This window comes from Antennarius striatus, chromosome 11, assembly GCF_040054535.1.
Source record: "Antennarius striatus isolate MH-2024 chromosome 11, ASM4005453v1, whole genome shotgun sequence".
NCBI lineage: Eukaryota > Metazoa > Chordata > Actinopteri > Lophiiformes > Antennariidae > Antennarius > Antennarius striatus.
The window spans coordinates 7715898-7830148 of record NC_090786.1 but is presented as its reverse complement, the minus strand read 5'-3'; the positions used below and the strand labels follow the sequence as shown (position 1 = coordinate 7830148).

Genomic DNA, 114251 nt, shown 5'->3' with positions numbered 1-114251 from the left:
ATCTACAAAAGAGTTTCATTATCCAGTTGCTGATCCCCCACAGTAGCCAGATAGCCTGATCGCAGCATCAGTCTCTCAGGCTATTAAGAGGCACAGCTAAAACACTCCTTACAGTATATGGCACTGAGCTCATGCAATCAGAACAAGGATATCCATCAAAAGAGCTGGCCACACAGTGTTGTTCTGTTCACTGAGCTGATTTTGAGCCTCATAATACTTTCCAAGTCATCAACCCAAAGGACTAACTAGGGAAGTGGGAGAAATACGCAGCAAGGAGCATGAAGATAAGGGAGAAGAAGTGACAAACTAGACAAAGCTCATTGATTTTTCCTTTGGAAGAGATCATTCAGTGCAGCAGAGCATGTTTGGTGATTTTAGTGCCATTGATGGGACAATTGTAAAGACCTTGAGGGCAGATGTCTAATGGAAAAGACTTTAGCAGTCTATTTTCTTCTTCTTCTATTATGGACAGTATTTCTTGCAGCATACGGAAAAAGATCAAAATTATTTAGATAGATCTCTGAATTAGAATTTTTAGCAATGCAGTCACAGTTACTGTTATTATTATTAATTATTATTATTATTATTATGGGATTTCTTCACAGCACCCCCATGTTTGTCAATAACCATTTACTACTTAGTTTGGCCTTTAATGACTTAGATTAGTACATGCAGTATTTAATGCATCATAAACCCCGAGAAATGACAGTACTGAGGAGGTCACTCCATTCCTTGAGATAGTAACCCCAGGATTAGGAGGGCGAAGTTTTATCTTCATACATGTTGGGAGAGAATTCACCAAGCATATTACACAATTCTGTTAAGTTTGACAGTTATTTAAAATTCAACATTTAGCAGACTTGCACCACACTGCTGTTAAATCCCTTCCTTGTACAGTAGATATGATGTGTGTTTTAAGAATTTCCCAGTGGGAGATTTTGCTCAGAATGGTTGATTAGAAAAAAAACAAGAACAACTCAATAGAAATGAACTTAAACTGCTGCCAGGCCATATGATTATTGCTACATCCAGTTAAACATCCTTGTCAAGGCCATCGTGGTCATAGCAAATTGGGTACCAGGTGTCTTTGAGAAGCCGACGGTACAAGAAGGAGATAAGTACGCCCTCAGCTTCCTGCCAAAGGGCATGACAGATTATGAGACCTAATGCATATTCTGTACAATCCATTGCAGTCCCCATACTGAAAGGAGACAGCTACTGTTCCGAGACCACAACACACCATGCCAAATCCCCACATCCCTTCAATGATGTGATAAAAGGATGGGATTTCATGGCTTCAGGGGTTACACAGAGGGATAGTAACTGCTCTACTTGTGTCAACCAATCATGTACATGTACACAACCATGCCAAATAAATGATTACATACACAGATAACCATATAGAAATCGCCGTTCTCATTAACTTGCCTGTCTGCAATCATGCTTTACATGCATGCACACAAGCACAAGCTATAATCATGAAATACAAGTAAACAGGAGTGCATGAGTGCATGACCTCCACATCATTATCTGCGGTTAATCCTCCTATAATTACTTACTGATCCTTCCTTCGAAACCAACGTTCAACATGTCATAAGGCAACAGTTCGACTGAATTACACAATTCTGTTCTTCATGTTTCATACATTTTTTTATTTCTGTAAATTTGACACATAACCAGAGAAAACATCAGAATCATTGGGGTTTCATTCTCTGATGGCCACGAACATCAACATAAAATTTCATACCATTCCATTCAGCAGTTGTGGAGCTCTTTCTATCTGGACAAACAAAATGATAATCAAATAATAATGGCAACCTTGTTTTATCTTTTAAAGTTTTGAGATGATAAATAAATGGAAATTAAAATGCAGTTACACAAACAGTCACCTAAAGACACAAACCCACACACAGACACATGAGCTTCACCGTCCGCTGAAGGTTCTTATGATATGATTTTGTCAGGGAAATTCAATATTTATGTAGTTAACCTCTTCATCCTAATTGAGTCAGAAATGCCTAAATAAACAAGTGCTCCTATATCCATAAGTGCTGTGATGACCCGTCCAACTGTGTCATAGCTATCTGCTGTGTGTCTCTTTGTCTCACTGCACTCTCATTCAGTGCGGGTTTGATAAGAAGCTAAAAGATCAATACACATGAATTTTGTATTACTGTTCATCTCTAAATGTTGCAGAGTCTTTGAGCAGAATCCAGCTAGACTATGCTGTAATAAACATATACGATGGCACCATAAAACCCCTTGGTGTATGCTTAGTACACATTCATTATAGTTTGTAATCTACTTCTAACCTATATTACTTTGATTATTTCCACTGGAACTGAATATTTAATATAAGAATAGGCATGATAATGATTGCCAGATGATAAATTATTCATAATTATTATTCCATAACAAAGAAAAGCATATGGTTAAGAAGTGATGCAACATATCTGTATCATTTAATTCTTAAACATTAAATGTTGTTTTGAATTTTTAAGCAGTACATAAAAAATAGGACAAGGATGTTGTTTTTCATTACCATTTGTCTGTAGACCTGTTTATTGCTTCCTTGGGAATTTAGAGAAGCAGTCTTTAGAAAGGAGAAGAGGTGTTTAGATTTAAAGATGTTGATTGAGTTTGCCCTGCCTCACGCCCCAAGACAGCTGGGATAGGCTCTAGCTCCAGTGACCCACTACGGTGGATAAAGAGGTTCGGAAGATGAATGAATGAATAAATGAATGAATGAATGAATGAAGAGCAAAAAAGTATTTTTACTTTCTCTGTTAACATTGTGATATGGGACATTAAGAGATCAAGGTGTCCTTGAGTTTTGAACTGCCAGGCAGGAGGCCTAGAGGAAGACCAAAGAGAAGATTTATGGATGTAGTGACAGAGGACATGAAGGTAGTTGGTGTGAGAGAAGATGATGCAGAAGACAGGGTTAGATGGAGGCAATTGATTCACTGTGGCGATCCCTTATGGGAGGGAAAAGCCGAAAGGAAAAGAAGAAGAAGAGATCAAGGTGTCCTACAATGACCTGGCGTGTTTTCCAGGGTATTCCCCATGTTTTGTCTGTAACCAGTTTGGATAGGCTCCAGAAACTTAAAATCTAAGTATTTTATGGAGGTAAAAAAATATTCTCTGAGAATTTAAATGTTGTTCTTTAATCAATTTAAACATGACTCAAATGCATTTCAACAAAGACTATGAAACCGGAGACAACATTTGTGTCTAGATATTCTAATGGAAATGACTTTAAGGTTACAAAAACACAAAATTTTCAGCTGCACCAGGATTATGAAAGAAAAGGAGTAACATTACATCAGTAGGTGCTACACAGGTGGTAAAAATAGAGTTCATACTAGACTGAAGATGACATGAGGGATTTGTGGTGAAAGGTTGAGAGGAAAACATCTTACAAACTGATATGCTTTCCTTTGCGAAAACACATGCTTGGAATACAGCGCTACGTACGTTTCACACCAGGAAACCAGCAGTAGGAGAGTTTACTCAGTTTAGCATGTCTCAAGAGTATTGTCATCTCCAAAGTAATTTGCTTTTGATTTGAGTGATCCTGTGCATTTCATGATATGTGTCAACACTGCTTTAATGCTCAGCTCATAGCAGTATGTCAGACAGCCACTGGATGACATTATGCTGTTTTAATTTCCTGTCACCACCATCTGAAGCTTGATTTGTGATCTAAGAGTCAAGATTAGTTGCTATGAGTCAGAATGGATTCACTAAATCTATTCTGATTCAGTGAATCAGCATGGGGTAATACTTCTTCTCCTTTTGGCTTTTCATGAAAATACTGTATGTAAAATTTTCAATTTTCATATAAAACCATAAAAATGGATCCCTGCTTTCAATAAATGGTAAGGTTTTAGTGCAGAGTCGTAATAGCTAGTGATGATGTGAGACACTGAAGCAATTTATTCATAGCTTTGGACCTTGTAGTGGTTTCACATCTCCAGTTTTGACCAGTTAGGTGATTATAAGCCTAACAATAGACACTTGTAGATATTACAGCCGGCATATAAAATATAATATATGCATGTACTGCACAAGCATTTCTCCAATTTTACCTCAGAAGGTCTTCGGAGTATCTAGTCACACTTTATTTTTCAAGAAGACATTCAGACCTGTCAACTGAATCTCATACCAAACAAGCTTCATCATTCCATCCGCATCTTCAGTCTCAGCAGATACATCAGTCACCACTGTCATCAGTGTTTTGACTCCAAAAAGGAAACTTATCTTGAGTCTAAGCACCACAGAGTACATTTTATTGATATATAATGATAATCTTTGGGAAATGCCACATTTCCTCAGCTATTCAATACATATACAATTATATATACAATATAATATACAATTTCCAATGCACTTGTCAACGAGGATACTGATTTCATTTAATACACCCGGCAGTCACACATGGGTGAAGTGAGGTGTTGGACTTCAGTGTTTTCACCATCCTTGAGCGAGGACTCTGAAGCAATTATACATTTAGCAAATGCATTAACTACCAAATGGGCAAGATGGTTATTTATTTTAATGATAGCGTTACCCTTATATTAAAACATGAATTATTGGTATGGACATTAATTTAAAATGTCTGTAATGTCTGCCTTCACCGATACCAACCAGAAAAGTACATACCTCTCTGCAATTGAAACCATTATTGCCTGCTACTCAGTTTTCATCAAATGAAGAGACGTTCCCCTCTGCCTCATCATAGCAATTCAATCTATTTAATTTTAAGTACAAAACCACCATATATCAAAGTCATGATACATTTTGAAACAATACATTTTAAAAATAAGACACCTTACCAAAATGAAACATACTTACCTCAAAACAAGGACATTAAAAAGTGCAGAGAAAAGTGATGATTGAAAAGTTGATATATGAAGGCTTTATTCCACGTTGGTTTAAAAATGTCTACTGTAATTGCTTTTTTATTATTAAAATTATTGTTATTGTTGTTGTTAGCAGTAGCAATTATTGCAATATTGTTGTTGTCATTGTTGTTCTAAGACCACATGTTAGGGACAAAATGTTGTTACTGTTGAGGGAAAAATAACTAAATTAAAGGTTTTAACACAATCAATACTGAGTTTGTCAGTATTGATTGAATATTTGAAAATCTAACAGTGATTCCTTGATGCTGCCCTGTAATGTTTAACAAGTGAGTGGCAAGTGAAATTTGTAACCTTGACACATCAACACAACCACATTAAAAACAATCACATATGTGGCCCCCATTGACTCAATTATGTTTCAAAGTTTGTAGTCCAAAGTAAATGTGAAAATAATGCACCCCTTCATCTCATTTTCATGAGGCAGATCAAAATTTGATCAAACACTGTCTACAATAAACTTCGAACCTTTGAAGAATAGCACGGGAGAAGAAGAATACGTGTGTGTGTGTGTGTGTGTGTGTGTGTGTGTTTGTGTGTGTGTGTGTGTGTGTGTGTGTGTGTGTGTGTGTGTGTGTCTGTGTGTCTGTGTGTCTGTGTGTCTGTGTGTTGGAGAAAGAGTTAGAAATGCAGATATGTCAAGAATGAGAGCGAGAGAACCGTTCCTCTTGAAAGTCTAGCCCGGGGCTTTTCATGCTACAAAGTCTATCCACAGATCAAATACGATGGGTTAGGTCTTCATCAGTTGGATAAATCGTGCACACACCCACGGGAGAGACGAAACTATATTTGTAAAGACATTGTCAGCATTTCAGCTGCTTCTGCATACAACATTTGCACATGCAATAAACAATTAAGATGATATTGGACATTTGTCTCATACCAAATTACAGGAAATGAAACACATTCTTAGATTCATCACTACAAAAAGTATTCCACATGAAAAACTGCATGTAAGGGAGGCAATAGGTGGTGCATGATTCAAGTTAAATCAATATTACTAGCTCTATTTTTATCTTTAATGTCAGTCTTTAGATCAACTCCATACTTTATAACCCTCTTATCCTACACAGGTGTGGAGGACCGGTTTGATCAATGCCTGATCTCTACTTTATTCTATTACTTTTATTCTTTCTGTTACTGCTATTGCCTGTGACTATACAATAATCACATTAAACACTGTTTGTGGCTATTTGCAACGTACATTTCTCAGTACAGTATAGTTAAAGGGTTTTTTTTTTTTTTTTCTTATTTTCAAAAATAAGAGGGGCGGCAGTGGCTCAGTGATAGAGTGGGACCAAGTACTCCTTTCAGGCTGAGCCCAGCCGGGCTCTGTGGGCAGAGGCCCAGTCATCAGGCCCTCGTTTAGGAGCCCCAATCCTGGCTCAAGGGGGGGACGCCGGTTACTAGTAGTAGTAGTAGTAGTGGTAGTAGTAGTAGTAGTAGCAGTAGTAGTAGTAGTAGTAGTAGTAGTAGTAGTAGTAGTAGTAGTAGTAGAACTTTATTGATCCCTTAAGGAGGTTCTGTCAGGGAAATTGACAGTTTCACCATACTGGGTGACATCACAGGGTTTTTGAACTGCTCTTAGTCTGGCCCATCACCTAGGACCTGTTTGCTATGCGAGACCCTACCAGGATCATATAGCCCCTGATAATATAGCCCAAACACCCCCATCACGACCATTAGTCTAATGTTTGTTACAAATTACAATTCTCAGGGAATGTACAGTATAGGTATAGCACTCACAATTTAGTTATTATTGATAATAAATTAGCTGCAAGCCAAAGCCAAGCAGGGGAATTTTAAAAGAGCTGAGAGAAGAACAAAAACAACAATTAAAATTTTGAATAGCACCAGGCTTTTCCTTGAGAAAAGCCTGGTGCTTGAGCGTTGTACAATAACGGAAGCATGGTAGTCAGTGTTCCTCCCCTTGGATTTACAGAATTTTAAAGCATGTTGTGGCTAGAGTTAGCTCAGTTTCACAGGTCCCATAGCACTAAGCAGTAGACACATACGTACATTTAGGTGGTGAAAATAATTTAGCAGGGAAAACACAGATGTTATCTGAGTAGCTGGCAAAAGACCAAGCTAAAGGTTAACACTATAAAATACAGTATCTGGTATATTAGACTACTTTACTACACGGGACTACTGGATGTGTAAATAAGCACAAATCAGCTACACTCTCTCACATATCATAGGTATTTTTCTGCTCTATAGCCATCACTGTCTAACTAACAGCTGCTCCTGTCTAACTCAGAGAACACCAATTGGCTGACTCCAGTCATCACTCGTTACTTGATGAGGCGATCATGTACTATTGATTAATCTTACATATATCAATAGTACAACAGGCATTTAAAACGTGATTTTATATAGTTATTAGGATGACAGTTCTCAACACTGTATAGACACAATTCCAGTTTCCAAAATTGGATTGTTTTGTCTCTTCTGAATGGTTAATCAGGCGTTGTGACTAAAATATGATTAAATTTTACATTGTATGTATTGTACAGTATGTTAAATATGTGTGTGTGTGTGTGTGTGTGTGTGTGTGTGTGTGTGTGTGTGTGTGTGTGTGTGTGTGTGTGTGTGTGTGTGTGTGTGTATGTGTATGTGTGTGTGTCTGTGTGTGTGTGTGCGTGTGCGTGTGCGCGTGCGCGTGCGCGTGCGCGTGTGTGTGTGTGTGTGTGTGTGTGTGTGCATGCACTCGATTCAAAACAAAATTATGGCTACTTTGTGGATTCAGGATACGTTCTGCAGACTGTCGTACAAATGCATGGATACAGTTAAATATTAGGGATAATTGCCCTGCTGTTCCATGTAAAGGTTATCGATTTTACGTCAGACTTGATATGCATCCTCCAACAGAAGGTATTTTCACTGAGACAATGAGTTCATCAACATTACACATGCGTCATAGTATTATTGCTGAAACTCTCAAAAATTACTTGATGTCATTTTAACATACAGTATTAGGTAGGTTTTTTTTTTTTGCTTTAGCATAATTCTATTTAAAATATCAAGAAAACATGCATGCATGAGAGAGCCAGAGAGAGAAAGAGAAAGATAGAGGCAGAGAGAGAGATAGCATTTTTACACATCTGAGAAGTACAATATGTCATCTCTGTGACATTTTGACTGTTAATCAAAATGAAGCCAACAAAGTTGTAAAGTAAAATATAAGCATTAAACCAAATAACAATCTGGATGGTACTGCATTTCTCTCAAGAGTTATAGAATATCAATAGATAGAATAGTTCTAGCATTGGTCAGTTTTTAACAAGTATCCACTACAAATACATCAGTAATCTGCTGATTTGCAAAGTGTAACACTAAATGTTTTGACGGGATCAATTAATTATATGAAGAGAGTATTCCAGAAACTACAGCCCATAAAAGCCAGATGTATTCACTTTAGGGATATTTTACTACGTATGTGATTCTACTCTAAGATTAAATCCTGAAGAGAGAGGTGGCTGTAATAAAGACCCCCCACCCCCCAGAGGCCAGTCACATTATTGAGCTTATTGAGCTACTCTTCTCAATGTAATATTTCTGCTAAGGTGATATTTATTAGTGCTATAATTAAAGTAAGGAGGCAAAACCAATAACCTTTATTTCCCCCCTCTGTACAACAAAGATGGCTCATTAGCAATTCCCTTTTGTGTGATCCTGACATTACTGTATATAGTGTGAGTTAACAAGACATAGTTCACATGTCTGTTAGTCCATTTAGTCACATTACAGTGAACAGCAACCTTGAAGTGTTATAAAGTGTGACGTGTTTATTAGTTTTTCAGGGAAAAAGTCAAAAAGGTTATTGAAAGAATGTGTTCATGGGATTTTAAGTTCCTGGTTTTATTTATAAAAGACACAATGAGAAACCTTACATGTTTATGCAGTAGCAGGCACTGTAGTTCAAACAGGCCAAGGTAAACTAAATTAGTGTATGATTATTACGTTTTTAATATTTCACTTTAATTTGTCATTTACATAACAGATGTATAGATTAGGTGTCCTTAAAGCAGCAACACATGTTAAGATTCCCTGGCTTGTTCCCTTCCTCTGCACAGAAATTTGCAGAAATCTGTTCAGCAATTTTTTTTTGTTGATCCTCCGCAGTAATTTCAAGTGATTCTTGCTTAGCCCATGAATTATACTTCCACCAAGTCTCGCTGAAATCCACCTAGAAGTTTTTCACAATCAAGCTGATAAACTAACAGCCATTGAGAAAGAGTGAAAATTCCTCCTTGGCATCAGTGAGAACTGTTTCTGCCTTGGATTTGCTGTTTTGTTGTTCCTACAAATCTGCCTACAGCTAATGGTCTGATTTCCAGATTAATCCTATTTAAATTACTGTAATTTGTAAATCTGATACTCTCCATTATTTATTGAGTTCTTCCTTGACCAATGGTCATCGTTTATCATTCACCTAAGATTTATAAAGAGGAGATCAGTAGTTTGTTCTGTAATCATGCAAAGTTACATGCAAAAAAATATAATAAAAACACAAGAAAACGGATAATTAAAATCTATAAACCTTGTTATAAATGTTTCTGTACTCATGTTTTTATTCTCCGCCGCTTACATACAGTATAAGCCAAGACAATTTTGCTGCATAGTAAAACAGGTTTAAAACAAGGCAGCCAGATGATACTGGATTGATATGACTGGAAAGCCATTAAAATTGCTCCGAGTCCTGATACAGGCCATTCATTCAATGTATAACAGTTCTATTTTTATATTAAATTCTGCTAAGGTTGCTGAGAAAACACTAGATAGTCACTCAGAGTGCATAATTTTACCAAGGCCAAGCAGTCACCAAACATGAGTTCCATCAAAATGCAGCTGCCTACAGGGTTCTCACAATGTGGCAGAAAATGAAAGAAAAAATTGATCTACCTGTGTATTCAGATACATTCGAGGATTTGATGGTCCTTGGACATGTGCCATCCTTTCACCCAGCTTCAGACGCCAAGCTTTATGGATGGATATAAAACCTAGTTGTCATTCATGTCAGTTTTTGATTATTTAGAATGTGTTTGTTTAAATGCAGATAAAGTCATTTAACTGTTGCTGTAACTTAAGGATGTGACCTGAAAAAAAACTCATTCCACCCATGTTCATTGGTGCAGGGATGGGTTCAGGGTCAGTGGTCTATTTTCCTACACATGATATATTAAAATAAACTAAATACAGAAAACAAATTTGCAAAATAATACCTAACAATAGCAATATATTCTGTAACTTGAGTGCATGCATGGAAATGTTTTAAAAATTATTGAAAGTATAAATCAAATGAGTAAATCCAGGAGGATTGTGTGAACTCAAGATACAGTGATCCGTTCTATTTAATGTCCCCCATGGGTTGTGTTGATTGTGAATCAGCAACAACAAATCTGCAAACTAAAAAAGCAGCATCCCACAGCAAGTGTTGTTTGAGTGAGGATCATTTAATTTGATCAAACTAAAATGCTGTTTCGCCAGAGCACTGTTGATTCAACTATTGAAATAGATTGCAGTGGTAATTGCACTAGCCGGGCTACTGACTGAAAGCAATACTGGTGAAAAGAGCTTGATGGAGCAATGCATCTCTGCCTAGAGGTGACTGCCTCAAGTGGCAGCTGGTGCAGACAACGAGAGGCCCGGTGTGTGCAGATGGACTGTTTTCATCGTGCTAGACTGAGTGACTCAAAATGAGAAATCTGTGGATGGTTGGGCTGATGAAGATGTGTCATGATTCATCAGTGTTGGTGTAAGGTGTGTCATGACCTGACTGTTAGAAAATTGTGTTTGTGTGTGTGTGTGTGTGTGTGTGTGTGTGTGTGTGTGTGTGTGTGTGTGTGTGTGTGTGTGCGCGCGTGCGTGCATCCGTGCGTGCGTGTTTGTGTGTGTGTGGCTGAATGGCATTCAAGTCAAAAAGAACGATTAATACTGGAAAAGCTTGTTTTTCTTTAATTTTTCAATAAATGACAAATAAATTATAGATTCTCCAACAGTTCCAAGGAGCACAAGAGAACATAATCATAACATTGTTTTTGAAAATATTGTATGTGCATGTGGCTTTTCATGAATTGATGCTGCGTTCACATCATTTCAGAGGTAATTAAACAAATTCCAACTATATGTGGATCTAATTTCCTTCATTCATAATTGGTAAATTCTAATGTAACATGAACCCTGCACAGGTAGGAAATCGATAAATCTGATGTGACTTGATTAAGGCATGAGAATGAGCCCAGTGCAAAGGCAGGCTGTGTTTCCATTCCCCACAGGTGCTTCTTGGTGAATTACAATCCTTAGCATTAGCTTGTATTAGTAGAAAAGTGAAACAACATTTGCATGTTGCTGTCATCATATTTAGGTGGTTGGATGACACCACAGTTCATTGTGGTCAATGACTCTCAGTCAGAAGCCTTCACACTCTAAAGCACTTTTGAAAGACTTACCGTATTGGCCTGAATATAAGACGGCCCTGATTATAAGACGACCCCCTCTTTTTCAAGACTCAAGTTTGAAAAAAGACTTTTTGAACACCAAGTTAAATCTTTATACAGAAAATAATTACAGTATACCTGAAAAAAATTGATTATAACAATATATTAGAGAGAAACAGCATGTTATTTTGCCTCATTCAAATCATGAAAAAGCTGTCTATCACATCTGGAGCTCTTGGAAGCGGCCGCTCTGAGGACCACGGAAAGCTTTGAGCATGTTTTAGGTGATTTCTTTGAGCTCTCCATCTCCGTACATTACACTCTGTGACACCATATTTCAAAGCCGCTTTGCAGTTGTTTGAAGACTGTACCTCATTTATCACCATCATCTTGAAGTTTGCATCATAACTTCTCCTCAGCTGCCGGTTAACCTGGCCGATCTTCGACCCACTTTTCTCCAGATTGTCGCTACGTTTCTCCATTTTCTGTTATCTCTTCTCTTATTTTCTTCTCTTTTCTTTCTTACCGCAATGTTTCTTTTTCTTCTTCGTGACAGGGGCGTCTTCTTTGTGACTCCCCCAGGCTTTCGCCTGGGAAGTTACTTCAGCATTCGCTTTAAAGATATCTGGCGCCATCTAGCGTTGTGCATGGGTATAATGTCTAGACCCCGAATGTAAGACGACCCCCACTTTTTCAGTCTTATTTCAATGCAAAAAACACCGTTTTATATTCGGGCCAATACTTATTTGTGAAATAACGGTTCAGTCATGCCACAACTATCTCTCAGTAAATTAAATAAATCCTTGAGAAAGTATAATGAAAGTGACTCCTGGCTTCAATTCAGCCTGACAATGAGAATGCATAAATTCTGAGGAAAAAGGACAGAATTGTTTCCTTTAACAGAAATTGTATGACAGGTCAGCAGGTATTTAACAAACTGAGCATAAAGTAGATAACACTGAGGCAAAAGGACACTCTACTGAGAGATTAATTAAGAAAATACCAGTTTGCTTTAGCTTTTTTTTCTGTTGAGTGAATCTCATAGGTACCAGAGTCTTTTAATAGTTGCAATCGTTTCAGACTGATTGGATGACTTTTGTGACATTTATTTCTGTTTCAGCTGCAAAGTTAGATGACACAGATACGGATGAAAACTAGCTGGTGCAGTGAATTTTCACAAAGCAATTATTGATAAGCTGTAAATATGTCTGATTATGTGTGTATTTTCTGCACAGCTACAAAACTAAAGGCAAAGTGTGAATGAAACGTACATTGCTCTTGTCATATATGGAAATCTGCATGGATGTCAGTCATAAACTGAAGAACTCCTAGCTGAACGTTCACACTTGTATCCCATATTTACAACAGTCATACTGATAAACAACAGGATGTGTCACCAGTACGGATGTTCATTATGAAAACTAAATGAATCATGTTGGAAATTAATTTGCATTATTTTCTTAGTAATTCTAGTTTAGCGATGGCCATCTGGATTTTGTAAATGCAAAAAAAACCCCAAAAAACTGGTTTTGATTTAAATATTTTCCCATTGAATTTAAAGCTACATGTCTTCCCGTTGTTGTTGTTGCTTTCCTCCGTATTTGACTCAATCTGTTATTGCTGTCAAACACTGATGTGAACATGCTCAATGACAGATAAGCCACATGTAATAGAATATAGAAAATCATAAAACAACAGTAGGAGTGTAAAAAGGTAGATGTTTCAAACATCTTCAGTCCATATGCTGTGTTATATATGACAGCCTCAGGGCATTTATGTTTATGAGTTGGTGCATAATGCAGTATTGAGCGTGGGAATTTATATAGAATATTTCATATAAAGTACTTAGATGTCTTAGAGGGATAAAACACAATTAGTCGTTTATCAAAAAGCCCATAATAGCACTCAGTGATTCACCAGGGAGCATGGGTGGGTTTTTTGATGGCTGCCATATTTCAGTCTATAATCGAATTAGGGAGGAGGTTAATGGCAATCATTTACCTTCCACCATCTACATCAAGATGCTGCCATTATATCTGTCGTTACATATTTCCTCTCCTGTTGTAGTCAAATGTCATTGTCACTTGAGACTTAAGTTGTTTATTAACATTTACCTTTTAAATCAGTCAGGAGGTCAACTTTCTGCCCTCAGGTCACGTGTGGTCTAACTGTTGATGAGGTTAAAAGTGTAACATTTGTGTTGTGCTGTCTCCATCTCCCCCCCACAGTCAGTCATTATGCCCATTTTGTCGCTTGTCTTCACTAGTGCGCTGCTCACACAGTCCCAGTGGCAAATTGTTAAAAAAAATAATAATAAAACACCAGAGATGTAGGATGATAGCGACTGTGTGGCCTCAAGTGTTTCCAGGGTTTTGATAACACAATGCTGGGTCATTATTAAGATCATCATCACTCCTGGTCAGAAATGAGATCTTGAATATGACAAGAATATTTGACAAAAGGGTTGCCAGGGGACAAATAACCGCAAACAAATAAAACAGTGGAAGTATTGCAAAATGTGTGTGTGTGGGGGGGCGGGGGGGATCACTTCAGATCCTCAGCGAGGGCAATGCAGCGAGTCTCTAGGCACCTCAGGAGTGTGTTACAGTTGCTTCCATTTGCATTGTGGTATCATGTTTTATGGATGATGTCAGGTTTTCACATGAGATGCAGGTGTATGATAGTGTGGGAGGCCATTGGTGAGTCATGCCAGTTTAACAGTGTGGGCAGTGTTACTCTTAAACATGACCGCTGGATTCACAGATGGTCCCTCCTGGATGCTTTGAAGGATTATACAGATGTTCTTCATTCTTCTGCAGTCCTATTCTGCTGAGACGGTAACAGTAGTGCTAGGTTACATCTGTGCATTGAGTTAAATGCTGGTGGAATGCCTAAATGATGCTGATGATTGGCAGCAAGCATTATCTAAAGCACAAGTGGTAGTAGTGGTACTAGTGGCACAATTAATCAGTGTTTTCCCTAGAAATATTTAATCCTGGTGGACAAAGACGACAGAGTCTATGAACAAGCATCATACCTTTGGGTTATTTCCATGTTAAACAATTAAACAAATTAATCACATGGAGAGAATGACTAAGTAAACTGATTTTATTGTACACATACACACTTCACTCAATTGGAAATAGAGTGAATTAAATAAATTCTCCTGTGAACTAAGATTACTTGGAAAATAATGAATTCAAACATTTATATATGACATAAATTCCTATGAATTTATGTTAACTTCTGTAGCCTTCTTGTCCTAGCCATGTTTGATAATTGGAAACGATAGGACACCCTGGTCATGGACAAGGCATAATGCAGCTCCCTAACGGATGTCATTAACATGGAGAAATATTCAATCAGCATCTGGTGTTCTTCCACAGGACAAACCTGATGCAGCACTGTGAAGGCTGCTCTGCATACAGTCTGTGTTATCTGAGCGACATATGGCCAGTATCGCCACATCTCCTCTCCTTACTATTATTATACTAAAAACCAATATATATCCTCTCCCACCCCCATCCAAATATCTATTTTAATATTTAAGTTGCAGATTATGATATAAATCATAATCCAATTGTGCATACTGATGAAACATTATACCTTTTTCCATGCCTAGGGTATATGTATTTCCTTTGGCACAATATATATATTGGCACAATGTTGAAAATTTCCATGAATTATGCCAATGTAGGAAAAAGGGCCCAGAATTTGATCCCTAACTGCGTCTGCCTAAAAATGTAATCACCTTTTCATTGGTTAGCTCTGACAGAAAGCTGTGGAGGCTAACTTTTCCCACTATGACCAGTTTGATGAAACTTTCTCTCACAAATGCACACCTATTATAGAGATACATTTCTGAAATAGATACCGGTACATTAATAATTTGATTATTGTTAACATGATATTGTTACATACAATATATACATTGGCTCTTTCTGCAAGACAGCAAGCATGCAAATAAATTATTGTCAGAGTGTGAAAGCTGTAAGAGGATGTGTCCTTTGTATCAGCCCTCATATGTTTCAGTGTCAACACAATAGCAGAAACAAAGCTTTTCATGCCCATAAATGATCCCAACGTTGGAGCCAACATAGAAAAATCAAACCTGTCTCCTGTCCCACTACTTCTTTTTGTCTCCTATTGAAGAAAAGACGTTCCAACTATGCTGCCAAGCTATATTTAGTCATACGATGTACTGTGATCCTATCAGCACTCATCCCTATGAGCTTTGTTAATACAGATTCTGGCTCCACTGTAGAAGCCTGCCTGGGGATTGCTTTCTAGATTTAGTTTGGCCCTCACCTAATCTTCTCCTCCGCGCTGTTGCACTGTTTCTTCCAATTTCTTCATTCTCGCTCCATTTCTCTTCATCTATCTCTTCCTGTCTGTTTCTCTGTTTTCCTGACTGTGACGCGTTTCTTTTTTGTGTGTGCGCTCTTCTGAAGCAGTCGGTGTAGGAGGAGGAGGAGTGTGGCAGGACGGCATGATTATTCATCCGCAGAAACGCAGAGAGCTTCTTTTTTTTTTTTACTTACTCACCTACTTAACCCACGGCCAGTTTGCTTATCTGTGATTACTGAATTCATCAGCACTCTTCGCTTCATCCCTCCACACAAACACACAGGAGTGTCCTCAGAGACAAAGAGATCTCAGATGGAAACTCAGGAAAAGCTTCATACACAGGAACTACATTTACACCGAAAGAAGTCTAAATTTTGCACATGTAGCATATATTCACTCATAACTTCCACTGCAGGAGCAGATTTTGTACCCTGCTTTGACCGTAAACATCACCTGAATTTGGCATGTGCATTTTTTTTGCGTTGTTTATGCAAACCTGTGTTGTGTGTTTCCCAATAGACCATTATAAACCAAATTGATATTATGCAAATATGGACAGAAAATGAGCACAAGGGACGAGTGCTGAACTATTGGGACAGTCAAGGCTGCCAGCAGCACAAATTAATTGTGTCCTGGCATGTGAGGCCGGAGGAGGAAAGAGCAGAAGGGGGGTTTATTCCTCTAGGTGCAGCCGGGAGTTCTAGATCTGGTGATTAGGCTGTGAGGTCGAGCTACTCAGCGGAAATCTCCTCTGAATTCTGAGGAAGCGCTGAAGGCATGTTCTTCACTGCATCATAAAAGGAGAAACTTTTTTTACGTGCAGGCTTAGATACAACTGGCAGTACACAAAAGATGATTTCAAGGTCCTTTGATTTCAATCCAGTCTCTCGTTTGAAATAGCTCTTTTTAGGCAGACCAGAAGAGTTTTGAACAGTTCAAACTTTTATTCAGCACCTTATGTGTTACACGTCAGCATGAGTCTTCCATTCTGCATGCAAAAAATGTCTAATGTAGTCTGATGTGTAATCTAAAAAAATTATGAATAGCGTTAAAAACAGCAAACCTGCTTCAGTTAAGTACTCCTATTTGTTGTGTTACTCACAATCCACATGAAAACAACTGGCTGAAATTCTAATTTCTTCAAGATATATTGCAAGGAGAAAAATGCCCAAGGCTGTATTTCAGCCTAAGGTGCTGCATTATTCACGAGATAGTCTGCAGTGGGTTTTTGGTGAACAACATGAAAACACACCTCCCATCCCTGACAGACAATGTATAAATATGACATGATACGCGTAGACCCATCCCTCAGCGATGGCTGCCGGCTCCTTAAAGAAAGCATGCTCTGCTTTCTCAACTAGCGTCATAGGTAGATATTCATGTATGCAAGAAACTGTTCATAGCATTAATAAGCAGATATTGACATCAAAAGTAATTCTGTGGTTAACAGAACAGCAAAGCACTGGGTGTAGAGAAATTAACCCCCATAGGAATTGTAAATGCCGTGTTTAATAAGTATACAGTGAATAAAAAACTGAAAGAAGGCAATAGGTTTCTCATTTCTTTTTCTTTTTGTCAGCACTGCAGCTTCGATATTGAGATAAACTTTCCATCAAAGCAATTGGTTTTCGAAAGAGAGGTATTCTATATTAACAGGAAACAATATATGGAACTATATGTACTTTTATTAGCCAAAAAAGAATGCTGATTTGAAAAAAAATGGTCTGTGTAATAATTCTGTACAGCTTCTTTTTTAGAATAACCTGTTTTTTAAGATGCAATATGTAACATTAAACACAAAAAATGTATTTGCATTGAAAATGCATGTGTAATGTGTTTAATTTGAGGCTATAATTGATCACTTAGATTGTACTGATAGGGATTAAGTTGGTTTGTTAAATATTTGATAGGTCATCAAGCTTGTGAATACTAAAAGATCTAAGCGCTTAACTAAATCCAAGCAAGTCATCAAGCCATAGCTCAAACAACTGCCATCTGACTGATTTAATTGCGCTGAAAGCATCCTTCATGCCACCACTGCATAAATACAACCACTGTGTTCCAGGTCGAGTTTACAACCATAACAAGCATTCTGCAAGACACCCAAGACATATAAATGAGCTGATTCTAATAAAACACTGCCTTCAAGGTGTTGCTCCTTATGCAGCTCCCGTGAAGTGCTTCCAGCACAGCGGTTAAGGCTTAACCTGGGAATTCTTTAATTGCATTAATTGGTAATCACAGCACACTGTGATCCCCCCACGGAAGATGTGTTTCTTTCCATTTGTGTCAATCAAATTTGCTGTGCTTAACCTCTGTAACCTGTCAGTCATCTGATTAAATACTGGAATCCATGCAGAATAGATGGTGGAATTCTAGAGATTTAACGGGCCAGTTTCAACAATTTTCAAGAAAGATTTTTAGTTTGACTTTCACCAATTTAGGATAGTTCCACACGATGATAAATTTTATAGTCAGAGAACCCTCAGCTGCCTAACTAGAGGTTGTGTAACCTGTTGTTGTTTTTATTTGTTTGCTTTTTGGAAAAGTAAACCATTGTAAAGTCAATAAATACTGTACCATATAGTGTAACAAAGAGTTGCCTCAAACTCAACTATTTCAGTCAACATTATGTTAGAGCAAAGTTCAAGCCTGAAAACTTTTAAAATACTGTATATTTAGGTGTATTTCTGATGTTTTACAACCTGAAATTGAAATAATCTTTTTTCTAGGAATTTGCAACAGAGTAAGGAATCGCTCCACCTTTAACAGAATATCATTTCCCCTTCCAATTTCTTATATTTGGTAACTCCAGCATCTGTCCTCACATGCACTCATCTGTCGACACCCACTTAGAGCAACAGTTGCTAGGTAACAGTTCACGCCAGCATGTGCATATTGTGTTTTATATCAAGACAATATTGGGTGTGCAATGAATCCACAATAAAATTAAGAGTTGTACAAGAGTTCTGCTAAAATTCTACATATAGAACAAGTTGCTCTTACCAGTTTTAGTACCTTAATATGATTACCAAATATCCAACTATAATGACTCACACTATTACACCAAGGAGAGTAATATAATTGCAGTAATGTGCTGTTTAGTAGCAATTAGTTGCATTTAGCTGCAAACTTAGCTGACAAAAGCTCCCCCTTTCCCCTTATGTGGCCCAGAAACCCATGGCTGAACTGTTCTCAGTAAATATTCTGCTATGTAATCAAAGCCTAAAGGGGATTTCTAATTAGGTAAGGAACCAGCATTGAAGATGGGATGGGAATGAGTATAGTGTAGGAAGTGTGGAGGAGAAGCTGATTAGGGAATGGAGAAACGGGAAGCAAATACGAGGAGAGAGGAGGGGAAAGGGGGAAACAGCGGAAGATGACAGGATGACTGGGGACTTATCAATTACTAGTAGTGGCAGCAACTAGAAACAGTCATAAGAATAGCATGTAGAGAAGGACTCACCGTTTTAGAGATACCAGAAGTTCAAATGAGACAAAAATGTATGTGGTGAACAGTTGGGATTGGAAGGAGATGTCTGCACCAGGAGCTGAAGCTGCATTGACTGAACGATGAGGATAAAAAAGCCCTCATTAATGCCTGTAAACATAATCTGGGCAACCTTCTTACCACCTTATGCCTGCAAACCTGCCAGTTGGCCTGCCATAAAATATGCATATGCAATGGATGGTGTTCCAGAGCGGCCATGTTCTGTGCCGCCTCATTCCAACACAGCGGTCCTTTGAGCAGGTATGAGACGATGGTGATGCGGTCAGGGACTGGGGTCAGCCAGCCCTGCAGACCCCATACGTGCCCAGACTTTCACCACAAACCCCTCAGGCCTGATAGTCGATGAGCCCTGCGATTGCTCTGCCACTTTCACTTTGGGAGCTCAGGATTTGAGAGTCAGAGTGCAGGGATGCCATGGTACCTTCATACAATATTAGAAATAAAACAAATTGGGGATTTGTTGGCTGCTTCAACATATTTCGGGAGCTGCTTTCTATTCAACATTAAAGACAAGGAATCCCAGCAACATCTGTGGATAGAAATTTATTTTGAAAAGTAGAAATTGGGGTGTTTCAAGAGTATTTTCTTTGTTTTGTATTTATTTGCAATTCACACAGGCAGTGTAGGCTTTCAATAAATCTTACTTGCAAATGATGCATGGGAGTGGGTTCACAGGGATGTAGGGAGGTAAGGTAAGTTAGAAAGCACCGAGTCAACGAAAATAAAATAAACATATTTCAAAAAAGCTTTCTCAGAAAAGTTAGACAAGACATTCCCTTGAACCCAACAATTTTAAAGGCAGTGCACCACTTTATGGAAAAAATTCTTAACATTTTGACAGCATAAATCTATGTTCAGAGGAGCAGAGCACCTGTATGATCAGTGATGCACAAACAAACTGTAATTCATTGCTCTCTTAAAGTGAAGACACACTGTAATGAATCCGGCTACTCAATCAATGGAGAACACTGAAATGACAACAGCGATGTCTAAATTAGAAGCTACCATGTGTTTTCCTATTGAAGATTACCAAAGTGATTATTTTGGTAGCTGAAACACCATCATATTAAATAATTGGCTCTCATGTGAAGAATGGCTCTCAAGAGATTCAAAGGAGCATGAATTCTTCATCAGTCTTTTATCTTCAGATGTGACTAATCAGCAATGAGCAGAATCACATCAAAGATAGATGATGGAAAACTGAAAATTTAAATCCCACTTAAAATGAGAACATGGACAGGCAAGCGCTGCGTTGTTGGAATTCTTATTGCTTCATGCCTACGAATTATTCCAATCCAAACAGAAGGAGAAAAAAGTGAGGCAGGTGATTGTTTGACTTTAAATATCAGAGAATCTGATTACATAACCAGATTAATTCCATGATATTTAATTGAGTCGAGTCAATATGTTTGATCGATCATCCTAAAGCTTCTTGATCATTTCATAAACCCCTAAACACGAGTTTCCACTGCTCCAACATCTGTCCCTCTTCCCTCAATCCCAGTTCCATTCATTGCACTGTGGGAATTATCATTCCCTTTTTCTGAAGCGTAAACATATGAGCAGATTTTTTTTTTCTTTTTGGCCACCTTTTTTTTTTAGATGATGAAAAATCCTTGAGGTTGGATGCTATTTTGATCTAAATGCAGGATGATTTCAACAGTGTTGGTGTGATCAGCATACTGAGTGACAACACTCTAATAATGCAGGAGCAGACCAACTGGGAGAGAGAGGAAGCGGGATCAAAATGAAATTAACGAGCAACTTAAAATGAAATTATAAACATGGGAGAATAAAAAGCATGCAGCCAAAAATAACTGTCACGGAGAAATTCAGCCATCAGTCTTCATAGTGAAGGTGTTCTGAAGTCTATGAGAGAGGTTTTTGAGAATGAAACTATAAGAATAAAGTAAATACAATCCCAACTAACATCGGGAAGGAAAACAAATGAGCAAGTAATTAGTTGTTTTTAGTAGGATGATGCATTAGTAGTGGCAACCGTAGCTAAGCATGACATTATGATAAATTCATGATTAAAAACACAGCATGATAGATTATTATACTATTTTAAAAGTCACAAAAAATTGAAACATTTGCATCTCAAGGCAGTCGTGATTGATTGCTACAAATTCTGATTCAGAACTATTTAGGTAAAGCTAATTACTGAAAGGGTCAAAGGATTAAATAATTACAAATTGCTTCAATTTAAACAGAATCTTGTGTCATTTATCAAGTATTGAATTTTTTACTATATTATAGACTTTGATCACTGACTTTATTTCAGAAGTGTTCTTCAGAAAATACTTGTCAGATAAGAATTAAATCTCTCATTTGTTCGTCGTTTCTTCTCTTGAATTTTAGTTACTGCTTTACTGTATAACTTATGCAGTACTATTTAATTAATGTTTTATCACTGCAGATTGAGATGACAACTTAAAACACAATGTTTTGTTCAACCAAAATTGTCATACTGGAAAGGGCACACATGACTGTATATCAAGGTCTCATTATGAGATTGATTAAATTTATGATTAATTTTAGTGTCTCTTGCCTAACGGTTTTGGCTCGACAACCCATAAATTCAAATTAATAAATTTTGGTTTACTCAACAGCCTGCTGCAAAAGGCCCTAAAATCCTGCACTCCAATATATCTGCCCATTACCGAAAGAGATGGGCAAAGTTAGCCACTGAATGGTAAAAGTGGTGAAGACTGAGACAGGTATTCCTCATGAGAACAGTAGGAGTTTAAAATGCAGTTGAAAAAAAGTACAGCAAAAGGAGAGCGAAAATGGGAATTTTGGAAGTGTACATGTGGAAAAATTGGATTTTATGTCATGTGGTAACATGTCCTACTTTGAACAAAAACCTATTATTGAACTGTTATATTTCTCCTACCATTCATCTATCCCTTCATCCTTTCATTGTGCTCGGTACATTTCAACTTTTAGACTGAAGTTTGATTTCAGAAATTGTTTTTCCACTCCAAGCAAAAATAACATAACACCCAGCAAGTCTTATCAATAAAGAGAGATCAATATTTACTGCGATTACATGGTTTGTGACACCCATAATAGCAGCTAGCAACTGCAGTCAAAACTGAAATGATCTAGCAATTGTTGCTGAAACATGAACAGAAAGAGAAACGTTACAACCTTAAAAATTGTTTTGATAAATAGCTGATACGTGTTTTATTCAAGCATTTCACAGGTGATGATAAGAAGGGTGGAAAAGATGCAGAAACATCACAGAGTGAGCAGTAGAGAGAATGTCTTATGTAATCAACTCACCTTAGAAAAAAGTGTCTTTTTCTGAACGATGGGTTTTCATTTTTAGAATCACAGTGTTGGAATGAATTGAATATTATATAATATTATAAAAAGGTGCAAGCTCTATACGAAAAGACACCAGGTCTATTTTATTTTAATTTATTTTACTTTATTTTGGCTACTCAAAAGTAGATTCCAGGCTGCTTTAACTGCCAGTTTGATGCAGGATCAATGCTTCTGTTATCACCCCAGGTATCGTTGAATCAGTCAGGTCAATAGGTTTAAATCGTGTATTGACAGAGGTTCTGTCTCTAATTTGTGTTATTGTGCCTTCAAGGCATTTCAGCATCACACCCTGAATAACAGCTTTAGAGAGACACGCATTCCTCTCAGAGGAAATGTTTATGCATTCTGTTGCATTAAGAATGCATGCAGGTCTTTTGATTAAGGCAGGCTTTTGCATTGCATGAAGGTTATGTTTTGAGCACCTTGAAAAGATTTACATATTTGCTATTACATCAGCCTATCAGTGGCACACTGGGGTAAAATTAATCTGATATTGCTTTAATTAACATGGACGGTGATTATTAGCAATTTGATCAGGAATTTCATTTCATTGTTTCATTCTTTGTCGTGTTTTTAAAGAAAATCTTATATTTTGATTGTTTCCTCTTCCCCTGATGTTACTTCCATATTTACAATCCAAACCAGTGATTGCCCTTTACATCTCGACAGGAAGCACCATCCATCGGTCAATAGCAATGCTGTCATTATCACCACACTATGAATCTCTGCACAGCTTGACAGGCATGAAAAAAGATGCAGCCAGCCAGCAGGAAGTGAGGCCTATGATCCCAGAGCACATGGTCCCCTCGGCCGAGTGCTGAGCTGAAGCTCTGATGGAGAAGGTAATTAAAGGTGATGAGGTCATTAATAGTGTATCAGACAATATGTGTGTGCGTGCAGAGAGCATGGGTGTATAACATATATCTGGGTCTAATACGGAACACATTATTTCTGTCTGTCGGACTGCATTCAACTGTAAGAACCTGCAAATGCATCTTCAGCATCCATTAAACTTTCAAGTCTATTAATGCTTATGAACAACAGGATGAACAACAGGATGTTGTTCATACAGTCCCATCCATTACTTTCAGGAAAATCTCCAAAGCTTCCAGAGTAAATGAACTGTCTGGCCATAACAAGTGCTTCGTAACTCCAGTTGGTAGTTGTCAAATTCACATTCATGTGCAAAACAAAGGCCCATCAGTTACTGTTAAGTGCAGTAGGTGTGTGCTCAGTGGGTTGGCAGGTCAGCTATTTCAATCACAGTGAAGAACAAAGTTAAATCATAGTCACGACAAGAAACACTTATTTTTAGCATTCAATTGTTGCTATTTAGGAAATTTCCATTCCATTCCATGTACTGTATGTGCAGTATGTGTAGAAGTATGGCTTAGTAGCTATTTCTTTCTCACCAATGCAAAAAAACAGACAATTAGTTCAGTAGCCTATGGCAATAGTTTTTCTGTCTGTTTGCTTTCAACACCTGAGAAAGAAAAGAATATGAGGAAAGAGATTGGAAACACTGGGGAATGTGTGATTTGGAGAATGAATGAGGATGGGGGGAGTCAGAAGCAAAAGCCCAAGTAAGGAGACAGTAGAGTGTTGTGTGAGGTGAAAACAAATTAGTACTCGGGCCTATTCTTCCCTCTGTGAATAATTTGGAGGACAGTTTTTTCTTTCTTTCTTTTTTTCAGGTGTTGCTTTGCCTAAACCAGCAAGGATAATGGAGCAGAGATGCAAAAACTCTAAATGAACTTTGTAAAGTCTACCAGCCTCACTCAGTGTGAACAAGGAGCTTAAGAAGAGCAAAGGAGGCACACTGCCTTGTTCTGGATTTACCATGCAAAATGTATTTAGTCACACATGGATTAAGGGCAACAAAGACATTTTAACACCAGTAACCTCCCTCAAAAATGTTTTCCTGCCCACAAGATTCGCCTTGACTCTAGAGAATAAAGTGAGTGTCAGCAGTGACCGTTTGGTTTGAATGGATGGGTCCACTTTTAAAAGCAGGAATCAGAGAACTGGACATAGACTGAAATTTAACTCTGCATGCATCTACTGACTGACCACAAACTGTATATTGTTATCCAAGACCAGGTTGCTAAGCTATCTAACTATCCATCACCATCACCCCTTGAGGTCTTAGGTCTCAAGGTTCATATAAATCAACTCAAATGTTTGTGTTCCCAAAGCTGTGGAAGGGTGGAGCAAGTACAGTAAGTGTCTTAGATTAAACAATGAAGGTAATTTTCTCTCAAAGAAAATGTGTAATATATATTAAAAAATGTATCCACACACCTGCAATTGGCCATTCAGCACTTTACACTTGTAAACTGCACAGAAAACCAAGACATTTTGTCTTTTTGATGGTAAATGGGCCAATAAGAATAAAGTTCATGTTTAAACTACTGATTAGATAGATGACTTTGGGTCAGATATTATCAACTGTCATGAAATTGAGGGCAATCATTATTCTTTGCTCCATGACAATATACGCCAATATTTAGATTTATTGATAAGGATCTGCACAACGGTAAAGAGGGCAAGTATTCCGGCCTGAAAGGGTGGAATCAGCAAAAGACAGGATAGCAAATAGACAACAATCACAAAAATTTGATATTTCTGGTGCAATGTCTGTGTTACAATGCACAATACATTAGGGGTTGTTACGTTTTTCTTCCCACCTTCCACACTTTTTGTGAAAAGTTCTTGTTAACATTTTAATCTTAGAGGTTTCCTACATTTCTTAGAATTGTCTTGGGTATAGCAGTGACAGTTTTTCCCATTTAAAAAGCTGAGTCTTGTTTCACTCAAATGCTGCATGTCCTCTGAGTTGCATCATGGCCTATTAACGCTGCAGCTGCAGAAGGATAAAACAACCCCTCTGCAGTGAGTGCAGTATGTGCTTGTGATAGAATTTTTTTTTCTCAGACAATAGAAATAGACACAGAACTTCAATACTATGTCAATAGTATGGTTTGAACAACAAATGGAAAATGATTTTGCTGGGTTTTTTTTGCTGTGAATAAATTTCTACATTATTTTCTTTGTTCTACCAGGGTTTAAAAATATAGAAAAAAATGTAGATATTTATATTGCAAACATGAATAGTTAAGTGTCAAAACGTAGGTTTTCTCAAAAATCTGCAAATTTATAATTAAGTATTGAAGATTCATGATTTTGACTCTTAGCATCTGAATATTGCATCAGATATTAGAATACTGACTCTTTCATTCATAGCCTTGACAAAAGTCACTTGCGTTTACAAATTTTGAATTACATTTCAAGATCATAAAATAAAAACGAGTCATTCTTATTTATAATGGATCTGTGTTTTCAATGTGGTAGAGGAAATCTCTTCAGCAAATATGTCATTTGTAATTTCCTTGTGAATGTTTTTGAGAACCTGATCAATCAGTAGAGTTTAATTTGTAGAGTTACACCATCTCCTCACTCTATTCTAGCTATGACAACATATTATTTTACAAAAGTCTCTGTGTAAAATGAGTTTACGCTAATTAAAGACATTGCACCTCATCGCTGAATTCTCCCATCTAATAGGCATTTGGACGACGACCGCTGAGAGATAAAAGTTGATTTAGGAAAAGAAATAAAAAGAATTGGGTTATAGTCATGAAAATCCATTTTGTGATCAGCACGACTCAAAGCAAAATAGACCATTCGGGAGATTACGTCCTGAGAGTTAGCCTCACTTTAACTGTTTAACACTCTCAAAGGGAATTAACTGCTTGTGTTCAAGTGTCACATGCTTATAGGAAAATCCAAAATCCAAAACAGGGTACTGGAAGAAAAAGTTTGACTGAGTAAAAGTTCTTAACAGGTTAGTTCCATTTAGAGTATAAAATAAATCCTAAGCAGTCCAGCAGCAAATCCATTCAGACAAAAAAGAATGCAAAACATATTCCAACGGTGACCGAGGAGACAAAACACCCCAGACTGATGCTTTCCTTTGTTAAAAGCATCGCCACAAACTTTATATCACCCTCTGGGCTCGGCTGTTCTTATTCTGTTTTTTAGCCCTGACAGAAGTTTCACATTTCCTTTATTCCTCCTCTCCTCTTCTTCTTTGTTCCTCTACCTTTGTAGTCAACGAGTCATCTCAGAAGTACCACTGTCCTCCACCAACAAGGACTACATTTATCTACACAGTACCTCCACATTATTGTCTACTATGCTAATAACTTTCCCAGTAACATATTGGCAGCCTCTTATTTGTTTTATGTGTTATGTATGTTTTTATGTATGTAATGTATTCTTTAGTGCGTGTTTTTTGCATTATGGATTCCTAATAAAGGTAAGCCCATGTGATGCCTCTTGAGGCATCACATGGGCATACCTGAGTATGTACATATGATAAATATGTATGTATGTATGTACAGGGAGTGCAGAATTATTAGGCAAGTTGTATTTTTGAGGATTCATTTTATTATTGAACAACCACAATTTTCTTAATAAACCTAAAAGACTCATTAATATCAAAGCTGAATATTTTTGGAAGTTGGAGTGGGACTTTTTTAGTTTTAGCTATTTTAGGAGGATATCTGTGTGTGCAGGTGATTATTACTGTGCATAATTACCTGTATTAGGCAACTCAACAAAAAACAAATATATACACATTTCAATTACTTATTTTCACCAGGGAAACCAATAGAACAGCTCAATATTCACAAATATACATTTCATTAAGAACATGATTGTTGTTCAATAATGAAAATTAATCCTCAAAAATACAACTTGCCTAATAGTTTGCACTCCCTGTATGTATGTATATATGTATGCATGTGTCTGTCTGTCTGTCTGTCTGTCTGTCTGTCTGTCTGTCTGTCTGTCTGTCTGTCTGTCTGTCTGTCTGTCTGTCTGTCTGTCTGTCTGTCTGTCTGTCTGTCTATCTATCTATCTATCTATCTATCTATCTATCTATCTATCTCATCTCATCATAAAACATTTATTATGCATCCATTGGTTGCTCGGAAATGTTAACTAGCAGGTTGTTAAAGTAGTGTTTGACTTTAAAAGCTTCAGAAGAACATTCTGCATGGATTGTGCCCCCAGGCTTGTGATAATGGCTTTCTGTCATTTCCTTTACACATTTCAGCACATCTTCCTCTCTCTAAAGACTATAATGCAAAGCACTACTGTGTCCCATCATTACAGTGTTCACAAAATGGGAACCACCATATTATCCCCGTATGTGTCATATTTCACAGCACGTGTGTTCCAAAGTCAGTCACATGGCATCTGAGCTGTAGTTTTAATGTTGCTGTTTTCTGAGTTGTTGTAAAGCCTCCCAGTGTGTAAATATTGTCTAACAGGGCTGTAGTTTTGCATTTTATCACTCAACTCTAGAATTTATAGTCTCTTAAGGGCCCTTTGGTCAAACCATGAGTAGGACTGTTAACCCCCGTCAACAACTTGTTGAATATTTTACATGAAGAGGAACTTGGTATATTCGTCCCAATGTTCCACCACAGATACTATCCTTATCCTATTGAGTCCACCCCTTCATAAGCAAAGATTCAAATGCATTCTTAACTTATTCATGCATGCAGATATTGAAGACAAATACCATAACTTTTACATCTGTTTTCATTTTTATACGCAGACAAAAGAAAAAAATCTGTCTGCGACTATTTGTATTCCTTTAGTGAACTGTCTTTCGCTCTCTCTCTCTCTCTCTCTCTCTCTCTCTCTCTCTCTCTCTCTCTCTCTCTCTCTCTCTCTCTCTCTCTCTCTCTCTCTCTCTCTCTCTCTCTCTCTCTCTCTCTCTCTCTCTCTCTCTCTCTCTCTCTCTCTCTCTGTTGAAATAATATCTGGTTGCAGTAGTTTGAAATGTGGGACGTATTATCATTACTAATGTACAATACAAGTAAACCTTTGCCCTCAGATGTCGCTCAAGTATCAAAAGCCCTTTTTGTCTTGTCATCTCACTGTGTTGCCTTGAACTGTCTGGCCAAACAACAGCAACCAGGGAAGCTTCGCAGGGACCTTCACACCAGAAGAAAGGAGGTCTTCTGTTGGTAAGCATTTCTGAAGCCACAGGATTCTTTCCTAGTTGGGCCGGCTTGCCCCCAATGCCTTATGCTGGTAGTTAATAACTTAGATCTCCAACAAGAAAAGCGGCCAGGCCAGGAGAGGACAAAATAGATATGAGAGAGGGGAAAGGAAAAACAAGAGGAAAAGAAATGGTGGGTCAAACAGAGACAGAGATAAAGAATAGAAGGAACTGACTTGAGATAGATGTTGTAGAAAAGATGTCAGGAAAATAATGGTGGGAAATATGGCTACTGGAAACATCTGTCCATTTATTTCCATTTTCAAAATTTAAGCTCACTATTTTAAGGCACAATGGGTAGCGCTCTTGCCTCACAACAAAAGTGTTCCTGGTTTGATGCCTTTCAGTGCAGTTTGTATGTTCTCCCCATGTTCATGTGGGATCTTTCTGGGTTCTCTGGTTTCCTCAGACATCCAAAAACATGCAACTTAGGTGAATTTGATAGAGTGTGAGTGTGTGCGAATGCTTGTCTTTGTATGTGGGGCCCTGTGATAAACTGGCGACTAATCCAGGGTGTTCCCCACCTTTCACTCAATGTAAACTGGGATAAACTCCAATGTAACCCATGACCCAGATTTGGGTAAGCAGGGGAAGAGGCCATTTCTGATCAACTTGTCTTCATAAAGATGAGTGAATGAGTGAGTGAGTGAGTGAGTGAGTGAGTGAGTGAGTGAGTGAGTGAGTGAGTGAAAATCTGACACTTTTATGAACCTAAATACTGTACCACCTGTGGGCAAAACTATCTACAAACGAGGTTATAGTAACAATAAAATCTGAATTATCTATAAGCGCAACTGAAACATTTCTCAGCCACTGAGAATGCTAAACCATGTGCCATCCTGGTTTTGATCTGAAGTATGGATAAACAGAAAGGCCACAACAGAAAGGGCATCTAGCTTAAAACAAGTGCCACGTCGGATACACAGCGCAACCATTGAACTCCTATACCGTGAAATGGAGATGGATGCTATACTGTGGCAACCGCTGATGGGAATCCCCAAGGGTAGAAAATAACTGGAAAAAGTGATGCCGCTGTAAGGTGATTGTCTCCATATTCTGTGCACATTAATGAAAATATAATTGAGCATTACATTACAATCCTGCCCTTGAACGCCAAGAGATCCTTCACATTGGATCAATGCACCCCAGCTTTTCTCACCATATTACTCTGTACATTAAACTATATTGTTATGCTGGAAATGCTCTGCTCTGCAAAGCTATGGATAATATTCATTGTATAAAACTTAGAACTGAGTTGTGCTTCTTTATCTATTCTATGATCTCATGTGTGGAAAAGAAAAATGTGTAAAACATGGGAAGACAAATTGCAAGTCCAGGCAGACACCATGGAGGGCTCGGATCTTTTGCTCCCTGATGTTGAAGATAAGACACTGAAACAGCCAGATTAAAATCAGAGAGGCCAAAGCACTTTGTTTTCCATGTGTCTTGTTAAGTCTAAGAGAACAACATTCCAAATAAAGGTTAAAAAAAAAAAAAAAGGTTTTGACAACATGCAAATATTTTGTGTGGAACAGTGAGACTGGGTAACAGCAGGAGAAATCTTATATCCCCATTTGATATTCATGTTTCTCCCTGTCGTTCCCTTGATCTTATGATCTCAGGACCAATACACATGCACAGATGCTGTGAATGAGCAAGTGTCTCAGAGCTCCTCATAATGTTCATACAACCCAACCCACACACTTAGCCTACTTTCACAGCAAGCCAAGCTCAGAATTAGTCATGTTAAAAAAAGGGAAAATCAAAATGCTGAAGAAAAGCAGGGCTAGATTATTATCCTCCTGCTGTTTGGTGGTTGTATATTCTGTCTGGTTGTCGCTGTGATTTCTTTATAACTGCATAGATACTGGTCTGAAATAAAACGTTATTATAAAAGCCGATCCTTGAGCTCCTATTTTGAAGGAACCTGTGAAGATGTCAATTATTTGATTGATATATTCACAGTCTGAGATAGGAGTCAATCTTACAAAGTCTTGTATATACGTATATCTGTCAGCACAGCCCTCTCCTGATGCACAAAGACCATATAACATCCAATCATCACCGCTGAAATGGTGACCACTGATCTTCGTCATGTTGAGGAAGACATAACTGAGTACCCTGAAGCATGTGAATAGGTCACGTGTTTCCTGGATGGAAGCCAGTACTGTAGAATAATGGAGTGCTCTCTTCGTTTCAGCATCCTACCGCGAATTGTCTTTATTTTCCCTGATAGCTATAGTAGGTCACCATTATATTGTGATCCTTCTGCGGTTAGCCCACCAGTGGGACTTCCTTTGCTTCCCTGCAAGCAAAGGCCATCACTTTGCTTGAGGACGATTTTGGTAACCAAAGACTGGATGTTACCATTGCTTCAATTTCTCTTTCTTCTCAGACTGGAATTGGTCGGTCTTTTCCATCTTCATGGAATTGCTGGAGAAATCTTTTTGTACCCACCTCAGGAATGGCAATTTTGCCTCTTAATATGAGCCAAATCCCCTTCTCAATAGCCCAAACCCCTTGGGTCGACACCTTTAGTCCTATCCTATTTTGGTACAGCCTACCCCATCTAGTTGATGGAGTACGCCCTAGACAAGTCACCAGGTCTTTACAAAGGCTCATAGAAAGATATACTGAATTCATGACTGCATTCATTATAGATTCACTAATAGTGCATTTTAGTGGTGGTGGGAGGAAAGCGGAGAACTTTGTTTCAACCTTAGGCCAAAATGTTATCAAATACCCCTGAATACCAACAGATGGACATACTAACAGCCACCGACCTCACGGAACACTCATCATCAGCCTCCACCCTGCCGTCACAGACAGAGGGAAGTCTGACTGAGCCTGGAGGTAGAGAATAGCAAAAGGGAGAGACAGTGTGGAGTAGTGACATGACCACTCTGCTCTGCTCCTCATCTGGCTTGCCTGTGGACAAAGCCCATCCATTAGAGTGCAGGTCACGCACTACCAGGAATACAGATGGGCTGGTGAGTCTTTCTTCCCTGCCACTCAATGATTTAAAAGGTGACATTAAACAAGAGAAACTACCTGCACGTTTGTTGAGCAGAGATGTGTACTCATTATATTTGGTTAGGATGTGAACGTGCAACTGCGTTCACGGATTTTAAAGCGGTGTATGCACACACTGTACTGCTTTCATTTGCTGCCCTTTTGTGGAGCTGTTTGCAGACCTGTGTAAATTTTCTCATACGCCAGGCTGTGTGTGTAAACAAGACACCAGTGAAAGCATTCATTTAGGCAGCAGAGCAGTGTGCTGTCACAGCTGAATGAGACAACATTGGGGACCAATTGAATGAATCAGAGTAAGAGCAAAATAATCTAAGGCTTTTAGTGCTTTTAGTGTAAAAAGACAACGTTGCTCATTCGTTTGACAGAGTGATGCTCCCTTATGCTCTTTGTAATGTGGTCAGTTCAGCTTCAATGTTAGATTGATGTTTTTTGAAAGCCAGGAAATGGAAGAAAATAAGTTGATCTAAGTTTTAACAATTATAATGGAAAAGACTGCTGAGCCTCTCACCTGTAAAAAAGTACTAGAAATACTAGAATTTACTTATCGTTTTGATACAGAGTACAAACACCTCACATATATAAGTTTTACATCATCATCATCGTCATCGATTGCTGTGAAGATGCAGTCATTCTGAATTTGATGCCAGCACATTAGATAGCCTACACAGTAGCTCTGGTGGACATGCTGCATCAGCATGTCAATCATCCTCTTTGGTATTCTGGTGTTGTATTGAGGTAAAACTCCACATTTTAAACTGACCTTTTATTGACACCGGTCCAAAGCACACCCGCACTACACACATTGTACAGTCAGCATCATAATCAGAATCATCATTGATTCATTCTCTCAACTATGGATTTGATCAGAATGTTGTTTCAAGTCTGAGGCACATATTTACTGCTCATAAATATATTTTAAATGTTTGAGAGGAAACATAAGTCTTTTTGATTTGTTTTAGTATGAACAAATGGTTTTCTAGGTGTCATCAATTTTATTCCTATTAGTAGTCGTAATTAATTATAGACTAATTAGTCCTTAACACAAGCACCTACACAGACGAAGTTTGCTTTCAGCTCTGGTATTTAAGTACTGTACAGCAGTTTTATGACAAATATGTTTGCTTTAATATTTAGTCTGTTGTAATGAAAACATTTCCATAATTTACTTCCAATGATAAGTATTGCTTCTGCAGCCCAAATCTGATTCATTATCATCAAATATTAAAAACACTTCAGCATTGTGTTGCACTGGGTATTTTATATTAATTTGGATAATTTAATATAAAATGTGAATCATACAAGTTAATTCACCTTTTATTTTGTAATGCTTCATTGATCTGCCGGAAGATAAAATGTCAGTTATTCAGGAAATCTCTTAAGCCTTTTTATGAATACATTAGTAGTGGGTCCTCAGGAACCAGTGGGTTTAGACTACTTGTCATTTTGCAGGTGCATCATGCTTAAAATGAGCGAACATGTGTCAATATTGGATATTTTCAGCTCTCACATTGACCACCCTCCAGTCCTTTGAGTGGAACAGCTATTGACATAAAAACTTTGACTCTGTATGAATGACGCATGACAATAATAATCCACTTACATAATTATTAGAGGTGTTTTAACTTATTTACCAGATCCAATTTTGGTTTAAAGGGTTGCAAATTAAAAACTCCTGTGAATAGAGAAAGAGGGACGCATCGTTCTAGTTTTTCATGTGAAATATTCACTATAAATGTTGTGGGGGGGGAAATCCTCTTAAATGTACAAACTGGAGGAGTTACTCTTTTCTATCTTCCCACATAGGTTTCATCAAAAGCATGGAGCTTTCCCTGAGACAAACATTTTTGCACATGCTCTTAGTAAAACCACACCTTGATTTAAATTCACTGATAAGGACCTTGGTCAGTGGTCAGTAAAGTAACTATCGAATCTCTTCCGATACTGTTTGGAGTTTATGTGTCTGCATCAGTGAGTCTAAGGCGTTTATCTCTCCAAAGACACTATGGCTCTTACAGCTTGAGGGGAAATCAGTAGGCAACATGGCTGATGAGAAGATGCACTTTTGTGTTTCTGTGTGGGTGTGTGCATCGGGGTCAGAAGCTGAGTAGTCGCACCACCTAGTGGCACACAGGCCTGTAATTTTCTTTCAACCAGGGAAAGACAAAGAATATTACGTACACCTGATGACCTGCGCTTCATTCTCTCTGCATAGATAACTTGGTAAGAGATGAATCATGAAATTAGGTGACAGATGGTTCAATATTGTTTTTTCCCACAAAGAAAGAAACAGTCTGGATGCAAACACACCAAGGAGAAGAGGATGAATATAGAAGAAGACTCAATTCACTTCTGTCTGGGTTGTGCAGTTTCACTGAAAGGCTTTTGTTTAACAGGTGTAAAGCGCTGATCCCATTCGCCCTCCATCCTTCTCTCTCAGGGGCAGATGTCCAATCAATCTTCCTCCTATTTACTCTCATCCACTTTCTCAACAATGATCATAACATGGGGAATTCTCCTGTTGATTTCCTACAAGCGGAGCACAGTCATGTATAATGCATTGAGGGAAATGAATGGCAGAGGTGCCTGTCATCTACAGCGGCAACATTGCCTTTTGGAATTTCAATTGCACTACATCCAAAGCATAATCACATATTTGCATGTTGTTAGACAAGACATAATAACATGTTGTGTGCCGCTACCCTGTCTTTTAAATTTAAAGCCTGAGTTTGACCGTAGTTGTTGTGGAATCATGTTGCCAGACAGTGTTTCACTACATTCCCCAGCCTCCCCAAGCTATTTCTAAGTTTGACTCTCAGCTTGCCACTGCAACAGGAATCCTTTGTTTCCATTATTCAGCAGTCAGTCAGGCTGAGGGGCCGCGTCCACAAACTGTCACCAGAGTGTTGTTAAGTATACTGACAACGGTTTAAACTTGCACTCCATCCTAGCCAGTTTGTCAGCGAGAGACATCGCTCACCACACACACTTCCACTAACAGCCGTCTAGGGTTACACAGACACACACACACACAAAGATGAATACATCGCTAAGCATTCGGTGTCTGGCCAACAGATGGAAACCAAAAGGACACAAAACATCACTTGCCTTTGGTTAAGTGTTTACCTCCAGTAGCTGCACGAATGAAAAAGCTCAACTTACAACTGAAAATTAAAGACAGCATTCTGGCTCGAAAAGTCAAAGAAAGAAAACACGTAGGGAGCCTGCTGAAAGTAGCATCTTGTTTTTGCGATACAACTATTTACATGTAACCAAAGACAATGTCCTTGAAACAGGTACAAACAGTTGTTGTTTTTTTCCACTTTATGCAATTTTTGTTTTTTTTTAAATGACAACTCAGAAATATTGTATAAAACAAAAATATCAGCTTCAGGGAAAAAGTAGTCTAAGCATTTTAAATGTCCATTAACCACTATATACAGGAGTATATACATTTGACTCCACTCAGGCCAGAATTTTGCAAAGTAATTAACAGTAAACTCTGTTGCAGTCATGTTCACCACAGCCCTACAAACCAAACTAATCTGCTAATACAGGTATGGCCGTTATTCAAATGAGTGATCTCACATGTGAAAGCAAAGAAGCAAGTTCCTGTGCTTCATCGCAGGTAAAATGACACCTCGAAAAAATAAATAACGCCAGGGTCAACTCATTACATCAAAGGCATAGACATGATAGACAACTGTATGTGGCTGGACATGCAGCGACTTGATTCCCACAGTTTGATTCATGGGAACAGAGATTTACAACTCCTCGTTTATTAAATGCAGGTTTCTGCATTACTTGGAGCTAAAAACCATGACTCATAGAAAAAAATCAGTCGCGCATGTGTGTGTGATGTCCAGCTGCTGAGCCGTCACATGGGCTATATATTAATGAGACTGACTGGAAACTTATGAGAAAAATGGACTCTTACCTGGTAGACATGAACAAAGGAGAAAGCATTAAATTAAATACAGTTTAAAACAATCAATTATAAATTCAATAGGAAGCATAACCATCATTTTTAAGTGACAAGTAACTCATATTCATTATGCCTGTGAAGTTAGATGTAGATTAAATGTAATTTGTTATGAACAAAAGACCAAATGCACAGTGGACATGAAAGAACTAAACAGTGTGTAATTTCCGAGTGTCATTATCAATCAAACAACACACCCCATAAATCGTTCAAAACATAACTCATAATTTAGCTTTCATAAAAATGCCCTCCAGGGAAAAGAAAAATCTAAAACCATGACAACACCTAGCTTGTACAGGTTACTAAATGAGCGGGCATAATGAGAACTTAGAAATCAAAAGCTTAAAATTTCTCCCTTAAACATTCAAGCAAACGTGTAGGTAAATAGATGTATGCACATTTACACATAGACATCTTCTGAACATCCATGAAAATAAAATGATTATTTTTACATGCTAATGAATTATTTCACACTTGGCTTCTATGTGGATGAGTAGAGATTAAAATTTAATGATCCATAAAATTTCATTTAAGAGGTTCACACTCCAGCTACGCAAGCAGGGATCAAGAATCAGACGGCAGGCACCACCTCGACAGCCTGTTGCTGTCAGACCTTTCGCGCCATTTCCGAAAGAGATCTGCTTGCAGTCCGCCTGACATCCCGTTGAGTATTCTGAAACTTGGGCTTGACTTGGCCTGACTTGCAGCTACCTGAGCACGGATCTCGATCTGACTCTGGATGTGGCATTTCAGTAGTCCAGTGGAACTGAAAGAACTCTGTGTCCATCAGCTACCAGGGCTTTGGTTCAGGCTGTGCTCCAGGAAGGAAGTGAAACTTTTTGAAGTGAAGGGAACGCTGCCACGTCTCCAATGACACCCCATTGTGTCTCCTGTTGGGTAGGGGTGCATGAGAAAAGCCTGGGATCCCTTCGATGTGCAGAGTGTGAGTTTGCATTCTGGTCGTCTGTTAACAGTGCTCCAGGTAGTCAATGACCCGTGAGATGGACTTCTGTCCGGTGGTGCCCATTGCACACTGCATGAAAACAGAATAGGAAAAACAAAAACTAATGAGAGAAAGACAACATGTACAATGGAGTAATCTTGATGCAGTCTTTTTTTTCTAAGGGTGTTTACAATTCTGTTGACTTGAAAGGGTTTTTTGTGAAACATATGGTTGAGTTCTGATGAGATGAGTCACATTCAACACTTCTGCAAAATACACATCTGTGACTCTGTAAATGTTCTATCTAATATTCATGCTTGAATTAATTTTAAATTACCATTCGTATCACTTCTTGGATAAGCAACAATCGCATTTAACTGATAACTTATTGATCACTGTACACAATCTAATAAAATCCAAGTGCCACTAGAGTATGTGTTAAGCAATATTAAACCAACTGAGAAGCTATTGAGAGATTGTAAATGGAAAACTATCAGAGCATTTTTAGATATTGGTCTTCACAGGCATTCCAGACATTATGTATCCTTCAAGCTCTGCGTTAATGATGTAAAAACAAATAAAAGCTTCTATTGTCATTCAAATCCTAATATATACTCAGGAGGAACAATAAAAGGGAGAAGAAGTAGAAACTGCAATGTTTAACTACAGAGACATTGTCTGTTGTGCAAAATCCCTGATCAGCAAAAGACTGATTAGATTCAGGCCAGAGGGCAGCAGAAGCAGAAATACAAATTTTAACTCTCTTGGCCCATTCAACACTTCTTTATTTACACATCAACACATTGATAATCATCCAATGATCACATTGATGATTTTAGGCAATTACAATGAAAACAAAAACATCTATTCAGATAGCTTATCTACAGAAGGATCTGCTAATACACTTGTAATACATTTATTTCTAACTTGTATATCTTACTTTAGTGTAATGATGACCAGGTCATTAACAGGAAAGCTTAGTCATACTCACAGTGAGGTTCATGAAACTCAAGAACTTTTTCAGCATTTCTGTCATGATGGAGAAATCTCCTTTAGGTAGATGCGCTCTCACAGTAGTTACATTTATCTATGAGGGACAGAAACGTGGGTGAGCAATGACACAAAGATCAGTGAGAAAAAAAAATCATACTGTATATGTGTAAGTTATTCTCACCTGACTGCCCTGGCAGAGGCAGCCCAGCAGCAGAGCTGTGTAGGAGGCAACTATGCTGTCCTCCATATGCTTGCCTGCATGCTGCAGAGCTACGGCAAAAACACGAGGTAGAGGGGAAAGATTCATACAGTCACGGTTAGCCTCTACTGGAGGGGAATCTTAAATTCTCATGTTAGCAACTTTTTAATAAATACATTATTTGGCCGGTGAATGTAACTCAGCAGCCGAAATTCTCTGCTCAGATACCAAACAGGGTGTTTACAGGCAAAACTCACCAATCCAGAAAAAATATCTATTTTGTTTGTGCAAAATATCTATTATTTGAATTAGATCTTTCACTGTTAATCTTTACTGTCTTTTACTGTCTATTATATATTCAAAAACGTTAGATGACACACTAGATTTAGAAAATTCACAAAACAGTTGCTTATGAACTTTTTTGTCAATTGCTAATCAGCAATTCAGCTTCGCTGGATAAACACTTTTTTTCCATCAATTGGTTGAGAATTAAAAGAGGTAATGAATTTCTTTAAAAGTAGGAATCATTAATGCAACTTTAATCACATCCATTCGTATTATCTTCTGGCCAATGCAAAAAAAAATGCTTTTATGCATGAATAAAAAGGGCTTCAAACACACAAAAATGTCTACCTTTATTTAAATCCAACTCTTCATCTTCCTCTTCTTTCTCATTTTCCTTCTTTTCACTTTGGCAGTCGTTGGTTTCGGCAGCCACCCACTGGATCTCTCCCGACGTCTCCTGCCATTCTCCGCTCTTGTCCAACGCTGGCTTGGGCGCCTCGCTGATGAGGTCATCAGTTTTTGCTTCAGCCAGAATGGCAGCACGCTCCCTCTCCAAAAAGAGCTAGGATATAGAATGGTAAATAAACAAATTTAGAATCTACATGCAAATTATCAGATCCTTAATCACTCAGTGATTAAAGAAAGTCTTAAAAGGCAAGAACATTGATCACCAATTAATTCTCAAAGGTTGCTCTCAGAAAACTTTGAGCTAATAACTGTGTTTGCCAAGGAATTGGTTTAAGTAACCAATAAAAATAAGGAAAAACAATATTAGAATTAGAATTTAACATGAAATTTAAGCCCACAATTGTGCATTGATTTATGATGGTGAATGGCCTCATTTGTAGAACACAGCATCATCCATATTCAGTGAAGAAAGAAAAGACTGTTTAAAGTTAAAAAAAACAAAACCTTTTCATCAAATGCAAATTGTTCTTATGTCAGCGAAAACATTGATTTTTTTCTGACAAAAAAAATTCACAATGATGCTGAAACAATTAATTGAATCCTGGCACGGGTCCTACCTTAACCAGGGCCCCCAGTGCACCGGAGGACTGTGGCTCATCAGCTGTGTCTCCCTGAGTCTCAGCTATGCTCGGCGTCGTTGATGCTGATGCTGATGCTGCAGCTGTGTCAGCTGGTGACGGGTCAGAAGGCTGTACCAGGCTGTCTTCCAGACAGGTGTTGTCAATAGTGTATTCCATGTCTACCAGATAGTGGCGGTTTCTGGAGCTGTACTCCACAAGGTTAATTAGTAGACCCAGACCCTGGTGAACAAATCACACAAATGAGAAGCTTACACGCAAAAGTGCAGAGAGCAAATACGATGCTGGAATATCTTGAACTATTAGACAACATTTGTTTTTCTAAAAGCATCTTACCAATACTCGCACATCAAAACGCTGCTCCTGGGGAATGTAGCGTGGAACACGAAGGACACAATTCAAGGCAGTAACTATTAGCTGCTCCTGCTCACCTGTCTTAGTGCTGCCCCATTCTGCAGACAAAAATACCATCATTAACTCACAGAAGTTCATGACTTTCCCTGCTGAGCAGCCAAGTTGCTGGGAAGTGTACTTTGTAGCAATGCCAATAAGCAATAGAACAGAACTTGAAAAAAAAAAAAAGACCCACACAAAGCACAAATAAAAGATGACAGCAGCATAGAAGAAACGCAAATCAAAAGTAAATGCAAACACCATTAAGTCATAAATGAGAGTACCGTTGTCATGGGTCAGGTTGAGCAGCACCCCTATGACCGCCCTCATGCAGTCTTCCACTGCCTTGCCCACATTACTGAAGCTGCAGTGGGGCAGAGCTGCACCCGACAGCGACAGAGAGCTGTTGTTTAATGCCCTGCTGTACCGCTGAATCATTTCCTCACAGTACCGCAAAGCTCTGTGGACAGACAAGGACGACAGAAATCAAAGTGATATTTTTAGGAATATAATCAAGAAGAAAAATGAAAATTAGGGACAAGCATACTAAGCCTTTATTAACTTCTTATTGATTAGTATTAACCCACCTACTAGGACATTGCAAATGCCCAGCTGTAGTGATAAAAAGGATACTGAGAGCCCACTCTTACAGAAACAAGAATCCAAACAATCAGATCGAGACCTCTAGCATTCAGCCTTACAGAGAAATCTTATGTCATACTGTGACCATATAGCTGACTGTGATTATCACCAGCCTGACACATTTATTATCTTCAGTCCTGTCCAGCAGCTGGCAGTGACAGAGACAAGCAGCTCAGCCGGAGAAGATCAGGTTTTTTTTTTACACATTACACTGGACATTATATTTAGTTTTTCAATTGCTTGATCTGACAACCACACACAGCATTCTGCAGCCCAAACACAGTTTCAGTGACGATCACACATAGACACTCATCCTATTCCATCCCGATTCAGTGTTTCCACTTCAAAGTTTAATTCTTTTCAAAAAGAAATTCAGAGTAAAGATGGACAATTAATATGAATATATGATAGTCGTCTCAGTACGCCTCCCTGTCCGGTCACTTTTAACATGCTCACCTGGCTGAGGAGATGATGAGTTGTGAGTCTTTGTAGGCAATTAAGTAACCCTGATTTTCTGGGTTCTGCACAGTCACCTGTTTAAAATGAAAGACAAATAAAGCCATTAGGGGAGGAGGGTGGAATGAGCCAAGGGAACAGAAAATAAAAGGATGTGACTTTCAGTGGGATGTTAAATGAGACAGTATACAGGTGACTTTCAGTGTTTTGGAAAAAGCTTTTCATCTGTTCACAGTAAAGCTTCCACACAATATTGGACCGAAATGGCACTCCTGTATAAAAGTAACAGTGCAGTACTTACACTTTCAAGCACTCTCAAACACCTTTCAGCTCCCCACAAAGATGCAACAAGGTTCTCCTTGTCATCCTCTTGGCTCAGGTTCTGCACACACTCTTTAACTGTGGCAACAGAACACAACACAACATGACGATTTCACATCTTGAGAGTACATAAAAGCCAACAGCTGTGCCAGTTGCTTTGAAAAGAAGATCTCTCCACATAAACACGAGACTTGTACTTTAGCCCCCGTTATCACCAAGGGTCTCAGCATCTCACACGCCTACCTTTGTCTACAATGTGGTCCAAACCCCCAAGTAGACGCAGTTCTTCTTTGAACCAATCCCCGGCCCTCTTGGAGGTTAGAGAGAGCAATGTCTCCATGGCAAGGTGACCCGTCTATAACAGGGGAAAAATAAGAATACATAACTCATAAGAATAGTGCTACATACCAAGGTCACTCAATGAATCAGAAACATGTAATTAACTTTTGTCTTTAACACATCAGCCCAACTGAATATTCGTCGTACCACTGTATGAATTATTTAAAAACTGACAGCAGGTTTGGACTACAATACATTCAGAGCTGACAATTGTCTTCATTATTGAAGTAAAGCTCACCGTAATATTCTCCAAGTCAAGGTGCTTATTATGCACAGTCTCGCACAGTTTTCTGATTTTCTCTTTGACCTTCTCCACCTCTTTAGCAGTGAGTTGATCCTGGTGTGCTGAGTAGTCCTGGTCCAGTTCCAGGAGCTTGATCATGAGCTCCAGGCAGGCCCTGTCCAGATCCATGTTAAGACGATCCCGACTCAAAATGTACATCAGAGCAGCCGTGCACAAAGCAAGATTCTGTCCGAATGATGAAGAAAAAAATGTTTCAATGCCCCACCCTACTGCATTTTAATAAGTGAAAAAGGCTTGTTCATGAAACACCTGACAATACTCATGGATTATTGTGAGTAAGTGGGGTGATGATTTCAAGTGGAATGCTGATGTTTCCTTTGTGGTTATTTGTACACAAAAAAGAAGTGCCATCGAGTTCAATTAAACTCAATAGAACATCTCTACAGCTGATACCTCAAAACTCTTGGAAACAAAACAAAATATCCCTTTCAGAGGATACATTTTTATCAAGGAGAGCATAATTAAAACACACACTGTCATAAATTCCATACAATTTCAGGGAGAAAAGACTTTTCACTGACCGGGTGCTGTGGCGCATCACTGAGAATTTTGAAGACCTGCGCCACCTTCCCTCTTGCACGCAGGTGCATCCTGAAACTGGGCATGGCACATCGCGTGGCCAGGCTGATTATACTTGCAATGTGAGGGAGGACAAAAAAGGAAGAATTAGACAAATGTTCGGTCAAATATTTAGCATAACAATAGTCCATATCTGACCTTCACATTAGAATTACCATTTGTGGGTTCCGAGTGCAATATTTTGTTTTACATTTCAGCAGAATTATGACTTTTCACCCTGTTCTTTTGTGCATACAATATGTAGAAAGAAAAAAAAAGGCTGAACCGCCTGCAACTTTTTAAAAAATCTCTTAAATGTGCATTCCATTTTCACAACAGACTGTCTATATGCTTTCTCAGACTACAGAACAACAACGGTGGCAACAAAAATATGAAGATGAATACAGAAGATGCATAAACAAACCGTAACGCAGAGAAGAAATAAAAATGGGCTTGCAGGATGTCTCTAAAGCACTCACTCTGTGATCAATAAAAACAACTTGTCAAAAACTAACAAAATACATCATGGGGAGGTGCTAATCTTCATCTGGTTATTGCATTTTATGTACTTAAAGACTGTTGATGCTCTCAAAACAAATACCAAAATATTTTTTATGCTATTATTTTTGGAATCTTTTTGCTTTAATGGAAAGCACAGCCGAAAATACGTGACAGGAAATGGGGAGAGGGAATGGGGGCTGACACAGCAAAGAACTGTGAGAAGCAATCTAAAGCATGGCCACCGTGTTACAACCGCAGTCTCTGTACATTGGTCATACACTTAAACCAGTGGTTCTTACCCTGGGTAAGAACTCGATGTGTCGGGTGTTTTTGCCGGACATATACGAATCACTGTGTACATTTGACACATCATGTCAATCCTTGATGACACGCCCCCCTTAGCCATCAACTGGCTGCAGGTGATCGCGCTACATTGATTATGATTGTGCTACATGGGATTTTGCGCACTCAGTAGTCGATTTATGCCTGTCATGATGGTACGTTATCTGATTGCTTTCTTAATATTTTAATTCATAGTAACTATGTGAGCAAAAAAAGAAAGTGGTCGGACAAATATTTGCAATGTGAATTTACATGTACTGTATAACGGAACGTGATGGGAGTCAGCGTTCTGCATGATTTGCAATGTCAAGTTGAGCAACTCTAGTCTCACACTGGCAAAAATAAAGGAACACTTCCTTAAGCTGCATGGAAAACAAAAGAAACAGACGTGCTGTGAAAATGACAAAAGAGCAGCACTTGCCAAGGTGAAGCCATGCACTGTCTTGGTTTTGTTCTTTGAAAAAGGTGACATTAATGCACAATTCATTAAATACACCAGTAAAACATATACTTATGTCTTATATTTAAAAAAAAAAAAAAATTTAATTACTGAAGAAGGGTTCGATGAGTGAGCATATGAAACCGACAGGGTTCGGTACCTCCAACAAAGTTAAGAACCACTGACTTAAACAGAACCATCAACGCCTCCTTACAACTGTTTGGGTTTTTTTACACTTACCTAAGGCATCTTGTGTTGAGTGGCTGACTGCTCTTTAGTCCAGTCTCCAGGTACTCAAAATCATCTGTGAACTCTTGATTCTCTCCAAACTCCACCACGTCATTGAAATGTTTTACATGCTGCACCACAGTGTACAACTGGTGGAAAAAAGTAATTAAAGATAATGGGTAAACAATCAGGAACAAACAAAAAAATCACAAATATAAAATAAGGAGTGCTATCATTGTTAAATTCCTCTGACTTGCTTACATGAGCACCAAAAGCCAACTAGTCCAATACAACTCATTGAAAAAAAGCTCACTGTCGAGTTAGGTCGTGATTTCTTTATCCCATATGTCTACAAATATCAGCCATAACACGTGCTCAGCATGAGGCGTGAGTGAGTGTTTAATGTTATAGTGGGTTGGTTCTGATCACTCTGCGATTGTCAGAGTGGTCTTGGGACCAAATGCTGTTTAAATCAACAGAATCAGTCCTCTTAACTGACACTGCCAGATTTCAAATAAATAATCTTAAAATGCACCTAGCAAACGCTGCCCTTTTGCAGCATAGCCGGCTAAAAATCTCTTAAAATGGCTTCACTATGTTACACAAGGGATCGTTCCATAGAAGCCAGCAAACATTCTTGTAATACCAAAAGACAAACAACTGAAAAGACAGTGCCTCCTATCTCTTGCATCCCTCAGCCGACATCCAAAAACATCTTTATATGCTCCAGACTCACCTCCTTGTGCTCCTTCCGGCATTTGAGTGCAGTGACAATATCTTGGTTCAGTCGCGTGGGAATAGTCTCTGCCTTAATGACTTTGGGCGGCGGTGGAGGAGCTTTGAACAAGCCATCATCTTTATGGGAGTTGCTGTCCTTGTTGCTGCTTGATAAAATGGCCTAAGGAAGAAAAAAGGCGGAGAAATTTGGTTCATACCAAAGTAACAAAATCTGTTTAATGAAGTGTCCACAAGATTTATCTTGGTTGACTAGTCTGTTAAGCACACAAGACTAATAAATGATGCTAACAGATGTCGAATGAAGCACAGATGAAAATAAATTTTAAATGAACAAATATTGAAATGAAGGTAATTTCACAGAATATAAAAAATAAATCCAGATTCACTTGTCTGAGAAATAACCATTAACAGAAGATTAATTATAACAATTAGGCAAAACTAGTGAGTGAAACACAAGATCAATTAACAACAACTTGAATTTTAGATTGTTGGGAATGGAGCATTCTAATAGACAAAAAAGGAACTAGTTGTTAGCATTCATTTTAGACCGTACTGCACATTCAAACACAGATTCACGCAACATTTTTTCCAAATTGGCCCTTAATATATTTACAGTACTTAAAACAAAATGTAGCATTAATAGTAACCACCAAGAGATCTATATGTTACCGGAGCAGTTTGGGATCGAGCTAGTGGGGGCACAGGAATTTCTTCAGTCTCGGGTTGATTCCAGTGGCGAGCATTGTAAACCGCTTTAGCAGGAGACTGGAAACCAAGGAGAATACAACAAGAACTGGTTAGCAACAAACATCTTAATGCTTGATACAATGTTCCAAACCAACTGTACTGGCTGGTGGGTTGTCAGGCCAATGCTAATGTTCCAGAAATGTGTATTTTTTTAATATAACAAAGATTAATTCCAAAACTATATTTTTCATTTAGGAGTATCATCGGCCTCTATGTCCACCTTCACTCAGAACTTTCATCACCAACATGTAAAAAAAACCCAGGACTATTTCAATGAAAGCTGCAATGTGATGTAATGATGTACTGGACCACAGAAATCCTGGATTTTACTTTTGTATCTTCTCATAAGATTCTAAAAGACATATTAGGTTTGTAATATCCGATATGTTCTCAGTTAACAGCAGTGGTGCTGTACTTGGCTCATGTTGTTCAATGTCAATATAAGTACAACTCAGCTTTAACATGTGTTCACAATCAAAGTGGTGCTTGTTAAGCAATTTTGTGTACTTTGCACAAGAGAGTAGTTTGGAGTCATGTGACTGAAATGTACATGTATACCTTGATATAATAATTGATGTGGGATTGATTTTTGCAAAGTTTTGAACTATTTGTTTCCAAGTCACTTTAGTTAACCAAAGATTTATTGAGTTTTTTTCCTGAACATGTCCCTACAAAATGTGACAAACAAAATACAAGCATTAGACAAGTACACATTTAAAAATGAATAAACATATGTTAAACTAAATGATAAACATTTAATGTTTCATTCAGGGGCGGCAGTGGCTCAGTGGTAGAGCGGGCAGTATAGTGGGTTGTGCAATGTTCTAAGATCGGTGGTTTAATTCCCGTTCCCGCCCAAAAACACTCGGGAGTGTAAGCTGACAGTGGGAGGTGTCAGCACACCTCTGGAGCACTGCCGAGGCGCCGTCCCCCTTACAAGTTGCTCATTTGGGCACACCATGAAGGAGCTGCCCGCCACTCTACCTCCCCCTGCATGAGTACAAGCTCGTTGTGTGTGTGTGTGTGTGTGTGTGTGTGTGTGTGTGTGTGTGTGTGTGTGTGTGTGTGTGTGTGTGTGTGTGTGTGTGTGTGTGTGTCTTCATGACTATAACAAAGTGTGTAATCTGTGCGTATGCAAAAGCTCTGCATCCATTTCTTCTTTGAATAGCTAAGGCTTCATGGAGAACAATGAAAACAGTCCATTATACCAGAACCCATTACAATACAGCATCCTGTTAGTCATCCCTGACTCACTCAATTCAACTATTCACTCATTCATTTCTAAAAAAGAAAAAATCAAAACTTCTACCAAAGAATAGGCCAAAATAAACAGTTATAACAGTTAAGCTGTGTTGTGTGTGTGTGTGTGTGTGTGTGTGTGTGTGTGTGTGTGTGGGTGTGTGTGTGTGTGTGTGTGTGTGTGTGTGTGTGTGTGTGTGTGTGTGTGTGTGTGTGTGTGTGTGTGTGTGTGTGTGTGTGTGTGTGCGGGGATCAATTCAGGGCATTAATTCTTTTTTTAAATTTTTTTAAATAAGGTCACTGCTTTTTCCATCCCCTTGCTCAACCTTTCCACAAAGAAATTCCCATTTCTGGTCAGTTTTAAGTCTAGATCAGAAATGTGTTCATTGGCAGAGTCAGATACAAGCTTTAAAGTAGACCTGCATATTCGACCACTACTTAAGGAGCAGCAGTAGCTCAGTCCACTAAGTCTTGGGCCAGGGGACCAGAAAGAGGCTGCTTCAAAAAATGTTAGACTGTGAGTTGTCAGTGGAGGTGCCAGTTCACCTCCCGAGCACGAGCCAAGGTGCCCTTGAGCAGGACACCGTCCCCTTTATAAGTTGCTTATTAGAGCGCCCCACAAGGGAGTTATCCACCTCTCTACCTCCCTGCATGTCCACAGACCCCTTGCGCGTGAGTGCGTGCGTGTGTGTTTAGGGGCCTGTACCTCATATACAGTATATACTCGTGTGTGATGACTAACTAGAGTGGAAAACTAATTTCCCCTATGGGGGATGACTAAAAGATTTTAAAAATAATAATAACTTAACCACTGACTTAATAGTTTTCTCACTTTGCCCAGTGAAGGTATACTTTTTGGAAAACATTCTATCTCAGCATCTACCACCTCAATGGGAGTAGTAACTTGATTTCCTCTACAAATAACAGAAGATACAAGTACATATACTCAAAATCCCATCATCATCTGGAGAGTATTGATATATCGGATTGACACAAATCCATTATTGTGCAACCTTAACAAATATCCTTGAAACATCAATAACGTTACAAGAATTGCCTGCCCATAGCCAAGGAGTGTGAGAACCAAAGATCAATGCTTGGTGGGAGGAAGATAGCGAAGGCAGAAGACAAATGAACTTTTAGTGAAAGCATGTTAAGAAAAGTAAAATCAGTCTAGTTTACATAGTCACCTTTTTGGGTCCACTGAAGATCTTTTTCTGTCCACTACCAATGTCCTTGGATTTATCATTTTGCTTTCCTGAGCGTCCTTTCTGGCCCTCAATGCCGCCAGGACTGGAGTCATCAGAGAAGTCAAATGCATCTGATTGAAGAAGCAGATTGTTGGTGGGAAGAAATCAATATGTGAACAGACAAGAGTGATCAGTGGTCTCTTTTATTTCTTCTTCAGACCCACGTTTTTATAATGACAAACTATCTGCCAAAAGAACTAGCAGAGCTTATTGATAAATTGGAAGAAATTGATCTGTGTACGAAAGAACAATCCTGTTAATTTTTGCTACAGTTTTTTCTACAGTTTAGGGCAGCGGTTCCCAAACTTTTCAGGCCGCGCACCCACTTCTACCTCCCGACTTAGCTGACGCACCCCAAGGGCCGAAACATGAAAAAAAAGAAAGAAAAGGCGTAGTCTTTATAGCCATATAGGTATCAAGTTAAAGGCTCCTGTTAACACAGAATAGATTGTGCAATAATGGGCCTAATGATCTCTCACTTTAGAAACGGTGGGGAGAATAATAGTAACAATATAAAAATGACAATAATATTTTAAGTCAAAATGGTCGCCGAGCGAGCCGACTACAGATGAATGATGAGCAGCCTGGTAGACTGCACAGCTCTCAGTTGCGGCCAATGCATCCTGTCCTCTTTCATTTCTCCCAGATTTAATACCGGACAGACTGCCCATTTTCAACCAGTTATGCATTTCGGCATATTATTGTTGTTGCTATCATAACAAGCTAGCACGTAGCTAGGAGAAAGCCAAGTGCATTTTGGGTATTTTTTTTTTTATTTAAAATTTTCCCAAAACGTTTTTTATTTGAAAATTACAAATGATTTCCGTGAATGAATTTAAATATTTAAAATGTTAATCCTCCATTAAAAAGTGTTTAAATTATTTATTTAATTATTTATGTATTTCAAGGTGCTCAGCTGCCATTACACTCGCGCACCACCTAGCGGCAGCTTGCGCACCACAGGGGGTGCGCACATCACACTTTGGGAATCCCTGGTTTAGGGAATCAAAAAGGTCACTTCTAAGTGACAAGCTATACATTTAAATTGCAACAACACTATATGCTCATTAACAGTTAATACGGCACATGTTAAATACTATATAGTTTGGGCACGATGTGGTATCTCACAATTTTATCGCACGCGCTAATGTCTATTTTTAACGTCATACAATCTACACCGACACGATCGACTGATCAATTGCAAGGACGTGATGAGCATCCCTGTTTAACTTTAGAAATGGGAAAATACAAATAGAGTAAACAGCCAATCATCAAAAGAAGTCGACATTTTTGTGATAAACTGAGTGCATGTCTACCAGGTAAACGTGCAGTCATCAGTAAAACAATCTTGTCCAGACAACCTGATTTCTCTGCACTTTCATCTCCACCACGGCTCTCACCTGTGTTGCTGCTGGCCTGACTGTCCTGAGAATCACTGGTATGGGGGCTGTCCACACTGGTGCTCAAAGAGGCTAAGGCCACAGCTGCCTTCTTGGCCTTCTTTTCTTTGGCCTGAGAGCTTTCGTCATCGCTGTCACTCTCGCTCAGGTCGTCAAAGCCAAAGTACTTGATTTTGTAGCTGCTCTTGCCTACCATACCACCCTCTGGACCATCCTCACTCTCTGCATCTTCTTTGTCCTCAAAGCCAAAAAACTCGAGCTTTGTCTCAGTTTTTGTCTTCTTTACCTTTGTCTGGGTGGGTCTGAACCTGGGAAAACACGACAAGAAGATATGTTTGATTGCATCTGTTATTTTATTCCAGGCCTGTGGGAAAAAGTGGAATAAACTAAAGTCACCCACTGAGGACAAACAACTGTAAATAAACAAGACCTCAATCGCACTTCTCTAAAACTCACTCAAAAGAAAATTTAAATTTTCAGTCATTAATTCTGACAAAAAACAGAACAATTTTAGACTAAAATTATTGCTGCTGTTAACCAATTTTCTCAACATGCAGTATTTTATCCAATCTGTTAAAAAGCTTCTCTATTGCTGTAATTGATTCACTGGGGAAAAGTCATTCTGCCATTTTGTAACTGCAAGGACTGTACATCAATGCCATCACTAATATCAATTTTTATGACGTCTTTTTCCAGGTCTCTGCTTTAAGACCTATGACTTTGCCCTCTATCGACAAAACATCTCTTTCCTCAGGAACTACACAACTATTTCAGTAGAGACTGTAGTAATGGTCCAGTGACAGTATAGAACATCCACATCAATTTCTGTAGAAAGGCAAAGAATTAAGTATAGAAAGTGAACATTTTTTTAATTGTCAGGTCACAGTACGTGAAAGTCAATGTTTCATCAAATGTTCTTTTATCATCCACTGGTTCATTCCAGGGAAACGTTTTATCACTGCTTTAATTTGTTTTACACACCAACGCTTGCCAGAGTCAATATACAGGCTATCATATCATTAATTTTGTTGATTATCCTGTCCTTAGTTAGCCATAACATTCCTCAATGCTGCCATCATCCTTGAGTAGGGCAAGTCCTCATAGTCAATCACCAACATGGTCAAAACCAGAGATGATTGTGTATGTGGAAAATAATGCTGCACTAATCAACCCTGTAATTACTGTTATTACTGATGACCAAACAGTAAAGGGTGTAAAAAACAAATATTTTGGTACATTAATTGACAATTGGCTGAACTTTGACCCACAGTATGACTTTGCAAAGGCACGAGCTAGCAGCTAATGTGCTTTTATCTGAAAGTCTGTAATTTTAAGATGAACTTAAACAAAAAAGTTTTACTCAATTTTATTTAATAAGTGTTCATTTTAACTTTTATCTGCTGGTTTCAAAAATGAATACACTGCAAAGTCTTGTTAAAGTCTGCAGCAAGGTAGCAGACGTGACTCTAAACTTGAATGAATGCCCTGAATGACCAGCACAACACATGGAACTTATGCCACACTGGCCAACCCAGCCATCTCTCTAATGAACTCCTGTTGCTCCTATTCTGGGGGCAGATATGTTGTGCCAAGATGTGAAAACAACTAAAAGTCATGTTTCTGCTGCTATTGGTCTGCTTTGGCATCCAAAGTGAGTTGACTTTATTGTCCTGTACATCATGTCCTATTTATTTTCATGTTGACTGTTTATACTTCGTCTTTATGTCTTTTTCTTCACTGCTGGCTGTGAAGCCAACTGCCCCAAGGGGATAGGAAAGATATCTTATATCCTTGATTTCCATTGTTGTTGGCTCAACTTGTTGTTTAAGCATGATGTAACAAATTTGAATAAACTTCATTTCTGAAAAAGTGTAAAACTAAATACAGTATGCAATGGTTGTAAATTCACTGAACTATTATACATAATTGAAAATAGCATATGGTAAAACAAAACTTCAAATATTACAAAGAGGAAAAAACTTTGTTTTGAAAATATTTACAATTTGATGTAAGCAAAATATTTCACAGAAGTTGTAACAGGCTCATTTTTACCATTGTATTGCATCACCTCTTCTTTTCAATCTACTTTATAAGCACTTAGGAACTGAGGAGACCAACTGCTGTCATTTTTTTCCATTCCTGATTCATGTAGAATTTTATTTGCTTAAGAGCACGGGGGCTCCCCTGTTGTATGTTATGTTTCACTGTGTGGCAAACATTTTCAGGGGGTTACAAGTTGGAAATGCAGACAGGTCATTTTAAAACTCAGAGTCTTTCACTATGTAACAAGCAAAATGTGGTTCCGGAATGTCTTACTGCAATAAGCCCCTCCCTCAAAAATACAGTCTATTTGGCATCACTTGTTACTCCACAATCCCAGGGATTTAAGTGCCATTTACAAAATTGTTATCAGCATAAAATTGAAATTTTAAGCAAAAAAAAAAGTGATTGACACATCAATATTGGCAAATTGTCACAAAATGATAGGATGCAATTTTATCTCTATAACTCATTCCCACAATAATGAAGACCAGAGCAACTGCTCTCTTCAATAAAGCACCCAGAACAGATCACAAAAAGAAGTATAAAAGGACAAACCTTGTAGGTTTCGGAGGGACAACGTCTGATTTCTTCTTCATTTGACCTGCCTCTCCAAGGTCAGAAGGAGCAGAAGGGGTGACCAGTTCATCAATACTCCTCTCTATTGAGTCCTGGATGGTGACATTGCATACTGACAGGCAGGAAGGGTGTAAAACTGTATAGTCTCGTACCCTCCCACCGCCTCTACCTGTAGGCTTGGCTGTTTTCGCACTGGAAACAGTACTTTTTGCACTAACAGAATGGACACTGTTGGGTTTATCTTGAGCATTCCCCATTTCTGTGAGCTCATTGCTGTTTTCAGCAGGTTCAGATGATAATTTGTTGGATCTGCTGGGTCGCTGGTATTTCTTGCAGTTTGAGGCCCTTAGGGTAAATGGAGAAGGTGGAATGTTGTCCACTGGCATAGGTGGAGGCTCCAGCTCAGGATTTTTCATCTCCTCTGATGACAGTTCATCAAAAGATGAGACCTGGATGTCTCTACTACTACCTGGTGCTTCAGTGGATAATGTAACAGTTGTGTCTATATTGAGCAAGGAGGAGCTGGGCTTCTGGGAAGCTGAAAAATGATGCTCATCGGAGGGGTCCATGCTTGACAAGGATGCCTCATATGCAGGATTTACGTTGTCATCGGATGTACTTTTGAACTGGTCATTTTTAACATCCTTAACTTTAGATAACTGCTTGTCTATAAATGGAAGAGATAATCACAAATAGTAAAAAAGAAAGATTACCAATGAAACAATTACTTCTTGAACTACAGATCAAGAATCCGGGCATTATACAATCAAAGGCATACTTTAAGGAATAGTGTATGGAATACACTATATATGTTATTACAGTTGATGAGTCGATTACTTACTTGCAAACTTGGTTGTTGAGGTTGCAGAACCTTGTGAAGAAGTCACACCTGAGGCTGCCTCACTGCCTTGCATTGCTGTCACCTTTGAGACTTTACCATCGCTGACTTTCGATTGGGATACACTTTGAGAGGTTAGAGTCTTTGACTCATCATCACTGTCAAAACCAAATGGGTCTTCTTCACTATTGCTGTCCTCAAGCCTGGGCCTCTTGGACAGCTCATTCACTTCAGGTTTTAATAGTGGTCTTTTAGTTCCAAGTTGAGCCTTGTAGGTTGTCTCCCCCCATCTGGTGGTCAGTGTGGGCTTTTTATTAGAAAAGACCTCTTCAAATTTTGAATTGGCCTCCCCTCCCTTGCGGTTATATGTTTTACCAAATCTAGATGTCATGTTGGTTGCTTTATGTTACATATTATCTGTGAAACGAAGCAAAGATCAATCAACATTTGACTAACAGATCAAGTGTGAAGTAAACTAAGAGCCTTTAAAGGTGAAGGCCATCCACCAATAAAAGCTAAAGACGAAAATGTCGAGCTACCAAAGTCAGGCAAACAGTAATAGTAGTTAAATTAAATATAATAGAACATTATACAGCATTTAAAAGCAAGCAAATTAAAGTCGATATTTTATTTAAAAATTACGCTGACGTTGTTGGTTTCATAAATTTAGGGTAAGCTCGCAGGTCATGTGCCAACTATTGGTTGCTGGCTCACCAAGTTTGTATGGCTAATTTGCTTTGGTATGCAGCAAATCATCCGAATATCTATCTTTCAGTGCAACTTGGCAAGATAGGATGTACGGTAAAACATGGACTGAATTGCATTACGCGCCGTGATGGAAGAATCGCTTATTTATCTGTAACTTTTAGCCCAGACCTGGCTATGTTAGTAAAGTTACTGAAGTTAGCAAACACCCGATGGTTCAGAGTTGCTAAACTATGCTAACAGCATGCTCTTGTTTGCATTTCTGAACTTGCAAAGGCATTACACGTAATAAATGTATTATTAACATGATTCATGTAGTTTTGCACATACAGAGATTATGGTTAAAAAAAATTGCTGTAAGCACAAAAGAACAACATTACACACTGTTACCTCCGGTGACTAGCTGTTTAGCCAGCCGGCTAGGCCCGATCCCCCACTCGCGTACAAATCAAGCGATTAAAGTCCGTTCAGCCGATAACAAACAACATTAGACACATATTTCCAACCAGAAAACGTCCATAAAGGAATACTCTTTACAGAAAAAAAGCAGCAAAAGCGCACACGTTATTACTGTGTTCTAATATAATAGATAATCCGCACTTTTTGCATTCTGTAGCGCTGCCGACGGCCATTAAAATATCCCCTCCCTTCTCGTTCCATGTCGAGACTCATAAGAAGTGAGACGAGCAGAGCAGACAGCCAATCGGCGGCAAGGATGGTAGGATGTGTTCTTAGATTATGTTAGCAAACTTGACTCCCATTGGTTAAGACTTGAAACCATAATAAACGACAGGGGGCGCTGGAGATCTATGTTTGTTGACATACAATAAATTCGAAAAAAAAAAACGTGCCAATGAGAGGAGGCAGGCATGGTGGCGTCAAGCGAGTATGAAACTGCATTTGGATTTAGGCATCTATTAAAAGCATAGGTTCCATAAAAACAGCTTCCGAATTGCACGAAATATTTTATAGAAGTTTATATTCGTGATCATCTTAAAAACAGATTGTCAGTATTTCTTGATCACAAAAAGTGACGTAGAAAGCCGAGTGGTTGATCTACCTTGAAAACAATGTGCTCTCCAATGAAATGTCCTCACACGTCTCACAATCAATTGTAGTATACTATACAACAAAAAAGATCAATTTGATTTTCTGCGCTTACCATGCTTGATGTTCACTCTTGCAAAAACTGGAAAAAGTATACTTGTATTACTAACACTGGCCCCATACTGCTTACTGGAGTTGAATGGATAGCTTCTCATTTAAAACAATATCAACAGGTCAAAGTGGTCCATTGGCACAGAGAGGCCATGGGAGTCCTTCTGAAGGTCATTTGGTTGCCTTTGTGAAAATGTCTGTTCTCCAATCAGAGATAACAGGATATCAATATCTATGTAGTTTTCAAGTAGCATATTTTAAGGTTAACTGAGATGTTGACTCAGTATTATCATCACTATTCAGTATGAAAAGCATAGTGTCTTCAGTTAGTTTCATAGAGTCATGTGTTTGTATGTTTAGACTGAGAGATTGTCCCTCGGCATTAGGGCCAATAAATGGTGAGGTAACATGGCCATACCCTGCATGACTGATGGTTTCGAGCTCAGGTCTTGACAGTCCGGTTGCAAACGTTACAGCTGTGTCTAGCGCTATGTGTTGTATACTGTAATGTCTAATGTTGATGCATGGTTGAGAAATTGATGCCATTGCCAAGGGAAATAAAAACTTGCAATGTTAATTTTTGTCTTGAGACATCTATTGTCAGACATGTAAATTACAATGGTACTGCAACACTAATGCAGAACCATGAGATGGCACTGTCATGCATATTTTTTTGTTTAATTTTTTGTCATTTTCCCCCATTGACCTTGCCTGAATGCGTAGTACATATATTAGATGCCAAATATGTGACAGTACTGTTACTAGCCAAAATATTTTTAATATGAAGCCTGTATTTAATATAATATGTCATTATGATACATGCCTGTGGGCTGTATGGCATCAGAAAAAGGATTTTTTGTTAATGTAGCTTCCATGTGGTGTATGGGATTGGAAGCAATCCACCGACTATTAGAGGGCTGAAATTCAAAAAAGTAAAACTAGGTTAGCCACATTGTTGAATGACAAAATAAATTCATCTGTCTTCTATTTGTGATTAAGTTTGTTCTTGCGCAGACAGAAGAACCATGTACTTTTCATTTAAGTTATGATGGGATGTCAAGACAAAGAAAAGCTTTTACACAGTTTTACTACCACAGATTTCACTCCTAGTTCAATCAGAAATATTCTTGTAAATTCTAATGCTGTTTTTCCCGTACTTCCCAGAAGGTCTACTTCATCATCAGCCTCCAAATCTAACGAGGTTAGCAAAATCTCTACCAAAACACTAAGTGGATATACTGTATGTATTCATGCAGGCCCATCATCTGTGGCCACTTCATCGTGAGTCTGATCACTGCTTGGCCCGTACTCCTGTCTCTGAGGTCAGCTTGAAGAGGCCCAGGCCCAACAATCACATTGGGCCTCTATCAAGTCTATATGAAGAGGACATTTTATGATCCCTTTGTGGAAGCTTAAATGTATGAGCAATGGCTGAGCTAACTCTTAACACAGACAGACTATGCAAATGACAACTTGGATGAAGTGTATGTGTGAGAAGAAGTGAGAGACATGGAAACGGAAGCAGTGTCGAAACAAACGAGAGTAAACCATTTATTTTCTCAGTATACATTACATAATCAGCACAATCATTCTACAGTACTTTGAAAAAAGTTTTAAGGTAACAACAATTATACAAATCAGCTTTGCCCAGCGAGTTTCAAAATTGCTTAAACTTGCAGTAGGTAGGCCTGACTGAGCAACTGTTCATATAAAAAGGCACAAGAGGAGAAAAAAGCTGAAGAAAACAACATGCCACTAACCAACTTTGTGTGTGTTGTTGTCAATCAGTTGTAGCATTGATTAAAAACATCATAGATGAAAAGTGAAAACACACATGGGAATAAAGCACTGATTTTTGAGCAGTCATTTATTTCAAGGCAAAGCCAGTGTTTTCCTGGATGTGTGGCATCGCTGACCTTTAGCCAGGTGAGAGAGAGTGCATCAGTAGAAACTCTCTTCCAATATAAGGTCCACTGGTGATAAGTAAGACATAGCTCCAGATCCTGAAGTATGATTTGTGAATGGTCAAGGATCGATCTCCACTGGGACAACTGTGAGGATGGCGTCTTCATTTCCACGACGCACGACTATTCTCAAGTTTCCATCCCTTTTGATGGCAGCACTTACATCATTCGCTGATGAGATCCTCTGGCCATTGATCGAGATGATGACATCATGCTCTTTGAATCCACCACTACAAGAGAGGAGAGATTACTCTGAGGGCTTCATAACCACAAAGTGTTTTGATTTTGAATAGATTTCGTTGGGGCATGAAGATAGTCCCAGGTATAGATCAGGTTTTCACTTTATACAACACCAAAACCCTTTTTTAATGATGTTGCAGATATTCTTGAAAATAATAGGCAAACCCAAACAAAACTACCAAGCATTGTCAGAAAATAGCATCAACAACAAAAATAATTGGCAAAATTTGTTTCATTGAGCAGTCCCGCACACAGTGTCTGGAAATATTTATAGTGGGTAGCGTTATAGTGGTTAGCGCCGTCACCGCCTAGCACGGCGGTTCAGGGTTCGAGTCCCGCTCTCTGCAGAGTTTGCATGTTCTTCCCGTGTCTGCATGGATTCTCTCCAGGTTCTCCGGCTTCCTCCCACATCCCAAAAAACATGCGCTTCAGGTTAATTGGCCAGTCCCAAATTGCCCGTAGGAGTGAGTCTGTGTGTGTGTGTGCGTGTTTGTGTGTCTGTGTAGCTCTGCGGTGCACTGGCGTCACGCCCGGAGTTTCCCCGCCTCACGCCCAAAGACAAGCTGGGATAGACTCCAGCTCCCCACGACCTGCGCAAGCGGATCAAGCGGGTTGAGAAAAAGAATGAATGAATGAAAATGCACATTAATCCAGTCTTCGAAATTGTCCCCAGGAAACACATTATTACCTTCTGCTGGAGCGTTTTAAAAAAAAGTTCCATTGGGACTGCAAATTGGAGACAGACTAATTAGGGTATGTTCATGTGAATTTTTGACAATAATAAAAATATACGATAGATTAACTCAATGTTTAGCTTTAACATAAAAGTTAAATGTGTTTCCTTTCTCTTTCCATAAGATGTCAAAATATAATTCATTTAGATTTTCTACAAAGAAAACTGCAGGTAACTAATAGCTGACAGATGTAACCAATGTTTTCTGCTGGTATATCTAACTAAAATTTCTGTCAGGTCTGTGAACACAAGCTTAATCAATCTGTTCCTTGACTTTCAAAAATGAGACCAGCTCGATGGAATGATCGGACATAAGGCTAGAGCGCAGTGCAAATTAAAACTCATATAATGAAAGACACAAACCAGTAAACGTGAAACCACTAGCAGACCAAGGCAGTAACCGGCAGCGATATTAAAAGCCAACTCTCAGCACAGCTGCTAAATCACAGCCACATATAAATACACACCACCGCCCCTTCACTTGCAACAACCCCTATTAACACAACTGCAGCTCAGTAATCCCCTCGTTACATTCAGATTCTGTGCCACCTCCAACAGAAGCAAAAGGAAAGTTCTCTACTGCAGGAATCAAGACTTTCAAAAACAGATGTGAAAAAAACCAACAGAATGATATCAGAGGATGAACGTGCATACTTGAAAAGAATTTGGGATGAATCAGAGAAACACTGCTGTGTAAAAATACACGATGATTTAAGGAATGACTAAACTCTGAAAAGGCCTTGATATTGCTCTGGAGTGGGAAAACAAAGCAGTCACAGGAAAACCACAGCATAGCTAGTAACCTCCTACCCAGGCAGTAGCCAGTATTGACATCAAGCACCCTGCACTCTCCATGCTGCTGCTAAATCACAGACACATGTAAACAGAGACCACCACACCTTCACTTCCAATAGCATCCATTAACATAACTGAGTATTCCCTTCATTACATTCAGATGTTGTGTCAATTGCAACAGTTCTCTTCGAGTGGTAATCAAGAAATTTAAGGCACAACTAAAAAAACAAAATTCACTGACATCACATGCATGAATGTGCAGCCTGGAAAATAAAATTATATGAACCACAGCAATGAACAAACTCTGACGAGGCCTTGTAGGCATCAGCGCTCTGGTGTGGAATGGGTGAGCGGGCACAGGAAAACCACACAGCTAGTAACCTCCCTGCACAAGCTTTGAAGGATTTAGCTGACCTCAGCGTCTCTCAAGCCCCACTCTGGTGGAGTTGTGGCTTGATGGAGTGGGCTGCAATGGAGGGACAAGGGGAATGCTTTTGTGAGTACAGGCACTTCAGGCACATCGAAGTGAGCCCTGAAGTTAGGCTTTACAAAGACCGCTGTGTATGGGGCTACGTATGTGACTAGTTAGGGGAGAGAAAAACAATAAAGAAAGGAAATTAAACATACGGCATGTTTGCATTGCAAGTGGAGAGCAGGAGCTGCAGGAAGAGTGGTGAAAGTCTTGGGGGAATTAGTTGCATGTGTGCAGCAGAAGCTGCCAAAGTCACCATTTGAGGACTGAGATAGAGACATCCGTATTGGGATTTCACTGAGAACCATTACGTTACAGCCATGATCATTTGAATGGTAGTGATGTTTTTGGAGCCATTTAGTGTAAATATATTCCTTACGTTGCAGCTGGGGTCTTTGCAATAACCTCCATAACGTAAGCTCCAGAGGTAATGTCAGGGAAGTCACGATGTCGAGTTTTCAGCTCTTTGGCAAGCCTAGAGGCGAAAAAGGTAACACATGAATTGTGTATTCAATTACAATTTCATTACAATTACAATTTTATCTAGCTTTAAACAACATATTATTTTGTATAACCCTTTATTTGTATAAGCATAATGAAGTGTTGTATAGATAAGTGCATACAACTTACGCTGGAGTCAGGGTCATCATCCGCACACCAATATACTTCTTCTTCGTAGCTGCACTCCCTAACGGTGGACAACAATACAATACAAATGTAGTCATCAGTCTTCTTTGTTGACTGCTAAAAAATACAGTGTATTTATTTTCTGGTTGTGACTGACAGAAATATTATTTTAGATCAGTCAGTGGATTTCCCACATCCTCCAGGACAATGTGCTTGTCTACATGTGGCATCTTTCATTTGTCAGCTTCAGTTTGCGTGCAATTCAAACAAAGACGTCATACAGACAATCGCAAATTCACATGTGCACTGTTCTGAAGCACTATGAGGGAAAAAAGGTGAAAGCGCTGACATAAAAGAGCAACATACAAATACTCTACTGGCATTTCATTTTCTCTGGTTTATCTGCAATGACAGAATCCTGTCACAGGCATAATTTCAAAAAGCTTGTATCTCTCAATAGCAAACAATGTGTACCGACAGCATTAACAGACCTGTCGATCAGCTACACAGTATTATACTCACACTTCATACTTTGTGGGGGCTTATCTGACACAACCCTGATCTTAATCTTAACCCAAACTCAATCCTAACCGTAACTCAGACCTTAAACCCAAGTCAAACCGACACCTAACCCTAAGTCAAACTTACACCCTAAGCCCAGACATATTCCTAACTCAAGCCAAACCCTGACTCTTACAGTAACCCTTACTCAACCCTAACCCTAAACCAATCCTAAATCTAATCCTAACCTGTGACTTTTTCCTAACTCAACTCTAATCTTAACCCTAACCCTAACTGAACCCTAACCCTAGCTCAACCCTAACCCTAATCCAAACCCTAACTCAACCCTAACATAACCCTACCCCTAACGCAACCATAAGTCAATTGTAACCCTACCTCTAACACTAACCCCAACTCAACACTCACCCTAAATCTAACCCTAACCGTAATCCTAACCCCAAACCTAATCCTAAAGGAACCCTAATCCTAAATCAACCCTGACCCTAATGTAACTCTAACCCTACACCTCTCTCTCTCCCTCTCATACACACGCACACACACACACACACACGCACGCACGCACGCACGCACGCACGCATGCACACACACACACACACACACACACACACACACACCACAGGATCACCATATAGAAAAACTAAAATGAAAATATAATAAATTGTGTCTTGGAGAGCCTTTACCTCGGGCCTGCCTGTCGTAGGACTCTGCCAAGAACTGACGAATTTTGTCTGAGGGTATGGCAAAGGAAATGCCCGCCGTAACTTTCAATGTATTAATCCCTATCACCTCGCCATCCTGAAATAGTAGACATCAATTGAGTCTCAGGTAATACAGAACTGTAAGTTATTGTTTGGATTATGATGTAAAAATTGTATTTGTCACCATAATAATAAAAAAAATGTCTTACCAGGTTTATCAGCGGCCCACCTGAGTTCCCATACTGTCAACCACAACAAAGCATTAAGTAACAATGTGGGAAGAATTAAACATAGGAATAATAATCTGCTTCGGTCTCTTACATTGATGATGGCGTCAGTCTGAATATAGTCCATGTCAGAGTTGCGAAGCCCCAGCTCTCTGCCCCCTCGCTGAGTGGTGCTGACAATTCCCGTCGTAACCGTGTTCTGAAGGGAAAATGGGCTCCCTATAGCAACCACAAACTCGCCTGGTCTCAAGTCTGACGAGCGACCCAGCAAGAGCACAGGAAGCTTGGTCTTGATGAGAGAAATACAAAAGGCAAACATGAACATGTTAAATTCACTGTTATAAAAGAATTGTCCCTGAGATTAACAACAACTTGATGATTCCACAAGGAATAGGAATATTGTATACTTTATACAGAGTAAGCATCATTTATTTGTGCTGCATGACTATTATCCCCCACAAAAGCAATTACTCCCTGCAGAGAAAAGCAAGACTCCAAACAACTCAACAATAATTGGTAATATTAATGATCAGGGGCTTTGCTATTGGACTGAAAGTGTAGTCCAGCTGAAAAATCATTCTTATCATGCACCAAGACGTCAGATGTTGGAAAACTGACAGTTAGGTTTATGGTAAATAATGAATGCTTTGAGTTATGGTCAGCCTTGATATACTGGCCAGTGGAAACCACGCTAGTGAGAGCTTGCTTCTGCAAACAGAAGGGATATATTTATCCATCCACAGTGATAGTTTCCTTTTCTGAATAAAAACATCTCTGCTGGGAAGCCAACACTCAAAGCCCACGCACGCAGCCCATGTCAAGCTGACTTTTATGGCACAAGAGCACCATGTTAGAAAAGAAGGGCCTGTCCTGAGCGTTCCTCCTGAGCTATCAATTTTTGTTTACCTATAGGGTTATAAATAGAGACCAGAAGTGGCTGTAAGGTAACTGAGGCAGCAGAGGAAGTTGGCTCAAACAGACAAAAGCAACTATCTGAAGTATATCTAATACCCAAATGTAGCATGCAAATCAGAAACTATGTTAGCCTCAGTAATGACAGACACGTGATTAATAAACCAGCTTAAATGTAATTTGATAGGTTTGCAGGAAAATATTTCCCAAGCATGTTATGCTTTGCTGTAAAGGATTGTGAGCCTTGAGGTTATTTTTAGACGATAACAAATAAAGTGATAGCCAGTAGTTCAGGCTATTTATATTTACCCTATTTTCCACCTTACCTCATAAGCACTCAGGCACACAAACATGACCAGCATGAATGTCCAAGGCTTATTGGCGTGGGCTTTTTGCAATTTTGCATGAATGTTGAAGCAAACATGACACACACATGGGTCACAGAAGTGTGTTGATAAAAGAGAACATGCATTTGGTGTGTAGTTGCGATATAGGAGTGGTATTTTCACTATTCACAATTTGTGCAAGATAAGAGAATAACCAGATGGAGAGAGGAAATCAAGTGGTCATCAGTCACTGCCAAAACATTCAGGACTCACGGACATGGTGATTTTAACAGTGATACTAGCGGTGTCATGGTGACTGTTGCTATCAGGTGAAAACTGACATCTGAAATGTCAATTTTAAGGAGCAGGGCAGGGTTTTTTTTTTACATGTTCTACAAGAGTTGAATGAATAGGTTTCTGCTGCTTGTAGAAGTCTATACCCATTTATCGCTCATACACACCCACACAATATCACAATGTTTATGGAAAAATCCCATGTAGAACGCACCAAGCAGCACCAGGGTGAGAGGGCTGAACAAACACTGAACATGCAGACGACTCCATTTCCTGAAGGACCCCTAGTTTGCACGCCGCTTGCTAATCATGATTAGTCAGCAACAGGGAACGACATGGAAAATCATGTCACCATGTGAGTCTACCTCTCCTGACCATCCAAGTGACTCACCCTGCTATTTCAAATGAAGGTTAAGATGCATGGCACTTCACCAAAACACTATGTCCACATTTTAAAGGAGGAGGGGAAAAGCAAACACCACAAACCACAGGAAAGGAGTGTGGGAATGTCAGGCAAGTTAGTCAACTTTTATTTTGTTGACCTTATGTTGAATGCCCCCCTCACCAAAAAGTCATTTTGAATGTATTTAATGAAGAGTCAAGTACCCGACAAGAAACAAGTTATTTTGACAGTTGTTTCATCTTTTACATGACAGCCTGAGCTGATTTGGGGCTCGTTTAAAAGACTTTAGTTATCATTTAAGAGACCAGGTAAAAAAAACAAACCACAATCAAACTGGGATGGCCTGTGACATCATCGTTTCTCAGACACATGTGTGTTTAAGTACACACACCGACACACACAGGAGGATGGTGTAGGTGGCCTGTGAGTGAACCTTCACAATCTCTGTCTGTAATTAAATCCCACACATCTCACCCAGCTTAAATATACAGCCCTACCACTTCAGATGCTGGGTCAGTCCATGACCCCAAACTGTATATAAGCTCAGCTGCAGTCCAGTTTCTTTCAAACAGTTGACTTCAATAAAGGGAATATACTTATATAATGTCTGTGCTGTAACATTTGCAAATACTATAATGCATAAGGTGTTTGTCTTCAAGTTCTGCTCAAATGGTAAATAAATTGACAGACTTATTTGTGCACGTGTGGTAAATGGAAAAATAAAAATGCATATGTGTGTGAGTACTGAAACTCTGACATAAGGTTCACTGTAGGTAATGTCAACAGGTTCAAATCACACCGTATAAGTGTGTCCTTGCTGACGCCACGGAAACCACTATAGTTTCCATATGTTGTTGGGAAGGTTTTCAGTCCATAAGAGCAAACATGTGTCTTGTAGTTTCATGTGTAATTCCACTGTGTGCAATTTTGCATGTGAGCCCTGAGGACTTCAGGGCGTCTCGGGTCTGGCGAGACACCACAAAACTTTGAACCGCACAAATCACAATGATGAGGGGAGATGATGTCTTACGTGTTCATTTGCTGCTCAAAGTACAGCATATAAAGTAAAGTTCTCTTTCCCCTGAGGCATTAGATCAGATATTATCTACATGGTAGTAAAAATAAATGTTTTACTGTTTGTGTGATGTTGGCAAAATTTTGCCCTGTGTGTGATGTGAGAGGTTGCCTCAAGTTACATAAGTTACTGTGCTTTCAAAAATCAGAACCCAATAATAGTTTCGTAGACAAAATATTAAGTAATCATTTTACAGTTCCATTTAAACCTTCTTGAAAAGTCACAATTAAAAATGGTCGATTCTGTACATTAAGATTATTTCAGTAAAAACATTTTAGTGACGACCTATTTTAAGTCCACAGATTTTCACCCAACACTATCCTGGGTAGATTTAGAGAATATAGATGAATATACTACAGAGTTAAAAGTATAGTTACTATACATCCATCATAAATGCAGAGAAGAACTACAAAGTAAAAATCAAACTACAGTAGAACCAAGGCAGTCACAGACTGCAACATCCCGCGACACCCCTGAATTCAAAATTTTACCCCGACCTACTTGCATAGGTCAAAGATCAAAGCTAGTGCTCTGACCTACTTTCATAGATCAAAGCACTGACTTTGATCGACAGTCTTACACTGGCCTTCTCCATCGTCCTTTTATGTTTTCCGATTCTTGAATGTACAAAATTTGAAATTTGACCATGACCTGGTTTTTTTAAGGGCAAGGTCATCATCTCATTTTCATCCCCTTTGCCACCATAGTAATGTGTTTTTGTTTCATCTTTCTATCTGCAACGGTTGCGAAGATATTTGTGGACGAACGAACAAATGAATGAACACACAATACATCACCGCTTCGAAGTGGGATGTATAAAAATATAAATGAAAACTGTAAATGTCATTACATTCATAGGTCAGACTCAATGAAGTGAATGACTCTTATTTGATGTAGTTAGAATTACATAGACTTTGACGCCTGGACGCATTGTCTCAATTTATTTAAAAAAGACAGCTGGAGGATTCCTTACATACAGTTGGTCATCAATCATTTTACCATGACCGCAATTGATCTGAACCTTTCCTGTCATGCTTCATATACATTGAAAATGACATCACTGACTGGTAAACTCAAACATACTTGGGAAAGCTGTTCCCTCTCCAGTGGGGATGGAAAGCAATTACACAGCTAAAAAGTAGGCCAAGACAAACTCCATCAATTCCCAGTTGGGCTTGATTCAACTTTCAACTTTCAGCATGGGAACAATTTTGGTCACCACAACAAGAGATGAAGGAGAGAGTTTGATTCAGGAGGAAAGGAGGATGTGATTCATTCATGCATTCTCTGTCACTGGCAAAAGAGTCTCTGTGCGTGCGCGTGCACACACACACACACACACACACACACACACATACAAACAGGCACACTTATATAAACCCACGTAGACACAGATGCATGCAGATACACTGATTTGAATCACTGATTGCAAGTTTACTTTTGTCTGTTTTCATTTAGGAAATGTGGATATCATATATTTCCTGGGGAAACATTTAGCCTGCCCAATGTTACTGATAACCAAATGAGATAAATACAGGAAAACATTACTATATATAGTCACATTCCCTCTTTTTCTTTCTGCACAAACACAGACATACAGTTAGATTTGTCCAAACCAGCACTAGAAAAGTTCCCAGGAACGACGGAATGAGACTCAATGTCAGCCAATGGGCGATTAATGGCTCATTTAGTGGAGTTACATTTAAGTGGGGTTTTGAAAGCAACTTATCTGTTTTCTAGTAAATCCATGTAGTGATTTAGTAAGCTAACGATGCACTGTACCAAAGTCCTCCTGGATGTCCACGTTCCTGACTCTACCAAAGAAACTCTACAGAGGACACTCATGACACACTCCAACATAATGCACCTCGCTGAGAGGTGTTCAAATTCTAAGATTATATAGCCCCATAATTGATTTCAGCCGTGGTTACAAGTGGCAAAAATTTCGTACTGTCTCTGAGATGATGGCCCTCATGTAGGGTGCTTTGGTCGAAATTGAACTGTTGCTCCTCTCCCATTAAGAGAAATAGCAGGTTAGGTTTAAAGCAATAAACTAAGTTAGGTTAAGAGGATCATGGTGTGGAAGTAGAACCAAATGAAAATTAGCGTGATAACCACAGACCTTTCTTTCTTTGATTGAAGAATTCAGCAATACAAGAGTGCACAGCATTCTCTGAATTCATCGTAGCACAAGCATACAAACTCAAAGCTAAGGAATGCCCAGGTCGTGCAGTAAAATGATCTGCTATGGAAATTTCCTGTGCGGTACCTATGAGGATTTTGAAATCTTTCCAAACAGAGAGGGGTTGCATCCAAGTTTAGAGGGTCAACATAAGACATTGTGATTAACTAAATATCCTTCCAAGTCAGTACGCTGTCAGCTTAAATCTGAGTCTTTATAGGAAACTCTGAATATATCTAATTCATAGTCACTGAAAGTGAGTTTGTCCAAGTTCTGAACTTGCGAACCGGGTTAATGAGACATCTTTTAAAACCTGAAACAATGTGTTCTATCTTAACTGTCTCATTACACATTGCACTAATTAGCCTATTAACTCAATAGTCTGGCAGACATATGGGTATGTTTTTAAGGCATCGACCACATTGCACATTGTTTACCATTTTTGTTCTCTTTCCTCTCTTTCCTTTTCCAATATTTCTCTCCCCCAACACTCTCCACACAGGAACAAGTCCCCAGCTGCTGCAGACAGACTAATGTATTCCCCAGAGCTGAGGGGTTGACCACAGCTCCAGAAAGGGATGGGGCCTTGCTACCAGTAAATTCCTATTTCACATTGCAGATGGAAGATAAAGAATGAAGTCATTACATTCAGGGAAAACTTAGCTTTCAATTTTTCCCCCTCATAAACTGGTAAAATGAGGGAAGGAAGTTTAAAGTGATACATTCAGAGCAGGTCAGTATATAAATTCATAAACTCATAAACTCATATTTAGAAATTTACAACAACATAGTCAAATTTATGTATGTACTGTATTTAAAAATACATTCTTTATAGGCATTTTAGGAAGATAACTGTGACCTTATTTAAGTTTGGTCTCACTTTTAAATGCAAATATGAGTTTATATTGCTTTAAATCATGTTACTTCTGTCTTGTCTTTTACTGTCTGACAATCAAGCTCCTAAAATATTCTATTTATTCTAAACTAATGACAAGATATATGTACCATGTTTATAAATAACCAAACAGGATCAAAATGGTGTAATTACTAGTACTACATTTTATTTTTTTAGAGTTCATCGTAACTTATCGCATTCTAACTTTGAATTTTATCAAGCAAATATGAAACTACTGCTAGCAAAACAGTTTCTCTCAAAATGACTGGTACAATCAAACCACCAGGATGAGAAGTGTGTTGACCTTAAAGGAAGATTTTTTTTGTCAGCAGTTGCCAAGAATAAACCATCAAGTTTATTATCAAAACTGATTTCAAAATAAAATATTGAGTCATTTTAAAGGTCAGTGTTTGCGGGCTAAGAGATCACCATCTGTCAGTTTAGTAACCTAACCTAAAGGTAGAATAATAGAAATAGCTATTACTCTAACTGCTGTAATTAAATATCCTGTAGCAAAGGTTTGGATTACTGCGTTTTCCTTTTCAGTCTAATCCTCAATGAAAGAGCTGCACACCCTCCTGCCCTCGCAGTTTAACACCATATATGAAGTGTGAATATTGGATTGTCACACGACCTGCCACCATTAGTACAATAACTGGTTGAAGCTCAAGTGACAACTAGCCTTCTGGGCTAAATTACTGACTTGTGTCCTAGATGAGTCAGTCAATCAGTCTAACTTCACTCAATGACTGATACTATTTACCAAAACAAGGGTAGTCATGAGGTCCTCTCGTCACACTCTGGATACATCTGGGTGTCATCTGATTACAATGAATCTACTTTGTTAACATCACCTGTTGTTCATGTTCAACCATGTAGAGGAACGCTACCATACATTTTGGGAGAGAGGCTGTAAAATATGTCTGCATGCTCTGCTGAAACAAAGGCTTATGCAATAATGAGGGTACGCTATTGTCAGCTGGGGTGCTTAAATATGTCTCATGCCTCTATAAAGTGTGAGATTTCCTCAAACATACATTGCAGGAATCCCAGAGTGCTCACTGAGCAAGCAAACTAGTACAGAAATATCAATGAAGAGGAGACTTTCAGCAGCAGATGGAGCCGCTTTTATTTTTGGACGAATGAACAATAAGAAATCATCCATCAACGCGCGTTTTCCTCGCTTTTCGCTCACATTGACAGACCACACAAAACCAGAGGTTTTCAGAAATGACGGTCTTTGTAATGCACCTCGTGTTACTGTATGAGTGTCTATTCAGCTGCATCACCCGACCCCGGGAGAGAGTTCCATCATGCACTCTCGGCTATGACTCCCAGTCTATAGGCCCTGGATCTCTGCCACACATTCCTTCACATGACTGCTCGCTGATTAATGTGTAACGTGGATCTTGTCCAGCAGACAGGGGAATAAACACAGACAGACAGGGACATGGGGGGAACAAGGGAGAGGATGTAGTAAACACATGATGTGGTGCAAAGCGAAGAAAGATATTCACATGTTTTCTTTCATTATCAACAGCAGCTTTAAGCTGGCAAGCTGCTCGTGATAAGAGTTGTGAAAGACATGTCAGATGTTTCTGCAGAGCAATGTGTCTGAACATCTAAATAATCTGAACAGCTGCCAACTGTCTTTTAAAGGCTAATTTGCACCTGCATTCCTACATTACTCCACTTGCACTAAGAATAATCTCCTAAATTTGGAACCTTTCATGCTCCACTTTCATCTTCAAGTTTTCAACCGTCAGTTGCACCTTGATTATAGTGTTACAAAACAGTGACGTAATGTTTGGGTACTGAAACCATAGTACCTTTGCAATTTTCTCAACCCAAATAACTCTTAAAGCAACATTTGTGTACATCTGTCATCCTCATCCTCAACATTGGACTTTTCTATAATGTGAATTTAAAGGTATGGCAAACAATAGTATTTCTTCAATCTATAATATTCGAAAAGATGATAGACTTCCTTGGTCAAAAGCAAAGCTTTATATTGATTTAAGGTTGTGACAAAAAAAAATTGGATTTAATTCGTTGGACTGAACGCAGAATAAACACTGGAAAAGTGCAACTTTATATTCATTCATTTTCCAGGTTGCTGTGGCCGGATTCTCAACTTAGACAAGGCTATTGGCTCACTTTACCTTACTATCTGAGATACAACTCTGGCTGTCTGTGTGCTATTTAATTTTTTTTCTTTTTAGAACTGATTTTACAGTTCTGTATATGAAGTTTTAATGACCTTGCTCTTCCACACATTATAGATTTTCTTTCACTTAATGTACCAGCCAGATTACGAAGGCTGCATTCAGCTCTTCTCTTAAATGCTCCTTTGTGTTCTATAAAAATGCCAGTGAGAGTGCTTTGTGTTTTAGTGCTCCTAAACTGCGGCCCTTGCTGCCACTTCATATTAGAAGAGCCAGCTCGATGGTTTTTAAAGGAAATGAAAGACCTGCTTTAGCAATCTGGATTTAGATTTTAAGGGATGGAGCTTTTGTTTGTAAATGGCAGTTCTTTCACCCAGTGTTTAATTTCTCAGTGTTTTAGTATTCTGAGTTCATAATTCTGGAATTCTTAGTCCCATGATTGTATATATTTCTTGAGGGGTTGCATTCTGTCTGTATTGTGTCAGTGTCACCACTTGAAACACTTTGAGCTGCATGAAAGGTGCTATACAAACAAAGGTGAGTTGAGCATATAGCATAGCCAGGAGGCATTTACCTTAGATTTGTGTAAAGACTGAAAACAGAGGGAAACAGGTAGCCTGGCTTTGCCTCATTTGTTCAGAAATGTTAAAAATTATGACGCGTCAAAACATTTTAGGAGGATTTTACAGCCTCATTATTTCTGGACACCCAGTGACCATGTAATGTGAGTCAGTAGTCACATGCTTTCATGCCGATCGAAGCTGTTTACTTTCTGCTCTTGGCTCTCCAGTGTGTGAACTAATGTGATGTGACTGGCATTGTTCTTTTTATTTTACACTCAGCACATGAATAAGCATATTCACAAGAATTAATACTATTCCTTCATGGGAAACAAACACAAACCATGTCTTTTGTTCGACATTTCACCCTTCAGGCGACAGGATGTCTCTAATTATCTCTATATTTGTCATGTTAAGTTTCTGGTCTTGTCAGTGTTTACCACTAACCGGTGCATCTATCTTGATGAGGGCAATGTCCGATTTCTCATCCACATCTTTGATTTTGGCATCGTAGGAGCCACCACTCTTCAGCTCCACTTTCACCCGATTCTTATTAGCCACAACGTGGGCATTGGTCACAACAAGGCCATCTTCTGACACAACAAAGCCTGAACCACTGGCCACTGCAACCTCCCGCTTTGAATAAGTCATCCTGTTGGAGGAAAAAGAGGGAGATTAGAGTATTCTCACTTAGAGAAGTCTTTACAGCTTAGAAAAGCAAACCAAGGAGGTGTCACATCCAATGGATGATGTAACAGCAGTGCAATACTCAACAACTGGAAGCAAAGTTTGAAACACCCGTTTGTGAACAGATTTTGTTGAACAAGGCATTAAAATATGCAGGGAAGTCAGCAAAGAAACAAGAGATATTAGGTACTCATCAAAACATAAAAACACTAACATTGTTACACGGCATGAGCAAAATGAAAGGTTTCCTTTTGCTTGGCATGATGTAGCAACAGTGAGAAGAAAACAGAGTTCTGAGTGAGGGAAATGTGGAGGAGCATGAGGCAGAAGCATGAAATCAAGAGAGCTTAACAGATTCAAAGAAGCAGTGCAGAAGCCACAGTGAAATATCAAATTGTGAAGACACAGATTTCAGGAGTCAAAGAAGAGTCAGAGACGAAGGAACATCAACACTGGTGAGACATTCAAAAGAAAATACGATGAAAGACTGGAGCTGAGAGTTAGGTGCTCTACCAACTGGTGTGGGCTAGTTAAATACACAGATGGGTTGTAAATTCTAATGTGTTTCAGTCCGTCTCACAAAGACACACACACACACACACACACACACACACACACACACACACACACACACACAGGTGTAAAATTCTTACTTGCGGAAAAGTTCAATGTGAACCACAGATGGTGCGATTCTCTCCACCACATCAGCGATGAAGTTGTATTTGTGCCTTGGGCTTTCTGGGTCATCCTGAGCTGGAAGCACAACACACAAAGTATGTTAGAAAAAAAAATCCAAAAGAATTTGCTTAAAACTGCATGATGTAAGTGAACGGAAAATGAAAAACCAACACAATAAATGGGACATTATCATAACACATCAAAGAGCAGACAACAGGTGATTTGCAGATTTACATTAAAAATAAACCTGGTCAAAAAAACTTTCAAACAACTATACTTTAAATCAAATGCCTTGGCATTAACCTGTAACTGATTGTCAATGCAGACTCTTGAAATATTTGCTGGACTTTTGTCATGTCATGGTTTTATAAGTGTATTACCACTCATCCACAGTCACTGTCAGACTGCAAGTCTGATGACTGCCAAATTCTAAATCATCCATTCCAGTGTTGGGCAAGTCAGGAAACGTTGAGAGATTTACCTGGTAATTAAGTGTAACGCAGAAGAGAGTTTAACCAAAGCTATGAATCCAAGCTTCCCAGACGTTCCCCTCAGAGATCTTCTTCCTCCCATTCGTAAACCCTTGATTTGCCACATATCTCAAAGTATTTAGTCTTAAAAGGACAATTTTCAGTCATTAAATCTCCTTCAGGCAAATATTTTTGGGATCTGCAAACACTAGGATATCTTTGATTGTAGTGAAAAGCTCATGAAGGAGAAGTGCTCTTCGCTGAAGTTAAGCTAACACAATCAATGAATCTTTCCTTGTGTCATACCTGAAGACATTAAATTACACGGTAAGAGAACATTCATCAACCGCGTGAGGAAAATTCCCAACACATAGTAACTCAATTGTCTGTTTTTCTGTCTGCCCTTTTCTGAGACAATGTGTCTCTGTGAGGCTAAAATCATTCTAAAATAGCAGTGATAAGTTTTACCCCATTTGCCAAAGACTTTATTGTTCAGTATGCTAGTATTAGATAATTAAAACTGAAGATAAAGAAAAAAAAACTTGATTCATATATAATGACAATTTGTCCAGTTGACATTTCACCTAAACCACAACTGTCAGCGCATCACAGTGGCGTCAAAGAAAATGTCAGGAGGATCATTGAAGTTATAATGACATATCCTCTGGGTACCATTAATATTTTATTTTACAGGATACTAAAAACAAGAATAAATGGATTTAGTCATGTGGATATCTGAGCCAAAGTTTATATGAAGACATTTCACTAAAAACCAGTGATGTCAACCTCAGTGTGGAACTACAGAAGAGCTCAGGGAATCAGCAAAGTCATCAGCTGTGTCATGTGGGAAGCTTAAAGCATGCAAAAATGTATTTCACTTAAAAAATGTAGATGCTTTTAGGGCCTTGCTGCATTTTTCCCATGCTCGCTTCACAACTCAGGAGGTTCTTCTTTATCCATGATAGGATTGTAGATTAAAGCCAGGCTTCCAGAACTAATGTTGTTCCTGGAGCATCCATACATCCTCAAACTCCCCTCCAGTTTGTCATTTTGTGATGAATGTGGTCTCTCCACCACATGCAGAAATATATTCCCAGCGACATGCTGTAACACAAACGATAGCAGACATAAGCCCAGGAGTGACGATCATTAGAGATGGAAAATCCTGAATCACATGAAGCACAGCTCAGTTACATTAGAGAGCCCCACCGAGCCATTCTTTCCTGATTTATGTGTGCTGTCACAGATTGCTTCACTGTTAAGCTGAGCCCATACAGACTTTATTGTTATAGAATTAAGCTGATTTATGAAGGAACTGAAAAGCAGAATCCCTTTAATGCCAAAAATGACCAATTTGTCTTTGGCGTTTTGAATTCCTGAGTCTCACTGATACATGGAATGGGAATTGAGATGTAAAACTTCCCGATTAGTGTCTGCAGGTGGTTGAAGATGAGTCACTGCTGCTTCCCACTGAAAGGAGAAAAGTAGTAGACGGTTTCCTGAGCATCCGCAGCAGCGGCACGCCGGCAACATTGGTGACAACTTTCTAAAAAGTTTTGCGGATGAACTGGCAATGTTGCTGTCAGGTTTTTTTTTCCTGACAGCAATGGCAGTACATTGCCGGGGAGGTGGGGGTAATATGCAGTTAGAAACATAGTTATATCTAGTTCAAATTCATAATTCATAACCTTAGGATTTTCAGTTATTACTCTAAATATCTAGCACACAATCTGTGTATACTAGTCTGAATGGCTGCTCCATTTGCAACTTACCCTTAGAGGCTACCTTTCCTTTGACTCAGTTTAATTTAGATATGGTTTCAGTAGAACCATGCTTTCCTGAACTCTAGTGCAGAAGCTACTTGTGATTCTGTCTGGCTTCAGGTCAGCATTTTTGTAGCTTAGAGCGTAAATAATCGGTCTACCACCGTGTTCATTGATCAGCGTTGATGCATGCACCGACTCAACACGGCAGTCGATGGTTGTTTTTACCTGCCTTACCCGCAGCAGTGCACTGTGTAAGTTATTGTGAAGATAACCAGTTTGACAGCTGAAATACACATTCTGATGGGTCTTTAGATTCCATCCACCTTGTGCACCAGCGATGGCCAGTTGGCCATTAACATCAGCATGGACAATGGACTTACAATGAGAGAAGGCCTTCAGTTTCATATTTCTCATTTTACACAGTACAGTAATCAGAAAAACTGCAGCATCTAAGATCCTGAAATAGACACAACCTAGCTGATCTTGGAATGCCATCTAGCGTAGCACAGTAACAATGGAAATGTTGCACAATATTCAACATTGTTATCCATCATTACCTTTTACTAACACACCTCTCTGTGCTGTTGCTCAGCTGTGGGACTCTGGGAAACCAATGTTTGTTGATTGGAATGAAATACATAACTGTCGGTGTGCAGGGATCTTAAACTCACCAAATGCTCCAGATTTAAGAACCACATAATACAGGTAACTGAATCAGAATTATGTGGAACCATTTGACAACAACTTAAATGTTGACGACAACTTATACACAAGTCCCGCATAGCAAGTTTACCTATGTTTCTGCAGGACTTTTATTAGAAAATGTTTTTAAAAAGAACTGTATTACACTGCACTCTGACCTCTTTTACTCGAAAAACATGTGAATACTTCCTTCACCACCAGTAATAACAGATAATCATGCTTGTCTAATTGTTTCGGTAAGGATACGTAATAGTTTAAACAGCAATTGTACTAAATGCAATACAAACACAGATGATCACATCCAATTAGGGGTAAACAAGAGCTCTTAATAAATGACTCTTAATAAATGATCTTAATAGAGCCAGGGATCCATTTATAATAACCATGTGTCTAATGGACTGTTTCTGGAGTAAAATCAAGCAAGAAACTTCCCCAAATACCATTTTCTTCCTCATTCCCTCACAAACACACACGAAGGCCGCATTATACCATATACCCATTACCCCTCCCATCGCTGCACATTGACCTTCACCACATGGGTTCCTGCTCAGGATCTCAACTTCTCTCCTATTTCAGGTTTCCCATACACAGTACCTGCTGTTTTATTGGCACCTTCAGGTGGAAACAGCTTTTTCTTTTCCTCTGCACTGTAGAAAACTTGAAAATAGTAAGATCATATCCTCTTCTTCAAGCACTGCTGCTTTTATTCATACATACTGATTTACTGCTGAAGCCCCCACAGGCTGATACTGCATGAATGAAATGGAAGCAAAAACTTTTCTGAGCTTGTCACAAGAATAAAGGTTGATAAAATGCAAATCCTGTTTATTCCCTACAGTCTTAACTGGGTTTATGAACTAATATCCAGAGCCTTAAGTGGACTCATGTGGAGAATCATGACAACACATGCTGTTATATGCACTCTGCTGTAAATGTATTCCCTCTGAGTCACTGGTTTCAGTCCAACAACATATTTATATCTATAGTATAGAACTATACTAGTAGATATGAGTACCAATGGCAGACAGGCAATAACAAAGGCTTGCCAAATCACAATAAGAGCATAAAAACACAATATTTCCATGTTTTAGATGAAATGAAGTCATTAGGAAAGACAGAGCAAGTGCTGTCTACGGAAGATGCTGCAGTGGAGATGTTCAAAAACAAAGCAAGAAAAGTGAGAAAGATGCGACACACTTTCCACAAATTAAGAGGCAGACTGACGCAGCGACATTATAAAGGAAAAAACATGTGTGCAAAGATGATCTTTTAATATTATGCGTGACTCAGAGGGGTTAGGGAAGAATGTCCATATTCAGCATGTCACAAGCTGAATTTACTGAGTGCATTCTGCAACATCAGCTGGCAATGCTATTGAGAGAAGCACAATCACTCAGCAGCTAGAAGTGGAATCAGGTTTTCAATCAGATTAAAATCTTGATGGATTATCAACCACAGACATCACTGAAATGCACACTTTTATTTGTCTAGGCACCCCTAAATAACTTTATCTTCCATACCATGTCACTCATATTGAGCCAAAACATACTTTTAAAACATTTTAAGCAAATGTGACCACAGGTTGACAGCAATATTTGACCTAATTTCCCTTGCCAGAATGAACAGCACATAAAATTACATCATGCAAAGTGTACTTGCATATGTTTTCTTAACATGGGGCCAAGTTGCAGGGCAGTTTGTTTAAGGCACTTTGAGGGGACTGAGTTTCTTTTCAGCAATGGTTAAAGACATATTTGAATAACCTCTTACTGCAGTAACAGTATAGGAATACTGTTACAAGTCAACTGGTGTCAAATTGTACTACAAGACCTGCTTTTAAACTATAGAAATAATTAATACGGTACATTGAGCTTATAGTATTGTGTTGTAAATGTTGCAGAATAGAAGTACAATACTGCTCTCTCAAATCCAGTACTTTCCAACGTTAACTCCTGCATGTTTCAGGCCACAGTGAGGAGAGAAGTACATCTGATAAATCAAACAAAATGTGTTTTATTGCAAATATGGAAAATGTCAGTGGCCGCCTTGGAAAATCAATGGCACTCACCGCAGTCTGGTGCTTCAGACAAGGTTAGCTGTCTGTGAATGACTTAACCATTCTAGTTGCTTACATGACTGACCACTAAATGCGGTGAAACAGTCTGCCCTGCAACCCCACCCACAGTTTTTGATGCACATGTAAACCTTTTCCAAAAATATGGGTTGCTAATTTGGTGTTTTCCTCTGTGTCTCCTGCCTGTTTTCAACTGTCTTCCACAGAGGGGGAATTATGGCCATGATTCAGCAGCAGGAATTCTTTTGTGTTAAATGTGTTTCATGAGTGACACCGGAAACACTGAGATGTTGAAGGAGAGATGGAAGAGAAGGAGAGAGAGAGAGAGAGAGAGAGAGAGAGAGAGAAGGAGAGAGAGAGGGGTGGGGTGTTTTTGAAAGTTTCCAGACTTTGAGGTAGGATACAGACCTCTGAGTCAACAGGTGTTGAAGCTCTTCCTTGGGGTTTCCATGTGGTGAACATTTAGATGAATGTAAAACTGGAGATTGAAACAATGCCTTTACCACCTGCTCCTTGCTTCCATTTGTCATTCCTGAAGCTGTTGTTTAAATATCCGCACCACACATCCTACTAATGATGAAGTATGACTCACAGATTTAAGCCATGAGTTAATGGTGATGTCTGTTATTTAATGAGCTCCACTGATTCAGGTTAAATGCCTTCCCCTTCCAACTTGATATACGTAGTAGAGATGCACTTTTAAACAATAAGTGTGACTTATGACAAAGGTTTTGATCAGCGTAGACAACAATCAATCTGTCTTATCTGTTAGTCGACAGAGGCTGCTGGTATGAAACAGCCAAGCAGTTCAGTCATGTGATATCTGGTGATGTCGCCAAAGAAAATCCAAATGCTGATAAAGTATTACATTAGATGGAGGAGCTCATGACCTCATCCGACTGGGAACAAATGAAACCAGCTCTTTTATAATGTGTAATTGTAATACATGAATAAGAATTAAACGAGCTTGAATGGTGGCTCTTGTTATCCTGAACACATGGGGATTGTGTGAAACTAATGCAGCTATCACATCTGTGTGACTGTGAGGAGGAAATTACACAAAAGAATTACTTCAGTGTGTGTGTGGACGACCTGTGTGTTTCATCTCTGTCCAGATGACGACTACTAACATCTTGCAGCGAATCTTGCACTGAAATGTCTTGAGTTTAACTCAGCAGAAGCTTTGCAAAAATAAAATACTAACTGTTCTGACCAAGACACAAACAAATCTCATTCTACTGCACTTAAATTCTAGGTGTACTTCAGCTTGTTGCTCTGATCAAAACAGTCTCACCGTTGCTTTTCCCGCAGGATCCCCGCTGAATGAAAAGAACAGGTGGCTGCTGCAGCTTCTGCGCCCGGCGGCTGACCCTCTTCAGTTCGCAGATATTCCTGTAGGACACCCCGTCGCTTCCACAGACGGGCTCTGCGGCTTTGCACACGCATATACCACTCTTGCTTCTCCTCCTCACCGTGACAGTGTACGCAACCCCGCTGGACACCGAGCATTCCAGACCCTCTCCGCACATCGGGTCCCCGAGCTTCCCGCTGGCCCCGCAGGTTTCGCCTTCACCGTACGCACACACCGAGCAGCAGCGGCAGGCATCGAGGGTTTGTCCCGCCAGACAGTCCGCTGGTAGCCGGGGACACATCGACTTGTCACACCGAGCGGGACATCCGATCACGTACCGGCTAGAGATTTGCGCATCTCCCGGCAAGGACGCACAGGCCACGATTACGCACAGAGACACCGACCAAAACATGTTTCTGACCAAAAGTAAGTTATAAAAAAGTCACACAAAAAGTTTCAAGGAGATGTAAAACTACGCTCTCTGCTTGCGAGGTTATGGGATGAGAGAGCTTTGTCCTGGTGAGGGGGGGGGAGCCTCTTCAGCTGGAGGGGTATTTAACCGAAACTCTACTGCGCAGCCAATTATGCGACTTTACGTTTTTTTGCAGACGTATCATTAAAGCAACTCTTGATAATTATATCAAACCTGGAACAGAAGGGCTTCTTTATGACGTGGATCAGAAAAACTGATTAGATAAAGAAACACAGGAATGAGCAAAAATAAAAAATATTAAAAAAAATCTGTGCGTGTAGAATTGACTTTATTTCAGAGCTGTGACACAAATAAATTGTCAGGAATTGCAAAGAGAGTTTGCGAGTTATTATGTGGAAATTCACTTTGTGGCTTCCCTCCAAGTTAGTTATCTCATCTCTGGAGATGAGAGATTCTCCATAAACGGTTCAAGGACATTCCAGGTCTGCCTGTATTTGCTGACTTTGGAAAAAAAAAAGAAAAAAAGTTTATGAATAAGTAAAGATTTTTATTTTATTTTTAAAAACAATAGTGGAAGCAGCCATGCATGCAGCCATGCATTCCTGATTTATTATTATATGCTGCACAGTTCTTCACACACTCTGCAAGCTTTTTTCCTCACGTGTATTTTTTAACTACTAACCTCATGAAAGAGTCGCTCCTGGCATCCACACACGCCTTATGGCTATATCGGTGTAAAAACTGGGTGGATTGTGGAATTTGAGGAGTTACTGTAGCTTTGCAATTAGGAACAGCCACATTTGTTCAAAGGGGATCATTGAATGAGAACATAATTAATCCTTTAATTATCTTTTCCAAGCTCTGTAAGTTTCAAGCTGTCGGGAGTGACAAACATCTAATGGGGATTTCCAACTAGAAATAAATAGCACCTCCCAGATTTAAATGGAATTCAATTAAAGTATAATCAATCTGGGTTTTTTTCTTTGTGCCGTATGCTAGAAGGAAATGTAATATTTGTGAGAAACCAAAAAATAATTTTGTTGTTTGTTCATGAGATGCATTTCCAGAATTAAAGACCTGAGTATTGGTGTTGGTGAATACAAAATCTGTGTTTTAGATGTCTGTAGTGAGCTGTAAAAGAATCCAGTAAACACAGAGGCAATGACTGAGTGTCATAAAACACCTCAATACAATTGATCATGAGAACAGGGCTGGATGGAGGCGAGGGCCACAGAGCTCCTGCTAAGGAAGGGAGGGAGGAGGCCCCCTGTGGTGTGTCAGAGCAACAAGTAACACAAGCCTCTGTCTCCAGAAGGCAATTAGAGTGTGTGTGTATGGGGGGGGGGGGGGGGGGGTGGCAGTGAGGTTGTATTTTTCAAAGGAACAGTAAGTGAGACGTATAACCCAGAATTCAACATAAACCAAGATTAGAGGGCACACTCCTTTCTAAGCCTGGAAATGTGAGCTTTGTGTCATTTTGATGCATTACAACACACAATGTCCCAAGCATGCAGCCATAAGAAGGGTTTCACAGTACCAAGGGAATACTGTAGTGCTCAAACACACTGGCAGGAATCAGTGGGAACATCCATAGATGAAAGCAACCTCATCGGTAGAAACACCCATTCTCCAACTACGACCAGTGAGCATAGCCAAGGATTCACCAGTGAGGTCTGTGTGATCTCTCCGCTCCAATCTGCTTGTCTTGGCTGTGAGGGAGGCCCGTTCAAGTCCAACTTGGCCCTGTCTGAAGCCACACAAAAGTCTTGTATCGTCCAATAAGCAGCGGAGATGGACCATGTGAAAATGGAAGAGAAGAGTTACATCCATCTGCTGACTCCCAATGCAGTATCCACAATATATTCCATGTATTTACATACAGAGACCTAAGCCCAGTATATGTCACGGCTTATTATCTGACTGATTTTGGAGACCTTGCATATTGAGTATTGCACCACAACTGTACTCCATTAGCATCTACATATAATGATGCTTTATGTAGATGATGCTTGGTAATGAGTACCAAGTTAGCAGCTGATGGATTATGTAAACTGCATGATGAAATCATGGGTGTTAAGAAGGAAATGCACTGCATTTGGATTTTAACTATAAGGGCTTTCTCATTTACGATATAAAAATCTAAGTGCTGCTGTGGGAACCACAGACTGTGCAATTCTGTTGGAGTAAGAAACAATATGGGAATATCTGGAGCTGGTTAAAGGCTTTCTATACCTATTTGTCAAATAGTAATTATTCCACTGAGATTCCATTAACAATTCCATTTCAATTTTGCCCATATTGAACATGATATGCTCCAAGGGTTGGTTCTTGGACTATTCAAGGAGTTTTTTTTTTCTTTTTAAATATGTTTTATTGCCTATCTTTGAGTCTTAATAGTTTATGAAGTGGTATCATAGCAGGGAAAAACACACTTCAAATCTGCATCTCAGAGATTGGATGTGGCCTTTCCCCTGAACTTGTAAAACCTTGCTAGAGCTAGAACCCAAATCTGCCAATTTCACCCACTTTTTACATGATGTCTCCACACAGTCCCATATAATAGCAGATATCTGAAATAAGTTAGTTGTTTTTACTGGTAATGGTTTTTCTTTGAAACTGACATAAAGGAACATCTATCTGTAAGGACTCAGCTCTGACTCAGTGCTAGTCTGCTGCTTATTCCATTGATTTGGAATTATTTCAAAGGATAGAAAAGTCAAATTCTGTTTTATCATGTAATCATTGGTTTGATTCTTTTATAGGCCTACGCAGCTACAATATATATATGCACAGATACCAAGACCATATTTCATGTGCTGTGACATTAATAACTTGAAATTTAAAAAGATGTAATTTGCATATCATATGTAATATGTTGAAGGGGAAACATGGAAGATTAATAGGACTGATGCTCCTATCATTAGGGTTTGGTGAACCTTAAATACAAACTACATTTTATTTTGCAGGTTAAAATGATTTTCTCAACTGATTACCTTTTATAAACTGTTTACTGCTTATTGTGTTTATTTCCTGTATATCGTTTTCCTTTCTTAGATATTTCATAATACTAGAACTTGTTTTCTGTTGTAGGAATTCAAGCTCCCATGATTTGTTCAACCAGTTACGCATTTTCTTCTTTCACCACAGGAGGGCAGAATGAGACTTGATGAGTGATGAATTCCAAAAACGAATTTTTCTCTCTTAAAATGAAGCCCTGACTTTACCTCAGGACTAATCAGGCTGATGGACAAATAAATATTGAATGATTCTCAGCAATCCCAGAACATTTTCAGTGTTTATTACTTTCAAGTCATCCACATAATAAATAGAGACAATTCAAATCAATAACAGACTGACACAACTAGCTGGAACATAAAAGTGAAATGAAAAAAAAAAGTAAATAAAAAAAGATTAGTGTTTTATTTAGTAGAACTAAAGTGGTATTTTAAAAAAAATAAAACTATGAGGCAGCTGCATCCTGTTGTGTTTGTGACACAGGCACAAGCGTTATGATCAGGAAATATCTAAAAGCATACAAAAATAAATATCTTGGACAAAACTCAGCAAACACACAACACACAGAGCGGCCATAGATAAACTAAAAGCAGAAAAAAAATCGGAAGAATTATGTTAAAATTAAAATGTTAACATGCAATAGATGTGCCTGAGCTTCAATTATTGTTTCTCAAAATGTTTACATGGTGTTCACACAGTACAGGAAGATTACCTATAACTGACCTAGCCCTTTTTTATTACTACGAATTGCAAAATGTGTACAAGCATACTTCTGGCTCCTGTTGTTCACTCAAAACCCTGTTGTTCCTTTTGTTAACCATGAAAAAGATGATTCTACAAATTTTAGTGTACTGAAAAAACTGAAAAAGTGAGGCATATATTGCAATAGCTTTTAAAAATGTCTTTCTTTTGCTTTTCTGAACAGTCAAACTCACTTAACAACCAGAGGTTGTTAAAGTAAAAAAAAATACTCACTGTAGACTTATATGTAACCTACTTCAGTTTGTGCTGAGACATAGTAAGGAAGCTATATGAATGCAGTCATACCCTTGAATACAAAAAACAAGAAAGTGAACGTAAAAGGCTTGGCAACTGTAGTGTGGCTTCAACTAATTCAATTAGTCTTATTATTTTTATCTTTATCCAATGTTAGACCAGTCCAGAAATACTGAATTATAATTTATATTAGAGTCAAGATTTGATCTCAACCTAGGCTTGGCATACTGGTCAACATCAGTAGGCAAATCTAAGGGTATAATAGCGAGTGCATGAACAACCCTCGCAGCTAAAATCAAATCAGAAGACTAGAAAGGCGCTGAGGAGATTGACATCCGTTGCAGCATCTTTTCAGACCAGAGGAAACTGCTTGCACTAGAAACCTCCCTTGTGTTCTTGGCACCAAAAAGGTTAAAAACATCCACAGTCCCCACTGTTGTCTCTGTAAAGGTTAGGATAACGCTCTCTTATCAAATTCTAATCAGAACTGCTCTGACAACCTTTCTTAGTAAATAAATACAGGGCTGTCAATACAACAGCTGGGAGGCTAAGGGCTGCAGGTGAAGACTGGGCTGTTTTTGGCACATGAGTGCAGATCAGAAATGATTTCTCTAGCATGCTGCTGGAGGAGTCCAAAAGGTGAGTTCAGAATGTTGAATCTCATCCCCCACAAGTGGCTGTGGTTTGAAAGCAACCGACTGATTCTTTTTAAACACCTGCTGCACACCGTTTTCTCCTTTTTTAAGAAATCACCATCTGGAAAAACACATTTCTACATCCACTTTGATGGCTCAGACCTGGCTCACCGGCAGGTCAGCCTCATCCAGGTTCAGGGGTGGATCAAACATGTGGGGCTCAATGCTGCTCCGCCGTCGCCATAGTGACTCCTCAGGGGTTTTGGTAATGGTAGTAGGCAGCCTGGGGGTCACTTTGCCAAGCTCGTCTCCTGCAGTGACAGGCGTGCTGGCGCGTGGTTGTGACTGGGCCGTGGTAGCAGGCTCATGAAGTGCTCGCTGTCCCACGCCAAGCTGTGAGCGTGGGCCGCACGGGACAGCAGCCCCCCACTCTGGGTGGCATGGTGGCATGGCAGATACGTGCGTGTAAGAGACGGTTGGACCCGAGGGGCTGCAGTAGAAAGTGGAACGGCTGCCATGTTCCTACAGGAGAAACAGCAGGACACAGAAAGGGGAAAAAAAGTGGTTGTTAGTAAAAAAAAAAACACCTAAATTTATGATGTGTCTATGTTCATCTCAGGAGCATGAAAAGTTACAAACTTGCAATTAACATCAGCACATGGGGCCTGATGCAGCTTTAGAAGATTGGGGCTGAAGGTTGAAAGTTCTGAAGAATGAAGCATTGCTAGGTTGGAGTTAGCAGTAGCTGAAACAGTAGCAGTAGAAGTAGTAGTGGAAGTAGTAGCAACAGGAGAAGTAGTAGCAGGGGTAGCAGTCAGTGACGGTAGTCAACAGGGTTTAGTTTTGGTAGTTGACAAGTTGCAATGGGGACCTTAGGAAACATTAGTTGATTGTTGTTCATTATTTCACAGCTTTTGCATTGTCAGATTTCAGTCTCTGCAAAACAAAACAGAATCATGGGAAGAAAGAACAGACACAATAAAGGTGGTAAAAGCTACTACGTAGTAGCTAGTGAAACATTTTTAGAGAAACATCCCAGTTAAAAAAAAACAAAACTGCAATGTAAATATCCAATGACTGTAGAATACTGTATTCTGATTTTCTTCCACCAGGTTTTGGGTTAGGGTTTACACAATTATACCACAATATTACTTCATCATTGCAATACGTGAGACTCAATGTCCAACAACAAACTCGCAAGTTCATGATTTTCTCCAATCCAAATGTCTAACATCAAGCACGTGCAGATATTTTAGATGTTAACTTGGAAAGTTCACTTATGTGAAGTAGTGTTTAACTGCTACATTACAAGGACGTATTTCATTAAGCTGTTAACACTAACAGCTCTGTACTTGTGGATTCAGCAACTGTTAGTACTTTTTTCTTAAGCAGTTAACTCAAACATTTTGCACACAAAACACAAAAGAGGTCAACACGGAAAGAAGTATTGTATTGTCATGTGTGCGAAAAAGTAAAAAGAACATACAGGCAGTGAGCAGGAGGGAGTAGGAGAGACAAGCAGGATGTCGCACATCTAAGACAGGTACACAGCTGCAGCAGACTGCATAGATCATAAATATGAAGGGAAGAGAAACAGAAGGTGTGAAAGACACATACCCAGTGATACAGACGGGAGAAAGCTAAAGGTGTTCACAGCTGAGCTGGCAAGACGGTCACGCACGAGTTGTTGATTAAATCGTACATCTTTATTTTTACAAAATAATGATGAAGGCAGTTGAAAGCTGTGCACATGAAGTTATGGGGGAGAGGGAGGGCGGTAATGACTGCAGGTGTGGATAGGTTATGTCTTTATTTAGTCATATTTAAGCTTTGAATTACACTGTACAACTGTTCTTTGCATTTGATCGACTTGAGTTGTGCTTGATATCAGATGTCATGCCTGTGGCCATAAGCCATCACATGCAAGAGAAATTAAGTCAAGCACACCTCTGTTCTTACACTTTCAGAGACATCTTTGACAACTTTACCAGAATGCACTTGACGAAATGAACTCAGACTCGAGCTGAGCTTGAAGTGACAGTGCAGCAAAAATAAAGGCAAAGCAAATGAGGAGAAGTGGATGAGATAAGCAGCAAGCCATACCTAAGATGGTTGGTTCTTAGAATACAGAGCTTCAGCTGTGCAGTCAGATTGGATCTGTGCTCATAATGTCTACAGCCACCAACGGCCAGCCAGTGAGTGGAAAACAAGATTAAAAAGTTAAACTTATATTTGAAAGGGGGGCGGACTGAGACGAGCTGACATACGTGCTGCTGCACTCCCCGATTCGAGACGTATACCTCTGTATACAGGGGTTTGACAGCCGTCTGGCCTGCCGCATCTGCAACAACACAGTGCAAAGCAGTATTAGAGCAGATGGGCTGTCGATAGGGAGAGGAGGGAGTAACTGGGGGGCTTTGGGGGGGGGGGGGGGGAGGAGAGGAGAGGAGAGGAGAGGAGAGGAGAGGAGAGGAGAGGAGAGGAGAGGAGAGGAGAGGAGAGGAGAGGTGTCGTGTTTCCAGTAGTTTCCAGCATATGACAGGAAACTCTCCTCTGCAGGACTATCAGCTGATTCACTAGCTACCAGTTCCTTCTCATGTAGTTACAATCACACGGGCAGTTAAAGTTTTTTTAATAATAACAATAATAATAAAATTCTGCTAACACTAACCAATCTTTTCCGTCACATATTAAAAAATTTAACTCTTGTGGCTGCATTATTAAAACATTTAACTGGTTACCAGAAATGCAATATTTGTCAGCCAGTTGAGCTTTTACTGCTATGACCAAAGAATCTCAGTCCTGCTCCTCTACATTGAGACCATGGGGGCAGGTGTTTTAAGTCAGTTATTGTCATTTTTGGCTAAGTATTCACTGAAAAAAAAAAAGCTGACTGATGGCTGAGCTGATGGAAAAGTTATAAATCAGTGAATGAATCACGGACTAGGTGAAAGCTCGGGTGAGGCTCAGGGGTTCGGACGACTAACAATGACCACAACGTCCCCCAGCCAGAATCCAGCTGAGGCCCTTTGCTGCACATCCCTCCCCTTTCTCTCATTTGCCCCCCATTTCCTGTCATCAACTGTTGATTGGGTGGCACAGAGCTTTTACTTCCTCAAAAAACATGAGATTTTTGGTGGTCATATAGGAATGAAGAAAATGGAGAACTGGAACAAAGTACATAGTGCAGCTGTGCTTAATATGTATAAACTGGAAAAAAATGGTCAAAGGGTACAATGATTTGAAAGATACAGCCCCACTTTCAAATAGCCTTGATTCCTCTTATGACCCGATCTCAATCAGTTAAGTCTCAGGTTCTGCACAAGCAAGATTATGTACACAATCTGTCAAAAGTCTAAATCATATACTGTCCAAACGTTTGACTGAGTCTGCTCCATTTTCTGCAGGTGTCTTTGAGGCTTTGGGTTTAATCTATCTGATATTTCTTAAGCCTAGCTATGGGTACATTCTGTTGCACTGCAGGCAAAAATACATACTGTGGCAGCAGATCTTCCGGGCCCCCGCTGGGCCACAATGGCACCAGAAACAGCTTTGATCCAACTGTGCATCTCCTCTGGGCTGTCCGCCTTGTTGGAGACACAAAGGAAAGAGATACTGAGTGATGGGGGGGTGACAGGCAATGAGACAATGTGGACACAAAATCCGCAAAATGACTACAGGCAGACAAACGAGCAATCCCAGCTTTCATGAATGAGGTGGAATGATAAGTTTTGTTTGTGGAGATGAAAGTCATCTTCTACTTCCAGCTTTTCCCTTCAGGGGTTGCCACAGCAAATCAGTTTCCTCCATCTAACCCTGTCTTCAACCTCCTCTTCTCTCACACCAACTACCTTCATGTCCTCTTTCATTACATCCATAAACCTCCTCTTTGGTCTTCTCTAGGCCTCCTGCCTGGCAGTTCAAAACTCATCATCCTTCTACCAATAGATTCACTATCTCTCCTCTGGACATGTCCAAACCATCTCAGTCTGGCCTCTCTGACTTTATCTCCAAAACCTCTAACTTGTGCTGTCCCTCTGATGTACTCATTCCTGATCCTATCCTTCCTGGTCACTCCCAAAGAGAACCTCAGCATCTTCATCTCTGCTACCTCCAGCTCTGTCTCCTGTCTTTTCCTCAGTGACACTGTCTCTAGACCAAACAACATCGCTGGTCTCACCAGTTTTGTACATCTTTCCTTTTTTTTTAAGCTGAAACTCTTCTATCACACATCACCCCTGACACTTTTCTCCACCTGTTCCATCCTGCCTGTACACACTTCTTCACCTCTTTTCCACACTCTCCATTGCCCTGGACTGTTGACCCTAAGTACTAAAAATCCTCCACCTTCTTGATCTCTTCTCCCTGTAACCTCACTCTTCCACTTGGGTCCCTCTCATTCACACACATGTACTCTGTCTTACTGCGGCTAACCTTCATTCCTCTCCTTTCCAGGAATAACCTCCACCTCTCTAGCTTCTCCTCCACCTGTTCCCTGCTCTCACTACAGATCACAATGTCATCTGCAAACATCATAGTCCATAGGGATTCCTGTCTAACCTCGTCTGTCAGCCTGTCCATCACCATAGCAAACAAGAAGGGGCTCAGAGCTGATATCTGATGCAGTCCCACCTCCACCTTGAACTCCTCTGTCACACCTTCAGCACACCTCGCCACTGTCTTACAGTCCTCATACATGTCCTGCACCATTCTAACATACTTCTCTGCCACTCCAGACTTCCTCATACAATACCATGTTCCTCTCTGGGTACCCTGTTTCTCCAGATCTACAAAAACACAATGCAGTTCCCTCTGGCCTTCTCTGTACTTCTCTATCAACATCCTCAAAGCAAATACTGCATCCGTAGTACTCTTTTTTGGCATGAAACCATACTGCTGCTCACAAATGCTCACTTCTGCCCTTAGTCTAGCTTCAACTACTCTTTCCCATAACTTCATTGTATGACTCATCAGCTTTATTCCTCTGTAGTTGCCACAACTCTGCACATCTCCCTTGTTCTTAAAAATGGGCACCAGCACACTTCTCCATTCTTCAGGCATCTTCTCACTATTTATGATCTTGTTGAACAACCCAGTCAGAAACTCTACTGCCACCTCTCCTAGACACTTCCATACCTCTACAGGTATATCATCAGGACCGACTGCCTTTCCACTCTTCATCCTCTTCAATGCCCTCTTCACTTCATCCTGACTAATCTTTGCTACTTCCTGCTCCACAACAGCGACCTCTTCTAGTTCTTTGTTCTCTCTCATTTTCCTCGTTCATCAACTCTTCAAAGTACTCTTTCCATCTTCCCATAACACTACTGGCACCACTCAATAGACTTCCATCCCTATCCTTATTCACCCTAACTTTCTGCACGTCCTTCCCATCTCTGTCTCTCTGTCTTGCCAACCTGTATAGATCAGTCTCTCCCTCCTTACTATCCAATCTAGCATACAAGTCATCATAAGCCCCTTGTTTGACCTTTGCTACCTCTACCGTCACCTTATGCTGCATCTCCCTCCACTCCTGTCTACTCTCCTCAGTCCTCTCAGTGTCCCACTCCTTTTTAGCTAACCTCTTTCTCTGTATACACTTCTGTACCTCCTCATTCCACCACCAAATCTCCTTATCTACTTTCCTTCCAGATGACACACCAAGTACTCTCCTACCTGTCTCCTTGATCACATTAGCTGTAGTTTGCCAGTCATCTGGAAGCACCTCCTGACCACCCAGAGCCTGCCTTAACTCCTTCCTAAAAGTCATGCAACATTCTTCCTGTTTCAGCTTCCACCATTTCATCCTCTGCTCTGACTTTGTCCTCTTCATCTTCCTCACCACCAGAGTCATCCTACACACCACCATTCTATGCTGCTTGGCTACACTGTCGCCTTCCACTATTTTGCAGTCACTGATCTCCTTCAGATTACACCGTCTACACAAGATGTAGTCTACCTGTGTGCTCCTACCTCCACTCTTATAGGTCACCCTAAGTTCCTGCTTCTTCTGGAAGAAAGTATTCACTATAGTCGTTTCCATCCTTTTTGTGGAGATGAAAATCAATTGTGTATTATTCTAAAAAGGAAAAAAGAAAAAGATATTCTACCTGTATATAAAAGGTCCTCGTTGCTGTGACGACTTCAAACAGATTATCTCTCATCATTATGTCACTACAACAGAAGTGGAAAAACAAACCGGTATTCACATATCTTATTCTAAATCAGTAAAAAAAAAAAAAAACAGGGCTATTGATATCTTTTTACACAATCACAAAATGCTGTGGCATGCTAAATACCTCTGTTTACACTCCTGGACTTTGTGAACTTCCTTCAGCGGGATCATCCTCAGTGGCTCTTTGTCCTACAAGTAAGGAAATAACTATTACAAGAGCCAAAAATACACATCAGTAATGTTACTATTTGCATGGAAGTATATTACAAATATTTAATATGTTGGTTAGAAATTCATTTGTGTACTTTCTTGAAGTATCAGAATGCAAACTAAAACCTCTGATGGCTGTAACTTTCTTGACCTGTCTATTTGATATAGCAGACAGGAAGTGGGTAGAATAGAAAGAAAACACTGTCAAATACTGGCAGACTAGGAAAGGATATGCCATGGAATGTACATTATTATCATAAAGATAATCTGTCTATGTGTGTGTGTGTGTGTGTGTGTGCATGTGTAAGTATGTAGCACCACAGAGAAAACAAAGATGAAACGTGTCAGAACTTAGGACAGTGTGTTTGCAGTTAATTCCTTTCCACAAAGTGGTACCACATAAAACATAAAAACAATAAAAAAGTTAATTACCAAATCTGACTTGAAGTAACTCAATGAGTTTTCTTCCAGTAAAAAATATCGCCGTTTCCAGTTCTTCATCTGCAGGGGGGTGGGAAAGATAATGGGAAGAGATGTTGAGATCTTTTACATTCACCAACACTTATAACTTACTTACAACGCAATAATCTGAGTCATAATGTCGTACAAACGGGGATATACTGTACAGTTGCTCAGTTGAAAGTTCATAGATAAATGAATTGTAGACTGACAAGCAGAGGGCCAAATCAAACCGGCTCAGACAACCAAAAAAACTGCACACGCTCACCACAGCTCCCTGCTTGACGCAGTAGCCCGACTTGATGACGGTGTTGTCCTGAACCGACCTGCTCAGGAAGTAGGGTAGCTGGCTGTGGGAACGATGGAAGACCTCACGTTCCGTTCTGTCTGAACCATCACCACCTTCATGCTTGAGGTTAAAAGTCACCAGAAAAAAATGTTAATTGCAATTGAAGGACATTTTGACAGTATGGCTGGAGCCGATCCCAAAGCACCCAGAGGAAATCCACGAAGGTAAAGAAATAACGTGCAAATGTCCCAGCCAGTCAGCATCGAGGAAAATAGAACCTCTTTCTGTGAAGCAGCAGTACTAATGATTCTAATTGTTATAACTGTGTTTCACAACTTTCAGATATTTGTCACATAACTGTGAGGAATCTGTAAAAAATCATCTTTAATCAAGCCATCTTTGTCAAAGTTATATATTTTAGGCAGTTTTAATTTAAAACAGCATTATTACATGAAGTTGCTATATAGATATTAACATGTTATAAAGAAAACAGAGCACGTTAATGTGCATGCAGACACATAGGATGGTATGTTAGCAGTGTATTCACCTGTGTCTGGGTGACAATGGGGACTCCTCCTATGATCTCTGTCTTATAGGAGACTGGTTTCTTTGTCATGAGGACATCTGGCAGAACCCTATGGTTTTCTGCATTCTGCTGCCCATCGGAAATCTTTGGCACCTTAGAATAAGACGCTCATTTGAGTTGAGAAGTTTTTCTACATATAGTTATTTGTAGTTATTTTGTGGAATTCAGCTGTCAGTAGGGAAATCCACTTTCTTCATGACTATAACAAAGTGTGTAATATGTGCGTATGCAAAAGCTCTGCATCCATTTCCTCTTTGAATAGCTAAGGCTTCATGGAGAACAATGAAAACAGTCCATTATACCAGAACCCATTACAATACAGCATCCTGTTAGTCATCCCTGACTCACTCAACTCAACTATTCACTCATGCATTTCCAAAAAAGAAAAAATCAAAGCTTCTACCAAAGAATAGGCCAAAATGAACAGTTGAAACAGTTAAGCTATGTGTGTGTGTGTGTGTGTGTGTGTGTGTGTGTGTGTGTGTGTGTGTGTGTGTGTGTGTGTGTGTGTGTGTGTATGTGTGTATGTGCGTGTTTCTCACAGTGATCTTTGTGGCTTTATTGAGAGCATTGACCCAGTCCACAAGATCCTGCAAGTCATTCGCCTGCAGGAAGAACTTCCTCATCCCAGCATTGATGACTAAAAGATGATTAAAAAAAGAAACAGGAACAGAAAAAAAGTGAAAACATATTCAGTCAGTCTTCATTGTCACAGTCTACATCCTCTACATTAAATCATATGATTCACTCTATGTTTAATATGCATCACGTGTAAATAAATACTGAGGAAAGTCTGCTGTGCATTGCACGGGAAGTGAAAAACATCTGAGCCAAGAGGCTCTCCCACACACAACCAGCAGTTCTCCAACAAACATGTGTATGATGACAAAGCTAGACCACGCTAAATCCAGCTGCCTCAGTTTCAGTCTTCCAACACCTACGCACTTATAACCATGACAAAAAAAGGAAAATGCCCACGGCCACCAATGGAATATCCTTACATATTTTCGCACAGATGGAACACAAAAAAACCTTAAAAATATACATACAGAACTTTTTGGGTCAAATGCTTATTAGCTATGGACTGAGATTTAGGACCTAAAAGGATTGAAGTCTCAATCTATGTCTCTCTCTAAAATAAAACCCTTCAATTCTGTTACTCAGATCATTCTTGCACTTCCTCCATTTCTTTTCAACAGCATGCGAATAAAGGACATTAAAGCTGGGATGGTAAATCTGGTGGGAGCAAACTGAAAAAGGCAGAGACAACTCAAACCGTGGAACAATGAAGAGCCATTTTCCTTGTTCTGCATTTTCTGTATATAAAGCAATCTTTTTTCTTTTCCAGTACAGTATAAATAATCAGCTAAGCACCTCTGAAGGTCCAGACTCATGTCTAGCAAAAATTGCAGAATGAAATCTCTACTGTTAAGGGATCTAAGAGAAAGTTAAACAATGATACTAATGTTATCTGACTACTTTTTCACTCCAAGTGCAGTGTAAAAATCCGGTTCTCATTAGGACACTGGCAATTTCTCAAAACTTCAACAAGACACATGGTGTCAAACACACACAATTAGACAGTCAATATATTAGTCTACTACTGCAGTGGTACACTAGTATACCACTTAAGACATTAAGTGACCTAAATAATAAAAAAGAAAGGTTCATTCCTAAATAAACATGATAATGGGTATTTAAGAGTAAACCTTCCATGGGACTTTTAATTCTATCCTGACCAGACAAAGTAGAACGGAAACATTTTAACAAAAAACTAATATTGGATACAAAAGTATTAACAAGTTTACTATACAATCCATTTTTATAGCAAAGCCTGGTTATGGGGGAGGCTTAAACTATAAATATTCAATATAAAGGCAAAATATCATGTTGCTAAACAACCCTTCCTAGTCAAAGGTGGGGAAAGTATATGAACAGTACTTGATGAGTTACACAGAGCAGAGGAAGACTGAGCATTCCTCTCTTAGCTTACATCAGGTGTAGTCAGCATTTTCAGTATGTGATTCATGAGTTTCTATAGAACTGCAGGGATCCTTTTTATTATCCTTCTGCTCCATGTTTGGTTGCAATAATGGGCTATCAACCAATATCAGTATTTTTATTTATGAGATAATAACAGACAACTTCAAATGATTAGTATTTTCTTACCAAAGCAGAATTCTGCCTTAGGTCTCAGCTTTGTGGCATCACTGACCTACAGGACAAAGCTCACAATTGTTAGCTTAAATCAAGTACTGTAAATGCATTCTATTTATACATAATGTTTGTATTTTTGTCAGACAAGCTTCAATTATATTTCTTTTTACCTTAGAAATGTAAGTGAGCTTTAGGGACCCAACGCAGTTAGCACCAACAGGCAGGTTCTGTGGGGAAAAAAGGTACAAATGGTGATTTGTGTATCAAGAAAATTTGTATCCAAGGACACAAATTTAAAAAGATGATGGTCAAGATAAGGGAAGCTTTGGTTTATTTTGTCCTGCAAAGCTCTTTGTTCAGTGTTTGTGTTACAGTAAAGACTGTTCCAATGTCATACACAGGCCATGATCCCATACAAACTGGCAGCAAAGCTCTCGCTGGTACTTAACCACTTATTAAAGCAGACGACTTACTAATGAATCCACTATACATACATAGAGTTGTGGGTTGAGCAAAGTTTGTCATAACAACTTGATATTAAATAGTCACTACACTGTATAATGCTTTGAATGCACTCCATCAGAGTTCATTTCAGTTTCTGACTGGCTTTGAAACCAAGGGATCCAGATTTAGCGTCATTAAAATTTTAGTTTTTGGATTTATAAAAAGAAAGCAACAAAGTGAATCATTTAAAATCTCTTCTGCACTACATGCTTTCTGTTTACTCCACTTCAAAATATAATATCTGCAAACCAGCGTGGGGGTCAAAGAGCAGAGAATGATAACATCTGTGATCAGTGACAAAAATATGCATAAGGTTCCAGGTATATAGCAAAATGAGTTCATTCTAAAAAATATTTATATAACACAGAGCGTCAGTCTGGTGTATTCCTGTGCTTGTAATTTGTTCTTCCTTTTCGCTTACTGCTTGAAAGACCTGAGGTAAACTGAGGTATTACCTGTGGATTGTCCATGAACCACACCAAGCTTCCTTGCTGCGTGTCCAGTATGAAGTAACGACGCAGAAACTTGCCACTGCTCTCATTCTCTTCTATGTCCAGGAAACCACAGATGCGATTCTGTCTGTCCACGTAAGGCATCTCACCACTGGTACATTCCCCTCCCTGCTTGGACCAGGGATGAGTGGGACGTGGGAAAATTCCTGTACAACAGAGAGAAATGATTTAAAAGACATGAGAGAAGGAAAAGAAATGATGAAGCTCAATGTCCTTTTCAAGGATTTCTACTTAATCTTTGCATCTATCTCCTCTTTATCAGAGCTTTCCTTCACCTGGAGCTCACTAGGTTACAGCCTGCTAGGAAATCATGTGACAGAAATTACAGTTCTTCCTTTATCCTTTTACATCATCCTCACCCAGTCTTCTTTTTTCCTCGTAACACACAGTCTCTCTCTGTCCCTCCACTAATTTCTTCCTTTCTCCCTTTTTTTGCTTGCAGTCCTCTCCTCTCTCACTTTATGTGCAATCCTCCCAACTGTTCTCGAATCTGATTTGGCAAGCCTCTGACAAGCCCCTTCTACCGCCTCCTTCCCACCACAGCTGAGCACCCACTTCAGCATTGACCAAAAAAACGCAATGAATAAATAAATAAATAAATGAAAACTATTGAGCTCAGCCATGTTCAACACAGGGAAACAACAAACACACCCTCCGTAGCTATGCAGGAGAAAATGTGCAATATTTCACTTGCTGTGGTGTGACATCCCTAAAAAGTACATGAAAAAAAAAGTACATGATTAGATCTATATCTGGATACAGCAGAGTGTGAATGCATTTACGAGAAACATGACAGTAAGCATATTGTCATACTTTAGCTGCTGAGCCTACAATATGAGACTGACATGAGTCTTTGGAAAACAGAGATAAAGGCACTCTTTCTCCAGGACATTACGAGCACTTCGTGGGCGGATGGGGCAAATCAGGGACAAAAGGCCCAGTTGTTGTGCACTGACTCTGAGCTGAGAGCATCTAAGCGGGGCATCGTATCCACCCAAGTCATCCTATTTGACACAGAGGCAGGATAAAGGAGCAACGCTGTCATGGACGACTATCTCACCACAGCACTAACAATGATTGTCACGAGAGAGTGAGAGGCGTCCCTGTCAGGATTGGTGATCATGTCAGTTAGAAGCTGCACAAGCTCCTGCTGCATATGCTCATGTACAGAAAAGATGTCAAAAATAATGCAAAGCAAATCCTCAATGTAATTGAACAGGCACTTCTGGGCTTGCATTAAGAGGTAGTATGACTAAGCCGCTGTGGCTCAGTGTAAAAGAATTGAGTACGCTACAAAAAGCCACATTCTGTGTCCAAGACAGTGGCGCAGCCCGCCACGCTGACCAGCAACGCTCGTTGTGGGGGTGTATGGGGGGATACCCCCCCACAGGGGGTGTGCGGGGGGCCTCCCTTTGGAAATTTTTTTAGAAAATAGGGTTCTTTTCCTGCATTCTGGTGCATTCTGAGGGCAATATCTTCTGTTCAGTTTACCTAAAAAAATACACTAAAGTCAACAGTTCAAGCTTAACTATCTTTATTTCTATCCTACTTTATGCAGGTAGAAATGTGAGATTCCACAATTGAACACTTACATTCACTATGTGAAGATAGTCATACAAAATATTACTCAATGTTTACCTGTAAGTTTTACTTAGACCAGAAGATGTTTTAACTTTGATTTAGACAATTTCATGTTATTAAATTTGATTCTTGGTATTACTCAATGTTTATTTGTAAGTTTTACTTGGACTAGAAGATATTTTAACTTTGACTTTGACAACTCCATTGGTATGCCATAGTTTAGTTTTTTTTTTTTTAATTCGATAATATGATTTTTCATTTCAATTTAAAAAGGCATGAAAAATACTAAGCGAGGTGAATACACATTTACATGCATATCCAAAAGCATGTAAATGCTTTTGGATATGCATTTGGAGACTTCTTCAGTTCTTCAACTGAAGAAGTCTCTTGGATAAGAGACGAAATGTCTTCAAGAGCTTTCTTAACGTCCAGTGGATGGACTCAAACAGCTTTTGGATAACCATGACCTCACTGAGAACCTACACAGACACATTTACATGCATCACTGGTTATTCCTGCCGGTCACAGGGATCAAAAGTCTAAGACTACAAAAAAGTATTGATAATATATTTCATCTACCTTCTGATCGGTCTGTCACCACTCCTATCCCCTGTCAGCATTGTTCAATTAGAATTTTAACACAAAATCTACTGTAAAACACTCTATTCTCATTTTCTTTCAATCGATCGTCCTCACCTTGTCGTACACCAATTTGCGGGTTTAGCTTGTAAAAATAGAATCCTTTTTTTTCATTGGACGAGAGGAGGTCATGACCCGAGTGCATATTTAATGATCGGGAGCGTTCGGGTCACTTCGGCTATTTCCGTCGGCATGCGCCTAGCGAGAAAAAGTTTGTTTTCTTATGTTATCACTCGGGGATTTTTGCAATTCCAAAAAAGTTGTAAGTTTTAGCCTTTTTTTCCTAAAAATAAGAACGACACAGTGGCTACACAGGCTAAAAACCTTGTAGCCACTCTGGAATTTACTTCGCCTATGGTGTAGTGGTTATCAGCTAGCGCAAGCCCAGGGCAGCCATGTGTAAACTTTTAAGTTAAAATGAACTCAGGTTAAGTGGTGGGTTAATTTAAAGACGTATTTGAAATAATAGGGCATTCCAAGTGATGGGTGACAATTATACAAGCCAAAAATAAAATATGAAAAGGGTATTTCCTACTTGATGGGCCAAAGCGACTCTCAACCATGCCAAAAGTAAGCCAATCTATTTATTTAATTGCCAAATTTCATCAAATAACCATTCATTATAAAATAATCCATTACATTTTGGAGTCTCTGCTTTGTGTTGTTCTGAAAAACACATCTTTCTGTGTCTGCACTACTCAGAGCTCTAGGTTTTAAGCTATCTTCGTCAGCCCACAACAAGCACAACCAAGACCATTTGGATTAATTAAATTTGTATTGTGATGTAATGATGGACCAAACCAGGCTAATCTTGCCTTTCATCTTCACCCAATGTTCTCCAGCTATTCTTGAGACTATACAAAGAAGTGCAACTACGACGGTGTGGCAACAGTTTTAGAGCTGTTTTTACTTTTTAAGCAATATGTTCAAATCTCAGGATGGAACTGCTGTGAGAGAACACGTACACACACATACACACACATACACACACAATACAATGAAGGTCTCTCTAGATCATACACCTTTTAACTTCACAGCAGATGCGTGGTTACATGAATGGGGCATGTTGAAATGCAGCGAATAGATTTGAAGAAACCTTTAGGATGTTGAGACACAGGCACAAGGAGTTTACCAAGACCATCAAAGAGGAAGTAGCATTCTACCAGGCAGCATTAAAATACCCTCAAGTTACTATGTTGGCAAGACGTTCCTTGCAATGGGGTGTTCTCCAGAGTAGGGCACATAGTTATGAAAGAGAGACCGCCCTCTCTATCAGGATATTGTTGACATTCTCAACTTTTTAATTTTTCTTTTTTGTTTGCTATATCTAATAATGAAAACTGACCTCAGATTCAGACTGCAAGAACATCTGGACACGGAACAAAAATCTTAATAATTGGGCCTCCTGTGGGAAACTTTCCATATCATGTTGCCATGGCGAAAGCTCAGTAAGATCTAGTCCCGGCAATAAGTCATGTACACTGTGTTCATGATGTGATAAGTGTATACTTCGCAGAATGGGGGGTGGGGTGGGAGATATCATCTTTTTTTAAAGCCAGTTCATGACAGCACATGCACTGGGGAAAATATAAGCTGAATTACTGACCCAAGCAAGTTGTTGTTGACAGGTTCCAGTAATACCTCATATTTCTCAAATTTTTGAGCAGAACCAGTAACACCAAAAGGGATATTACATGGGTTAGCAGTTGTCCAGGGTAAGTATAATGTTGCCTTAAGCTCATAAACCTTCTGCAACATTGTGTTGAGGACAAACAAACTACTAAAGTAGTCCAGGAAGCATGTTTGAGTTTCTGAAGCCAGGATATGAGGTTTACCTGCTCAAACACATAACCTGAATCCGTCAAAAACTAATGTCCAGGATACTAGCGCACACATATAAATGCATTCCAACTAGCTGCCTCATAAATAGGCTTTACTGAGCTTGGCTTTCTTCTTAATGTAATACAGTACTGTAAAAATTCTCAGTTACAGTAAGCAAAAGAGGGACACAGTAACAAATAAAATTATTCACAGTGAGAAGCAGAGGTCCATTCCAAGAAATTTTAAAGTGGTAACCTTGACGGGAGAGACATATTGGCTGACTTCTTTCTATTTCTATATTCTGTCCCCTAGTAAAAAGACAGTTTAGGTATGGTGAAAACTTTTTCCACATCACATAGTAGCTACCTACAAACAAAGTACAAGAAATACAGTAAAGCCAAGCTTGACAGCCAGAGGATTAGTATTTTCTTTTCATGATCATAGACCACTGCCGATCACTTAAAGTCACAACAGCTGAAAACTGGAATGGTGGGGGAAATAACCTGGTTTTGTTAATGGAAATTGAGAGTATTGTGTTGTGGAAATTTACCCACTGTGGAACTAATAAAGGAATATTTCATCTCATTTTGGTGCAGACACTGGGTGTCAAACCACAGAGCTGGAGATCAAATCATATAACCATTATGTAACATGGAAATTAAAAGCATATGGTAATCAGAGTTCATTTTACCTCAGGAAAGTACTGCATCCCTGGGATGTGCTGCAAAAAAAAATTGTACATCCCAGCATGAAGTTTATGCATCCCAAAAGTAATACCAGAATATACGGTAAAAGGCGTATGCAAGGATTGAGTTTAGCCAATAGTACAATATAAAAACTACAACTGTTAATTTTAATGATATTATTAATAATGTCATATCTGTTTATTAAGTAAAAAGAAAAAAGAATTAAAAAAATTATCAAAATGTTAAAAGCCTGGTAGTTATTCTTTAAAAAAGAACAGTTTTAAAAATATTGTATCAGAGTAAATTATTTGAGCATAGAAAACTAGCCTCTTTATATTTGTTACATCTGTTGATTCGTCTGCTAGGATGCTTAATACCAGAGATGCCTGATTTTTTTCTATTAACTCTTTCTCTGCAACTTCGGCCAAACTATCCAAAAGTTGGCTTCCTGTGACGTACGAGTCATGATGCATGTTTTGTTGTTTAAGGAGCTCCACATCAGGTACACCAATGTCATGCATAAGTTCAATGATAGTTTTAAACTTTTTGAAGGGTATATGTTCAGCAGCCACCCATTTCACAACCTTCGAAAGAGCCAAGATTGCTTTATCCTTCTTGGCATTGGATTTTGCAATGCATCTCTTTCGGTCTTCTGGCATTGACGGGATATCCATGGCCAACATGTGTGAGTTCAGTTCAGCATGGCACGTTAAGGTGGATCTCAAGAAATTTTGATTTTTTTTTGTAGAATTGTGCATTCCATTGACTGAATTCTGTTGTGTGCATACCTCGCAATACATGTAGTTTTCACCATAGTTATCAACGTGCCTCACTCATGGCAACAATTGCACCCATTGGTGTACAAATGCTCAGATTTTGTTGGTTTTTATTTGTCTTCTGCCTCTTCATTCTTACTGTCCACAGATATATCTGTGACTTTGTCTTCATAAATTTATGATTGATATTTGTCCAAAAAAGCACTGATTGTCATTTATTTGTTTTTTTCGGAGGCATGGTGATAATGTAAGATTAATTCGTTGCTCTCTCACTGCTGCGTGAAAAATGAGCAGACGTTGTGTTGCCGTTACTCTCGATGCAAGTCGATTTTAACAGGGCTGAATCCCGCAGATGAGTCTCGCGTGAGACATAATGGCAATTTCCAGGTTCAAAATTAAAATGGAGAAATGGATAAATTGTGAATATTTCTTGTTGAAAGGAAGTGCATTTATCCCAATATTATATCGCGAAAAAAAGTAGTATCGATTTTTTTTATTGTAAGCATTTACAGCTTGCATCCCTGGGACGCACGCTCTCTGACGATCGTGCGTCCCCGTCAAAAGTTGTGCGTCAAAGATGCAAGGTCGCACACAAACGAGAACACTGGGTAATGGCACTCCTTTTTTAACCTAAACGCAACTGCATTCAAGACAAAGAAGATATTAATATCCAAACCGATTAACCTTTGATATAAATATATGCTAATTCCAAGTTTAAGTCTCACACCAGGTTTCACAGAAGTTGGGTCTGGACCATATTTACCATTGTTATATTAAAACACATTTTTTAAACAATGCTCACTTTGAGAAGAAAGGAAACTGTTTACATTTTTAAAGTGGAATTTTGTACGATTCCTGCTTGATGGACGACTTCAGTGGCTCAAACTGTCTGAGGTCAAAGTTGTTATATTTGACTCTTCCGAATGCACATTTTCAACAAGGTACAAGTCGAAACTGCAAGGCAGGCCAGTTAACTACTCTCTCTGATTTTGAAATCACAGGACTGCAAATCTGCAGAATGTGGCTTTGTTAGTGTCTTGATGGAATAAGCAGAGATCACCATTTCATTGCAAATGCTGGCTATTGACCTTTGCCCTGCATGGAGGGCACAAGGAGGCACGTGATCTCCAAAAAATATTTGTAATGTTAATTCTTCAGATCAAGGGACACTTGACTTCTATGCTACAGTTCATCTCAGATAAGATCTGTACCAGAAAGGTCTGACTGAGGCATTACTGAATCTTGTTGGTATACTACTTCGTCTTTTATTGAGTTTTAACATGTTTTCATCGATGCACTACAAACTCAATTTAAACTGGCCACAATTTCTCATGTAGTAATCTTTTTCATAAAACCATGTCAATTTTAACTGAAGGCCATCTGAGATTACACAGGTCACAGGAACTCAGTGTCCATCTTTGTCCTTGCCCCTTTTGTCCAGAGATTTTTCACAATTCTCTGCACTCTGGACTAAAGGTGACCAAATTCGTAAAAAATCTTACATATTGAAAAACATTGATTTTAAACTTTTTAAGTATTTCCTATGTAGTTTTACAAATATTGGTGAACCTCTCCCCAGTGTCTGCTCGTGAATGAATAAATAAATGATTCTTTTAAAGATGCCAGGCAGGTATACTGTAATTATAGCACCTACTACAAATTAAACTCCTTAAATTTTCTTTGAGGAATGATCTAATCAGGTTTATAACCATTAGTTATTTGATGCCCCTGTGTAAAATGTTTCAAATGTGTTGCTGGTATAAAATTTTGAATAAACATATCCACAACAATTAAACTAGAAGGTAGAACTTCAGATATCACTTTGCACTGTTTTTAATTTAACTCAATGCCAAAAAAAAAAAAAAAAAAACAATTACACATGAAAACATGTTAATTTATAGGGCAGCTAATTTTTTTTAAACTCGTGGTTGTTCTGTCTGTTTTCAGTGTTGTGGAATTTTTTATTGATTTTTATTTCAGAAAAAACTAATGAAAGAAACCCTTTAGGACAAAAAATGGACGTCAACCAGGAACAATCCATTGAAACGAATGGCATATGCAGTAATGTGCTTTCATGAGGTCTGGAACAGATCAGTTATCAGTCAGCTATCAGCTATGATGGACAAACAAGCAGCACATTAAATCTAACAGGTTTGACAGATTTTGGCCTTCAAAGCTTAATCAAGCAGGGTCCTTTATACACCAGCAGTTTGCTAGTGAGGTGTTTAATCGGGTCACAATGTGCTAATTTGGAGAAGAGAATAAAACGTACTCCTTAACTCGCCTAAAGTACTTGAAAAATTACGTGCAGGATAACCTTGTAATTATATCTGACGTTAGCGAACATTAAATTGTCCCAACTTTTATGCTAGCAGCATCACCGTCCCTGGCTGGCTGGCCCGAGATATGGCTCAGGTTAGCCTGCTATTAGCAGCCACTTCACATCATCACAAACTTGCTAAACAAACAGCATTGTATTATCTTCCCACTTGACGATACAAGCTGCCATTCCTGGGTTGCTGGACTTTCAAAAAACATAAATATAAAATAAAATAATTTCATCTGACGCTTTATAGAAGAGGTTAATGTCGGGAATTAAGTATCCTAGCTAACATTTTCGAGACCTCTTAGACGTTGTCGTAAAACACAGCTAACTTGTAACTACAGTTGGATGAAACAACAACGCTGCGTATGTAAGTGTTACCCTGTTTCATCGAGTGTTCCTGGTCAACTTACCCGACTATTCCCTTCTCTAAGCGCCACAAGCAGCGGTCAACGGTCTTGGTGTTTAGTTCGGTACACTCTCTGCCTCAGCCCATCTCCAATGAGCCACGACGAGTCTCAACACTGCTGTGTCGAGGTGTATCATAGATTGTATATAATGAAGATGTTCACTCTATTACGGCCGTCTAGTACGAACAAAGTGAATAAAAAAAAGGATATGTCCCTGTCCCAACAAAGAAACTTGTGGTGGTTAAACATTTTGTAAAGTAGTAAATAATACGATAGAATAAATTTTCTAAAAACTATTTCAAATCAGATCCTGAGAAGTTACATTGCTATTATAGCATATGCTATGAACTCTATTCCTAGTTTGGCAGAACCATGCTTTAATACTTTATAATTAAATTGAAAACAAATGGTGGTATGGTGGAGCCTAAATGATCATTTCACTCCTTCGAAAGATAAAAGAAGCTTCCTGATCTACAACACGAGATTTATCTACGTGTGAAGATCGAGAAGCACTGTGTGGATATTAAACTCAAACAAACTTTTGTTTAGAAGTCTTCCCCGAAATATTTTTCAACTTTATGTGCATGGGGTTCTCTCCGGGTTCTCCGGCTTCCTCCCACCTCCAAAAGTATGTGCTTCAGGTTAATTGGCCGGTGCCAAAATCGCCCGTAGGAGTGAGTGTGTGTGTGTGTGTGTGTGTGTGTGTGTGTGTGTGTGTGTGTGTGTGTGTGTGTGTGTGTGTGTGTGTGTGTGTGTGTGTGTGTGTGTGTGTGTGTGTGTGTGTGTGTGTGTGTGTGTGTGTGCATGGTTGTATGTCTTTGTGTGTGGCTCTGCGGGTGCACTGGCGTCGTGCCCGGAGTGTCCCCTGCCTCAAGCCCTATGCCAGCTGAGATGGGCTCCAGCTCACCGTAACCCGCTACAGCGGATTCATTGACAGAAAATGAATGAATGAAATGAATGAATGAATGTGCATGGAAAATAAGATCAGAGTAAGAACTCTTCCTTTTATTGCCTTTAAGCGCGGAGGGTGATATCCAGAGTGTCAACACATAGAGGGCTGTACATACGGTACAACTACAACAGAGTGAGGATTTAGCGACATCTAGCGTTTGAAGGCCGTTTCCACTTGTGTCCAGTCTCTGTGACACTTTTGTCCTTGCGTACATGTACAATATTATTTGTCAAAATTGACTATACTTATATACAAACAGAGGCTGTACATATTCTTATTTTTGTTTTTTTATCAACAAGACATTTTATTTTAAATCTGATTCTTTTTAATTTTTAATTTAAATGTTATATACTGTTATAATCCCCAAAGGGAAATTAAGAACGCACACTCTAGTTTTTGTTAGTCAATCAATCATATGCATGCATATTAGTGTGTACAGGCTCCTGTAATTGACACAACCACACACAGGGGGGCCTGTAAGCATGTAGGGGACGTAGAGTGGTGAGCAGCTCCTTCGTGGTGCGCCCAAATGAGCAGCTTGTGAGAGGGGACGGCGCCTTGCTCAAGGGCGCCTCAGCAGTGATATTTTTTGGGCAGGAGTGGGAATTGAACCACCGAACTCAGAACAATGGTCGACCCGCTCTACCGCCCAATTTGCCACTGAGCCACTGCCGCCCCAGATAAGCAACAAAATATAAAATAAATAAAATCTAATAAATTACCAACATCAAGCTATTGATTAAAATGTTGGTAATAAGAGTGCTGTTGTAGAACATTTTTCTACACTGTGCATTCACAGCCTTAAACCTGGAGACTTTAAAAGAACAGGTTTAGAAGACAATGGAATTCCCCTGACGAAGGTCGAAAGTGAATATGCGTTGGACTGTTAATGAAGTTGTTCCTGATACTGTAAGTTGTAAGGGTTTTTCTCTGAGCAAAAACCCGCTTTGGTTCATTGATCTCGGTTAAGAGGTGTATCTTAATAATGACACAATTTGTAGTGGGTAAAAAAGTTTATTGAAGAAGCTTAGTAATTTACAAAGTTGGTGAGGATACAGCGCTGCCCCACAGATGGGGCAACAAACCTCTGCAGAAGAGTCCTGATCTTTACGTATAGTGTTGGCTTAGACTCACCCTAACCATCAGCCTGACTCAGCCTAACATATAACAGTTATCTATGTGCTGTGTGTGCTGTTCTTTTGTATTTAAAACATTATGTGACAGACAAGGAACTGGTGTGCTTTCTGTTTGTATAAGCAGATGCGGTTTGTGGTCATTTCCTTGTTTCATGGAAATGGATATGGAAACAAAGTGTTGCAGGAGTTTTTATCTCTTGGATTTCAATTATACATTTTTTGTCATCAGACAGGCAAACATCTGCCATGAGCAAACACACGTATACACACACACACACACACACACACACACACACACACACACACACACACACACACACACACACACACACACACACACACACACACACACACACACACACACACACACACAGGAAAAAGCAGCAGAAATATAAGGTTGGCTTTTCTTTTCTTTTTTCACTGCAGAGCTGCAGCTCTGTGACCTACACTGCTGCTGACAAAAGAGGCAACCATGGAGGAGGTGGGGGACCGCCACACAGCTGAGATGAAAGATTTTACTGTTCTGTGGCCTCTCTACAGGTCTCATTCTCAGAGTGACACCTCAGGGTTCCACTCCAGGGTGCTGTGCAGGCTCCAGGGAGCTCACTCAGGTAAGATAATCCACTTGATTGACTGAAAAAGACGTTTAAAAGCTACGGCAGCACGTCTAACCTCCTTTGCCTTATATAAAGAGTTTTATGTTACACTAGTTGCTGAACACCATCTGGATATGACAAATAAAGCAGCCGCGGCTTTGTTCTTGATGCCAGACCAGTTTTACTTATAAATATCTTGTGCTTTCTTTTATTGTATCTTCTATGATGATGGAATATGTGGGGTGTGTAACCCATTAAGAACATTTTATTTTATTTTATTTTAACTATAAATGTCAACAAGTGAGCTAAGGATGAAATATTTTCTCGCACACCATGAGACCACTGCATCTGAACAACTGTTTCCTCAAAATCTTCCTCAAATGTTGGTGTCACAGTTTATTGCCTGAAGTATGGAGAAATGGGATGCTTGTGTTCTTTCAGTGGTTAATTTAGAACCACTTCCTATCCTGCGTCTTCACAATTCAAGCCTTGAACTCTTACAAGTCACATGCTTATACTTACTCTGACCTATAATCCAGACAGGAATCTTATAAATAATTTGCTTCTTTTGAATGGGGGCTGTCTTTTTTTTTTAGCAGTCAGATGAAATTGTCAGAACATTCAGATCTTATTTTTGTGATTTGTAGTTAATTATAATTAAAGGAAACATTCAAAAAATGAAGCAGTTTGGTAATTTGATGTCTGAAGTTGTTTGCAAACCCATGACAGTTCTGATTCTGACCTTCATGGATGGTTTGAAAAATGAAATGCTAGAACTGCATCATAGATTCCTCTCATCTGAATGCCTAACATTATATCATAGTTTTATATTGTACAGTATGAGTAAATTTACTTCTTTCTTCCATCTTGTGATGCCATGAAATAGACAGTTCATAAATCAAGCAACAGAGGGAGCCAATCCTCCAGTTATTTTTAGTTGGTATTTTCTCCACGGATTCAAAGAAACATCTTTCACATCCATCCCACAGCTTCTGCAGCAGCTGGGTTTGTTTTGTTCAGTCTTTGAAATGTGAAACACAGATAAGATCTGAAATGAAGGTCTAATGACACTTCTCGATAAAAATAAACAAATCCTATTATTTTCGAATATACTGTAGTGGGTTGCATTAGCTGATTAGAATGTCCATCTACCCAAGTGAATATCACCCGAATTAATGGTAGATGGGAGGGATGGTTTTTCACGTCAATGTTCCAAAAACAATTATCCCAGAAAATTATCTAACTTAAAGGACTTGCAAATGTAATAAGTACCACCAAAAAGCAAAAAATTTGGCCTGTATGTAAAGTTTAGAGACATATTCATGTTCTCTCCTTTCTATATGTAGAAAACTTGAGTCAAATCTCACATAAATATTTGATATTCCAGGAGGTTAGTGCATTTATTTAAGTGAATGGAACAACTTAGCAGCAATTGTCTCAATGTTAATATCAGGTTCTTTGGTACATTTTAAAACCAACTCTGCCTTTAAAGGTACTTTTTTGAGTAAAATTGTAATGATAGGATAAAACCTCTCAAGCAAGTAATAGATGAAAGATATAGTGAGATTTCTTTTGTCGGTTGACAGACATTGAATGTTTTTTTGCATCCAGACAGAATATTATTGTTCATATTCGGCTGAATACATGCATGTGTGCTAACTTCATAGATAAGTTGATGACTTATAATTTTTAGAATAATTTTTTTATGCGTCTGAGCATGCAGTTTGGTCTGCATATTAATTTGTACTCTGGTGTATGCGCATTTGTGTTTGAGAAAAAAAACAATTTTGGATAATTTGTACTCTGAGGTGGTATAAACAGCATGCTGTCTCCCAGATGAAAGCTGAATCAGTCAAATTAACCAAGAAGATAAAATAAGAAATGAGAAAAAAAGGAGATGCACAATAGAAAATCAAAAATGTCAGAAAAAAATTTAAAAGGAAAGATAACAATGGGAAAGGAGGCCAAGGAGGCCTTGGAGAGAAGTATAAATCACGGTGAAGCTACAAGTGAAGAGTGAAAGAGTAGAAAGCAAAGCAGACAAGGAAAATGAGGAGAAAAGAATGGAGGGTAAAAAATGAATGCAAGGACAGAGTGATTAAGGAGGAGGAGAGAACAGCAGAGGAGTGTCAGCTTGCTGGTGCTCTATGCTGGCTGTGGGTACTCGCCTTGAAATAACATTGATTATAGGCCCTTTTAGCCTGCAGTAACCACTTGTTAAAATGTATTGTAGAGTAGAGAGCAGCTCTACCCCCTGCACTGCCCACACAGTGTATCTTCAGCCACCGGAGCTTCTGCAACAACCGATGACAAACCCGAAAAGCTCTGCATCTTCAGGGATGAAAGGATCCGTCTCTACCTGTGTAGTAGTTTGAGATGTTGACACTTTTAGCTGTTACCATTGTCAGCCACTGTCTTCATGTTTACCTGATTTTACTTGTCATCTGGAGGCTTCTTCGTCTGTGTCCTTAAACACAAATGTTCTTGTTGTCACTGTCTTCTCTACTTCGGACAAAGAAGCTCTTGGATTAATTTTGGTTTGATTCATTACATCCATGCTTTTATTTCTGTAAATGCCAACCCATTTTGTTGAGTATGTCCCCCCAGCGGACTCCAGAAATTCCTATAAATAGAACTAGTAGGCACGGGTTTCTGCAGCTGTCTATGCATGAATCCATCTGGGAGTATGATGCAGTACGTTGGAACAAAAGTCTGTTTTTAGTTGAAATTCTAAGAATGACAATTTAGTATGAATATTCTGTTTTTAAGGAAATATATTTCCAGTTGGCTGCACCTTTCTTTCCATGATCGCCATCTTCTTACAGCAAGCTAACATTAGTCAGTTAGCACTTACAGAGTGTAACTGATGCTGACAGGAATGATTATAACCTGTCTGATTCAAAAACCTAAGTATTGGCCTGATGAGGCTAGATGAAAAGTGCAGGAATTACCAAATCAGTGAATTGTGAATGTGTGCAACAATAGTCATGGCAATCCATTCAGCTGCACATACAGTTCAAGTAATTTAATTACATCTTAAATAGATATGTCATCCCTGAGATATCCTCTACTGTCCTCTGCAGAAAAACAACAGAATCAATCAGAGAATCCCGAATAACAACAGAAAAAGAGCACTCTATCAGCTCTACTCAAAAGGAGATCCTTGTCTTATCAATTGATTGGTTGATCATTTTGTGTTTCTCCTTATGTTTAGGTTTGTTATAGATTGCCTGAAATTAATTATCTTATGATAGTTTCTCCTTTTTATCCCTATTACAATCATGCTCTCCGTTGAACATGCTGGGTTCTATGGGATTTGTGGGTGTTATACTTGTGGGTACGAGTATGCATCTTTTTAAAGAACAGTTGACCTCATAATGTTCTGACCACACTTTGTGTGTGAGCGTGTGTGTGTGTGTGTGTGTGTGTGTGTGTGTGTGTGTGTGTGTGTGTGTGTGTGTGCGTGTGTGTAGGGAGGGGTCACCTTGCTCGTTCTGAGCCATTTCATTGGACAGCACCATCAGTCAAAGTCTAAGTGTGCCCCTTCCTGTATGTCCATCAGTAACTACTGTGGTTATTCACTGGGCCCTGAAGTTTATCATTAGTTGAACAGCATCGACAGCAAATTAACAGGATGTTAATATAACACTGGACATCCATCAGTAAAGCTGTGTACACACAACAGATTTTAAGCACCGTTGGGTTAATTTTAAAAGTCAGTGGAAAAGATGTTTTCACAAATTTCATGGTCAAAATAGTCTGAATGAGCTGCAATAAAAGAGATTAACAAGAAAGGAGACGTCTACAGCCTATACATCATGACATTATGGTAGCTAGCTAAGCAGCTACCAAGCAGGTCGACAATTTTATTTCATTTATTTGTGTTTATGTTGGCTTAGACACACATTAGTGTGTCTTGTAATATCCTGCTGCTCTTTTTGCTAAGTTCCACCAAGGAGATTAAAAATCATGTTTGATTCACACAATCATGTAGGTGATTATCTTAAAGGGGATGCAGCACGCGTTATAAGTTTTGATCATATTTTCTGATGATAACTGGCTGCTATCAAAAGATAGATAAAAGCAAAATACATTGAGGAAATGTAAGCACACCCTCTACCACACATTTGATTAGCTGTTTTTCAATTTTCACCCTCTTTTCTCCTCTCTTGTGATGTTATTTTTATTTTAACCTCAGTAAAGAGTAATTGGTAATAATGGCCAGAACTAGATCCAATCTGTAGTCAGAGGAAGAAGGAAAAACTTGACAGGCAGAGGGATGGAGGTAGATCCAGAAGATAGAGATAGGGAGGGAGAAGAGGAACTGAGATGGAAACAAACATTAACTTTTAATGCTCTTTATTGGCGCGAGATGGGGCAGGAGGGATGGGGTGGGGATGGGGGGGAGTGAGCAGCAGTCAGTGGACAGAGGCTGAAGGAGGGAGGGTTGAGCGATGAGAGAGGGAGGTAGACAGTGGGGAAGGGAGGAGAGGGAGGAGGTGGGAGTGAGTCAGAGACGTGGTGTGTCGGGAAGAGGCAAGGATCATCCCACACTGCTGATAATATTCCCTGGGTCAAGTCATGGAACATGGCGGTGAGTTATCTTCTGCGTAATAAACTGTGCTGTGTGCATCTGTCTCTGTTTCTGCATGTCTTGTCCAGTTTCATGCTAATGTGAGAGGAGGCAGAGATTCTTCCCACCACTTTTCATATGCTCTCCTCAAACGTAGCTTTATCTGTCACCTGTTGGCCAGAGATCCAGTAAGCCCAATAAACTGAAAACCCACTTGCTTGCAGAATCTTTAGTCTTTAGTTTGAAGTCATATGTGTTAAGACAAGTCAGCTAAAATGAACTATTTGTCTGAGCATCATTTCTATCAGAGGCCAGTTGGTTAGGTGTCTGAGGAACACGGGTTTGGGTTTTTTCCACTACTTCCTCAATCTAAAATAAGTATTCATCACAGAGCTTGACAGCAACACACACTCCTGCATTATGCACAGGAACACTGTTTTGAAGACATAATCAACTGCACCATATGTGTTACAGTATATTGATAAGATGCTTCAGCATTTCCTTGGCTATACATCCACTTCACCAGGCGAATGGTAAGCTTTGACTGTTAATTTTGGCAGTGCTGGTGAATCAGTGAAAATTTTGTTGAACAGTCTGCACGCTGTTTTATCGTAGGGTTACCTAAAACATTATTTTCAGTATTTATACCAAGGAAAGAAAAAACAAGAATAATTCCTGGTAGCTAATTTGCTTGTACAAAAATGATACGGAGGGGTTGAGGCTGTAAAGGGCCCCAGGTTGTCTCATATACTGTAGCTTAATTACTGTTTGCAGAGGTAATCGGAACATATCGTAGTGTTTAACAGGCAAAACGCTCTGGCTGCCATGCATTTAGCAAGAGAGATAATTAAGACGGATATGATTTTTAGACTGCTGTTTTTCTTGTGTCACCTCTTAGAGCAATAAATCTGCTTTAGTCTGTGCTCCATCTGTGTGTTCATGTTTGCTTGTAGAGGGGTATGCAACATATTACCATCATTGTCATTTAAACAATCGTAATTACAAATAATATTTTGCAAAAGAAGATTTTGCATGTGAATGTTAAGAAATACTTGTGGTTTTGCAATGAAAACATGTCATACAGTAGTTTACATTCATAAAAGACTGTAAAGTCTGACTTAATGTCTGTATTAGCATATCATATTTTGTTGTGGTCTGCACCACACAGAAACAATGTCGGTTGCACATCCACCTTTGCACACAGGGTGTCTACCATTTCAAGGAGAGGTTTTTCCTGTTATAATGAAGTGATTAAAATGTCAGTTTTGCGGTGTGCAACTGTGTGAGTAAGGCTTGTTAGTCTCTCTTTCACACCCCTTTTTTAATGCCCTTGTAAAACAGCATACTTTTAACTTCCGACATGGATCTTCTTGTTTTACAGGTAGATCTATCTAGCTCTCTAGTGCTTAAAGAAATATCCTCACACCAAGATCATGATTCACATAGTAGCTTAACCTCATGAATGATTGAGGATACAGTATTTGTGTAAATCCGTACAATCTGTGCTGTTTACATTAGAGCGATTGTTCCTTTTATTAGTGCACTTGCATTGAGCCTTGCAGCTAAGCCTGTGGTAAATGTGTCAGAGTTGAGAAAGCTTGGCATGTGGCACTGCCACAGATCCCTGAGCCACACTGTGGTAACAGACCTCATGAGTCAGTGAAAGCTGTCTGGACATCAGCCAACAAAGCCATCATCAACCAGTGGCAGTCTACCGTAAAACAAACCATGTTGAGTCTCCTTAGTGGTCATAATGCTGTTCTCTTATGTCCTCATGTCACTGGTTTGAAAATAAACATGTCCTTTTGTGACGATATTCTCCTGCTACTGTCTGCATCCCGTGGTTATTATGAAAGACCTTGTGCTACAATATCACTGTTTCCTCAAGCTCTTGTTTTCCCTGTCCCTCTCAAGCAGCTGCGTCCCCCCCCCCCCTCTCTTTCTCTCAGTCTCATGCTCACTCTCAGGCGCTCTGGCTGCTTGTCTGGCAGGATGTCAACTATTGATTTATACAAGCAACATTTTAGCAATGATGGTTGCTTATGGGTTATGCTAAATAGAAAACAACAAACGGGATCAGGTTGCAGACAGGCTGGCTGGCATTTGTGAAGAGGAATAACAATGGTGGTAACCACTGCTGCATTGTTAATGCAGTTACTACTGTAACGTAAATCCCTTTTTCAATAAGAATATATAGCACTAAGAAGACAAGAACCTGTCTGAGAGTTATTATGGATGAGTTTTAGTTTCAGGCTTTTTGGAGTTTGACCTGATATTAAATTATGATTTCAAATGACTATAAACAGGTAACTTTATACCCGCAACAACTAATGATTTATATTTGTTGGCCTAGACATAAAAACACCAATAAAGTCAGACATGGTAGAAGTAGAATTTCTCTTGTGAAAAATTATCTTTTAAATTTCCGGAAAAGTTTAAAAAAGAAATCTAAAGTATTTTTCTATGAAATTACATATGGATGACTGAATTATTCTGAAGCCATTTTTAGGGTGTTTTCCAGGAAAAGTTGACTTTAGCCAATACCTACATATAATGTAACCAATAATTTAAAGTGCAAATTTTAACCATCTGCAGTGGACTGTGAAATTCCTTTAGCTCGATGACAAATAAACCTGACTGTAATTTCATTTTTATCTGACAAAAATATAAAGTTCCCATTTCCAGAAGAGGGTCTGATCACTCTGCTTTATATCATATATCTTTAATGATTTGGTCTGGATGCACAATGAAACATTTTAAGAAGTTTCTACATTCATTGGAGTATTTTCTGCTGAGTTACATCTGACAGTGGGGACAGTTTGGTTTGGTTTTGCAGATGCAGCGGAGGAATCCAGCCCTCAACTCTTGAAAAGGTTAAATGCTCCAGAACACTTTAAAAAGCCACAAGTGTAACTTCATGCACTGCAAATAGAATCCCTTGGCTATTACAACATTATAACACTATACCTATGCAGAAACCTAGTTTAATGAATAAATAAAGGGGAGGGTAAAAAGGCTCTGAAAAGTAGCACTTAAACAATTATTACCCCTGTGTTCCGCTGAGGCTACTACTTAATATTTGATGACTCCTTTCCTTTCTGCTGGCCCCTCTCCTCCACTGTCTTTTGTTTTCCTGTTCCGGTCAATGAAAAGGTCATGCTCCTTCATTAGATCTGATGTCAGGACAGAACAGCACCCGATTGCTGAAACGTGTCACCTTGACATTCAGATTCCCACTCTAAAAAGATTTTTGTACCCTGTCACAGATTTACAGAAAAGCATAAGATCGGGCCAAGACAAATCCGGGGGGAGCTTTCCCCAATATTCATAAGATACAGTATAAGATGAGTAACTGATGCAGAGGAATAAAGAGCGCGAAGCATTGTTAACCAAAAGGGTAGTGAGTCATAATTTCCCAAAGATATTTTCAAACCAGTTTCTATATGTTTTGGTTTTATGATCTTATACATCGTCTAATGTGTGTCTTCAATTTGGTTTCAATAGGAAGTAAAATCATGTGAATGTGTTAAAAATGAAAGAAATAGGTTTGATTTGTGTTGACTTTCAATCAATCAATCAATCAAGTTTTATTTATATAGTGCTTAATCAAGGCAACAGACATTCCAAAGTGCTTTAAATGACAGAAAAAAACCTAACTGAACCCTCCAGAGCAAGCATAACCGTCAGTGACGGGGAAAAACTTCCTCGTTGAGGAAGAAACTCCGGGCACGACCCAGACTCTTTTGGGCCTTGACCATTGGGTGGAAAAAAAATGAAATGAAGATAAGGGTAAGAGAAAGAGACAGACAAAGAGAGAGAGTGGCAGATAGACCAGATAGAGTCAGTGTCTTTATGTTTATAGTTAGACGATTTGATGCATGCGCTGAATTGGGGACGGGAAAGTCAGGCTGCGTTCACCGACTCCTGGGTTGTTGCCTTCCATAGATGTTCCCCATCAGGTAGTTGGTTAATTCAAGGCACAATTACAGCTGCATGGGTGACTGTGTGGTGGCACGGAGGGAGAAAGACAGCAGGACCCCAGCCGATGGTAGATGGGTGGTGATTCTGGTGGGGATGGAGGAGCAGGACCAAAAGCAGATGGGCGGATGAGGGGTGGACCAGTATGGTGTCTTCCTCCGTTGTCCCAATTCAATAACGGAGGAAATGCTTTTAAAAATATAGAGTTCAAAGAAAAGCAAAACTAATGATAATCTTTCCATTTATATATCCATCAATATCCATGTATATATTTATATTTTCATAGAGCATTATACAGATGAAAATTATAGATATAGTATAGAGACAACGGTTTTACTATAAAAAATGAGCACGAATGAAGAGAAAAGATTTTTGGTCCCAACCTGAGAAGCAGTGATTGCAGCAGTAATCACCACTAGAGGGCGATGTTAAGTAGAAAATCGCATCCACAACTGGCAGGCTGATTTAGCTGTGTGACCACACACACCTCTGTAGAGCTGACATCTGAAATGTATCACCCAACACTTTATCGACCACGGTTATAACTCTCTCTCTCTCTCTCTCTCTCTCTCTCTCTCTCTCTCTCTCTCTCTCACGCACGCACGCACGCACGCACGCACGCACACACACACACACATACACACACACACACACACACACACAGTCCCCTCAGAGCTGGATTCAGGGTTTACTGATATCAGTGGAGGACATTAAATACATACATACAATACATTATGTTATAGTTTGTTATTTGAGCTCTCACCTATGACAGTTTTTTTTTTGTACAATGTGGTATTTCAAGTTTTTCTTCAAAGCATCCAAGCATTTGTTTCATTGAGTGTCGTAGTTTTCTGTGTTTGGGTGAAGCAACTCTGAAGACTGAAGGACAGATTGTCCCTCAAGTATTGATAAGTGAGCAAATGATTTCATCCAATTTTTGGCTGATCATTACAAGGAACTGGAGGGCATCGGTATTCATTCATTTATTGGTATTGTATTAGTATACTGACTGACAACAACTTGATAACTAATAGAGAATAAGATGTAGAAGATTTTTGGGGGAAGACGACAAAGAATTTCAACAATCAAAAGTAATTTTTAAAGTTGAAAACAGGATTTGAAAATAATTGTAAATGCACTAAAACTGAATTGAGTAGAACATGGTTAAGTTAGGAAAAACAAATCTGTGTCATATGCTGTACAACTGAAATTTGTGTTGGATTAATAGCAAAATAATTTGCAAAAGTGAAACATGTCAGACGTTCCCATATATCTGGGGCAGGCAATATGATGTTATATCTGGCTTTATGAATTCATAGAGGTATGATATTTCTAGTGGCATTGTAAAATCATGTCGACCAAACAACAATGACAACAGTCTGAAGTTAAATGATTCATGAAAATAGTAATCTAGGGCAATTCTATGAACTTGAGCTGCATCAGACCCGTTAACAGATATCATCTCTTCATCCCTTCTTATCGCTCCACACTTTAAGAGATAAGAAAAGAAGTCTATTTGTGGATGTGTGAGATATCTAAATCTGCACCACGGACTGTACAGTCCAGGCTATGTACATACAAACACATCTGCTATCTGTACACTAAAAGAAACTACACTGGTAGAATGTTTATTTTATTTGTTTTTAGGTCCATTTGAAATCCAT

The 114251-nt window shown here is 39.2% G+C and overlaps 3 protein-coding genes across 12 annotated transcripts; all 3 read right to left on the bottom strand.

Annotated features, from left to right (window-relative positions):
* Window positions 1-32540: 32540 nt before the first annotated feature.
* Window positions 32541-53823, bottom strand: wapla (WAPL cohesin release factor a). 2 transcript variants are annotated; one of them, XM_068327800.1, is made up of 20 exons: window positions 53770-53823; window positions 52468-52881; window positions 51606-52293; window positions 49008-49315; window positions 47548-47678; window positions 45041-45136; window positions 44370-44531; window positions 43646-43782; window positions 42087-42198; window positions 41500-41730; window positions 41166-41277; window positions 40903-41000; window positions 40602-40678; window positions 39788-39963; window positions 39447-39562; window positions 39090-39332; window positions 38413-38626; window positions 37762-37850; window positions 37579-37674; window positions 32541-36677 (listed from the first exon to the last, which is right to left on the bottom strand). In XM_068327800.1, the coding sequence occupies exons 2-20, from the start codon at window positions 52853-52855 to the stop codon at window positions 36612-36614; spliced, it is 3540 nt and encodes a 1179-aa protein (XP_068183901.1). In that variant the 5' UTR covers window positions 52856-52881; window positions 53770-53823; the 3' UTR covers window positions 32541-36611. The 2 variants fall into 2 exon arrangements, with proteins under 2 accessions (XP_068183901.1, XP_068183900.1); XM_068327799.1 differs by having other exon boundaries at window positions 53560-53810.
* A 2031-nt stretch (window positions 53824-55854) lies between these two features.
* LOC137603551 (serine protease HTRA1A-like) lies at window positions 55855-77832 on the bottom strand. Its single transcript, XM_068327119.1, has 9 exons — window positions 77089-77832; window positions 70758-70857; window positions 69865-70069; window positions 60700-60894; window positions 60588-60620; window positions 60361-60475; window positions 59162-59219; window positions 58911-59006; window positions 55855-56521 (listed from the first exon to the last, which is right to left on the bottom strand). Exons 1-9 carry the CDS (start codon window positions 77555-77557, stop codon window positions 56353-56355), a joined length of 1440 nt encoding a protein of 479 aa, XP_068183220.1. The 5' UTR covers window positions 77558-77832; the 3' UTR covers window positions 55855-56352.
* A 3022-nt stretch (window positions 77833-80854) lies between these two features.
* Window positions 80855-101458, bottom strand: LOC137603807 (pleckstrin homology domain-containing family A member 1-like). 9 transcript variants are annotated; one of them, XM_068327579.1, is made up of 15 exons: window positions 101356-101458; window positions 93060-93262; window positions 92271-92327; window positions 92113-92158; window positions 90486-90583; window positions 89905-90036; window positions 89337-89477; window positions 89042-89110; window positions 88524-88588; window positions 88335-88398; window positions 85722-85811; window positions 84525-84565; window positions 84328-84396; window positions 83711-83785; window positions 82384-82746 (listed from the first exon to the last, which is right to left on the bottom strand). In XM_068327579.1, exons 2-15 carry the CDS (start codon window positions 93198-93200, stop codon window positions 82515-82517), a joined length of 1320 nt encoding a protein of 439 aa, XP_068183680.1. In that variant the 5' UTR covers window positions 93201-93262; window positions 101356-101458; the 3' UTR covers window positions 82384-82514. The 9 variants fall into 9 exon arrangements, with proteins under 9 accessions (XP_068183683.1, XP_068183680.1, XP_068183682.1 ...); XM_068327581.1 differs by lacking the exon at window positions 101356-101458 and adding an exon at window positions 93476-93552; XM_068327586.1 differs by lacking the exon at window positions 82384-82746 and adding an exon at window positions 82872-83160.
* Between the last annotated feature and the right edge of the window lie 12793 nt (window positions 101459-114251).

What these genes read in the sequence shown, in the direction of transcription:
- wapla (XM_068327800.1), bottom strand. Translation starts at nt 52,855, where the DNA reads ATGACATCTAGATTTGGTAAAACATATAACCGCAAGGGAGGGGAGGCC. An exon ending in GTTTTGATGTGCGAGTATTG is followed by an intron (nt 39,333 to 39,446) that starts GTAAGATGCTTT and finishes TTTGTTCACCAG; the next exon opens with GGTCTGGGTCTACTAATTAA. An exon ending in AGAGTTGGATTTAAATAAAG is followed by an intron (nt 37,851 to 38,412) that starts GTAGACATTTTT and finishes TTTTTGCCGTAG; the next exon opens with CTCTGCAGCATGCAGGCAAG.
- LOC137603551 (XM_068327119.1), bottom strand. Translation starts at nt 77,557, where the DNA reads ATGTTTTGGTCGGTGTCTCTGTGCGTAATCGTGGCCTGTGCGTCCTTG. An exon ending in CACATTGAACTTTTCCGCAA is followed by an intron (nt 70,070 to 70,757) that starts GTAAGAATTTTA and finishes TTCCTCCAACAG; the next exon opens with GATGACTTATTCAAAGCGGG. An exon ending in GCAAAGACCCCAGCTGCAAC is followed by an intron (nt 56,522 to 58,910) that starts GTAAGGAATATA and finishes CCTCTCTTGTAG; the next exon opens with TGGTGGATTCAAAGAGCATG.
- LOC137603807 (XM_068327579.1), bottom strand. Translation starts at nt 93,200, where the DNA reads ATGCCTTACGTGGACAGACAGAATCGCATCTGTGGTTTCCTGGACATA. An exon ending in GGTTCATGGACAATCCACAG is followed by an intron (nt 92,328 to 93,059) that starts GTAATACCTCAG and finishes TTTTCCCCACAG; the next exon opens with AACCTGCCTGTTGGTGCTAA. An exon ending in TCAAACCCCTGTATACAGAG is followed by an intron (nt 84,397 to 84,524) that starts GTATACGTCTCG and finishes TGGTGGCTGTAG; the next exon opens with ACATTATGAGCACAGATCCA.